Source organism: the organism of the source record quoted next, unplaced genomic scaffold (genome assembly GCF_019419815.1).
Source record: "Pyrus x bretschneideri cultivar Hongxiangsu unplaced genomic scaffold, Pyrus_bretschneideri_v1 Contig11, whole genome shotgun sequence".
NCBI lineage: Eukaryota > Viridiplantae > Streptophyta > Magnoliopsida > Rosales > Rosaceae > Pyrus > Pyrus x bretschneideri.
Window position 1 is genome coordinate 8,551,334 of NW_025999402.1, and position 121,896 is coordinate 8,673,229.

Sequence of the window (121,896 nt, forward strand, 5' to 3'; positions counted from 1 at the left end):
ACGTTAACAGTCCGTCTTCATGGGTCTTTGCTTATCTGAGCATGTACAGGGATTACATGATTTAAGATATGACGATTTTACTGTCGATACATACCGATTTACAGACAACAAAATTGTTGACCTAATGATTTACACATCTATTCGTGTTGCCGGTAGTTTAGACGGATTTTCTACCAGAACCGGTCCTTGTTAACGCTTAAGTATCCGGCCATAACTTTCCCGCCGGTGTTTCTCATTCCATCGATAAGGAAGCACCAAGTTGAACCCAGTGCTCCAATGAAAAAGTCAGCTTCACTTGCCATCAAGAAATTAACAATCGGATAGTTCGTGCTAGTCTCCCTTCCGAGACTCGTTTCATAAGCGGCCATTGTCGAGTTCCCCACTTGACGGGTCACGTTCGTGTAGTAGAAGTCCCAGTGACGGTAACTTTTGGATTTGTCTATCACTTCCTGGAACATTGTTAATGTTAGGTTTGCGCAAGATCGATCACTTCTAAATCTATTCAGAAACATGATGTTAATGCCAGAAAACTAAACCTGCATTTCAGTAGAGAGCCACACACTCTTAAGCTGCGGGAAGCGCCTTCTTATTCGGTCAGCAAGACCCATGTATTCTTCGAATTCCACCACCTTCATTTCGCACGCTTTGTCTCCCATTCTCACGTGCATGCTAAGCAGTGGCTGAGGCATCCACGGCTTGTGACTAGACCAAACAAATTCTTCGATATCGGACCTTGGGTCGATTGTAACATCCTGCAACGAAAGACGTTACAAAGTATAATCGTTTGAGAAGATTCGATTTGCATAATCTCAATATCGCGCGCTGTATATGGTACTACTAATCCGGTGTGCTCCAAACTCGATATATACAAATCGAGACCTCTTTACAATCAGAAGCCATTTTTGTACGAAGACAATCAAGTGAAATTATTTGTTTACCTCTGTCCTGCAAGAAAAACAAGGCAGAAGGGACAAAAGTAACAAACCTTAGGCCATTTTCCGTCAAAACTTCTGATGACCATACGGGCAGCTTCCTTTCCGAATGCAGCATGGCGGGCAACATTCAATAAGCCGCATGTGTACTCCGTTTGAAATCTCATCAAGTATCGAACCGCCTGACATAATGTAACAACTTCCAATCAAATATGGAGCTTGCTTTTCTTTCATGAATATAGCGTACTTGGAAGCAAATATATTTATAGATCTATATAGACTACCTGTGCTCTCCACCACCTCCGGTCCATTTTGCGATGATAAGCAACCAAACTCCCATTTATTTCTGTCGTAGGTTGCAAATGACTCCATGGATCGCCCCATATTCTGCATTAAATATTTGACAAACGACATGAGATAAACAGAAATACATAAGCTGCTAACTATTAGGAGAAGTGAACTGAAAACCAAATGGTTAGAGATGCAAATTATTACTTGGGTGTAGGTCCAACCCATATTTTCTTTGAGTTATAACTTTCTTTTGCTGTAATGGTGCCTTTTTTCCGGGCTTCTTCACTTCCCATAAGCTCAAAAGCACGATTTCGACATTGTATGGATGTTTCTGGAAAGAAGTAGCAAGACCAACTGGAGTGGGACGAACCTGTAACACATGGATCTTATCATCCACACTCGACTATAAGAACAAAAGTCTATTTTGATGTTTCGAACTCCTATATGCAGTTATATAAGAATGAAAATCGTCAAAACAGTTGAGCTGAGATGTAGTGATATTAACCTTTACAACCATCATGGTCAGCTCGATTGTAGTAGTTGGTGACAAGGACCCTGTTTTCATTGATTGCAATAGCTAGAAGCCCACACATTCCGGCGATCTGTGCTCCAATGCCAAATCCTGGTAATCTTTCCCAGTCAGCTACAAGAAATTTTACGCTAGGGTCGCTGCAGTTCAAAGGATGCTGATGCATCCATATGTCTCGTTGCACTTTTCGTGTCAAGGGAAAATTTTCTTCATCGGACCCTGTAATCTGCAGAAGCTTTGCTTATTAGCAAAAGATTGCAAAACACATCATCTTCTTACCTCACTAAGCCACATAAAAATTCAAAATATCATACGAAATAAATAACGATTAAATGCATATGTACATGTATGCAAGATTGCACTGACTTATACATGCTAATCTTTCCAAATTCTTGTTCTACAGGGAGAAAAAGTTATGGGATTTCAAGACCTAGAAACATACCCAGGGAGCGTAGGCACCTTCGGATATATCTTGATGCCTAAAGTATCTCGACTGCTCATTAGTTGCAGCTGCAGGGTACCTGTCCAACAATCCCTTCCAACTTGTCCAAGGAGGATACTTCTCGTTTTCCGCATGCTTATCAAGGCGCTCGTTTACTTGTGCTTTCAACATGCAGTTTTCCAAATGTGGGGCATTTGGAATACTGGATCTGCTTACTCCAAGTCTCTGCAAGAGGTCACTCTCTCCAGAACCTGATTCATTTAGTACAGCACTCCAAGCTGAATACAGTAATGTGACTCTCTCATCATTGATCATTTCTTCACTTCTCAGTGAATCAACTTTTTTCTCTGTTCTGATTTGCCGTTTTGAACTGCAGTTTGTGCCTGCAACCACATCTTCAAATTCAAAACCATAAAGTTAGTCTCTTGCAAATCCTTCTAATTCTTCGGTAAACTACTTGACGAATGCCATTGATTAAAATAACTGTTATTTTTATCTAGACACACGCACACCCGCCTCGACTGAACCTCGAAGTCACGGAGCTGCCATTTCGCATTAAGCGACTGAATTTGTCTAAAAGCTTATGGATGAATTATTAAAGCATATATTCAGGATTCAACTAGCAAGTCTAGTCAAAGTTAAGTATTCAAGTGAAGAAAATGTGTTCATGAAGTTATTATTCTAACTTTAAGTAGCTTTGAATACACCTTTTAATTATTCCCCATCCTGCCTTCTCACCCTGATTCTCCACCCTAGTTTAGTTAATTAAACCTCATTAAAAAGTATATGAACTCCCCGAACTCGCACGGACCTAGACGTAGCCAAGTTGGCTAGAACATTGTGCTCCTCCACCGCACCCAAGTTCAAATACCCTCCTCGTAATTTACATTAAATTAGAATATCGCTCGAATGACTTCTGTACTCAAGTTCAATTATAATCGCTTGTAATGTACATTAAATTAGAATATCGCTCAAATTAAAAACACCAAAGCTCCAAATTATACATCTCAAAATGTAAAGAGAAAAGCAAAAATGACCAAGAAATTGAAGAGTATATGAGGAAATTCGACTCACTGATGAACTCTGAGCTTGAATTCCCAGCTGAAGAACCCTGAGAAATCGACGAAAACGAAAGGCCTCCATACTCAAAAGTACCAAGGGAAGTGAGTGCAGCAAGAAAGAGAGAAGTGAGGCAAACTCCACACAGAAAACCCACCACACAAATTTGACAAGGAAATGAACTCCCCATTTGAAAAGCCTTCTGTGAAACAGCTCTCTCCAGAGACTTCTGATTTGATGGCTCCATTTTTTATTTATTTTCTTCACCTCCAAGGATCAATGAAACCAACAGAAAATCTGAAGCCTTTTCTTTTCACCAGAAATTCATGGGATGCCAACTAACTCTGATTACTGCAATCACATGAAGCAATTTAACTTTTAATTATCTACTTTCTAAAAAACTAAATAAAATTTCTAGTATTGTGTATTGGATTTTCATAAGTAGAAAAGCAGAAGAATTGTCAAATCTCAGCCATCTATTTCCATCACCTCAAAAACTTCGGTGGGGTCCACCTCCATCTTCCTTCCAGCTGCAAAAAAAAAAAATGAAATTCTCCATCAGAGAGTGCAGAAGAACTGTTGCAAGAACCATGCGACAGTCATGGAAGAATGATTTACTGTCAACCAGATAAATTGCAAAATTTACATGAAAATTTAAAAAAATAATAATAATTTTGGTAATCAAACTTTAATTGCTCTGGTTAACAGAAGATTAGTGAAGAGACCCCATAATCCAATGATCCCATTTTTGAAGTAAAAATATTACCTTCAAGAGAAAAAAAAATGTGGAAAAATATTTCACCTGGATTTGAAAAAGAAAAAGAAGCAAAAGGTGGGCAGCAAAATGTCAAAAACCAAAAAAGAGAGCGCATGCAAAGAGAAACATGCCACTGATTCCACAAAAAGAAGAAGCAAACAGCTTGACAGAACACAGATAAGCGTGGCTAAAAGTTGATGCCAGAAACAGCAAATTTGGTGTATTTTTTTTATCTTTAATTAAGAAATAAATATTAGCACCAGAAATTATCCAAAGGGTATCTCAGCAAAACCAAGAGAGGACAGGAACTTTCAGAGAAAGAGAGAGAGAGGGAGAGGCAGAGGGAGAGGGAGGGAGGGACGGAGGGAGGTGTATGTGGCAAGGGAGGAGCTGACCAGGTTGAGAAGCAAACAGACAAATCATCCTCTCTGAACAACCGCAGACATCCACTCGATCTTGTTAAGATTTTTGTGCAGTTAGATGATGGCGCAGAGAGTGTCCTTTTGTATAAGATAGTGGAGAGTGGTGGTTCTCGGAAGAGTGGACACATGGCACGAACCCAATTCATCAAAATACCAAACCCCTTCACTTTTTATGCTGCTTTTTTCTAGTTCTTGGCTAAGCTTTTTGGAATAATGTCACGGGCTATAAATGTTAAATTTTTCAGAATTTTAACAAAAAAAATTTTAATACTGTTAATTTTAACGAAAAATCATGCATTTATACTAAAAAAATTAATCATGATACTATTTATTTTGTTCTTATCATTAAAACTCAAAATTTTCAAACTATTTTCATTAGTTTTCTTTAAATTTTATATATTAAATAGCATAAAAATTAATAATTGAATTATCATTTAAATATTGATTACCGTATTTATTTTTTATCAGACACATTATTTAATTTACAAATTTAAACTATAATTTTGTCTACTAACATTACTTAACTTCTAGTTTGTTGACCAAACACCAACTTCCTCCCCCAAATAAAACTAAACTTCCTCCCCCTAATAAAACTAGGGGATTTGACCAACCTCAATAATTATGAACTCAGTTGAATAAATAGAGTTTTGGAGTGCAAAGTTGGAAATTATGATTAATTAATCCATTATTTAGCTTATTGGTATAGTATGTTCGAGACTTGACACTCACACTTGCTTTTCACTACTTTTAACTATTTTGGTCCTATGAGGCTAACGTAATTGGATCTTTGGCTCAAAAATAAAGATAGGTACTTTTTTTGTCATTAAATTACTATATTATAAATTTTTATTAAGAAAAACTAATGAAAATAGTTTGAAAACTTTGAGTTTTAACGATAAGGACAAAATAAAGGGTAAAGTGAATAATACTGGATTTGATTTTTTAATGTAAAAATATGATTTTTTTTTTTTTTAAAATAAACAGTACCGCGAGCTTTCCATTAAAACTCTCTTTTTATTAAATAGGTGGTTCACCCTTTGAACCCCTCATAAACATTATCACATGAGCAATAGAGCAAAAGAGAGTCGTTCACAGATCTCAACAATATTTAAGAAACAGGATTTGGGCTAAGCTAGCTACACAATAAATTAAATGTAATTAGATATCGAACTGATATTTATGAGAGTCAAATTTGAGAAACATATCACTAAATTAAGAGCAATGATATTCGCACTCATTTTTACATTCCACACACTCTTGTAAATTTTTATCAATTGATCTTTTTCTATTCATTTGGTTCGAATGTTGAAAATTAAAAGAAGTGCATGAAAAGTAAAAATACGTGTGCGAATAGAACCACTCTTAATTAATCGTACGTAGTGCTAGTGATGAAGTTCAACTTATATATGCACACGGTATAATTTTAGGATAGTGTTATCCACGCATTCATTTTTACTTTATGCACACATCTCAATTTTCAGCTGTCAGATCAAATAAATTGAAAAAGATAAAAAAGTTAACAAAGATGTAGAGTTAAAAATAGGTATGTGAATGACACTATTTTAGTTTAATGCTAGTAGGTTGAAGTGGAGTTTGGTGGTGATGGGGTTAAATTGGTAACTTAGCTATCAACTTCCCAATCGTGCATATCTTAGATTGGTAAAAACTTATTTTAATCAAATTGGCGAAGATTAATCAAAGTAATTAGTCATCTAACTAGGGTTTGCAAGTGCAAATTTGTTTATATATAAAATGAAATTCCCAAAATTAACCCAAGTTGATGAGATGCCAATCTGACAGGACGCCACTTGGTAGTTTCTTTTTATCCACGCAGACATTTACAGCTAATACAAGGACCACCATGCATATAATTATCACCTCCTACTTGATAATATATAGCTGAAAAAAATAATCTTTTGTAAGCCGATTCATGAATAATATGTACCAAGTGGCAGATCCGTCGCACTATTTTTTATGTAAGCTTTTGAGGGGTTTTATGTTATAATGTATTTTAATAATTTGAACAGTTTAATTTTTTAGTTTTTCTTCTAAAAAAAATTACTCAGATCTGAAAATGTATGACCGTTGTATTTAAGGGTTTAAGGTTTCTTTATAGAATCGTATTTGTCTATTTTCTTCACTACAAATTAATGTCTTAATGATTTTGGATTTGTCTAAGTTTTTGCAATTATGATCTATGAATGATGTTTCAAAAGATAAATAGTTCGAATTGTTAAAATACACTAAGAGTGAGCCACAAAAAACGTGTGTCAAAAGTTGTGTAAAAAAAACAGTGTCATGCATTTGCCCCATATATATATAGGAAATCTTTAAGGAAATGGATCTCCATTTTTTTATAAAAATGGGGATTAGTTCTGGAGTCCACACTAGATTAAACTTTAACGATCCGAACCGTCTATTTTTCAAGTTGCACCTCATAGATCATCCTTGCAAAATATTAGCTAAATTGGAAATGTTTAAGACATCTAATTGGGTTTAAAGAAATTGATGAATACTTTGTTATATAAGAAACAATAAAATTTTATCTTGATAATTAAATTGGCAAATGGTTTCAGATTTAATTGAATTTGTGCAAGGATGATCTATGAATCAAAACTTACAAAATAAACGATTTGGATCATTAAAGTTTGATGGAATAAGTCCCACACTTAATTTCCATTTTTTGAAAAAATGAGGATCCTCTTGCGTAAAGGGCTTATATATATATATATATATATATATATATATAAGAAGTTATGAACATGGGCTAATGGTGGACATCTCAAAAAAAAAAAAAATGATAGAGAGTTGAGTGCGCTTGTTACAGCTTAGAAGTGACAATATCATGAAAATATTGTAAAGAAAAATCAAATTTAATGTACTCCCTTAAGTGGGAATTATCATAAAAGAGATAGTATAATCATTGTTCTAAAAAATTTCACCTAAAGCCGCATAATATCATTTGTCATAAAAGAGACATGTTACAACCATTGTTCTAAAAAATTTCACCTCGCATCTAGGCAGCGTTAAACGGCTAGTCATTGTCCGGATTAATCCTAAGCGTTGGAAAATTAAGAAAATGCGCCTAGACCTACCTAAGCACCATCACCTAGGTCGCAACTTTCATTTAGACTCAAAATATATAACTTTCATTTTGCATTTTATTTTTTAATAAATTGCAAGAGACTTGTTGAATACTTGGATGAACGCTCACTATATATTTGTTCTCCATGTTTCCAATATGATTTAATACTTTATAAACTATGAATCATTCAATTTTGCAATTTATGTATTTCAATATAATTATATCTTTTTTTTAAGTATAAATGGATATTAATTATATGTTATACAATAATTTGATTATAAAAATAAAATAAAAAATAAAATAAATAAATAAAAAAACCGCCTAACCTCTGCCTAGACACCTAAATGTTAGAGTTTTGTTTGCTACCCAACTAGAGCCTTTTAAAACCTTGGTTATAACAATTGTATTGCATGTCATAGTAGTTGATACATCTATACACGCGAGTGCCTTCTTAGAGATTCTGTTTCGGTATTCGTGGAGAGGGACAAATAATGTTCTTATATTGTTTGTTCATTTTGTGTAGGCAAAAAAAAAAAATTTGAATACTTTGAATATTAAATAAGAAATCTTAACGAAATATTTTTGATAAGGTTCATTTTTAACGTTAAGGATATTTTTTACTCAAAAAAAAGTCACTTCTGGTACTATTCACTTATACCTTTATTTTGTTATTTTTATTAAAAACTAAATTTTTTGAAAATTTTTCGTTAAAATTTTTTAATTAAATAATCCGTATGTGATCAAGAAACTGTCAATATAAGATCGAAAATTATTGCATCCCTCTTCATGAGCAGTGAAATGAAAACCTTGTATGAAACTGGTACTATAAAAACACCAACCGAGAGACCATGTTATCTGTGGCATTCGAAGACCCACATTTTGTGGTATTCGACCCACATGCTTCAAGACAACAACATTTTGTGAATATTTCGTTTTCTGAAAACAACATATTGGTCACGAGTTACGAAAGGGCTATGTCTAGTCGTTGTCACAGTGATGGAAATTTTTAGATAAATAATTATTTATTTATGCTTGGTAAGGTTCAATTTTGGTGGCTTATGGACGTGGTCCACTAAATTAATTGTTCGATTTAATAAGGAAGTTTGAGAGGACAGCACTTATCATACACTATACAAGTTCCACTAATCAAATAAATTGCTTTTCATTCAAAATAAGAAAAACTAATCAGCATGATTTGAAAACTTTAAGTTTTAACGATAAAGATAAAAAAAATAAATAAATAAATGGTACTGGAATTGACTTTTTAGTGTAAAAATATGATTTTTCGTTAAAGTGAACAGTACTGTAAGTTTTTTGTTAATCAAAATAATCTATAAGATTCATATAACTATTCATTTTAATTTTTGAGATTTAAGATCGATAAAAATTGTCCATGAGATTATCCAACGTTAATCATTTTGATCATTTAGTAAAAAAATTTCACTCAATTGAAAAACACCAATTCGAGCCTCATTTTAAAAGAGTTACTTTAATATTTCTCGAACTAAGAACATATTTCAAGAGTAAAATAGGCACAAAAATCAACGTCTCCATCCTAATAGGACAATAAACTACTAACACATCAAAATGAACATACCTTGTGAAGGATAAAAAGGAGGATGACTATGAATTGTAAACCAATGGTTTGAGATTTTATGTGAGATAAATTAGGGTGAAAGATATAGAGGAAGAGAGATGGGTGGGTTTTAAATGTTTGGTTTTTGTGAAAGATATAGGTCAGCCACCACCGCAAGGTTATAAGGATCGTTCTCTTCGTCAGACTAAGGTTTAAGTTTGAGTTTTGCTGTCAGTAATCTCTCTTAATTAGTTATCTGTAGTAAAATCCAAAAAAGAGCTAAGACCCCCGATAAGTTCTCAAACAAACTTGTGGTATACTCTGACCCTATGATGGTGTAGCCTCCCCTCCCCTGAACTTTTGATCACCAAAAAAATATATATATCAACACTAACAAATGATTGTTTTCCCTACACATACAAAATTTCTCTAGATGGAGAGGAGAAAGAGGATCCGATCTTGGGCTGGGTCACTATCATTTTAGTGGATTCTCATCCCACCCAAACCAACTTCCACTAAAAGAAGCCCAAAGACAAAATCTCAACGGTCATATTTTCAAGCTTTCAGATTCTTCGTCTTCGAACCCTATTGACCCTTGTGTCTTCAGTCCTCTCTCTCTCTCTCTCTCTCTCTTCCAGAGTAAAAGGCATCCGAAAGAAGTCAGCTGTAAAAGTCGACAATCATTCATGGGGTGCTTTCCAAAGTGCTTCTCTACTTGTAAGCGCCGAAAGCTCAAAAGTTCAGTCACTGTAACTCCCTTTAAGCACCATGTAAGCCCACAAAGGTTTTTTTTTTTTTTTTTTTCCTGTGATTTTTACTGCCATTTCCATTTTGTTACTTTTGATTTTTACCCGTCGGAGATTAACTTGTCACAGAGCATTGAAGTTGCTGAAGAAGCTCTTCAAATCCAACCTGCTGAAGCTGAACCCACAAAGCTAGAAGAGCTTATAAAAGCCATTAAACACAGCAAAGAATCAGAGTAAGAAATCCATTGTCAAAGCTTGGATCTTGATTTTGTTTCGTTTTTCGGAGAATCCGCTTCGTTGGATTTACGGGTTTTGTGTTGTTTATAATTTATGTTTGTTCATTGATGTGTGTGATTAGAGAGAAGAGTGAAGAACAATCAAAGAATGGTGATATAAAGACAGTCACATTTGATTTGAATGTCGCGGCAAATGATGAAGAAACACCCACCAAGGAAGAACTCTCCAATGTATTGGTGGAAATCTGTGATGAGAAGGAGAATGAAGAGGAGACGAGAAAGGGGATCGAACCGAATTCGATTGTATCAAGTGTGGTATCACCATCATCTCATCCGTTGAATCATCGTTACGAAAAGTGCGAAAACAGTGAGGATGAAGATGATGATTGTGCTAACGCTGATGAGTTTGAGAGTAGTAAGCAAATCTTTGTTGAAGAAGAGTCTTCCGAGTCCTTGTTTTCGTTATCGATTGATTCTCGAAGACATGAAGTTTGTGATGATTCTGGAACAGAAGAGAAGGAGGTAAACAGTCCAATGCCAAAGCAGCAAAATGGAAGAAGAGATTACGGGAGGCAGAGTTTTCAGGGAGTGTTGACCCCCGTTGAAAATCTTGGTCAATGGAAGGAGGAGATCAAAGAAAAGTCAACTCCAACAGAAGCTCCAAAGCAGCAGCACAAAGAGAAGGAGAACATAAACATGGAGGTGGAGGTGGAGGTGGAGGAGGAGCAAGATTTGAAATTACCCTTTAGTCCGGAGCCTGCTTTGAAGCAGTCGAAACTCGGCACAAGGCCGAGGACAGAGTCGTCTTCTTGCATCGACACGAGCCCTTCGAGCTGGCTGGCTGAGTCTGAGACAACACCAATGTCAAATCCTAGTAGCAATAATTCCGTGGGGAACATGTTTAATGCACCCGGAAGCCGTGAAGATAGGCCAATCCTGGGAGCTTGGACAGCTGAGGAGCTTAAGCAGCTGTCGGCTTCTTCTACTCCGAAAAAGGTCACGAAGCCCGAGTCCAGAGGAAATGCCGATCATAGGAACTGTTGGGAGCTGCAGAGGAATGGCCAAACCAGTATGGGAAAACAGACAGGTAAGAGATTGAATTGATGTTTCTGTTTGTTCAAGCGATAAATTTCTAATCTGTTCTAAACTACGAGAAGGAGATCTGAACTTTGACGAGAAGGGGAATCGAACTTTTGACAAAATACTGTTTGGTTGTGCAGGATCAGAAAGTGTCATGGAAGTCCACTCCATTTGAGGCAAACTTGGGAAGAACTCTGGACATGAAGTTTTGAAATTTGAAAACAAATGTTAGTGTATGTTTTGATTCACGTAGTTATGTTATTTTTCTAATTGTATCGTCACATAAATCTGTTGTATTATTATCGTACGTATAGTATTATTCAACAACAAATAATCAAATACAACATTCTTCATTTCCTTTCCCTGATTACTACGAAACCCCCACAGGACAATACAACATTTATTTGTTTCGCCGGTCCTCACCGTGCAAGCTTATCCAGCATCCCTGCTTCGAAATGGGAAATGAATTATTTTCTCCTTTGACGTATCCAGCTGGTTTTTCTACACGTCGTGAAAGAGTCTCCTTATCTGGTCGACAGTAGTAGGCATCAATGTGATCGGACATCTCTTATACTGTGTCAACAACGAGACATAAAAAGATAATCGGTTACATAAGATGCAAAATATTCACAAGACAGTTTTTTCTTCCCCTGATTGGGATATATGCAGAAATGTTGATGTACTCAACAGTATGCAAGATGCCGAGATCAACCTATACGCTTAGCTCCAAAGGAGATTTAATCTCTTCTTTTTTGCCATTAACCGTGATCAATTAAAAGTGGGAAGTCCGAGGATATGCACATTATAGACTTGCCAACAGATATGAGATGTGTGTTTATCTATTTATAAAGCTAACAGCACCTGGAGAGCCTCACCTGAGAAACATACTTGAAGATGCAGGCATAGCAGAAGACAAACCCGGAAACTGTAATTACAGATGGATTTGCACGCCTCTGTGAGCAGAGAGGACAAAGAGCTCTATCGGGTGGCAGTGGAATCCCCTCCTTGGCAACCTGTTTATAATGATAGATTAGACTTGATTATTTAAGCAACATGCCAAGACCTTGATCGATTGGAAGTGCCATTACAGTCTAAGAACATGATTACATCTGATTTCTTTGAACTTTACCTGCGGAGGTGGAGGTGGAGGAGGTGGAGGGTATATGGTTGGAGCTGACATTCTCTCTTCAGCAGATTGGTACCACCATTCCATCATCTATCAGTATAATTCAATACAAGTTAAGTTATGATGGCAATCCATGCTAGGAGAAAAAGAAAATGACAAAAACGATAAAAATGAAAGGTCAGACGTCTGATTCAGCTCGAAATGAAAAGCGAAAAAATGGTTTTGAGGTATCGATACTTGTTGACATTAAAAGCAGGATCTTCAAAACTCATATATTCTTTATCCTGTTGTCACTTTGTTCATCTACATTCATGTTTAAAGTGTCCACCTCAATCTCCTTTCTCTTTTTATCCTTTTCTCCTCCAGGACATGTCCCATTTCTGCTCAACCTCCAACTTTCTTACAGTTCTTAGCTATGGTTAGACTAGCTGTCTAACATTAAAAAATATGTGATTATAAAAGATTACGAAAAGAAGTCATACTCAAATTCAAGATTATTTATGCTTGCTCCAGAAACATAAATACCATTGTGGAAGCTAGTAAGGTTAGCCACACTTACTTTAAAAAAGAAAACCGCTGCAATTAACCCAGTCTGTGCATAATCAAGCACGGTGTATGTACCGCTGAGCAATGCTCCTTGTAATGCCTGTAGGTAAATTGTCAGACAAAGAGAACCAGCTCAAGTCAGTACAAATATAACTCCTTCCTCATAATTTTTAAATAGTTTTATATAGATTCCTTTTTTACTCGTGGAGTATCACTAATCAAACCAAATTATATAGCAGACGTGCATATGCAAGGCAAATTACTATCTTATGTTTCAAATCAATATGACTAAGAATCAAACTAAACAGATGAAGTTATACCTTCAACCATGGAGGGCCACGAAGTCTCTCACGTTCACGGGTTCTTGTTTTTGAAATTCTAGAAGAAGTATCCATCTACCTTGACACCAAAAAACTGTATTTCAACTACTGAATTATATGTACAGAAAAAAGATGCCATGAGTCATGACCAGGTCTACTATCAAAAGTCCTTTTGTCACTCACATAAATATAACATTCACCTGATAAAAGTATAAAGAAACACAAAACCCCCCAACTAAATGCACTAAAAATATAAAAAAGATAAATACAAGGGATCCAAAAGAAAACTTTGCCACACTATACCAGTTCTTGCCCTGTAGCTCGACAGACATGAATCCCAAGCGCATGTAATCCTAAGGAATAGAATCCAGTTGCATCCAACAAGTATAACATCTGATAAGCGAACGAAAATCCTGCATCATCAATTCTTGGTTAAAATGTATTATCTAACCAGAGGTACGGTGACAGTTAACACAGATAAAGGAGTTACGGTACTTCTCAACAGACATCACCATATAAATTCACCAAGAAGATGTAACATCACACATTGGAAACACTACACAGAACACTATACATCATGGGGACTGTAGATAAATATCTTCCATTACATTAAAGATTAACGATCATGTCAACACGACCCTTTGTATAAGAAAAAGTATGCAAGTAGTAATCTTCTGAATAATTATTTATATAATTACACAAATTAAGTTACTTGCTTCAGTTTCTACTATTGTTTTATGCATGGCACGTGTATCCTCACAAATATACGCGAAAAAAGAAAAAATCAGATCCAGAAAAGTAAAATGGTCATTCTTTGCAAATATAGCCAAAGCTAGAAAGATGCACACACCTTCACTACTAGCATGCAGCAATGGGTAGCAAGCACCTATAAACTTCTGGATCTTTTTGGTCAAACGCGTCCTAACTGATACGACCATATCTGAAGTTCCCCGTGAAACAACAACATCTTCTCCTCTATCAATTATGTCAGCATCATCAAATCTTTCATCTACATGTCCCCATAAACTCGCTTGAAGTCTGGCTTCCCTTTCTCTATTGTAGATTGAATGCAGTTTTGACTTAAAGTAAGGCAACACAACCTGATACATATTGGTTCACAAATCATTACTCCTTCATATAGCAAGAGCTGAAAGAGAAGAAACCGACATAGCACTATGTTGAAAAAAAATTGGATGATTTCGGATTGATGAAGTTCGAAACGGAAACTTTTAAAATAATCTCACATGTTCCACCATCCTAAAACATTTCTTTCCTTTTGAGCGGTTTATCTATTGCCACTCAGAAAGAGTGTCATTGCTACAAACGATAAGCAACCTACATGTCCAAAAGTTATAACTTTTTACACCCATCAATCATCAATCACTCCAGTAAGACTAAAAACGTTCCTGAAACTATTTCATCAGACAATGGCGCAACCAAAAACGAAACTTTTCAATCAAATTGATAAACAGAATGAAGGAGCAGAGGAAAGACGGTACCAAAAACACAACCGAAAGAAGTCTCTGGCGCTTCTCTAAGCCAGAATGCTGAATGTCATCACCTGGGTTCAGTCGAGCATCATCATTCCTCATAGCTTTTATCTTCACAGCCCTCCTTCTCAACCCGTACAACGATTCCGAAAACGAAGCATCTGCAGCAGAAAACAAACAGGACCCAGAAAACAAAACCAAATTATTAAACAAATTAAGTAACAACAGAACAGAACAGCCATTGATCTATTCATGAAGAATCGGAATTCCGAAAACGTGCCTGTAGTTCGTAAGCTGTGAGTTTCGAGGACCAGCATGAGCAAGGAGAAGAACTCGTCCTCGTAGTCGAGAACCCTGTGGAGGAAGGGTCTTCGTAAAGCTAATACCTGTGGTTTTGTTGAATTAATTCGACTTTAATTTAATTTACAGAAGGTAAAAAGATCAAATTTTTGAAGGTTCTCAAGAAAAAACCAATCGAATTTCAGAGAAAGGAAGAAATGAACTTACGCCGATGGAATAGGTGAGGGCGGCGCGGAGACTGGCGGGGAGCTGCTGAGCCGCCGCCATCTCGAAGAACGTGGGGCGAGTCCCTTGGCCTCCCACCTGAAACAACATCTTCTTCCTTCTCTCTCCTTGGTGTTTTCTGAGCTTTAATTTGCTGGGATGTTGCTGCAGAGGAGGAGGAGGAGAAACTAGAGTAAAACACTTTGCTTTCGCTGTGGAAATTTGACAGTTTGGAAGGGACAAATTTGTCCAACTACAGAAGCATGCCAACGCCACTCGATTTGTGCTATATGACGTTACTTTACTTACGACACACTTTTGGCTAATTTATGTCCTTTAATATTTTTTTTAATTTATCCAACTCGACAATTAAACAATAAAAGATATGTGTAAAAGATAAAAGAGGCATGTAAATATCACCAACTAGAAAAAAATTAAACCAAAAATGGTAAGCCCAAACAAAAGATAATGTATCATCATTATTATACTGTTAATATGTTGTAGATACATTGTTACGTCTCGACTTGTTAGCCCTCGAGTACTTTCTCAAAAAGCGTTTGACTGCTTGATAAAATGTTCAATATGTTTATAAGAAGTTTATATTTAGTTGTGACCTATTCTCTTTTCCCAAACCCCACTTTATCTCTTTGACACTCTGTATTGTCTCACTTTATCTATTTCTGTCAATTAACTTGAGAAACTCGTGAGTCATACAGATGTGGTATGAACAATGTAGTCTCTTCAACTACATTGGTTGTGTGACATGTGACATGTCATGTTAGTTGGACATGTGCGGTGAGCTTAACTGTTGAATTAAGATCTTAATCCAATCATAGATGGTCATTTGACTTTTTCGTTGTACTTTATCTCCGCCGTTTTATGAATTGAGATTGAACTGAACAGTGAGTGACCACAATTTCCTTTAAACTCTAGGGTCTAAGAGATCGGGACTCTAGTTACTACGCACACACATGATACTAATAACATAGTTAAGAAAAGAAAAACATGATTAACTATGAACAATATTAAATCTGAGAATCATAAGCATAAAAAGTAAACTCATCATTCTAGGTGGCGACATTTCTCATTTCAGAACCCATCCCTAGTCAAAGAATGCTAATCAAGAAACTCATAGACTACAGTTTTATTTTTTTGGTCACCCATGAACCAAAGTTTCAGCGACCAAAACTAGAACCTTCAAACTCCAAACATTTCTTGATTCCGGTCAGCTTGGTTCGCCCTACAGTATATACTCGTATGGTCCTTATCGAAGCTTACTTCGAGACAAATCCTAAGAATACTACTATTTTTATCCATTCCTGGCTCGTTTTGTGGGCGGAGCACCAGACTCGACGCCATCTGGATCCTCGGGACATTCAGGTTCTTGTGCCTCCCGACTTGCATCTTGTGTACCATCTTCTAAGGGGATGCTGATCACTGTTTTATCATGCTGATGTGTAGAGGTTTCTTGTTTATCCCCTCCAGTGGAAGGACACGCAATGTCTGATAGCGGAGTAGGGTGGTCATCCACGGTGGATGATCCGGACTTGACCCTGTTGTCTTCTATTTTTCTCTGTTGCTCAAACATCTTCTCAAGGTACTTCCCTTGTTGTTCAATTTTCAACTGCAGCTTTCTTTGGTTCTGCAAAATTTAACCATAACATCAGAACATGTGAAAACCCAATATCAACTCTCTTCTTCTCCCGCCCTGTGTGCTTATGTTTCTGTATCCACATCTCGACAGTAGTAGAGTCAATTAAGTACCCAGTTACCAACAAGCAAAGTTTGTCATAAATTCTAAACATAAAGTACAAAAGGCAATCCAAGTCTTCCAACTGCATACCTCAAGTTGTTCATGAAGCCGCTTCTGGAGTTCCACCTGCAACCGCAATGCTTCAGTAATACCCATGCTCCTGCAAGAGGTACACATAAGAACTTTCAGCCTGATTTCAACTCTAAGGACCATTTAAAAATGGCAAACTGTATCAACTAACAAGTAACTAAAACTGAATTTGGTCCCACAAGTAAACAGATCGCCTCATAACCATTTAACATTCAAAGTTCAATTGCTTAATGTATGAAACTTTTCTGGGGATGAAGAAAATACATGAAACCTGATAACAAAGCATATAAAACTAGAGAAGATGAAAGAGGAAGAAAACAAAAGAGAGTGCATATTCTTCAATATTTTGGGTGAACGAAAAGCACATACCCTTTCACGTCTAGAGGATTTGTTTCTTCCACTGGAGTTGAAACTTTCTCACATGGTACTGGCATAAAAATAAAATAGAATAATTCACTCACAATTCAAATGCTAAATTCTTTTAGAAATGGATTTCTACATACATAACACACACAGTGCATTTCTTTTTCCGAAAAGAGATAATTATAAAGAAATAAGACGTATATTTCATACCATAACACAAAGACATAGGATATGAGGGGAAGAAAAAAATATATTTGAAAGCAGTTTAACATTGCTAAGAGTTTGAATAAAAGTTAAACATGTAGCAGCATGGTTGTTCATCAATCAGGAACGAAAACATTTTTATATATGAAATCTGGTAAACAATAGGTATCAAAGATGTTTTCAAGCCAATCATCAGAGAAATAATAAAAAAGAAGGTAATGTTTACCTTCTGATGACTCCGGTTTGTATCTTGCTGTTCTATATTTCTGAAATTTGAATAAAAAAAAGAAAAAAAGTCCATCGAAATGAATAACACTTTGTTATAAGGAACTAATCGAGGATAGAAATAAATTCATATACCTGTAAATGGCTTTTTACATGATAGATTGTCAATCCTTCAACTTTCATGAGGTTTACAATACCCTTAGGAGTGGCTCCTGTTTGTTAGTTATTAGTCAATGAGAAAATAAGTCATTTCTGAACATATAGAAACGAAGAGCTATAACAGTATGGCAAGAGAACAAAATATGAAAGCAAGTGTTACCCACGTTCACTACCACCAAGGTGGTTGACAGCTTCCACAAAGGCCTCATGAAGTTCTTGAGTCCAACGCATTCTGGATTTCGTTGGAGGAGCACTGGACAATGGTTCAGGACTAGGACGAAAGTCTACAGCTTGCACCGACTGATGCTGTTGAATCTGGGGCTGATGTTGTTGAATCTGGAGCTGATATTGTTGCATCTGGGGAGGATGTTGTTGAATCTGGGGCTGCTGCACTTCGATATCAGAATATGGTTAATACATGTCAATTAAGGTCACAAATACTGTTGACTGGACAAAAAAATGTTCTCAATGCAGTCTCGAAAAATAGAAATACCACATATTATTCGCCAAAGAATAGAAGAGCCGTGAAATTATAAAACTTGGCTCTATTGGGAATATTGACTGTAATTATCCAACAGAAACTTTAAAAGTATTAAAGACACACCTTCGGTTTAGGATCCATTCTATCAACATCAACCGGAAGCTCCCAATTTGGGTCCAGAGCGTCATCAAATGAAATTAATGGATCCCAATCAGACCAATTGGTCTTTCCAGCATGTTCCTCAGATGTTATGACACCGGCACTACTATCCACCAGGCCATTCTGGTCAGGGACACTTTCAGAGAAGTGAAGAAAATCCTGAAGTGAATCTGGGCACCAAGAAATATCTTTATTTTCTTCAGGGTAATTAATCAAAGCTGTCGGTTGCACTTCTAAATGGGGAGAATGGGAAGAACGGTGCAGTGACAATGACTTTCCGTCAACTGGTGATTTACAAATGAAAGGAGAGTTTTGGGAACGCTGTTCACAAGGGGGAACTGAAGAAATATGAATCTCATTGGGCCTAGAAGCTGATGGAAATAAGTTCCCAGGGGAAGAAGCCTGCAGTTGCATAGAGTATATACTCTTCTCCCCTTGTGATGAAACCTGAAAAGAATCCGGCAAATTGGAATATTTGTCGTCTAGGGGGGTATGGAGACGCGGAAATGATGAAGACATAGCTTTGGAAGCCCCAAATTCACTCATCTGGTTCGCATCTGATTTTTAAATAAATAGAGCAGGGTGCATGCTCGTTATATTAAGTGTGCCAACTAGTGTCTTCTTAGCCACTCCCGCTAGTGTCTTCTTCACAACTAGTGTCTTTATTCTTCATTGCCAACATTATAGGAACATCATGTGCACATCATGTGCACATAAGAAGAACTTCGAGCCCATTCAGCTTAATGTTCACATTCACTATCGTTCGATGAACTGACAGCTGGTATCTGTTAGAATAAAATAACAAAAAGAAGGATTCTGGTTAAAGTACACAACATATCTGAAAAAACTATCTTGCACAAACTTCATGCCTAAAAGTAAAACACATGAACTTATTATTTAAGTATTCGCCATTGCAAGAACATTAAACTTTCTAGTTTTTATCAACGTATTTCTATTTATAAAGCTAGAAAAATGGTCTGGTTATTATTCAAGGAAGTTTCATACAAAAGATAAAAACATTAGAAGGGAAGAAAAAATAATGCACATCTCAGAATTTCAGGGTTTAATCCAGAGCAAGATGAAAAAAAAAACCCAACTGAGATTAGGAAAAAGTAGGAAATTGGTTACAACCGAAGAAAAGAAAAACTAGGAACTTGCAACAAAGAGTAAAAGATAACCATCAACGAGGAATTAAGAGTACGCTCATGGAGCATCCAGAATACATATAGATTGTCAATAACCATTCTGAAATCTTCTACCTTGGCTTTCTTTCTTATCTATTAAGTATTAACGACTCTTATAATTTTTTTTTTGGCAATTAATCTGATGAGCCTAACACAATTTCTCAAATAAAGAAAATCCACCTAGCTACAGATTTCAATAACTTCATGAACTTTGCAGTATCACAAAAGTTGCTTATTATAATGTTTCGAACAAAAAAAACCAAAAGTTCTTGAAAGGAGAAGGCTGTAATTGAAGTACTAGTGTCAGGATACTAGGAATATTAGTACATCTTTCAACCAGATGAGTTGGCACTGAGGATCAACTCATAGTGATATAACAATGAGTGTCATATGTCACCACAGATGGAGCGTTGACACATTAACAACACAAATTCCAGCACAATAACACACATTAATAGCACTCGTTTCTCTGTGCATGACGGTGAACATTCTAGGGAAATAAATGGACTCAACAATGTGAACACCGTTGCAATTTTTTTACATAAGAAGCGCATTGAAAATTATAGGAAGCACAAAGTTAATTCGCCCGCCCACCCGCCTATATAAACGTTCTTATGCAGACACCATATGTGAGTATTTTCTTGTAGCAAACTGATGGGAGATAGATGCTTAGCCAAAAGTGGTATAAACAAAAGTCAAGCAGTTTCTAAAAAAAAACAAAAGTCAAGCCACAAAGGTTGAGCATCTGTAACCCATATTTCCTTTTTAATTACATATCAAATCATTAAAAGCAAAGCTAAGATTTTGTATGAGAGTTTGAAAAGCAAGCTGAAATTAACTTTTCCAGAAAGCTTTTGATATATTCAACCATCCAATCCAAATTCCAAACAATAAACTCCCACTTAGAATCGTAAACACATCACTAATCACAAATTAAATTATCAAATATATGATCAAAATTACTGACAACCCAGCAGATTATACAACAAACAGAAGATTAGCAGCACAATAATTTCAGATTATTTCAAAGAATATGAACACTGAAATGGAGATATCAAACTATACAGAAAATACTATCTATAAATTTAATTTGCATGTTTTTTTTTAAAAAAGAAGGAAACTTCAAAGGGGATTTACCAATCTTACCCAAGAGTGAGAAAAACTGAGAACTGAACCCCAAAGGCTGGAACTTCGAATCAAAAGCCCAAAGCTTTGAGGTTTCCGCTCCAGAAAAAAGCACCAAGGAAAAAGCACTTCTGTGAAAGATTCTGGTGGACACAAAGATGGCTGTGTTCTCTCCTTGACTTGGTCTCTCACAAGTCACAACACAAGTACAACTCTCTCTCTCTCTCTCTCTCTCTCCCTCCCTCCCTCCTCACAAGAAAGAGAGAAGTGTTTGCCTTGTTTTGTCTCTCCTTTCTTTTTGTGATGACTCGGAAAAACGATAGGCTGCCACCAGAAAATATTGATCTTAGATTATGGCCGTTGGATGCCCTAGAGGAGGTGACACTGTGTGACTGACACCGTGAGTTTTATTATTAATTTGTGCTTTTTTTTCGTGTTTTTGTTCGATTTTTGCTCATTTATCGACTCTACTTTATAGGTGGGTTCAAAAAACCGACAACTGAACCGGACCGAGGCCGAAAAAAACCGAACCGCAAAAAAATCGAACCGAAATTGTCAAACCGAATCTGACCAGTTCGGTTTCGGTTTTTGAGCCTCGGAAATCGAACCGAACCGAATCGATATATATATATATAATTTTTTTGAATATTTATAAATAGTTTAGTCAAACAATCATAACAAAACAGAACCTGTTGCCAAGTTGGTTTCAGTGAAACTTTACAAGCTGGAGGCATGGGTTCGAACCCTTATGCCTCCACGATTTGTGAGATTATTTTTAATTTTTTAATCTTTGTAACAAAACCCTTAACTGTGACGCCGCCGGTGTAAGTTGTTGTAAACTTGCAACCCTAACCCTCCTCTTCTCTCTAGACTCTCGTTCCCTCCCTTCCCTGCCTTCAGTTCTTCTTCTTCAGTTCAGAGTTCGTTCGTAGTCTCGCGCAGCCTGAGGCCCTGAGCCTCCTCTCTCTCTCTCGCTCTGTCTCTCAGGCGACTCGCGTCGTCAGTCTCTCTCTCTCATCTCGCCGTCAGATTTTTCTTGCCGTTTTCAAGTCTCGACAGTCGACAGCAAAAGGTTAGCCTCGTCTCTCTCTCTCTCGGTCTTCAAGACTTCAACTTCAATCACTCTCTGTCTCTCTCAAACTCTCTGTCTCTCTCAGTCTTGAATAGTTGAATCCCAGGCGACCACGAGTTCACGACCGGCGGACCTTTCTCACTCTCAAATTGTCTCAATCTCTCACACGGTCACACCTTGCCCTCGCCGCCAGCGCCAGTCTTTGATCTCGCCGTGAGCTTCTTCTTGCCGTGTCGACTTCGAGTCTCGAGACTGCAAAAGGTTGGTCTCATTATCATACTGACTCTCATATCTGGGCTTCTGCTTCTGCTTGACTGCTTCTGCTTACCGATTTTGGCCTTCTGGGCTTTTGCTTATGCTTCTGCTTCTGCTTACCAAATTACCAGTCATTAAAATTGCATGCAGAATCAGAATTCAGAAATTGTAAATTTGTAATATTTGATTAATTATTCTTTGTTGTGAATCGTGAATTCGTGATTGAAGATTTTGATGGTTTTCTGGGATTTTGACTTTTGAGAACCTGTTGGTTTTGGTTATACTGTAATATTCGATTTCTGAATTCGTAATATTCGATTTTGAGAACCTGTTGGTTATACTGGGATTTTGAGAACCTGTTGGTTATTTCCTTGTTGGTTTTGAGAACCTTTCAGAAATTGTAATTTGTAATATTCGATTTCGATATGTTGGTTTTGAGAACCTTTAAGAAATTGTAATTGGTTTGGTTATACATGTTGAGAACCTGTTGCCAGTTCCAGTAGCCTGTTGGTTTTGAGAACCTGTTGCCAGTTGCCTGTTGGTTTTGAAAACTTTTGAGAACCTTTCAGAAATTGTAAATGTAATTGGTTATTTATACATGTTGATTTTGATTTGATAATTGATAAAGACTTTAACATCAGAATGAATGTTGTAAAACTGTGCTTGTTGTCAATATGGACAACAATTTGGGATAAACTAAGTCAGAATGAATTTGGGACAGCAATTTTAGTTGAATTACTTGAAGAATATATGTTTCTGTATTTGATATATGCTTGATTTCAACAAACTAAGTGGATTAATGTTTCTGTGGAGAGTGAGTGAGACTGACGACGCGAGTCCACTGCCCATTGGCTTTTACAAAGTCCACTGGATTTTACATGTTTCTGTATTATATGTTTCTCAGTTTCTGTATTTGAATACATATAAGTTTTGGATTTTACAAAATGATGAAATTCCAAATTCCAAATGTAAACTATAAGTTTTGAATACATATAAGTTTTGTATTATATGTTTCTCAGTTTCTGTATTATATGTTTTCATATACTTTTTTTAAGCTACTTGGAGAAAGAAAGAAAGAAAGAAAGAAAGAAAGAAAGAAAGAAAGAAAGAAAGAAAAAAAGAAAAAAAAAAACCGAACCGGGCCGAAACCGAACCGAGAAAACCGAACCGAATACAAACCGAACCGAACCCAAACCGATAGAAAACCGAACTGAACCGAACCGAACCGAACCGAACAGTAATTTCGGTTCGATTTCCGGTTTTCGCAAAAAACTGAACCGAACGGAACCGAACCCACCCCTACTCTACTCTAATTCTTGAATAAAAACTTTAATTTAAGTTTTAATCCATAAATAATTTTTTTGCTCCAAATAATTTAAATTTTAGTTCATAATTATTAAAAATTTTAATTTTGACTAATTTTTTTAAGGTAACTTTTTATAAAAAAAAAAAATTATGTTCACTATCTAAACTTAATTTTATAGAGTTTTAATCTAAAAATATTTAGATTCCGATAAATATCGAAAAATCACGAAATCTGACACTTATTAATTACATAAAATTAATTAGTAAAGCATAATTACTAAACCATAACTTTTAGCTTTAGAAAATATTTTACGTGGGAATTAACGAAAATGTTCATTGGATGTGATTTTATCCTTTATTAAGCCCCAAAACTATTTCTCATTAATTTTTTTAAAGTTGAAAAAGAGAAAAAAAAAATTGAAAACTAATAGTGGGGCCTCCCAAAGAGATTTGTAGGTGTCCAAAATCTTGGAAATGTGCTAAATTAATTTTAGGAAACATGTGGTGAGAGTAAAATGACTATAACTTTGGCTTATAACAAATAATATAAATGTCACAGCTCGTCCCAAATTGTTATGATTTTACAAATTTTAAAAGCGTGATTTTACGAAAACACCCTAGAGGTAAAGGGTTTTTGGCTTTCGTTGATCAATGTATAGTAAGAAGTACGGAATTCTTTTAGCGTATTGCTGAAGTATTCGACGATACGAGCTCGTAGGAGCAAGCAGAAGAGGATTTGAAATTTTGGTTAACGTTTTACGAAACAGTAAACTGAGAAGCATTTTTAGTTTAATTACTATTTATACTTTTTACTATATATATTATAACCTTATTATTTTTTTAAGAGTTGTTAGAAATTTGGTAAAAGAAGAAGAAGAGGACTCGGGGAGGAAAAACAGAAGAAAAAAAAAAGATTGGGCGAGGTGCCCAATCGGGAAAGATGAGAGGAGAAAGTTCTAGCGAATCAAGAGAAGAGAGAAGAGGAGACTAACCAACCAGAGGAGAGAACAGGAGGGAAATGAGGGAGAAGGAGAAGGAGGGGAAGTCGGGTTCCTTTGACTCGCAACCCGTTTTCAACCTGATCGGCAAACACATCCCTTTTCGACGATTTTCTCCCATTTTTCCAACAAATTGCTTCCAGAAACCTCTTAAGAACTCTTCCACAACCTTCCATCTATCCATTCCATCTCAAATTTGGAGAGATTTGGCCTTGAAAATAGAGAAATTCGCAATGAGGGGTGCGGCAGCTTTGGCTTCGAATCACCCAATCCCGAAGCAATTTTTTTCAATTTCCACCACCCATAGCATCCTCTTAAGGCCTAGAACAAAGCTAAATCAATGGTTGGGATGACGGAGTTGTTTTGGGGTCGGATTGAACACACCCAAAACCTAGGGTTCTGCACGGTTTTGGTGAAATTGAGGTGCTTCCAAGCCAATTTGGCCTTGGCCACAGGTATAAAGTTTACTCTACTCACTAAGATCTTCATTTCTGTAAATTTTAGTAATTTTTTGAAATAGTTGGATTTTCAGACGAGCCGGGGCGGCCGACCGCAACTCGTGGCGGCACGTGGCCAGGGGGCTGTCAATGTTATTCTTAGGCTAAATGAATTGCCTTGATTTCAGTTTTGGTGATTGTGTAACATAGATTGATTGTTTGGATCTAAATTCTTTACGTTACGTTACTTGGTGAAAATGTGAATTGACGATCCGACCGTTGGATCGTCACCAAACTTTGATATGTTGTAATACGTAATATTTGAGGATTATAAGAACTTACGGATCAGGAATCCAACTTATGGATCTTCCGAAATTGAAGTTGTAAGTTCATATAATAGAATGTTAACCATCACTTGGTTTTGGCAATTGACGGAGATCCGACCGTTGGATGGTAATGACATCTTAGGATGTTGTTCTAGAGTTATATTGTGAACCTCTGGAAGTTATGGATAAAAAATCTGAGTTGCAGATCTTTTGGATTGATGTACGTAGTGACGTGTTTTATATAAGTCATATTCTATCGATATGATTTCTGAGGCATGATTTGATAGTTGTTCTAGGCGCCGATCATCATGACGCCTTGATGTGTTGTGCTAGGGAGTTGTAGGGTGAACTCCAGGTGAGTGGGCTTTTGTTTTCCGTATATACCTATATAAATGAGATTTTTCCTAGAAAATCAATTTAAGTGAAAGTATGTTATAAAATGCCTTGCAAAGTATAGGCTTTTTATTTATGCATGAGTAGTTGCATAAAATTATGAATTGGTAAATATGTATAATTGTGATTCAGCGCTGTGGACGCCCAAGTAAGTATCAGGGAAGTTTAGATGCTAAGTTTGAGATGTGGAAGTTTGATGATGAATATGTTGAGATGTATCAATAGCTCATAAACCTGCACCCCGCTGTTAGTGCTCCCGTCCAGAGTTAGGCCATAGTCTTTCACGTGTTGTTCACCTCCCGCACCATATGCTCACCTTGGATTCAAGTTAAGTGCACAGGCTTGTCGTACAGACTACCACAGGTGGTTCCGACTCGTAGGTGACCCACATTTAATTGCACAGTCTTCACGTGATTGTAGCACTAGAGCATATTTATTTTACACTCAGGCTTGTCGTACAGACCACTAGAGGTGGCTTCGACTCATGTGCAGGATTTGATATGAATTGATATGATGTGAGATTAGTTATGAGCTATAGTTTCAGTTGTGTTGATCACACGGTTGACATGTTATTATTTATGATGAGCTATAATCAACCGTACAGGCCACTGAGGTGGATCCGGCTTATGTGATTTGATTTGAGATGCATCACCTGTTATTACCTTTCTCTCATATTCAGAGTACAAGCATGGCATACACTCAGTGGCATATTAATAGCATGACTTAAGATATGATTTATGATGAGTATATATGTATATATGCTATTTTTCTGGGAAATTATATAGGTTTTACGACGAGGGGTTAGAACCTTTGAAAAGAGAAAAGGTTTTGAAAAGATTTGTTTTTGCCCACTCACGCGTTTTGTTTTTTCGCCCCTCCAGATTCTAGGTAGTAGAGCTTTGGTGGCCACGAGGAATCCAACGAAGTTCTGACAGAATTCACAAAAGTAGGATTCACCTTTGGGTGTTATATCTTAGTAATTGTCCTACTTGACTGCAACTAGACGTTCGTATTGCTTTGCATGTGTATTTATACACTTAGACTCGCACTAGCATCATTTCTTAGCTAGTATTGCTAGTGATTCGGTTTTTATTTATTCATAATTCTATTTATCTTCTTAGCTTCCGCATTGTGCACATGATTACGTCACTCTCACGTGACGGCCAGCACGCCCTCCTTAGGACGGGGTGTGTTAATAAAAGTTCTCAACATCAATTAGAGAACTACGGGTTATAAATCACAATTTTTGTGAAAATTTGAAATTTTTAGTTTTAGGAAATATTTGCATCAGAGTTAAAGGAAAATATTGGAAGACTTTTGGACGTGATACCATTTATTAGGTCCTGAAACTATTTTTTATTGATTTTTAAAGTTGACAATATGAGAATATCTTTAAATTTAGGTTTTAAATCGTTAATTTCAATTGTTTAAATATTAATTATAATAGATTTAGCATGGGAAAATATATTTTGAAGAACATTAATATGATAGTTTGTAGTTATGGTAAGAGAAATAAAAAAATAAAAAATAAAAAGAAAAAAAATTTGAAAAGCGACTTTATTTCAATACAATTGCGACTTTATGATCCGTATGAAATTAGCGACTTTATTTCAATACAATTGCTAGGTAGCTAGCGATCATACTTCTATATGATCACTAGCTCACTAGCAACTCCTTTCAAGGACGATAGGAATAAAAGTACCGATCATAACATTTTTACCCCTCCTTTTTTCTTTTTCTTTTTCCATTGAATTTCTTTTCATGAAACTATTTTTTATTGATTTTTAAAGTTGAAAATATGAGAATATCTTTAAATTTAGGTTTTAAATAGTTAATTTCAATTGTTTAAATATTAATTATAATAGATTTAGCATGGGAAAATATATTTTGAAGAACATAAATATGATTAGTTTGTAGTTATTGTAAGAGAAACAAAAAAAAAGAAAAAAATTTGAAAAGAGGGGGATCGGTATGAAAGTAGCGACTGTATTTCAGTACAATTGCTAGTTACCTAGCGGTTGTACTTCCATATGATCGCTAGATAACTAGCAACTTTCTTCAAGGACAATAGGAATAAAAGTACCGATCGTAACATTTTTACCCCTCCTTTTTTCTTTTTCTTTTTCTTTTTCCATTGAATATCTTTTCATGAAATTATTTTTTATTGATTTTTAAAGTTGAAAATAAGATAATATCTTTAAATTTAGGTTTTAAATCGTTAATTTCAACTATTTAAATATCAATTAGATAGATTTAGCATGGGAAAATATATTTTGAGGAACATGAATATGATAGTTTGTAGTTATGGTAAGAGAAATAAAAAAAAATTGAAAAGAGGAGGATCGGTCAGACATTAGCGACTTTATCCGGTCATAATTGCTAGTTAGTTAGCGATCATACTTCTATATGATCGCTAGCTTACTAGCAACTCTCTTCAAGAACGATAGGAATAAAAGTACCGATCATAACATTTTTACCCCTCCTTTTTTCTTTTTCTTTTTCCATTGAATTTCTTTTCATGAAACTATTTTTTATTGATTTTTAAAGTTGAAAATATGAGAATATCTTTAAATTTAGGTTTTAAATAGTTAATTTCAATTGTTTAAATATTAATTATAATAGATTTAGCATGGGAAAATATATTTTGAAGAACATAAATATGATTAGTTTGTAGTTATTGTAAGAGAAACAAAAAAAAAAGAAAAAAATTTGAAAAGAGGGGGATCGGTATGAAATTAGCGACTGTATTTCAGTACAATTGCTAGTTACCTAGCGGTTGTACTTCCATATGATCGCTAGATAACTAGCAACTTTCTTCAAGGACAATAGGAATAAAAGTACCGATCGTAACATTTTTACCCCTCCTTTTTTCTTTTTCTTTTTCTTTTTCCATTGAATATCTTTTCATGAAATTATTTTTTATTGATTTTTAAAGTTGAAAATAAGAGAATATCTTTAAATTTAGGTTTTAAATCGTTAATTTCAACTGTTTAAATATCAATTATATAGATTTAGCATGGGAAAATATATTTTGAGGAACATGAATATGATAGTTTGTAGTTATGGTAAGAGAAATAAAAAAAAATTGAAAAGAGGAGGATCGGTCAGACATTAGCGACTTTATCAGATCATAATTGCTAGTTAGTTAGCGATCATACTTCTATATGATCGCTAGCTTACTAGCAACTCTCTTCAAGAACGATAGGAATAAAAGTACCGATCATAACATTTTTACCCCTCCTTTTTTCTTTTTCTTTTTCCATTGAATTTCTTTTCATGAAACTATTTTTTATTGATTTTTAAAGTTGAAAATATGAGAATATCTTTAAATTTAGGTTTTAAATAGTTAATTTCAATTGTTTAAATATTAATTATAATAGATTTAGCATGGGAAAATATATTTTGAAGAACATAAATATGATTAGTTTGTAGTTTTTGTAAGAGAAACAAAAAAAAAAAAAAAATTTGAAAAGAGGGGGATCGGTATGAAATTAGCGACTGTATTTCAGTATAATTGCTAGTTACCTAGCGATTGTACTTTCATATGATCGCTAGGTAACTAGCAATTTTCTTCAAGTACAATAAGAATAAAAGTACCGATCGTAACATTTTTACCCCTCCTTTTTTCTTTTTCTTTTTCTTTTTCCATTGAATTTCTTTTCATGAAATTATTTTTTATTGAATTTTAAAGTTGAAAATATGAGAATATCTTTAAATTTAGGTTTTAAATAGTTAATTTCAATTGTTTAAATATTAATTATAATAGTTTTAGCATGGGAAAATATATTTTGAAGAACATAAATATGATTAGTTTGTAGTTATTGTAAGAGAAACAAAAAAAAAGAAAAAAATTTGAAAAGAGGGGGATCGGTATGAAATTAGCGACTGTATTCAAGTATAATTGTTAGTTATTTAGCGATTGTACTTCTATAGGATCGCTAGGTAACTAGCAACTTTTTTCAAAGACAATAGGAATAAAAGTACCGATCGTAACATTTTTACCTTTCCTTTTTTCTTTTTCTTTTTCCATTGAATTTCTTTTTCTTCTTGCGTAACTTTATTTGGATTCAAACACCTTTTATATTTATATCCTTATTTTCGAATTTTTTGACATGGATTATAAGAAAATTTTCACCAAAAATACATTTTGTAGAATATAAAGATGATAGTTTCGTGTTGTGGTATGGGCAAGACGAAAATTTAACAAAAATAAAACTTAAAATAAATAAAATTAATGGTTTAGACGCAAGGAGACGCAGTTCAAACTCACGCTCAAGCCCAAACTTATGCGGCCCACTAGAAAGCTCAAGGCGCAGTAGAAGCAGTGGAGGCCTATGAGGTTTAGTGTTTAGGGGCATGTGAATAGTAACACCATGAGTTCAAGTGTTTAGTGGCGTGTTAATAATAACACCCTGAGTTCAGCATGTCTCATTGCCCAGCGTATTCAAATTTTTTTTCCATCGCCACAACACAGCAGAGAAATGTTTTTTTTTTTCCCTTAAATAGGGGTTACTATGTTACAACTTATGACTTTAGTGCGTATCCTATAATGGTTGATAGTGACTTATAATATGCCTACCCCAGGCAACAATGCATTGTCTGGCCAACTATGGTTGACCCTTAAGATTAAAACGAAATCATACCCCTTATTGATAACAGCCTACAAATGCCCTATTCCGACACCAATGCTTCATGCAGGCAACAACGGTCGATCCATGGAATTAATACTAAACGCACCCTTTATAAATGCCTTATCCCTGGCACCTATGTTTTGTACGACGAACCATGGCTGACACATGAGATTAAAACTAAATCCTACCCCTTATAAATGCCTTACCCCTGACACCTATGTTTTGTAGTACGAAGTGCAAGAGTATAATTATTTGAACCAAGTTGTAATTGTAAACACCCCATATCTCCATACTTTTCTTGGGACCGCCCAAAGGGTAACCCGCCAATTCAGATGATTCAGAAAACCGTTAAAAGCAACGGCCTTGTTTCCCTCCCACAAAAATGCAAAAGCCTAAACCAGCTCAAGCAAATCCACGCCCCCATCCGTACATGCCGTCTACCCGAAAACCTGTACGCCATTGCTCTGCTCCTCTCCGCGGCAGCAACCTCCAAAGATGCTTCCTTTTTATCCTACGCGTGCTCAATTTTCAAGCACCACCATAACCACCGCAACATCTTCATGTACAACACCATGATCAGAGGATGTGTTCAGTCGCACTCGCCGGTTCCCGCCATTTCGTACTATTTAGACATGTTGAATTATGGGTTTGTTCCGAATAACTACACTTTTCCGCCGTTGATTAAAGCATGCACGATTCTCGCACTGAATTTGAAGCTCAGTGGTCGATTAGTTCATGGCCATGTGATTCAGTTCGGGTATGGTGACGACCCTTTTGTTATTAGCTCGCTGATTGAGTTTTATGCCGTAATCTATGATATGGAAACTGCAAAGATGGTGTTTGATAAAAGTCCTAACAGGGATGTGGTAGTGTGGACGGCAATGATTAACGGGTATGGGAAGACAGGGAATGTTGAGAATGCTCGAGCCTTGTTTGACGAAATGCCAGAGAGAAACACCATATCTTGGAGTGCGATGATGGCTGCGTATTCTCGGGTGAACGACTTCAGGGAGGTGCTTTCTTTATTTAGGCAAATGCAAGAAGCAGGCACAAAGCCTAATGAGTCGGTTCTTGTTAGTGTTCTGACTGCCTCTGCTCATCTCGGTGCGGTCACACAAGGACTATGGGTGCACTCCTATGCTAAAAGGTGCAATCTTGAATTGAACACGAGATTGGCCACTACTCGAAATGCGGATATGTGGAAGCAGCATTACGGGTTTTTGAGGGCATTCTTAACAAATGCTAAAGCGTGGAACGCTATGATCGCTGGAGTTGCAATTAATGGGGATGCATTGAAATCACTTGAACTCTTGAATAAAATGGTTTTAGATAGGATACAACCCACAGAGACCACATTTGTTGCCGTTCTCTCGGCTTGCACACATGCAAAAACGGTTGACCTATTGGCTAGAGCAGGCATGGTGGAGGAAGCTGAGAAATTTATAGAGGACAAGATGGGAGGGCTAGGAAGGGGTGATGCCAACGTGTGGGGAGCATTACTGGCTGCATATAGAGTTCATGGGAATGTTGAAGTTGGCAACAGAACTTGGAAGAGTTCATGGGAGTAACCGACTGTGGCATTCATGTTCTTTCGTATAATTTGTACAAGGAAGCTGGCTGGGAATTGGAGGCGAAAAGAGTCAGAAATATGATCTATGAAGCGGGAATGAAGAAGAAACCTGGTTCCAGTGTGATAGAGGTAAATGGCACGGGCGAAGAATTCTTTGTTGGTGATCTTTGTCATCCACAAGCAGAAGAAATGGTTAATATGCTCAACTTCTTTCGTAAAATGGTGAATTTTGAGGATATTTGAGGAGGTATCCGTTTTATTTTTCATAATTTTATGTAACTCTGTTATTTTATTTTTCATAATTTAATGCAGAGATGAATAAATATATTTTACCGGTTAATTTACAGAAAGCATGAAACATATTAACCTGCAGTTGTTCGATTCTCGAACCTGCTTCCACAAAACTAAACAAGCATGACTCAAAAACACTCATCAATCACATTTATAGAGAAAAGAATATTGTGACGGATCAGTTGGTTAACTGAAGTTATAATATGAATATTGGTGTTCTTGTATTTGATGAACCTCCCGTTTAGATTAGATCAGCTCTCATTGATGATGCTGTTGGAGTCTCTCAGACTCGTTTCGCTGGTGTTTTGTAGTTCTCTTTGGATTATAATCCCCGTTCTTCACATAAAAAATAAAATAAAATAACACTCATCATTATGTAAACTGAATAATACATTACAGTACACCTTCAGCTTTTCAACTAGAAGAATATTGTATTGAACATTACCATATATGATAAGCTGGTAAGATCTACATGGCCGCCGCCTGCCATGCACACAAGGAAGGTGGGACCCATTTAAAAGTGGTCCCTCTTTGTCTTTTGACGTTATTTCCCATTTATTCTTGGGTCCACTTGCAAAATTTTTATTTTCCTTGGAAAGGATTTTTTTTTTTCTTTGGAAAGTAATTTTCTTTTCTTTGGAAATTATTTTTTTTCTTAAATCAACGATATTATTTATACTAAAATGAGGGGATGACAAAATCTTAAAATGAGTTAGCAATAATGGTTTAAATACGTCTTTGATGAGAATTGAACCTAAAATCTTTATTTTACAAGTGAAAAGAAATATCACTAGATCGAGTACTAAGGGGCAGAAAGTAATTTTGTTAGTAAACAAAATAAAAAGTAATTTTGCAAAATTAAAATGTGACCTTTTTTTTAATAAATTTATGGTTTATAGCAAAAAGGTAAAAAGATACCACCGCTATAATTAGTGTGTTTATTCAAGAATGTAACGTTGTAAACCTAAAATAGAATTTCTAGAAGATTTAGAGATCAATTGTCATAAACTTTGTATTATTTATAAAGCAAAAAAGACCACCATAATTGGTATAAATAAAGTTACAAGGTTTGGAAACGCAATTCACGTGCACTTGAGCCGTTCGCTCTGTCTTTGGCCCTCTCTCTCTCACCCACTCTGAAAGTTAGTCTTACAACAACCATAGGGTTTTATGTAAATTTGGTCAATTACTCATTGCTCCTTTATCACATGAATTGAGCTTTCCTTCCACATAATATGGATCATTTTTCATGTTCATGTGACTTTTTTTTTAACTAATCGAGGTTCATAAATATGTTTCTGTTGATAAAGGATAAGATTAAACTACAAAAAGGGGGATTTGAAAATGAAATCTAGGGTGTAAGGGCAAAAATTCTTAACCAACTGAGTTACAAGTCACTTGCAGAATGTTCGTGTAACTTGCTTTGAAACCTTTTTTTTTCAATTATTTTATTGAGAGGAGAGTACAAACTACTACAATAATTTAGAAAAATGAGAATTTCGAAGCCGGAACACATGTGTGAAAATTTAGGAGTTATGGTGGAAAAGAAAAAAAAATTAAGGGAGTATGTTAGCGAGTTTAAATTGAAATTATCTATATATCTTTAGTGAGAACAATCATTGAATCATCATTGCAATCAGGGCAATCAAGATTTAGCCAATTTACTCATTCATGATCTTCTGGACAGGTAGTCAAACATATTTTCAAGAAGTAAGATTTAAATTCACGGATCAACGATTCATTACTAATCACATTAATATTGTTTTAACTTGCATTCTACGACCTACTAGCACAATAGACATGCGGTTTTATCACCAAATATTATGATGTCATTATACATGCAAGATGAATCGGGGTTACAAAATAATTACTGTGATAGTAAAGCGCTCTTAAGTTCAACAAGTGAAAACATTCGTTATACATTTTAACTTAATCTGTTAAATTTCCAATGTATGATTCTTGTTATCTTCAATGTAAAGGCGACCAACATGGCAAATAGATTCTCATCATGCACTCCAGCTATGATACTTTTTTACACGAGTGCATGATGATTAATTATTAATATTATATTATAACACGTAAGTTGATATCATACTATATTTATATATAATATTGCACATAAATTAGTAAAACCATACGATAGTGTTGAAAAGTAGAAAATAGAAGCGATAACCACTGCGAGTCGCTTGGAGTTTGTTGTGCTTAATTTTCATCTTCTTAATTTTCAAAATGATTTGTTCTATATTAATTAATATTTAGAGTAATTAATTACAATCACAGAGAAAATTAAGTTCCTTGTGAACATAATTATTAGCTGAAGTGCTGAAAGAGAGAGAGGGAGAGAGAGGGAGAGAGAGAGAGATGGCAGCAGATCAGGGCCAGCAGCAGGCATCCAGTGAGTCCATGGCAACGGTGGCTGAGAAGGCTCCGATCACCGCGGAGAGGAAGGTCCGCAATGATTTGGAGACCAAGCTCCCCAAACCATGTATGTGTATATTATGGTCGTACATTTTGCTTTTTACAATGATATTGATAGATTATTGATGATATATTCACAGTATATGTTCTTTAATATAAAAAATATACGTTCGTTCCATGGCCGAACTATTGGTTTAAGTTTTACCTTTATGTTCTAGAAAATTAGCGATAGTTTCACATGATCACATGCATAATAATGCATGAATCAACTGCTTAATTTTTATTTTTTTTAATTAAATCTTGTTAATTTCAGACATGCCTAGGGCTATGATTGCACCTGATATGGAGAACATCAATGGCACATCGGGCCATAAGCATTCCAACATGTCTGTGCTTCAACAGCATGCAGCTTTCTTCGACCAAGACAACGATGGCATAATCTACCCTTCTGAAACATTCAGAGGTAAATCAATTTTGAAGTTTTAGGGTTTGCGATTGTCATGTCACGTACAAAAATGGATCGTCTTACTTGAATCTGTTCTTGCAGGATTTCGTGCCCTCGGGTTTAATCCGGTTGCTTCATTCCTTTTCATGGTTCTTGTCCATGCAGCCATGAGTTATGCTACTCTTCCTGTAAGTTTACCAAAGTTTGAACAGACAAGGCGAGATATTCTAATCTAGTCTAATTTATGAGACGGGATTCGAACTTGGGTGCAAGGGTGCACGCAAGCACACTATCCTTACGCACATTTGCGGCAATATTTAACTTTTAACAGCCATCTATCTGCATTATCTGATTTATTTGTCACTAGAACTGCTTAATTTTTGTATTCATTTTCTTCTTCTGCAGACATGGATACCGTCGCCTTTCTTTGCAATTCACATAAAGAACATACACATGGCAAAGCATGGAAGTGACTCAGGGACGTATGACACAGAGGGAAGGTAAGAATACCTGCCCATAAACCTAAGGAAGGGTCTCTCAGATGTGATTGTTCGATTCGAAACGTGTGTTATAGATTATTTGAAGAATTATCTGTTCATGAGATTTGACGTCATTACCTCATCCAGTAAAATGGGGAAACTACGTGTCACTAGACCACTAGACCGGATGATCATTACTGTCGGGGTTCTACTATAACTACTGCAAACTTTATATATCTTTGCCTTGCATTGTATGCTGCAGGTACATTCCTGCAAATCTGGAGAACATGTTCAGCAAGTATGCCCGCACTGTGCCTGATAAGCTTTCATTCAAGGAGCTTTGGCACATGACTCAGGCTAACCGTGACGCTTTTGATTTCTTTGGCTGGTCGGTCTCTCTCTCTCTCTTTCTCTCGAGCACACGCAAAAACATAACACGGAAGTGCAGTTCATTAATTTTCGTTACTGTTTGCAGGATTGCAAGTAAACTGGAATGGGGAGTTCTGTATGTTCTTGCAAAAGATGAAAACGGCTACTTGGCAAAGGAAGCCGTGAGACGCTGTTTCGATGGAAGCTTGTTCGAGTACTGTTCGAAGTTGCAGAAGGGCGCAGTTGGTAAGATGGGATGATGAGGAGCAAAGCAGAAGATCGAACGGTTCGTTAATGAGCTGCAGATTGTGTTTCGTATTAGTTTTTGAGAGCTTTCTTTTGGTCTGAGTTTCGATAGACTGATAAGTGATGATAGAAAGAGGCTTAAATAATGTGACTTCAAGGAGTTGAGTTGGATGAACAACTCCTAGACTTCTCAATTGTTCCAATTTCCAACTCAGTAAAAGCCTCTGATTTTTCCTACGTTTAAAACTGTTAGCGTTAAAATTCTTTAGTCGCAGCTAAACAAGAAGATTCTAGGTCTCATGATGAGAGGGATGTCACCATACCACTTCAACCGTAGGACATCTCTCATGAGGACTTACATGACACTGGTTCATGGCCAAAGTGGCATTCCGTGCCAATGAAATGAAGGACGTGGAAGTTTTTTGTGGCGTCATCATATTGCTCTGAGAAGAACTTGTGTAGGGTTTAGGGTTGAGATAAAGCATAACCATAATCAACTCAAACCAGTCTACCACACCTTAATGCAGTAGTTCGATTTGGCAATGCAATCACGCAAAAATCGCGCAACCGAAATAGATCTATGACAGATCAATAAGGGTCGGGAAGAAAAAGCAGAAAGAAATGGACTGAGGCACGACCGTGAAAATTTAATATCCTGAAAACCAGCAAACATTTAAACGAAAGAGGATCCATTTCATAATCATAACAGAGTCTACATGATAATGAATTTAACATCCAGAAAACCAGCAAAAACATCCTAAAGACAGAAAAGTGAAGAACTTAAACGATGGCATTGGCAGCACTTGCAATTCTTGGCCACAGATCGGCGCATTCCTTTCCGATAGGTCCGGTGATTGCAGACCCTACAACAATACCAAGAAAATATGAGTTAGTATTCAGTATAATAAGTGCAAGTGAAATGAAGAACATTATTACGATGATGGTCCTACAATGTTAAAAGTTAACAACAGTAACGTCAGATGACACAATTATTTTCAAATCAGCTGAAACTAAGACAACATTACTTGGGACTTCAAGGCTACATAATCAATGAGTTTAATCAATAATGCATGCTCTGTAAAGCTCCGAAACCACACAATAGTCTATTATCGTATTGAAGTTATTAATAGGCGGAGATGTTATAGAATCGCTACGCACCTTTCATTTCTCCCTTCGGATTGACAATGACACCAGCATTATCTGCATCACAAGAACAGTCATGGTCAGAAACCTTGAGAAGCAGAACCTTGTTATCATCATAAGAGCAGATCTTAAACTAAAAGCACACCGAGATACTTCAATTTTCAAAATGCGCTAAACTAATACTGCAACGCATAATATTTACAACCTTCTTCCTAAATTCTCCACATTGTCCGAACCAAAAATGGTCAGCTTAATGTCAAATTCATATGAAAATAAAACGCACCGGATGTCAACAAAACGTAAATAATCAATCAGAGTAACCATCCTAAACAACCATTCAAACTCCAAAATCCCCAATTTCCCACAACTATTCCCCAAACAATATTAACAAAAACAAGGTGATGCAGGAGAACATGGAACTACAAAGTCCAACTACCAAAACAAAAACAAGGTGATCCCGACATCCCGAAAACTTCCACATTTGCTATAAGCATTCGTTTCAATCTGACTCAAAACCAATCAAACACTTTTGCTTCCTCTAAACATGTTAATACCATGACAAAGGAACATAATGCATCCAATAAAAACACAATTAACAACCTTCAAATTACACGAAAACACCGTCCTTTCGGTTTTTTTTTTTTTCCTCTAAATATATTCATATCAACACAAAGGAACATCATTTATCCAATACAAACACAATTAACTACCTTCAAAGTACATGAAAACCCCGTCCTTTCGGCGCCACGGCTTGCGCTGGCGGACAATGACGGCCGGCAAGACCTTCTTTCGGAGGTCAGGCTTGCCCTTCTTGACAGTAGCCATCACCATGTCACCAACACAAGCAGAAGGAAGGCGATTGAGGCGACCCTTGATTCCCTTCACGGAGATGATGTAAAGGTTCTTGGCACCGGTGTTGTCGGCGCAGTTCACGGTGGCGGCCACCGGCAGACCCAGCGACATCCGGAACTTGTTTCCGGCGGACCCTCCACGCCCTGCAATTTAAACGAATCGAAAATTAAACAAATCAATTAACTTTTAACATCGAACAGAAAAACCCATCAAGTTCTGATTGGTTGCTGAGAAAATTTTGGATCAGAAAGCAGGAAAGTTTGAATCTTTGAAAGACCCAGAAATACTAAAACGAGAGAGAGAGAGAGAGAGACCTCGTTTCGACATAGCTGCACCAGAGAGGCTTCAGATCTCAAGAGTGAGAAGTGTGACAGTGGTTTTGGGCGACGGAGGCTAAATATTAGTGAGGTTCTAGGGTTTTTCGTCTACACAAAAATTGAGAGCAAAAATATAGTATAATTATTGAAAATATTAAAATGTATTTTGATAAATCAATAAAATTATAACATAGTACAAGTGAGAGTTTTTTTTTTTTTTTTTATGTGAAAGTATTAAAAAGAAGTGGGTAAAATCAAATAATTAGAAATATTTAAGTACACTTTACATTCAAAACCGAAGTTGTTTCTACGTACTAATTTATACTGGTTCAATTTATAAGAAATATAACTTAAGTCTCATAATTTCGTAATATTCTATTATAATTTTTCTTTTCTTTCGTTCTATGCCCGTTGTCAACCGAAAAAAAAAATGAGTGAACAAGTATGGGCACGCAAGTTAACATTTTACAGTATTATACATTATACCAACATTCTTTTAAATATTTATGCATAATCGTTATCTTCTGAAATAACTAATTTTAACTAATTTTACACTCGGATTTATATATAGATGTGATTTTCGCACATTCTTTTTATTCTTTTATACACCCATGTTTAATTTCGACCGTTGATTTTATTTGATTTATCCAATTTGATGATCATAAATAAAAAGAGATACGTAAGAAGCTAAAAATGACATGTGAAAATCACTTCCCTATATATATTAAGGGGTGATTGATACATTAGTTAGGCACTCGTCATTTATGAAATTCTAACCTATGACCTTTCATCATTTTTCAATCAATTAGTTGATATTTTCGACCTAAAAAAAAAAGTTGATATTTAAACTTATGAATGATAATTAGTTCCTCTAATTACATTGACCTACAAATCCTTGTAGGGCATCAATTTCCCTTCATTTAGGACAGGGGAGATAAAGAACCAAAACTGAAAAACATGAGGTCATTTCTCAATGTTAAATGGGCACAAATTTTGGAAGATGAAATAAGAGAAACAAAAAAGTAAAAAGAAAATTAATGAAAATGATTTGAAAAGTTTGAGTTTTAACGATAAGGACAAAATAAATGATCAAGTAAATAGTATCCGGATTGACTTTTTAGTGTAAAAATATGATTTTTCGTTAAAATGAACAGTACCTGCAGTTTTTCGTTAAAGTTCCCATAAAAAGTAAGAAACCTAAATAATATCATCCTGTGTATAAAACACAGCTTCTACTACAGCTTCTACAAAAGTTCATCTCCAACATTCTGCTTACATTTTCCTCCTCCAACACAAAATTCTCCAGTTTCCGAGCTCTGAAGGAAGCACTGCCATACTCGAATGATCAGCCGCAGGTTCTCGGTACCAGTGATAGTTATCATCAGCTATCCCAACACAAATCTTTTCCCTGCACATTAAAACAGCGATAATTAACAGCAACGAAGAGGGTTTGAAGTAGATAAACTTAAAGTTTTCGTAACTGGAGGGCGGAGCATAATCTGCAACATTGACCCTTTTCGTTTCACATTCAAATTCATTCATCTTCTATACTTCTTGTTAGGCATCCCAAACTTGGTTTCACTTCATAGACTATCGAAAATATTGTAATGTGCAAGCAGTGCCATGTAAAAACCGTAAAACCAAGTGACATATCGCTCATCCCTATCTTCGTTGTAGAACATGACATCTACAAACCAAGCACCCTACTTAAAAGTTAAAACTATATCGGATACATAGCTGGATTTTCGCGAAATCTATTTCAGTAGAGCATTTGATGTTTGTGGCGTGTGGACCGCATATAAAAATAAGCTATGAATGCCTTTCTAAGATGTGTAGTATTAGTTTACCTCTGCGTTCTTTCCGTCCATTCTGTTTCTTTCCCCGGCAAGCTACACTACCACAATTACACGAAAATGCCTCTATAGGGTGTCCATGATCATCAAAGTCAATACCATAATCCTGTAAAAGGATTTTCCTCATCATTTTGTGAACACAAACTTATTAATATATGGAAACAGAAACATCGACCATAGAAGATAAATTATAGCAAACATATAACAGTAGGCAAGCGTTCACTCACCCACGACAGCTCTTCAAATGCATTCACTTTCCTGGTAGTAAAAAAGGCAAGCTGCAGATTCACAAAGAAGGTATCAGAGAAGCTCTTTCGCACGGTGTATAATTACAGTGTGTATGTGTGTGCGAGCAATGACATGGAAAGCAAGCCAACCCATACGTGATAGTAGTGACGGTCAGGAGTCTCCACTTGAACTGGGATATCAATCAAGTTTGCATCAGAGCATCTGGAATCACGAGAATATTCAAACAAACACAAGTTCAATACAGGCAGACGATTCACAAGCATAGCTATTGATTAAAAACTTCAGATTTAGATGATCTCTGTTGAGTTCAATGAATATGACAATTGTTCTTAATAGTTTATAAGATGCAAGAAGTTCCACTTGTTTTTTTAACTCGGTAGGAATTAATGGTGAACTTTCTGACTACTTATGCTAAGATTCCTCAACTCTAAGTCGTAGCACCGAAATGGCAAGCGTACTAAGGATTAAAAATGCAGGTACATATACATTTATAAAGACGTGCAAATGGCAAAGGTGACCTGCCTAGTGTAAGACAAAGACAAAGCAATGAACAGTCACCAAAATATACATAAACTAAAATGCACACGAATTGAAGTATTACCTATGATTGATAAATCTGGCAACATTTCCATGTGATGTTGCATCAAGACAAAGGGCATCATCATCCTTCAAAATTCGCTCTGAGCCCCAATCTCCATCTAGCAATACGGGGTAGGTATGTCTTTTAGCTCCACTGCTTTGGTTATTTCTCTCGTATAATTCAGTGTTGGTCAGTATCTCCCCAACATATTCACAGACAAATGTCCCCTTCTGCAAGACCTCTAATGTCCTAACACCCCAGCCTTTCCCTTCAGGAGTCACGAATACCTGAAGCATATCAGAACAAGAAATGCTTACTGATTAGTTAAGAATTAACGATCATTTTCCATGGATGCTTCAAAATAAACTACAAGATTAAGAATAGCACAAAAATAAAGAAATAAAAGTTATCCTGAAGTATTATGTAACTTCAACCAGTAAATTCCTTAAGAACATACAGACAGTAATAGTTTTGACACCTAACAGTTAAAAAGCGTCTCTTTACTATACTTCTTCGAACTTAGATAGTTAGATGCAATGTGGAGGTAACGAAACTCATATTAGTTTTGGTATGACAGTTCAAAGTCCAAAACGGTAGTTCCTAATGAAAGATAGAAAGTGAAACTAACCTGTAACTTACAAGAAATACCCCTTTGCACTACCCGATTTCCACACGACAAGTCACATCCACATTTTCTCCAGCATTCCTTTATAAACTTCCTGATGTGGTGACCTTTGCATTTTTCAGGGTAGTACTCGTTCTTAGACCTCTCATTTGGACAGTCTTGACAATAAACAAAGTTGTGCACCTCTGGTTCCTTGACACAAGCTGCTAAAAAATCTTCTTTTAGTAGGCCTTGTGGTGTATACACATACTCCCCACCTGTTTCACGAGCACATGCACATGGTATTGCCACTGAAAGACAATCTCCAGAGCAGTCAGTGCAGCAATCTTCATCTGAAATCCGAGCTAGTGAGATATTCACATTGGCATTTTGGTAGATAATATTGTGCGGTATGTAATTGAACTTTGGCAGGCACTCATTTCCAGTTTCATCTACCAATGATATTTTCACTTTCTCCGTAGATTTCGTGATGTCACGGAAAAAATTGACTGGCTTCCTGTCCTCGCAAGTGATGGGACAGCTTGAATCCACACCATTTAAATCAGCCTGTGAACGTTCTGTTCCACATTGTCGATTCATCGGTCTTGAAACATGGTTATCCCCGCAAGTGAGGTCACGCGCACTTCTACCCACTTCAGTAGAGGATGATCCAGAGTTACCCCCAGTTGAACCTCGAGACGAATCTGGAAGAGCTAGACAACAATATTATGGGTAGTCAGGATAAGAAAGTAATCATATTTATGGAGGATTGGAATTAGTTGGATAGATCTTGGATAACCCTCAATGTGTGTTGAAGGAAAACATATATGCCAACTTCCAAAATTTGTAAGGTCGAAGATGAATTAGTCATGAAAGAAATTATCGCTCTCGGGGGGATTGGGAAGAGAATCATGATAAGTTTCCATAATACCTAATTCAACTCCTATCATTAACATTGACAATTTTGTAAGTAAGCATTTATTTCTTCATTCAACATACATTGAATCTAGTGAGTTATCCAATACAATCCTTGACACAAAACGAGGGCCTAAAGGAACGGATTGTGACCATCTTGTAACAGATAACAATAATATCATACAGTGGGAAGAAAAGAAGTACCTGGACGTCTCACCGGTACTGCACGTTCGAAAGAAGATGAAATGGTGTCTGTGCCTTCCTCTGTTTTTGGAATCACCAAGTCTTTCTTGTGATTACCAATTGAAATTTTTCTATCTCCAGAGACCAGATGAGGTGCAATGGGTTTCTTTCCTCTGTCATTGGCCAAATGCAGCCTTTTTCCTGGTCTTTCAGACCCATCAAGCTCCATAGCTTCTCTCTTCTCTTCTTTTCCCTATTCCAAAACAGAAAAGGTAAAAGACAAGAACTAGTACAAAGTCCTCTCCAATGCACCGGAAAGTTCGGACTCAAATGTTATATTTCGCTCCAAATGTATCATTTATCCTTCCCAAAACACCGGAATGTTAAAACTCATATATAGCTGTTGAGTCAAATCAAACATTATACTCCGGTTTCAATGTAACTCTTGAGTTTGTGAAGCTCACTCCAACAAGAAAAGATGTTATTCAACAAGAATTGTAACGTCAACCATCTCCATTACACATACCAAAATTGTTTAAACTCAAATTTGAGTTTCTACTCCAATGTTTTTCCTTTTACGCACTTTGGTAAGTGTTAAAACCCAAACCCACCACCACTTTTAACCCTAGATGTAAATATATAGGCTAAGCGTTTTGAGTCCATTTGTTCCCAATTTAAACTCTGTCACAAGTGTGTGTGTGTGTGTCAATAACTACAAGAACAAATAATAGGTCCTACCTTGTTTTCCTTAGAATCGAAATATGCATCTATAAGAGTCCTGTAGTTGTCTTCTTCTATAAGCTCCCACTTTTTATCATACATTCGCAGCAAATCCTTCAGCACCGGTTTGATCTCTGCATCAGGAATCCCCAAGGCCCTCGTCACACGAAACGCGTTTACAACTTTCGGGTTACCAGACATGGCCAATGCAGAAGTTTGATGAACAAGCAATCTCACAAATCAGAGGCCTCTTGCTGTTTAGGTGCTAGTTCCACAGACCAAAGTGCCACCTGCAATGCAGAAGTTTATACCAAGCAATCAGTTTAATTTGGCAAATCATCTTCATCAAATCACTAACAAAAACTCATAAATTAAAGATTAAGAAATAACACAAAAGGCTTCAAAAAGAAGAGAAATTAATCACTTTTTATACAATATAATTCGAGTTAAACAAGTTTATTGTGTCAAAATTAGGTTATTCACATCCAAAATATCAACATGATCCACTTTTTAGCTTATTAATGAATCATAATATATTCGTGCTTGTATTAAACAACGTTGAACACTTATACTAACGAGTCATTATATTCGTGCTTCCATCAAGCAACATACAACGTGAACCCGCTAACTCCATATCGGATTCAACACATGCAAAATACAAGTGGTGGACCAAAAAATTGCAAATTACAAGTGAAACCCCACATACCCCACAAAAATAACATGACCCACAAATACTGGATAGTTTAGTCCCCTACTAACCTACAATCCCATTAATCCATGAACCACTCGTACCGAAAACAATCAATTCTAATATAATATAATATAATGTAATACTGCACGGATTTCAATATCTTTTTTGCTTTTCGGCATCAGCGGTTCTGTTTGGCTGCCGAGAAAATGCGAGAATTCCCAAAGCTTCCTCATTTTTTTTCTCCCACTTACCAAATAGTGATCACAGGCAGTTCAAAATCAAAAAGATCTGTTTGGATGCCGAGAAAATGTAGGAGTAAATAGAAAAACCGAAGCTTTTCCTCTTCCTCCTTAGCCACAAACTTTCCCACCATCCAAACAACAAGTAGAAGCAGAAAAAAAAAATCTGATTACTATAACGCATTGTACGGAATAAACCATCAAATTTCCAGATATAAAAAAATATATATATATATAAAGCTGAAAATTCATAGTTTTAGGGTGTGACAGCAAATAAATTTCAGAGAAGGGCTCCACCTGCCGCCATTGTGCAGAGCAAAGAAGGACGGAAGAAAAAAATCGAGTCCGGGGGATCTCCGTCCAGTCCACTCCAGTCTAGCCCCGTCGGAGTGTCTCCTGAGCCGGCGTTCAGGGCTATGATTTAGACCGGTCCTTCTGTTGAAGACGGCTTGAGAGAATATTTTTGCTCACCATTCTCAAGTTGGGATGATGCTTAATATCTTATTTATCACCGTTAGATAGAATTAAATTTCGAGATCTGTAGTGGAATTGAATAGACAAATCTCAAAATTTTAAAAGAAAATTAACAAAAGGTTCAAAAAAAAAAACTTTTAATTTAAAGAAAAGTGACAAATAGTAAAAATATGATTTTTCATTAAAAATGAACAGTATAAAAAATATTTCGTTAAAATTTCTAAATTTTAAATATTCAATATTTTTATCTATGGGCATTACGATAACTTAATGTAATGAATAAAAATGCACTCCGGCATGATGTGTGCTATTTGCATGATTAAGGGCCCACCACAACATACAGCTGTTACTTAGCACTATACTCTATTATTCTAGTTTTTAAACTGAAATTTTTTAAATTCAATTCATATAAATAACGAATTTTAAACTAAATTAATAATCTTCAACCAAATCCATTATATTATTGTCTAACAACAACAACAAAAAACGCACTTTAAAATTTGTTTGATAAATTTGGTCAATTCTAGAAAAGTGTGCAAATAGAAGTAAATCATATTCTTAAGTTGGAGACAGAAAACAAAGTAACGACTGTCGACGAGCTGAATAAATAGAAAATACTGAATTTAGGCTTAGAAAGAATTTGCAAGATTAAATGAGAAATTTTTCAATGTAATTGATACATAAGATAATACATAACGTATTCTATATAAATAGTGAGATATATGTGTTAAAAAATTAATAACTTCAAAAACAAAACTTCCTACCCTTTACATAAAAATACATAATATACTATTCGTGTTTCGAACACAATTAAATTCGTTTCGATTAACGAAGTATTTGTGTGGCCCTAAGCAAGTGTAGTGCTTTTTTCGAGAGTCGTTAGCAACTATTGGAAAGATGATTTACTTAATCAAGGAGCACAATGCGCGGATTGCAATCAAACTAACATGAAATTTACGTTGGTTGTTTAACCAAGATTCTAAGCAAGTTCAACGGAAAATCGAATCTAGCCGGTAGAACAAGTGTAGTTCATTTTAAGGGCTGATTTGGTATTGTTGTGCATTGAAAAAAAAATGTTTATGTTATGCTGTAATAATAAGCAGCTGTGAAATAAAACAGCAGAGTGTTTGGTAAACTTTTTTGTAAAAGTGCTTCTGAAAAAAAAAAAAACAATATTATAGTGTTTGATAAACTTTTATGTAAAACAGATGTGAAAAAAAAAAGCTAGTTTTTCGAAGTTGGGTTTTGTAGCTTTGTGTTTTTGGCTTTTTTTACCCAAAATTATGAAAAAAAAAAAACTGAAGCTGAATGTTTACCAAACATAAAAAAGCTCTCATCTTTTTTTGATAGCCACTTTTTTTCAGAATCACTTTAGTACCAAATTAGGGCTAAAAGGTCTTCCAATAAGTATCCAAAATAATCATGAGCGGGTGGCCTAGTAGTAAATGACGGATTGCGAGGCTTTCTTCAAATACAAAATTGGAGGTCTCGGGTTTGAAACCCGCTGTTAGTGTTGAAGCCGAACTTGTGGTCAAGGGGAGGCTGAAATGTCTCTGTGAGTCTTTTTAACATATAGATGGAATGGATAACCGTGGCTTGTTAACAGTTAATCATTTAAAAAAAAAAAGTAATGTTATTCATATCATGTTTTTATTCTACTTTTCTATACCATATTAGGTAGCATCTGATGTGGACAGCCGCATCATTTTAGGTAGCATCTGATGTGGACAGCCGCATCATTTGAAAAATTTGTAAAATCCAAGAAAATGAAAGAGAAAGACTCCCTGTATACCACAATCAACATTTAATTAATTAGTTTTTCATAATTATTAGTTTATTAAATAATGAACTAAATTTAAAAATCTGTTTAATTCAAATGATGTGGCTGTCCATATCAAATACGACCTAAGGTAGTATGAAAATGTCACATAATATAATATGAAAATGTGGTACAAAAATATGGTATGAATAGTATTAGTAAAAAAAACAATAAGCTTCTGTAATTACCCAAAAAGCGAGATCCACACGGTCAAAGTAGTGTAACAGTGCATTACAATCAAATTGACACGAAAACTACAATGATTGGTTAACCTAGAGAAAATAATCTGGCATTTAAAGTAACTGTAATGCACTTTTAGAGGGCCGCCAATAATTACCCATAAAGTAAGACCTACATGATCAAGTCACTTAACCTATTCTTTACAAAATACAATGACATGAGGACTATTGATTCTCCTAATTTTTATACAATTTCACCTTCTTTTAAATTTAAAAAATAAAAAATCAGTACCCTAGAGTTTAGGATGGCAATGAGGTGGATCGGATTCAGATGTGTCATTCTCATACTTGAACCCAAAACTATAGAATTCCTCTAACGGGTTTTCTATATGATTGAATCCGTTGAATAACGAATTTTTCGGGTAACGATTTTCCCCATTATGATATTTACATATATTTATATTTATTAATATTATTAATTAAATAATGAATTTTAGATAAAAATGAAATCAAATAGACTACTGATACTATCACATCCCGGCCCGGGGCAGAGCATTTCTCGGACCCGCTTCACCACCGTAGCACGATATTGTCCGCTTTGGGCCCAGATCACGCCCTCACAGTTTTGTTTTTGGGAACTCACGAGCAACTTCCCAGTGGGTCACCCATCATGGGATTGCTCTAGCCCCCTTCTCGCTTAACTTCGGAGCTCCTACGAAACCCGAAGCCAGTGAGCCCCCAAAAGGCCTCGTGCTAGGTAGGGATGAGAATATAGATATAAGGATCACTCCCCTAGACGATGTGGGATGTCACAATCCACCCCCCTTAGGGGCCCGACGTCCTCGTCGGCACACCACAGCCAGGGTAAGGCTCTGATACCAAATTGTCACATCCCGACCCGGGGCGGACCACTTCCCGGGCCCGCTCCACCACCGTAGCACGATATTGTCCGCTTTGGGCCCCGACCACGCCCTCACAATTTTGTTTTTGGAAACTCACGAGCAACTTCTCAGTGGGTCACCCATCATTGGATTGCTCTAGCTCCCTTCTCGCTTAACTTCGGAGTTCCTACGGAACCCGAAGCCAGTGAGCTTCCAAAAGGCCTCGTGCTAGGTAGGGATGAGAATATACATATAAGGATCACTCCCCTGAACGATGTGGGATGTCACAGATACAATGCATATAATTCACATAATAAATAGTGCATTATTAATACAAATGATACAATGCATATAATAAATAATATTAAAAACGAAATTATTAATATTCAAATAATGCATTATTAATACAACTGACTGAGGATCCTCTCCGGATCCTCATATTGTATCCGTTCATCGTACATCGTGATGCTAGTTTTCGTCAGATATTGTTTATGTTTAATTTTAAATAATAAAAAATTAAAATAATTTATGACCGCACGATGTACGATAAACAAACACGATATGAGGATCTTTGGGATCCTCTCCGGATTCTTTTTAAAAATCCGGAGAGAATCCTTGTTCAATACAACTCATACAAATGCATATAATTTAAACATTTACATTGTAAAAATATATATATTATTGGTAATTGATAAGCACATAATTTATATTATTAATAAAATAATACAAATATTACTAGGACGGACTTCCATATTTAATAATACATGATTATTGATAGTTTGTTTCTCCATATAATAAATGTTTATAATTTTTTATTAAAAATGAAAACGGTTCGGTCTTGGGTAGGGGTACGGGGTAAATACCCCAATAATCGTAACCAAATTTGAAACCAAAAAAATTATCCCATGTTTCCTATAACCCTAAAGTACTCGAAATTTAATTCCCGCCACCGAACTGTTCAAATCAACTACTTGCAGGATCATATTTGACGAGTTATATTGTCATCCCTAATTGGAGTTAAATCCCAAAGCTTAAGCATGACATTGGTAATGTCAATCCAATTAACTAGGATAAGTGTCATAGCCCATGTTTGATGTATTCTAGTAACAAGACAGGGCTCCATTAATCCATAATTTCTAAAAGATGCGACTCTATGGGACCAGCATAAACTAAATCTCAATTATATCTTGTCTTGTTCAAAAAACCTTTGGGACTCGTTTGGTGGGTTATATGAGATTGGTTCTTAAGAATAAGATTTAATTGACACAGATTAGTTAGGCATGACTTGCAATATGTGTATATGAATAGGTTAGATAATTCGCACATTCACTATATTCTCTGATTTGCCTGACCACCATAATGGAGGTGTCTACCCCTTTATATAGGCCTCTCCTTCTTAAGGTCTCATAAAATGCCACTTGTACTAGCTTACTCACAACTTTCCACTTATTCGGCCAGGCCTTCATCAATGAAGATGTTATAGCAATCAGATGGCGTGTCTTTTAAGGTTCAGGCACCCCGTTCGTCTCGCTAAAACCTCAGTTACTTTGCATGTCGTCGTACGGTTAAGTAGTTATGTGCTTGGAGATTTATGCCATAAAGTTGTTAGCTCGTTCACATATTCACTTATCGGGTAGTTTTTCGTCTTAGTCGAACCAAGTACTCGAATCGACCCTCTTAGAACCCTTTGGGCCCTGTGATTATTGGTCTTTCCTTGGGCTTATGTCGTTGCATGGGCCTAATAGGCCTAGCGTTAACAAGATTTATAACCCATCATGTTTTAGTCATGTCCATCTCACATTTTGACACAACAAACAATAAACTGGACTAAAGTTTATTTTAATTGGTCACAACCTATCCCAACCAGCCTACCAAATATGCTATTAAGGCCCGTTTGGTTTGCTTGATTGGTTTAAACCTTAGGGATAAGATTGAATTGGCAGGGATTGGTTAGGTAGGATTTGTAACCCATGTATAAAAGTCTTGTCCACCTCACATTTTAGCACAACAAACAGCAAATTGGATTAGAGTTCATTTTAATTGGTTACAACCTATTCTAACTAGCCTACCAAATAGGACCTTATGATTCACTCACCTACCAAATGAGCTCTAATAATTATACTAGATAGCATCCTTTAGCTCTCCCCCCACCCTGTTAGTATAGATAATATCGTTTGTTAAAAAAATTAATACTATACATATTGGTATATTTTATTTAATTTTTTAAAAGATACATGTGCGTTGAAATTGAAAAAAAATAGTTACATTGTTGAAATCCCATAAAAATAAACATTTACAATTCAATAGTTGAAATTGAAAACAATCCTATTCAATCTCCCCAATCACAAATGTAAAAGTTGAAAAAAAAAAAAAAATTAAAAAGGAGGACGGTTGTTTGTTTGTTTTTCACATCACACCCTCTAATCCTCTCTAATTCTAAAACGCACCAACAATATTTTTCTCCATCCAAACGACCCATTGTTCTTCCAATTCATCAACCCCAATATAACTACAAATCTTAATTTCATTTTAAAAACGACATCCAATTAAATCAGCGTCGTTTTTATCTCGTCAACCCCCCCCAAGAAATTTGGAAAAGGTGAAACGGTGGCGTTTTGTAACGTTGACCTACCGTACGTACGAGTCGTCGTCGAAAGTCAAATCGGACGGGCTGAGGTGCACTTTCCCGCTCTTCTTGTTAATCTTCGGTTTGCTGCCGCAAGAGATCGAAATCTCGCAACCCAACGCGAAGCAGGAGAACAATCCTTTGCCGCTGCTGCGGCTCCGCCGCGTCTTCTGACTGCTGGGACGGCGGTGGGACGATTGGAGTGGCTTCTGAATATGGGAACTCTTTGCGTTGTTCTTGGCGCAGTCGTACACCGGCGGCAGCTCCGTCCGCCACCGTTCGATCTTGGTCTTTAACCCTTCCACGCTGTCCTGGTCCGCCCACTCGTCCAGCAACGAGCTTCCGGCATCATCGGGCGACGGCGCTCGGGCTCCGGTGTACGGCAACGGGTAGATTCCCTTGGCGATTGCGGCCGCAACCACGGAGGGCGAAGGACCAACGTCAGAGCAGAGGGACCCGTTCACATTACCTTTCTTTTGCTCTGTGCTGAGCTCAGATCCGTTCACAATCGAGCTGTTGCAGAAGGAGGCTTGAGTTTTGGGCTTGTAGGCGGCTGCATTGCAGGTGGAGTTCGACGGCCTGATTTTTGTGACGCCATCGCAGATGGAGGACGCGGGCCTGGATTTCGAGAATCCGGAATCGCTACCCGTCCGATCGCTCTGAGATCGTTGGAAGATGACGAATTTGTCTTGATCCTTGGAATTGAGGCCGCTGCTCTTCTGGTTACCGGTTTTTCCCTCCATCAGATCCCAGTACCCGACCGCGGAGGAGCTGAGCTCGCTGTAGAGCGGCATGCTCCGCATTGTGCTGTCGAGGAGGCCGAGCCCGATGTTCAGAATCCCCTGCGGGCGGCCGGACGGGCGGCGGAGCTGGATCGCCATGAACCGCATCTTGGACTTGTTCTGCAAATTGTTCACCACGACTGCGGCGGTTCCGATCAGGACGTCTCGGAGCCATGCGGAGGCGTAGATCTCGATCATGATCTTCGACGTGTCGTCGCGGAGGAAGTCGTCGTCAACTCGGAAGACGAACTTCTCGTTCCACGTCGGGTTGGTGTGGCCGGTCTGGTCGAAACGCGTCGTCAGCTTCCGCTTGGGGTTGACCCACGCGACGGCGAACGTCCGCATCGCCTTCGACGCCGGCGTCAGGTCCTGCGCCGAGATCAGGTTGATCTCCAGCAGCTGGAAGGAGGAGCCGAACGGCCGTGGCATGATTTGTAATTAACTCGGAAAACTTAAATACTTAATTTCTTAAATAATTAATTGCTGCAGCAATCACAGTAATTAAATAAAGTAATTGCTGCAGGCAACTAATTAACAAAAAGAAAATAAGGTAAATTTGTGAATGGAATTGGGTTTGGATTTATGTATTTGTCTCCTGGATTAATTCATATACGTACTCGTACGGACCGTAACGATAACCCGACTAACTACCCGATTGACCGTCGCTACAGCCGCCGGAGACGTGCAATCTACTAGGGAAGAGAAGGATGTGCTGCCGTGAGGAATGGTTTGTGGAGATTTGAGGGTTTTTATTGAAGGCTTTTTGCCAGGAAAGTTTGTTACACTTGAATGGTTTTTACAACCGTAATTTTTCTGAACAAATCTAAAATTGTAAAAATTTGGACACATCAAACGGGATAAAAACAAGGTAAATAGTGAAATAAACATAGTAATTATTTATTTATTTTTGCTAAGAATAAAATGTGCATAGTTATATTTACTATTTATCTGTTTTTACTTTTTACTTTTTACTTTGTCCGATGACGACGGGGCCAGCTTTCTCTTCGTTGACCACCTTCAAATTAAGAGGTAAATTAGAAGCTTCCTAAGACCTCACACCGAATAATTCTATTAACTTTGTTAATTTAGTTTACATATATACACATATAGTTACAAGTGCTTGAAAGTACATAACTATTTGGAAACTGATCAACCACTCTCAACCATGATGGACCAACGACAGTTCGATCATCGCACTAATGTCATTAATTCATAATACGTGTATTTATTTTATTGTAATCCCATCTTGTTATAACATGTATGTTGTTAGTGATTGATGGAAATATTATTTGGGGGTTAGTAAAAGTAGCGCGCGAAGTGTGCAATTTTTTTTGACGAAATAGCAGGCAAATTGGCATTTCATCGATATTTGGTAGGCATAATGTCATTTGCCCAAGTCATATTGTACACCTATCAACATATGTCAAGAGCTTGACTATGTCGACTGATGTCAATAGTTTTTGAGAGAGCACGCCAACATATGCTAACCTATGCAGTGAGCTTATTGACATATGCCCATAACAATGCATATAAATGCATGAGGCTAGCAGCTACCCAGTCAGTGTCCATAAATGCAATTTGTCGAGCAGTTGAAAGGTAGCTTTTAAGGGCATCTTATACTTCCAAAGGGCAGCACCTAACTCTTCCATAGAGAATTTCTGAGCTTAATAGGGGCAGCTGACCCATGTCACCTTGCCCAAGATGGATCCCCCCATGTACATAGCTTAGTAATACCATACGATTGATGGTATGACCGTTATCCAGTGATTCTTGCCTAAAGAACATTAATATTGTATGGGAACTTCATACTTCTTGTTTTACATGTTCATATTATACGAGAATTATTATTGACACTTTTAAAGGGTCATTATGCCTTATTTGAACTTTTAATGTGTAATTACTCTCGTATACTTTGATCAAAGCAAATTATCTTTGTTCATGTAACTTACGCAAACTTTACATGATTAATTCTACAACAAGACACCTAACTATATATGTTTTTCTTTGCTGCTGATTTGAAAAACTTGTAACCCTTCTGGTGAAGAAAGTCGCAAGTCTTCACCAAAGTTAGACAGAAGTGGGCCGGAAAAAAACGCTAAATCTCAACTTCCCATATCCCAAAGCACAAAAAGAAAACCAACAGATTGAAAAATGCAATCTCATTGCACAGTCTTCAAACCCTAATTAATGATCTTAAAACCCTAATGGATTCAACCTTTCTCCGTTTTGCATCGCTACTACTTCTACTTTCTCTCGCATCATCTGCAAACCCTAATTCCGACTACAACAGTTTGGTATACAAGAAATGTGCAAATCAAACATTTACAGCTCTCCCAACTAAATCGCAAGTCCCACAACAAACCCTTTCATCTTTTTTTCAACAACTGACATCACACTCCTCCCAATCAAAGTTCTATAAGCACGCCGAAGCCAGCGGAGACAACAACGAGGCGGGTATTTCCGGCCTCTTCCAGTGCCGGCAGGACATCAGCAATGAGGAGTGTCACACCTGCGTGAACACCCTTCGTAACTTATCGAACACCTTGTGCAAAGAGTCGGTTTCGGCTCGTGTTCAGCTGCATGGGTGCTACGTGCGCTACGAGCTCGATGGAGTCGACTCAAAGCCCTCCAGCCATAGATTAATGCAGAAGACTTGTGGGAAGGATTTGGAAAATGGGGTGGCGGCAGGGTTTGAGAAAATGAGAGCTGCGGCGTTTGCTGCCTTGGAGAGCGGCGTTGCGGATGGTGGTGGGTTTTGCCAAACGAGTTATGAGGCGGTGCAAGTTATGGCTCAGTGTGTCGGGGGCTTGGGGGGTTGCGTGTGTGGAGAGTGTGTGAGTAGGGCGGTACAAAGTGCTGAAGAGGAATGTGGTGGTGCTGTTTCTGGGCAGATTTATTTGGAGGAGTGCTTCTTGAGCTATAGTTATCATCCAGATGGGATACCTGCAGTTGACCACCCAGATGATCGAGGTGAGTTTTTTTTTATATTTTATCAAACCATAAAATTTGTTAGATTAAATGTTAGAGTAGTCATCGACGGAATTTGAACTCACGCTATCATGCAAGCGCTAAATACCTTTACACCACTGTGGTAAACGACGGATTGCATGATCCAAGTGATTGAATTTGAGAATTATTTTTCATATTTTATTAAGTTTTTAATTGGTTAGTATTTTTCATACTCTCCTAAAGTTTTTCTTTTGTTAATGTTTTTTTATGATTGATATTCAGTCCAAAAACTAGAAAATAATTAAATAAAAAATGTAACGACAAAAAAAAAAAAAAAAAAAAAAAAGAGGTGCGGAAATCACAATTTTCTTTACACTATGTTTGGTTAAGGGAAATAAATTTGGAATTTGGTTAAAAGTCAAAATTTATAATTCATATGCACCAATTCTCTTGTTTGGATTAATAAATATAGAAATTTTAGAATTTTCGCGTGGAAAAAAAAACTTGGAATTTGGGACATCCAATTCCAAAGTTTAAATTCCATGTAAATATGTGTCGTTTTCTAATTTCTATGATTGAGATTTTAAAAATAACAAGTTTCGTATTCAATTCCTTTGTTCTTCTAGGTTAACCAAACAAGAAAATTCACAAATTATAGAAAATAAAATCTTGTCATTTCAATTTCCGTCATTTTAAAATTCCTTAGTAAGCTTAAATTTCTTCATCCAAACATAGCATTAAGTGATGGGAAATGTTTTATTTTTTAGCAGAATAATGCTATTTATACACTCATTTTTAACTTTCGCATACTTTTATTAATTTTTTGTCATTTATCTTATTTAATTCATTCAATCCGACATCTAACAATTAAGAAGGTGTGTAAGAAGTAGGTGTGTAGATAACATTATCCTTTAGATAATTACGTAAATTGTCATGCATTTCTACCTTTTTCACATGAAATGCACGATTAGCTTGAGATGACGTTTCAACGAAACTCCTGATACATATATAATTATAAACTTAATTGTTAATTTAATGTTCCCAATTAATTGTTTTTATTTGCAGAAAACAAAGGTGGAGGAAATGGGGGAAGTGGGAAAAAGGTGGCAATTCTTGTGGGAGGAGCAGCTGCTTTGGCTTTTGCCTTCATTTTTCTCTTGTTCGTCAGGTCTTGGTCAAAGAAAGAAGACGACTGTGACTAAAATTGGTCCAATTGGATCTTCTTTTTCGACCCGATTTCAGACATTTATGATTTGGGCCGGGTTGCTTAAATTGGTCCAATTGGATCTTCTTTTCGACCCGATTTCAGACATTTACTATATTTAGTTTCTTTTTTGAGCTTTTGTTTTGGTTTTTTTCAACAGAAAATATATTGCCATTATTTCACTTGGATGATGGACTCATTGTAAAAATATTGCAAACGCTTTTGGTTGGTGCACAAAATAGTGCATGTATGACTTATATATAAATATAACGTTTGTTTTTTTTTTTTTTTAAGATTTATCTCAGTTTACTGCTGTTTTTTGGTTTTTAATATTTGATACACGAAATTTTTTTATTTTAGAGTAGTACATAAAATTATAATATTGAAACATTTTCATACATCTGTTAAGGTTGTTGTTAAATTTATCGTTAACAGATGATGTGGCATCCACGTGAACAATAACTAGATGACACGTGAACAATAACTGATGATGATGTGGCACCCACCCTTCCCCCTCCATCTTCGCCTCGACCCACTCCACTTCTCTCTCTCTCTCTCCCTCCCACATCTCTCTCTGACTCTGGATCCTCATCACCACCACCATTATCTCCACCAAAACCCAATTCTCAATTTTACCCATCTTGTCCAAGAAGAAGAAGAAGAAATCGAACAACAAACCCAGCAGAATCACCACCAAGTTTTCAACTTTCCGTGTTTCCAGCAAGACCCACATAGCAAATTGTTCAGAACCCAAATAGCAACTCGACTTTCCTCCCACCGTCGCTCGACTCGGACGCCATTGCAGACACCATAAAGTCCTTTTTCCCAACGGGTGCTTCCGCAGTCGCAGCTGCAGCTGAGGCTCCGTCGTCGACGATACAGTTTCATCAGTTCTACCCACCTGATTTACTCTCCAGAACCAGCAGCCACTAGCCAGAGCCAAGATCTGCACCTCTCTCTTTAATCCTTCCAAGACCCAATTCTCCTCCACCAGCACCACGCTCAGACCCATCAAAACGAGCAATCCTTTTTCTCCAGATCCCAAAACCCGATCGGGTTTGATGGGTCCTCCGCCGCGTGGGCAGAGCATCACCACAACCAGCAGCAGTGAGAGATGAACAGATTCCAAAGAATGATGGCTTGGAACAGCGGAGGTGGAGATAGCGGTGGTAACGACGGTGGATCATCGTCGTCAGGCGGGTTTGCATTCAACTTGCTGCTACCAACACAGCGGAGTAGTATTGGTTCTTTGCAGCAGCAGCCGTCGTTGTTCGGCCAAAGCCAGTTCTTTTTTCAGAGGGGACCCCTTCAGTCCAGTAACTCACCGTCAATCCGTGCTTGGATGATGTGGGAGGGAGAAAGAGAGAGAAATGGAGTGGGTGGTGTCGAAGACGCCAAAAAGTTTATTTTAATTTTTTAGTTTTTATTGATTTATTGATTTATTATTTTATTTTTTAATATTGCTTAATTATTGTTCACGTGGATGCCATGTCATCAGTTAAACGTAAATTTAACAGCAACCTTAACGGATGTATGAAAGTGTTCTAAAATTATAACTTTATGTACCGCTCTGAGATGAAAAAAACTTTATATACTAAATGTTGAAAACCAAAAAACTTTAAGGTAGTAAACTTTAAGACTCAAACTTAAGACCTCATTTTTTACCGAAAAGAGAAATACTCGTAGATTAGAAGTTTGGTGGTATATGACGGCAATTTGAGAATAAAAGCAATGAAGAATTTACGGTTATTGAATCTTTTTGGATATTGAAAGACTTAACACCACTCATCAATATCTTAGAGCATTTGAGAGTCATTTTATTAAAAAGCTATGTTTCGTTATAAAATAAATTCGTCTGCTCTAATCATTAAAACAATCAATAAGTACTTAGAATCTTAAACTATGAAAACAATAAAATTCTTGCTCAATAAAGTAAAGGTTGACGTGGATCATCAAGATATGATTTTATTTCAACCTAATTTTGTGTTTAGAAAAAAATTATGACTAATCATATTTTATAAGTTTCATAAATTTTTATTATATCGTAAGTGCGATGGTATTGTGTTTTTTTAAGTTAAAATATATAAAAATTTCCAAAGTAGTGACTTTTAATTTTTCAAAGTTACCAATACAATTACAAATTAATTAAATAATCCTCACTTTAAAAACATCTCCGATAGTTTTGTTAAACTTTTGCACGAATCATTAGCTGACATTAAACACAAAATCGAAAACCCTAGATCTTGAAATTACACAAAATTTGGGGGACCAAAAGAGAAAAACAACTAGCCACCCGCCTTCTTCCATTTTTTTTTTCGTTGTTTGTTTTTTGGGGAAATCAACCATTTCTTTCATCCCCGTTCAATTCGATTCAAACAGATTCAAACATCAGACACAGTACTACATAGTACACGGGGCATATTCTGCTCTGTACACACAGAAGAGAGAGAGAGAGAGAAGAGAGAGACCACGAAGGCTCTGCATTTTCTCGTCACCGTAGCTACGTGGGCTTTCTTCCCTTTCCGGTAAGTTGCTTCAGGTTCCTTGCTTCTTCTTCTTCTTCATCATCATCCTCTTCTTCTTCTTGTTTCTGGAAACGGCGCAAAACTTTGATCGTTTGGTTATTTGGGGAAGATAGAAATATGGTGTTTTGGTATGCCCAAATGAAAAGTTTTGGTTTTTATGCAAGTAGGAATGTGGGCTTTACTTTGTTGAATCGAAAATCGTCTCGAAAACTTCGATTTTTTTAACCAATTATCCCATAAAGGTAATCAATTTAATCAAATAGTAAGGGATGAAGTTTTGGTATGAACTCATATGCCATTTTTGCCTGGACTGTTGGAGATTTATGTGTTTATCATTTGAGAGTTGGATTAGAATTGCACCGGTTCTCAACTTATGAAATTGGTTATGTGGTGATGTTATCGTTTGGGTTTGTTTTTAATTTCGTTGACCGGAGAGTAGGCCGGTTTTGGGTGAGAGCAACTCAGCATTACGAATTATTAAGTGAGCTGTTTTGGCTTTCCTATGTACTTGTTTTGAGGCTTGCTTTTGAGTTTTATGTGCGTTGGTCTTGTTGGGCAGTAAAATGGAGGAAAGCCATGAGCCAATGGAGGAAAACGGCGAGCAAGTGGAGGAAAGCCATGAGCAAGTGGAAAATATTGGGAGTGCTTCTAGTGGCAGTGATAGTGATTCTTTTATAGATGATTCAGAAGTTGATGAAGTAGCGATATCCGGAGAAGATGAAAAATCGCATATAGAGGCAAGTCCTCACTCATGATAGTTTTTTATTCGCCATAATTTATTTTCTCAAGGAAGCTACGAACCAATTAGATACTGCTGTCGCACTCTACTGCTATTATCTATATTTGGAAAGCTTGAAGCCTTTTATTTTTATTTCCAAAAGTATGACAATTTGATCTTTGTTATGCAGGAACCATTATCGGATAAAGAAATAGAGGAGCTCATTGCTGAATTTTTGGAGGTTGAGAGTAAGGTATCTATTTTTTCTTTACACAGATACACATATTTATATATGTTTTATGCACGTGCTGCTTAATTTGTTAGTTTTGTTTGACGCTCAATATAGGCTGCAGAGGCTCAAGAGGCACTTGAGAAAGAGTCTCTTGCCAAAGTGGAGAGTGAAGTTAGAAAGGAGTTGGCACAAACTCTTCATGGGGACGATGTTAGTTTCTTCCTTCAAATTCTTCCTTCTGGATTACATTGTCTTTATCAATCACTTATGCATTTTTTTTCTTGTCTATAGTTGGAAGCAGCTGTTGCAGAAGAAATGGATACTTTGATAGAAGAGTGGCAAGCTGAGCTTGATGAACTTGAGACTGAGAGTGCTCATTTGTTGGTCTGCTTCTTTCTTCAACCTGAGTAAATCTTTGGTTCCTAATGCATTGTTTAGGGCTCTCATGTATTTTGAATCTGATATAATAAATTTCTACCGAAAATATAAATCAGGAGAGAGAAGGATTTGCTTCTTCTTGTGACTTATACAAGTTGGACACGAATTTGGCTAATTACCCCTCATTTGGTTCTGAGTGCTGTATTTATATTGACGAAAACTCCAAATGATTAGATGATTGGGATTTTAGCACACCTTTCATTTGTTATTGTGGGCATTCCATGCAATCTCTTTGTTTATTTTTGTTTATTAAAATATGGTTGCAAGTAAAATATATTGCACCTTTTGAATTAATCAGGTTGCCCAAGGGATTGTAGCTGCCTTCTTTCTGTAATTCTTTTGCCTTTTTGATAGTATAATATAAACAAGTGAAATGTATTTTTACTTTCTGACCTCTTTTATTATATGCTTCTGTAAATAGGAACAACTTGATGGGGCTGGCATTGAGCTACCGAGCCTTTATAAGTGCATTGAAAGTCAGGCTCAGAATGGTTGCTGCACTGAAGCTTGGAAAAGACGGATACACTGGGTAGGGTCTCAAGAGACTGGAGAATTTACTGAGTCAAGGGCTGATGCGGAGCAGTATCTTCAAACCCACAGACCCGTGAGAAGGTACAGTTCTTTCCTTTTAGCATTATTGATTCTGCAAGGTATGAAGTTGATGGTACATGATTCTGCTTTTGTGGACTTAGGCGACACGGTAAACTATTGGAGGATGGTGCTAGTGGATTTCTGCAGAAAAAACTAGCCATAGATGGAAGCAAGGATGCTGTGACAGCTGATGTTGATTACTGGGGTTCTTTCAACAAATTATTTTCTGATGGTGCAACTGCGGGTGGTGCCTCGTTTGGCAGTAAGCACTGGGCTTCTGTTTATTTGGCCAGTACGCCACAGCAAGCTGCTGAGATGGGACTTAAGTTCCCTGGGGTCGATGAGGTAGAGGAGATTGATGACATTGATGGCAATTCTGGTGATCCATTTGTTGCAGCTGCTGTTGCAAACGAAAGAGAACTGGATCTCACTGAAGAACAAAAGAAAAATTATAGGAAGGTATGGTTGTGCTGTCCCAACGTCATATTTAAATATATTTTCATGTTACAATTACACACTAAAGAATTTGGCTACATTTACTTATTTTGTTTTCAGTTTGCATGTAACTTTTGTGATAAAATAAAATTTGTTTTTTTATATAAAACTACAAATTAACGTGGAAAGGACTGTAACAGTGTAAGTCATATTAGTCAGGAGATATTTAAAGCTTTTTCACTACTGTCTGGGGTTGTAGACATTCATATAGAAATCCTCTAATAAACCCTCCGTTGGTTTTTCAGTCTCTGTATAAACATGCAATATTTGCATGAATATTATGTGGTCTTACTTGTTGGACCTAACATTGTGGTTACTGGTATTTGATTAGATGTCTTTCTGTCTAATCATCTGATGGTGATCTTCTTGTTGCTTGCAAACTTTTATTGGGTACAATGTTGCTCACAAATTGATTCACCTTTTTAGTATAGGAATATGTCAATATGTTTATTTACTTTTTTCACCAGTTGATAATTAATCCTATGTTGCTATTAGATTTAACATAGACACATGTTCTTTTTAACACCCAGTTGAGTTTTACTTTGATAGTATTTCTGTACTTTTTCATTGAAAGGTCAAAGAAGAAGATGATGTAAATGTTGATCGGAAGCTTCAAATTCGTTTGAAACGCAGGAGACATCGAAAGAGACGTAAACAGGTATCATTGCATCGCCCTTTATTTTGCTCCTCAAATTTCAAGTTGCAGTTTATACAACTTTTTAGAGTTTATCCTTGTGCTATTGCAGTTTGAGACAATTAGTACATGACCAGTACAATTTGTGTGCTTGTAATTAACTCTATTTAAGACATCCTATGGCTTTTCATTTATGGAGCCCTGCTTTATTTTATTTCAATTTGTAATTGTTGGGAATTGAACTAATAAGAGAGAACCGGCAGTCATATTATAGTAGACTTACTTTAATACAAATAAAGGAACAAAAAGCAACAGTCTCTTTGATGGTTTTAAGTGTCAGTGTATTTGTTATGTCTTGTTTTCCCCCCTTTTTGTAGCTCTAAGTTCATCAGGGTCTTTTTCTGTAGAAGTCTTGATTCATGAATGTGTCCAACATTTAGGCATACATTTAACATTCATTAATATCGATGTGTTTTTACTGTTATCTAATTAGGATGTTGTCAGGAAGAACTTTGTCTAGTTGAATCAGGACATGGATATGTTGTGCATTTCTCCATAAATTTAACATTCATTGATATCGTTTTATTTTTTATCAAATCAGGATGCTGTCCGTAAAGATTTTTGCGTAGTTGATCAGGAGATAGGAAGCAACATGGACCTGTCTTCGTCTATGCTTGACTCTTCTATCAGTATCTCAAATGGGAAAATTGATGAAGATCTGGAAACCGCTAATAACATTGACCAAGAAAGCATAACGAGTAACGGTGCTTCTCCGGTGACTAGTTCCAGTGAAGCAAGAGGCTCTAAGCGTCTGAGTAAGGATGAGGAGCTAAACATTGATAATAAGAGGAGTCGAACTGTGATTATAGATAGCGATGATGACACTCCACTGAAAGATAATTCAGACTGCAATGCGATAAAATCCGAGGACCAGTCATATGTGGAAGAGAATATCTGCATAGCTGCCACCGGTGGTCTCCCTTCACAGAGTCTGAATGATAAGCTCTACTGCACTGCTTGTAGTAAGCATGCTGTTGAAGTGTGCTCACATCCACTTCTGAAGGTGATTATTTGTGCGGATTGCAGATGCTTATTGGAAAAAAAGATGCAGGTGAAGGTATGGCGATGAGTAACTTTTATGGTTTCTGTAATCTTTATTCGAATATTTTGTGTAACGTTTCATGATAGTGCAGGTAATTTAATGAATTGGCCATGAACAGATATTTTCAGTTAGAAATATTCTGTGTCTCTATTTATCATATTAATGAATTATAGTGTTACATGATTTTTTTTCTGCATCGTTTAATGCTAATACTTAATTTATTTCAAGTAAATGCTAGATCTTTTATTGACCTAAGAAGGTGTGCAGGATCCTGATTGCTCTGAGTGTTATTGTGGGTGGTGTGGACAAAGCAAGGACCTAGTAAATTGTAAATCTTGCAAGACATTGGTTTGTGCGACTTGTATAAAGAGGAATATTGGAGAGGAATGCTTATCTGATGCCCAGACCTCTGGCTGGCAATGTTGTTTCTGTTGCCCAAGTCTTCTAAAGACATTGACATCACAATTAGAGCAAGCAATAAGTTCTCAGGATTTGATAGTATCTAGCTCTGATAGTGATTCAGATAGTTCAGATTCAGAGATAGATGTTGCCATAAGGTATATTTAGTATACTGCTCTCTCTCTCTCTCTCTCTCTCTCTCTCTCTCTCTCTCTCTCTCTCTCTCTCTGTCATTGCTGAGGCATGTAGCTATTGAATAGGAAATGGTGAACTTTATTCTTTAGCATTAGATACTTTCGGTTTACTCAGGTTGTTGTGTTTCTGAACATATTTCGTCTTTGTGTCAGTTCTAAGAGGAGGAGAAAGAAGAAAATTCGAAGGATCATTGATGATACTGAATTAGGAGAAGAAACCAGAAGGAAAATTGCAATTGAAAAGGTACCATATAGTGCTGATTTTGTAATCTAAACAAGACGTTCTGGTACCACAAGTTTTTTCATAAATTTTTCTTCTGTAGGAACGTCAAGAACGCTTGATGTCTTTGCAAGTACAATTTTCTGCCAAATCTAAGATGAAGAGCTTTGCAACTTGTAATGGGAGATTACCCGAAGGCGCCAGCGCGGAAGTGCTGGGTGATGCATCAGCTGGTTATATAGTGAATGTTGTGAGGGAAAAAGGTGAAGAAGCTGTTAGAATTCCTCCAAGCATCTCAGCGAAATTGAAGGCTCATCAGGTTCGCTTGATCTGTTAACTATTTGTTCGTTGGATTTTCTTCTACGAATTCCCTTGTGCTATGTTTGGATTAGGAACTGTCAAGCTGATGTTATGACAGTTTCTTATCTGTTATTTTCAGCTATTGAAAAACTGGCAGTATATTGTTTACCCAGTGTCATGTCAGGACACATTTGATAAGATTTCCACGGCTCACCTTTTTCACTTGAAGTTCATTGTCATGTTCTGTTAAACCTTTTGTTGTTTCACATGTTTATCTAATTTGACCTCCTTAGCTGAGGGCACTAAGTATCTTCTGTTATTGCTTTATGTGTCATTAACTTTTAATGATTTAGTGCTGTTATCTTGTCATTGTTACAACTTGTAACATGAAGTAAAGGTCTGATTCGTTATTACAGATCACGGGTGTGAGATTTATATGGGAGAATATCATACAGTCAGTCAGAAAAGTGAAGGCTGGGGATAAAGGTCTTGGTTGCATTCTAGCTCACATGATGGGCCTTGGTAAAACTTTCCAGGTAGTATTCTGTCTCTTGAAAACTCTTCCCAAGAACTTTGAGTGTTTATTTAGATGTGCTGGATTCATTTTGAAATAGGTGTCAGTGCATGTGGAATGACCCTGCAGCCTAGTCGAATAGCAATCGTGCAAAATGCAAGGCTGTTTCTCATATTGTTTTGCAGGTCTTTTAAGTAGTTGATTGATATACTTTGCATAACTTGTCAAATTGCTTTTGCAGGTCATAGCTTTTCTGTACACTGCAATGAGAAGTATTGATTTGGGATTAAATACTGCACTTATTGTCACCCCTGTGAATGTGCTGCACAATTGGCGTCAAGAGTTCATGAAGTGGAGGCCTTCAGAACTGAAGCCCCTTCGCATCTTCATGCTAGAAGATGTGTCAAGGTTTGGTCAAATATTTCTATATTGTCTTATTCCATTTTCATCACTATAAAACATTTGGTCTAATAGATCGTTGAAGAAATGCCAATGACCTAAGATGATGGCATTACGAAGTGAAGTTCTTTTGACGGCTGTCTTCCATTCATTACATAGACTAATTGTAACTCATTATAGCTCCGATTGGGGAGATGGAGACACCAAGATGCTGACATGATTCTCCCTTGTTTGTCAGGGATAGAAGAGCAGAATTGCTTGCAAAGTGGAGAAGGAAGGGTGGTGTTTTTTTAATTGGCTACTCAGCTTTTAGAAACTTATCCTTTGGAAAGAATGTGAAGGATAGGCAGATAGCTACAGAAATTTGTCATGCCTTGCAGGTTGGTTGACGTTAATTGTTAACCTCTATATTTGTCTTTAATGTCATGCTTTTCAACTATGCATTACAATGTGAATTATTTCTTCTTCAATTTGTTGGACTTAAACCAAACGTTTAGGATTAATCTTATTCTTGTCTAGTTGTTACATAGGTGCTCTGGTGTAAGTTATGAAATCACTTACTTCGTAAGCTGTTAAACAAATAATGTCATATTGTCATTAGCACACATCGATACTTTAGCACGATCCAATTGAATTTTTTTAAAGCTTCTTTCGTATTGTTACATTTCCAACTGTCAGGATGGAACGGATATACTTGTTTGTGATGAGGCCCATGTTATTAAGAATACCAGGGCTGATGTAACGCATGCCTTAAAACAAGTGAAATGCCAGAGAAGGATAGCATTAACTGGATCACCACTTCAGAACAATCTCATGGAATATTACTGTGTGAGTTACTCGAAAGCTATTCATTTTGCTGTTTCTTACGCACCTACCTACTGCCTTGATTCATTTGAAATTTTAATCTTTTACAGATGGTTGATTTTGTAAGGGAAGGTTTTCTCGGAAGCAGCCATGAGTTTCGGAATCGGTAAAACTTCATCATTTAAACCCCGTTTTCTGTCTAATTTCTTTTTGTTGTTTTCATGTATCTTAAAATTGCCTCCTGTTGCATGCAGATTTCAAAATCCCATAGAGTATGGTCAACATACTAATTCAACTGTGGATGATGTGAAAATCATGAACCAACGGTCTCATATTCTTTATGAAGAGTTGAAAGGATTTGTTCAGAGAATGGACATGAATGTGGTGAAGAAGGACTTACCACCAAAAACCGTGTTTGTAATAGCTGTGAAACTTTCAACCTTACAGAGGAAATTATACAAGAGATTTCTTGTTGCCCACGGATTCACCAAGGACAAGGATTATAATGAAAAGATAGGGAAGAGAAGTTTTTTTGCTGGCTACCAGGCCTTAGCTCAGGTATATCTTAGCACACTTGTTAAGTTCTCATCTTCCATTATTCATTATAGGCTTAGCATCTAGTCCTACACAAAAGGATCCACTCCTAAGCGTTTCATTAACCTTTATCGACATTATATTTAGTGACAAGGATCGTCTTCTAGTCTATTGTGCGTCTATCTCTGTCTTTCGTGATAGTTGTAATATATGAGCTTTTTGTTGGTAATAGATATGGAACCATCCTGGGATCTTGCAACTAAGAAAAGATGACAAAGACTATGAGAGACGTGGAGATGCCATTGAGAATTTTCTTGCAGATGACAGCTCTAGTGACGAAAACATTGATTATAATTTGGGTTTTGGAGGTATTATATACAATGTCAATTTGGGTGAATGTATATTCACGTGTTTGGCAGCAGTTCTTATAAGTATCTAACAAGGGTAACATATCGTGCTTTGCAGAGAAAAATGTGAATGAAATTTTGCCAGGAAAAAAAGATGACATTTTTCGAAAGGTATGGATATGAACAAACTATAATGTTATAGAAACAGAAAACTTCCTCTGTAAGTTTTCTGATTGTATTGAATAGAATAATCAGTTACACAGATGTGAATATATATAGCCTTAGCTGCCTTAGTCTAATTACAAGAATACCCTCAACTATCTTAACTAATTACAGTAACTAACATAACTGATTACATTTAGCTTTATCATACTACTTAACAGTAACTACAGTAGATGACTTGTCATTTGCCCTATTACACCCCCTCAAGCTAAAAGAGGAATCAGTGAGGATTCCAATTGGAAGCTTGGAACAGAGAAAAGAGAACCTGTTCTTGGACAAAGATTTGGTGTGAAGATCAGCCAATTGGTCTTCACTACAAACATATTGAACTTTGATGAGATTTGCAAGAACCAACTCTCGGATATAGTGATAGTCAATCTCAACATGCTTGGTTCGAGCATGAAAAATAGGATTAGAGGCTAAAGAGATTGCAGAAATATTATCACACCATAGGGTAGGTAGAGTAGGAAGAGGGAAATGAAGATCCTTGAGAATTTTGCAAACCCAAGTGAGTTCTGCTGCAGTATGAGCTAAAGAACGATATTCAGCTTCTGTAGAGGAACGAGCAACAGTGCTTTGTTTCTTTGCACTCCAGCTGATGAGATTAGGGCCAAGAAAAACACAATATCCACTGGTAGACCGCCTGTCAAAAGTGCAGCCAGCCCAATCAGCATCAGAGTAAGCTGAAAGGGCGAGGGTACCTTTAGTAAACCATAACCCATGAGACAGAGAACCTTTAAGAAATCTGAGAACCCTTTTTGCTGCTTGAAGGTGTTGTTCTCGTGGAGCATGCATAAACTGACAGATCTGATTAACAGCAAATGCAAGATCCGGGCGAGTCCAAGTGAGATATTGTAGTCCACCAACTATGGAACGATATTCAGTGGGATTGGATAAGAGAGGCCCACTGTGGTCCAGCTTTTGAGACCCGAGAGGAGTGCAACAAGGTTTGGCACCTTCCATATTTGTTTTCTTGAGGAGGTCAAGTAAGTACTTAGTTTGATGAAGAAAGAGGCCATTGGAAGACCTGTTAACTTCCAATCCCAAGAAATAGTGTAAAGGGCCAAGATCTTTCACTGGAAACAGATTACTAAGTTGCTGGATAAAATGTTGACAGAGTTGAGAATCAGGGCCAGTGACTAGGATATCATCCACATAAACAAGAACAATGACTTGTTGAGGACCAGGAAGGACAAACAAGGAAGCATCAGATTGGGATTGGTGAAACCCAAGAGTATGAAGGGCGTGAAACAACTTATCAAACCAAGCTCGAGGAGCTTGTTTAAGACCATATAAGGATTTCTTCAGCTTGCAAACAAAATGGGATGAATTGGAATCAATAAAACCTGGGGGCTGTTGCATGTAAACATCCTCCTTTAAGTCACCATGAAGAAAGGCATTGCTAATGTCTAACTGATTCAAGAACCAATTAAATTGGACAGCAAGTGCAAGAAGAATTCGAATGGTAACTGGTTTTGCAACAGGACTGAAGGTTTCTTGAAAATCAACCCCTTCTTGCTGATGAAATCCTTTTGCCACCAAGCGGGCTTTGTGTTTGTCAAGAGTGCCATCAGGATTTTTCTTAACCCGGAAAACCCATTTACAACCAACTACATTTTGAGAAGGATGAGGAGGAACAAGAGACCATGTTCCTGTGGAGATTAAAGCATTATATTCAGCTTGCATGGCAGCTCTCCAGTGAGCATGCTTTGATGCTTGCAGATAGGTACTAGGAACAAGGTCAAGATCAGCAGGGAGTGGATGTTTGGTTGCTGAATAAGCCCGAGACATGTTTATTCCAGCCTTAGATCTTGTAATCATAGGATGTGTATTCACAGAAAGTGGTGGATGACTTGTCTGAAGAGGTACAAGAGAGGAATTACTGAGAGAGACAGAACTGGATGAACTAGAAGGATCCACTGACTGAGTGCATGAAGGAACTGCAGGGGGAGGTGGAGGTGGAGGGGCAGAAGGACATGATGAGTCTGAAGAGGTACTAGGTGTAGGAGAACTTGAGACATAGTGGCGGAAGTGAAGATCCAAGGATGGAGAATAGAATAATCAGTTACACAGATGTGAATATATATAGCCTTAGCTGCCTTAGTCTAATTACAAGAATACCCTCAACTATCTTAACTAATTACAGTAACTAACATAACTGATTACATTTAGCTTTATCATACTACTTAACAGTAACTACAGTAGATGACTTGTCATTTGCCCTATTAGGTTTGTAACCTTGTATTCATTTTTCACTTCTTTACTAATTCTTTTACGGTCTATTTGGCTTAATTTGAAATGCTCCATTTTTTTGTATTTTAGTAGGAAAACTAATAAGAATAAAGGCTTTACTTTGTAGTTTGTGTTACTATTGTTGTTTTCGTGGAGCGTAATGCTGACTAGTGACCATTTATCACTTTTCAGGATTGGTGGAATGATCTTCTCCATGAAAATGACTATAAAGAGCTTGATTACAGTGGTAAAATGGTACTCCTGCTTGACATTCTAGCTATGAGTTCTGATGTGGGGGATAAGGCATTGGTATTTAGCCAGAGCATACCAACCCTTGACCTCATCGAACTTTATCTTTCAAGGCTACCTCGACATGGGAACAAGGGGAAGTTTTGGAAGAAAGGAAAAGATTGGTACAGGTTGGTACATATTACCGAGAACAATTTACAGTTTGACAGACAGCTTAGCTTTTCTTCTCAGCTTCAGTGTTGCCCCAAACCATGTATCCTTTTTGTTACTCTATTTCCTGCATATGTAGCTGCAGTGTCTTTTGTATAAAAGTTTTTATTTGGGTTATGTCGTTTTTACTAGATTCTTTATTGCTCCAGGCTAGATGGGAGAACAGAGGGCTCAGAAAGGCAAAGACTGGTGGAACGATTTAATGATCCCCTGAATAAGAGGGTGAAATGTGTTATAATCTCCACCAGAGCTGGATCGTTAGGGATAAATCTCTATGCTGCTAATCGTGTAATAATAGTTGATGGTTCTTGGAATCCAACATACGATCTTCAGGCTATATATCGTGCTTGGAGGTGAGTTTCAATTTTCTATTGCAGTCCTTAACTCAGTTTTTGTTTAGTAAATGTTCCTTGATAATGTAGTTTAGGGGCTATATAGCATTAGCGAGGGTTTGTTTTAGGATTTCCATACAACTTCAAATGTGCCAGACTGCAAGCCTGATGATATTCCTCCTTTACCAAGCCAACTTTCCATTCTCCTGTATGGCACATTGTAAATGATATGTTATTTCCATTTTCAGGTACGGCCAAACAAAGCCAGTGTTCGCTTACAGATTGATGGCACATGGAACTATGGAAGAAAAAATTTATAAGCGTCAGGTAACGAAGGAGGGCCTGGCTGCAAGGGTTGTTGATCGACAACAGGTACATAGGACAATATCTAAGGAAGAGATGTTGCATCTTTTTGAATTTGGTGATGATGAGAATCATGTGCTTGACCAAGATAGCGTATTCTTGAACGACAATGTGACTGGTAAAGTGGAAATTTTGCCGAAACACGTAGTGCCTCTTTCTCAAGGAAGTTGCTTTTCTGACAAGCTGATGGAAAGTTTACTTGGCAAGCATTCTCCAAGGTACATTCCCGTTCTATGTTCTTATTTTCTTTAGCTTCTGTCGGTAACGGTAATTGCCTGTTACTCTGCCTCAATTGACAACTCATACCTCCCTCCCTCCCTCCACTTACGTATGAACTACCTTGTTTTCAGTTGGATCGCAAATTTCCACGAACATGAGACCCTTTTGCAAGAGAACGAAGAAGAAAAGCTCACAAAGGAGGAGCAAGACATGGCTTGGGAAGTATACCGGAAATCATTTGGATGGGAGGAAGTGCAGAGAGTTCCTCTCAATGAATCTGCAGTCGACCAAAAACCCGCTGTATCAAATACTGCCTCATCTGCACCAACGAAGAGCATCCTTGCTGAATCCACGGTTAAGAATGCTTTTGTACAGCGGAAGTGCACTAATCTTTCGCATTTGCTGACGCTAAGAAGTCAGGGCACGAAACAGGGTTGCAGCACCGTGTGTGGGGAATGTGGCCGCGAGCTGAGCTGGGAGGAGCACAGTCGAGATAGCAGGCTCAGGTAAACGATATTTCCTTCTGATTTGTTCTCGTAGTTTTTTCCGATGTAAAGTTCCGATTGTATATCGCGTTTGCTGTGAGTTCATTGCCCCTTTGACACCAAAGAAACAGGCTTGTGTAAATCAAAGTTACAACAATGAAATGAGCAGTCAAAATCTTGAAAGTTTTTCCTGTCCATGAATTTTTCGTGATTTTTTCTTAATTAATTAATTAATGTGTAATTATTCTGTACACATTTCTTTATTTGTCCATGCTCTTTTGTTTTATTCAATGCAAAGGCGAGAAAAAGAAAGTACGGAGGAGAAAATTGAATTTTGGGGATGTAAAAAGAAAAGAGAAAAACGAAATACTTCATGAATTTTCTAATTCGTATAAATTTATGGCAAATTTAGCCAATTTGATCACCGTGTTTCATAATAATATCGGTTTCTTTCGAATCTGTCCCATTTCGGATTAACATGTAAACTTTAAGCAGTGGTCAATGCCATTTGTTTTAACTCGTTTGACATGGAAATTGGAATTCCGTACAACGCCCTTTGTAAATAGCCGATCGAGTTCCTTCACCCCTCCCGGAAGAGATTTTCGGGGTCCCTACCGGACTTTTTTTTCCGATGATAATAAATACATCTGGCATGGTTCGACTAATGGAACAAACCTTTCGTAGTAGGGCGGCGTTACTTCCCGCCTCACGCTATTGCTTGTTACACAAGAAATTTGTTTACAACGTTGTTTCACACAAAAGTAGTTAAGATGACAATTTTGCTTGGAGAGCTAGCATCTTTCATCTCCTAACCAATTGTCCTTCTCCTTAGGGCCAGTTGGTCCTTCCTCCCCGTAGAGTTGCGTAGGAAACAACTCGATTAAGTTCTCGACCGAGAATCGAACAAAGAACGGAAGACGATCAATCAACTTATCTAGTTCCTCTCGTCCATCATACACAATGGTCGGACCCCAGTCTCGCATATACTGCAACCAACATGGTTCGGATATAACGCCTTTGCCAAGGTACTCGGCCGCGACAATTTGATACTTGGTGCTCGAATCAATGAAAAACTTGCTCCGAGCAGCGTCATTCCTTACCCCTATGTCAAACTTCGATGAACCCTGGAGGTAAGTCCCGGGATGAGCGTAACTGCTATGACCGTGTTTTGAAGAATACACAATCGGCTTATTGCCTTCAATGAACTCCAAGTCAAAAGCATCCACCCATCTGCCACCGCTGTGCTCTGAGAAGTACACTTGCCAGAGTTCTCCGGTGAAGTTGTTCACTCGGAGAGTGAAGTGCTCCCAGTCACCGACATGTTCGCCTATCTTGTTCAATGCAAAACTTACCAAACCAATTTTAATGGCGGATGGTCCGTTGAAGGGGCAGAACACCCACATGGCAATATCTGTAAAAGTTCCTCCCAGTGCTGGTTTTACATGAACGTATAGCTCCGCGCTGTCTATGTTTCCAGCCTTGATAAGATTTTTAACTTCATCGTCATTTGGCAAATCTATCCAAAAATCACTGTCATTTTCCCCTCCACCAGGCAAATTGGAGCCTCTGTGATCAATCGGTTCACCATTCCCAGTGTCTTCCCGGTACAAAAGTGCCCCATTTTTGAAAAACCATTGTACCGAAGATGGCATATAAACCTCATTAGGATGGAAGAACACTGTGGGACCGTAGTGCTCAATTAGCGAATGAATCTGGTTCAGATTTGGCATTGCGTGCAAGGACGAATCAAAATTCTTCAAGCAAGAAACTTGTAGCTCTTCATTAGAATCCAAGTAGGTACTGCAAAAGAATGTACCCACCGGAACACCAGTGCAAAACATACCCCGTTTGCAGGGTCGTGTATTCCACACCTCAAATTTTGAATCCATTGCAAGTATCCGATCACTTGTTTCACAAGTCTCTGTAAGATCTTCTCGTACGCATCTAACTTCTTCGGGGCTGGGTTCCTCAGGCATGTCAGTGACCACAAAACCCATGGCCTTATAACCAACAGGTGGGTTTGGCAACCAAATATAACCACAACCATTTTCACTTAAATCTGCATTGCAGACTAACGAGTAGTTAACCGGTTTTTCTAAAGCTGGTAACTCTAATGCTGAGTCCGGGGTACAACCATCTTCCGCCCTTCTGGCAACTGTTTCACGAGCCACAAGAACATACCCTTGCAATGGCTGGTCATTGGGCTGGCAGTAGTAACCGAGGCAAAAGAAGCCATCAGGGATCCCTGCAGGTCTATAAAATGTGACACCCTTTGATTTTCCACGCAACAGATTGCAGCTCCAGATGCTCTCAAACTTGGTTATTTGGCTAACTTCAATTTCTCCGAGGCGTATTCTTCCAGTAGCAAATCCTTCGCCTGAAGAAATGACAGTACACATTGTTCAGAAAATGAGCTCATAATAACACATTAACATTTATCCGATGACAGTAAAATCTTAGCATAACATTCATGTTCTAGGTTTATTAGTTATAATCTTTACTTTCCACTTGGACCTGAGTATACACAGAAAAATCAACCTATACAAATATCAACGAAACTCGAAATCAAGCTCCTATGATGCAGTTTGGAGGCAAGCTTCAAACATTTTACATTAACCTTCAGTCAAGGAAGAATTTAGAACTTTAGAGATACCTTCAAAATTCGACACTTTAAAAACAAACATTGGAGATCACCAAAAGTTTATGGGCTCATTTGTAAGTGCTTTTAAAATAACTAAAAGCGCTTTTGGTAAAAGTGAGCATTGAATTCCAAAAGCACTCGAAGTGATTCCTGTGCTTCAAGTGCTTTTCCAAAATTTACTTGCATTTTTACTAAGGTTTAGATCCAAAAGCACTTTCAATCATTTTAAAAAGCATTTTCCAACAAACCCTAGCATTGACCTTTTTTTTGGTAAAAAGAACATTGAAGCTTTCAAATTCCAAGAACTTCAATTTCCATGGCTTTTCAGAGTCTTTCAAATATTGACCAAGTTAATGAATTTGAGTGTATTTTTAAGTAGTCTCTCACATGATTGATTGCCGTTATATGAGTGTGATCTGATCTATTTACTACACGTGACCTTGATTACCATTGCTAATTAAGGATGAAGAGTAAAAATATTTCCCAGGTAAACATGAATTTATTTAAATAAAACAAAGTTGGACCACCAAACATTGAAAAACAAAAAAAATTGAGAGAAATGCATATGGGATCAAAGAAATCATGAGTCCAAAAGGATATCGGAGCAATTAGTAGTGAAACCATTTATTATCCGTCCTATTATTTTTACATTCTTCAACAAATACAAATTAGCAATTTCATGACTTCAAGTTGCTGAAAAAAATGAGCTAAAACAAGACATAAAGCCTTCAATTCTTGAAGAAACAGAGAAAAAGAAAGAAACCCATCAAAAAAGCAGTTGCGAGAGATAAGTGATGCAAAAGTGCTTTTTGTTTAGGAAAGAAAGGATCTTGGTGGGAAATATTACCTTGAGGCCAGTGTGGAAGAGGTGAAGGCAGAGAGAAGGGCTGTGGCTCTGAGTAATCATACAATTGGTACTCACTGCCGCTCCACCACCAACACTCACAACCCAACATCTTCACTCTCTCAAATTCAAAAACCCACAAAAGCACTTCCAAGATTTCTGCTTTTCACTCACCCTCTCAAGTTTCTCTCTGCATCCATGTTTCCGAAATATTTTAGAGAGAGAAAGGAAATAGCTTTCTTTCTTTATTTCTCTCTCTACACTTGGGACTTGAGAAGAGAGAGAGAGAGAGAGAGAGAGAGAGTTGAAAAGAAAAGAAAAAGAGGTTGAGTGAATTCAGAGGAAGCTTTAGAGAGAGGGGAAAAGGCAGGAGCTGATGGAGGTTGGCTTGGTTTACTTTGTTGTCTGCTTTTGCGTAAGAGCCTTATACTTGGAAGGCGTTGGTTTCAAGCTTCTACCTTTTTCTTCGTTAATTTTTCGGAAGCCTTTTATTAATAAGGATACCTGTGTTTTGGAAATAATTTATATGACACGAGTATATTGTCACATACTATCTCGTGTTGATAAAACAAAAAGATAAGAATAAAAATTTAACATATCTTTATTTTACCAACACTAGTCATTCTTCTCACTCTCTTCGCTCATGCTCACTATTTATCTTATGAGATAGGAATCCATCTAGTAACTCATAAATATGAAAAATGAGAAAAGAGCTTTTAATTTAAATAATTAATTTTTATTAACTAATTATTGACGGATAGTTACTTTTAAAAGTTGAGAGTATGATTAGAGTATAACTTTTTTAAAGAGATCATAAATTAACATTTCGATAATCTTAGCTGAAATTTTTTACTTAAATTAAAGAGTGTGGTTGGAAACGATCTAACCATTTTATGATGTTTAAAGACCAAGAGAACTCCAAGTAATTTAGGGGTAGAAGTTGAAATTAATCAAAGTCTCTACCTTTTTCTTATTCTCAAATTAATGTTTTTGCATATTATATGCAACAAATCATAAACCTTTATAACTTTTACATTACCATTAATATCTCAGTGCACTTACCATACCCTTAGATGATTTGTAAAAATAATTTTTTAGGAATATCCTCCAGGTGGCAGAATATTCTTTGTTTTTTGTGCATTTTACAGATTTTTTTTTAGAGCATAAAAAATTACAAAATTTTGTAAAATAAAGTCAAGAGGTGACCAAACCTCAGACAAAATGGAGAGTGAGGATACAGAATGATGGGTCATAACTTGAATGGTCGCCGACTCACCGCTTTAATGAGAAATTTTTAATGTACTTCGAATACAATCAATACATTATGTGTCATAATATACGTAGAAAGACGGTAAAAGATATTTTTTTCTTCGTTTCTGTTATGACAAGGTCTACTCCTAATTCTAATCAAGCTTTTGTTCTATTTCTCATCCACAATCATAAACAACTCAAAGGCATTCAATATCTAATGATTGACACCTAATTTATATATGAATAATGTGGTAGTTGATGATTAGATTATTATTTAAATATTAATTAACGTGCTTCTTTTAATTGATGATATATAATTTGATTTGCAAATTTAGTTTAAAAATTTGGTCTCTCAATTATTATATTTTACATATAGGTTTTTGTAACGCTACCAAGCTAAGCTTTTCAAAGAGCACTTATGTGCACGTTAAATATTGTTTGGTTGGTTTGTAAGCGCTTTTAATGAAATTTTATTTGAATTTAATTCTTAATAAAAATTCAAATGAATCATTGAGAACACTTTAAGTATTTCTCGTAAGAAACACATATTTTGTGTTTTTAAGAAAAAAAAAAACCACTGCTTTAATCAACCATTTATTTCAACTAAGGCCATAGATAAGATAAGCACTCAGTTATACGTGGAGATGTTTTTTTTTGGCGACGAAGAAGGTTGCTTTTGGCTTTGTTTGAGAGTTGCCCTTTCACTTTCATGCTATCCCATCAAATCGGCTCCATTTTTAAGTTCAGCATTATTATTTCTTGCCTACCAGCATTATTATTATAAAAGGTTTAACAAAACACTCTCGTACTATTCATTTTTAACGAAAACCCATATTTATACTTTTTTCTATTAGTATTCACTATACCTTTAAAAAAAACTTTTTATTAAAATGGAAGTTTTTTTAGATTTTTTGTTAGTTTTTCTTATTATTATTTGTCTTCCAAATATCTAAAGACATCCCTATCTTCAATTCCAAACCACGTGTCATAATATGTACTTGTCAAGTGTCTTAGGATTTTTCAAAGTGGGTTCATTTTTGCTCACGACTTCGAATCTTGATGGTGGAAAGATTTTTCAATTTGACAAATGGGCTGACACACCACATATCATTATATTATTATAAATTAGAGAAACACTTGAAAAGTAAAACTTCTCTCCTCTTACAATGTGATGTACCATCTCCTATTTCGAGCACACTTGAAAAATTTCTCTGAGTGGTGGTAGTACTCATCACTCGTTTGGAAGTGTTTTTCAAATAAATGAAAGCGTTTTTGGTGAAAATGTTTTGAAACCAACCCTTAATAAAATTCAACTGGATCATAGAAAATCACTTGAAGTACTTCTTGCAAGAAGCATATATTTGGTGATTTTTCCAAAAAACACATAAAGTACTTTTTGGACCTAAAATCAATTTTACCAAAATTGCTAAATCAACTTCACAAAAATTATTTTCAGTCATTTAAAAACATTTTCAAACGAGTTTAGAAGTTAATGAGAAAAATATTTCATTTGGCGTGGAATTGGCACCAAATAATTTAATTGATTAAAAGTCTAGACCGGCCACATCGGACATCAAATATTGAAAAGTAATATAAGTTGCCGAAAAACGTTACACAATATGTCATGGTCGGCAAAAGTTTGATATTGATTCCACCACCAACAAATAATGGAGGATTTTAGCAATGCTTTCATGTATTTTCTTTTGATTTGTTTCTCCAACCTTTAATTTGGTTTCGAGACTCCGTATTTTTTGAAAATGGTCAATTTATAATATATCATCAAATTTGTCGATTGAGATTATTTTCGTTTATTTAAGAAGAAAAAGAGAGAGCATATAATGTGAAAATTTTGTCCCTTAAATATAAAATCACACATCTTATAAGATTAGGATTGCTAAAAATCAAACTTGAGATCGACCGGACATATCAGAAGAAGGTTACGAGATTTAGGAACATAGATAAAGTTTTCTCATTTTTATCACAAATAATGATATTCTTATGAAATCTAACATGATAAATTTGGTGAATAACGCTTTATTGCAATAGCATAAGACAATTATGCCTATACATCTTGGTGCAGATTCGATCCTCCCTCATTATTCTCTTCGTAACAGCTAACTATTTGACTCATTATTTCTATTGTGGTACTAAAAAAATGACAAAATTGATTATATTGGGCCTTATTTGTCCAGCACAAAATTTGGGCTGATGACCCAAATACTTTTGGGCCGTTGACCCAAACTTGAAACCCTCTTTCAGTTCTCGCTCCTCACTCCTTCTCCAGCTTCCTCTGCATTTTCTAGTCAATCCATTTCCCACCGGAAAAACCAACACCAACAAACAATGGCTTCCACCTCCAGCTCCAACTTCACTCCTTTCCGATAGCCGCGTCACCATGGACTCCGTTCTTGCCCTCCGCCCCCTCCCCAGCTGCTTCGCGCCGTCCCGAAATCCCCGCTTCTCAAGTTTCGCCGCAAACCGCCGCATCAAAATCCAAACTTTCGCTTCGAAATTCCCGAAAACCCCCCGAATTCCACTATCGATTCCGCACAATACCCGCCTTTTTAGCCTTCTAGAAGCTTCCAGAAGTGTCGGCTCCGGGGAAGAAGAAAGGCCGGCTCTTTCCGCCGAACGCATTGTCAGGCAGGTAGTGTTGGGGCTGTTCTGCTTTGTTTTCGGGTTTGCGCAGCTTCGGGTGGGTCGGGGTGTTGCGGTCGCGGCGCCGCTGGTTTCGGAGGCGGTTTTGGATAAGGAGGAGGTGAATTATGAGTACTCGGAGTATACGAGGAGACTGTTGGAGACGGTGGGTGTGTTGCTGAAGAGTGTAGATGAGGTTAGAGGAGGAAATGGGGATGTGAAGCTCGTCGAGGCGGCATGGAAGGCAGTGAGGGGGAAGAAGGATGAGTTGCAGGACGAGATATTGGGTAGGCTCCATGGGGAGCTTAGGGAGTTGAGGAGGGAAAAGGAGGGGCTGGTGAAGCGGTCCGACGAGGTTGTGGCCGAGGTGGTGAAGGTGAAGAGGGAATTGGAGAAGTTGGCAGGCAATGCGGGTGAGGAGAAGGCGGAGGAGATGGAGGAGAGGATGGAAGAGAGGCTGGGGAGTCTGGAGGAGGAGTATAATGGCATTTGGGAGAAGGTTGGAGAGATTGAGGATCGGATTTTGAGGCGAGAGACAGGGGCATTGAGTTATGGAGTGAGGGAACTTTGTTTTATTGAGAGGGAATGTGAGCAGTTGGTTCAGAGTTTTACCCGCCAAATGAGGAGGAAGAATCTTGAGAGGTATTCATTGCACAGTCATATTTATGTTCATGAATTCGAATTGGACTGGAAGTTGTATAATTTTTTATCCTGTAAATTAGTAATTCTTGGTGAAATTATGATGTCGAAAGTGATTAACTTATCGAAGTTTAGTTGATATCTTAGTTGATGTACTGCTTACTGTCTGTACGCATAATTCTTTGCCGGTGGATTTGATAAAATTGCACACTAATTCATATTTTTCTCATTTCGCAATGTTTTGCTTGATTGGATGCTTTTTATTCAACTTTGAAAGTAATATCTTTTGAGAAAAGGAAAAATTAGTAATCAATTTCGTCGTGTGAGTATCAATTGTTATGTGGTTGCAGTGTGCCAAAAGACTCGGTTACCAAGCTTTCTAAATCTGATATACAGAAAGACTTGGAAAATGCACAAAGAAACAATTTGGCGCAAATGATTCTGCCAAATGTTGTGGAAGTTGACGATCCGGGACCTCTCTTTAATTCGACAGATTTTGCTAAACGTATAAAACAAGGCCTTAAAGATTCAAGGGAGCTGCAAAAAAAGACTGAGGCTCAAATAAGGAAAAATATGAAGAAGTTCGGCAGCGAAAAGCGTTTTCTTGTAAAAACACCAGAGGATGAGGTGGTGAAGGGATTTCCGGAAGTTGAATTGAAGTGGATGTTCGGAGATAAGGAGGTTGTGGTTCCGAGAGCTGCTGGCCTCCATTTGTTCCATGGGTGGAAGAAGTGGCGTGAAGATGCTAAGGCAGACCTTAAAAGAAATCTATTAGAAGATGTTGATTTTGGTAAACAGTATGTGGCCCAGAGACAGGTCGTTTTTGCATCCTCTTCATTGTTGTCATTTTTTTTGTAAATTTTCTTTTGCATCCTCTTCATTGTTGTCATTTTTCCGAGTTAATGTAAAGGTTGACTAACTTTCATGTGAAGTTATATGGTATAGTTTGATAGACTAAAGTTATATGCTGTTTATCAAATGTTGATTTCAGGAACTTATTCTTCTGGACCGCGACAGGGTGGTGTCGAAGACGTGGTACAATGAGGAAAAGAATAGATGGGAAATGGATCCAGTAGCTGTTCCTTTCTCTGTGTCAAAGAAACTAGTGGAGCATGCCCGAATTAGGCATGATTGGGGTGCCATGTATATTGCACTCAAGGGCGACGACAAGGAATATTATGTTGACATTAAGGTAATGCAACGCTTTGTTAAATTTTTCGTGCTGTTTGCTATTTTAATTATGTTTCTAATCTTTAAATTCTCATACTAGGAATTTGAAATGCTATTTGAAGATTTTGGAGGGTTTGATGGGCTGTACATGAAAATGCTTGCCTGTGGTATTCCAACTGCTGTTCACCTGATGTGGATTCCTCTTTCTGAGTTGGATATCCGTCAACAATTTCTCTTGCCCATAAGGCTTTCTCATCAATTGTTTAATGCGTTGTGGAAGACTAGAGCAGTATCGTATACAAGAGATTGGGTTCTTCAGAAGTTCAAAAATATAAATGACGACATAATGATGACAATAGTTTTTCCTCTTGTGGAGATTATACTACCCTACTCTGTATGTTCATTTCTCACCTGTTTAGTTGCTTTTTTTACTAAAATGATTATGATTCTTTGTTTCTATCTTTTTTTCTTATAACAGGTAAGAATACAGTTGGGGATGGCATGGCCCGAGGAAATTGATCAAGCTGTTGCCTCAACATGGTACTTGAAATGGCAATCTGAGGCAGAAATGAATCATAAATCCAGAAGAACGGATGACATCCAATGGTATTTTTGGTTTCTCGTTAGAAGTGCCATATACGGATATGTTTTATTTCATCTCTTTCGTTTTATGAAGAGAAAAATTCCCAGACTTCTTGGTTACGGGCCATTACGCAGAGATCCAAACATGCGGAAATTGCAGAGAGTGGTATTGCCTGCTTCCTTTTTCTGTTAACAACTTTACGTTTGAAGCTTATGACAATCAAACTGTTGCTTGTGTGTTGGAGCATTGTACTATTGTTTCTTGTCATTTACAATCTTATTTTATTTTGCGTTATTTGAGGTTAGTCTATACATATTTCTTAATAGCACCACCAATTACGTTTTCATAATCTTAATGACTTGCAAAGCTGTGTTGCAAATACTTTGTGAACCTTAGTATTGTATAATATTTTAATGTCTTGAATATATTGTTGAACTAAAGCAGCAGATTCTTTTGGGGGTCTGAGTAGTCTCTATGAATCCTATGTTTTCATTTTTGGATTGTGAAAGAAAATGGGATACAACTTAGGTGACCATTGATAATCAATATTTTTTGAAAAGCAGCAATTTTTGGTTTCTTATTTCTTGACATGGAAGTGGTATTCATATCAAGATCTTTAACCATAATGTTTAGCTTCATAGTTGTGCATCCTTTAGTTGATCCCCTCTTTTGCTCATCTCTTGCAGAAATATTATCTTAATTACCGCGTGAGGACAATTAAAGGTAACAAAAAGGCTGGTGTTGATCCTATAACAAGGGCTTTCGACCAAATGAAGGTTCATACTTGGAACTTAAAGTTCTTCTGTGTGTTATAACTAAATGAGTTTTGATAAATTAAATGGTGAGATCTATGGCTGGTTGCAGAGGGTGAAGAATCCACCAATACCGTTGAAGGACTTCGCCAGTATTGAATCCATGAAAGAGGAAATTAACGAAGTTGTGGCATTTCTGAAAAATCCTGGTGCATTTCAAGAAATGGGTGCCCGTGCACCTCGGGTATGTTACATAATTTATGGTTATTTCGAGAATGTTCTGTAGTGTATTCTATATAATTTACATTAAAAAGGATGTTATAGGTAACTAGCTTTTCAAACTTTGTTTTAGAATTTTTCTTGGTCATGTTTGTTTTAGAATTTTTCAGCATGTTAGTTTTGCTGAATGCATAGCCATAGTACATGATATTTGAATGTTACCTTGGTGCTACGAGCATCTGTTGATCTTTCTTCTTTTTATTTTTCTTCAATTTTTCAATAGAGGATCCATCTCAGATACATACATTACAGTTCTGCTTGTTGACACTGTGGGTACTGGGTATAGTTAAGTAGTTGATCAGCTCCTGAGATTGTTTATTCTTTATATTTGCAGGGGGTTCTGATTGTAGGGGAGAGGGGAACAGGAAAGACATCTCTAGCACTGGCAATAGCTGCTCAAGCTAAGGTGCCTGTTGTTAACATTAAAGCTCAAGAGTTGGAGGCTGGACTGTGGGTTGGGCAAAGTGCATCAAATGTTAGGGAGCTGTTTCAAACAGCGAGAGAACTGGTAGCTGTCTATCTATCTAGCTGAGTCACTTTGTGTGGATTATGAAGTAAATTTCCTGTATCTTTCTATGTTTAAATCTTTTGCTGAGGCACTTTATGTCATTTTCAGGCACCTGTAATCATATTTGTGGAGGATTTTGACCTCTTTGCTGGTGTACGTGGAAAATTTATCCACACTAAAAATCAGGATCACGAGGCTTTTATTAATCAACTGCTTGTGGAACTTGACGGGTAACTCTCAGCTCTTATTTTGGTTATTGGACTAACAGTCCTTGATTAGCATTCTTTTATGGGCTTTTGTAGGGTTATATATAATTCTTTATGGGTATTTTGTATAGAGTTGAGTGTCCTTTTTGCATGACTTGAACTGTGTTCATAGTGATTTTAGGAACGATCTGCAATTTATTCTACACTTTCTGCAGGTTTGAGAAACAAGATGGGGTTGTATTGATGGCTACTACTGGTAATCTCAAGCAAATTGATGAGGCCTTACAGCGCCCTGGTCGCATGGATAGAGTATTTCATCTTCAAAGGCCAACTCAAGCAGAAAGGGAGAAGATATTACATATGGCTGCAAAAGAAACAATGGATAGTGAACTAATTGATTTTGTAGACTGGAGAAAGGTAATTGCTGAATCAGTTTCTTATCTTATTTGTTCTCACACTAAAGCCATTGTTAAGGTGGATAAGTTTCCTTTGTGGGTTGGGAACTTGTTACCTTATTATATGCCATCATATTTATTCTTAAATTCTTTTCTAGTAATTTGCACTTTACATTTCAACATTCTCTGCCTTCAGGTTGCTGAAAAGACAGGTCTTTTGCGACCTATCGAATTAAAGCTGGTGCCTGCATCCTTGGAAGGTAGCGCTTTTAGGAGCAAGTTTCTTGATACTGATGAACTTCTGAGCTACTGTAGTTGGTTTGCGGTAAGAAACAATTGATACCGTTCTCTCATTGTCTTTGACAGAAAGCACGCATGTATCATTTGGTTGACTGTGTATTGGCCACATGCTTTATATTGTCTCCTGTTTTGTCTATTTATCTTTGTTTAACTATTACTCAATTTTTGTCTGTAGGGTGGCTTTCTAGTATTATTTTTTTCTTAATATCATTCAAGGCTTTGTGGTTGTTTGTATCAACTCAAGGCCTAGAGTGCTTATTACTCACGGTACAAAAGCAAGGGGGCATCACCCCTTAGGATCTTTTCTCGTGTTTCTATAAGAGAAGGGATCTACTGGGCTGGGCCACCTTCGGTTATGCGTTTCAGTTTTAGTTGTTTTAGTGGTGGGGGCGGATGGCAATTCATGTCATTTTCATATGCAGTTTCCTAAATGAAATGGTGTTATTGCTTGTTCTTGCAGACTTTCAGCACTTTCATTCCTGAATGGGCGAGGAAAACCAAAATTGGCAAAAAGCTAAGCAAAATGCTGGTGAATCATCTAGGGCTAGCATTGACTAAAGAGGATCTGCAGAGTGTGGTTGATCTGATGGAGCCATATGGTCAGATAACCAATGGAATCGAACTTCTAAACCCTCCTCTTGAGGTACCTAATTATATAAGTTCATTTTTATCTTTGATGGAAGCTTATATTTATATAAAAGAGTGAATTAATATAAGTTAATTGGTTTTCCAGTGGACAAGGGATACCAAGTTCCCACATGCTGTTTGGGCTGCTGGTCGTGGTCTCATTGCCCTTCTATTGCCAAACTTTGATGTTGTTGATAATATATGGCTGGAGCCATTGTCTTGGCAGGTTTGTCCTCTTAAATATCATGTTTTTAGATCTCTCAATGAATGTTTTGCATCTATAGTTAATTGATGTATTAGTTACAGCCTACCTGGACTGAGTGAAGGTGTTGCTACTTGATTTTGTATGTTTTATTAAATGGCGCCTCCTCGTATATGGTGAATTTATATGCCATAGTTGTAGTTACTTGGGAAAAAAAGGTGTTCAATTTACAGCATTAGACCTGGGAAAACTGTGGAGAAATTTAAGCTTCTTTTAACAGGGAATCGGATGCACAAAAATAACCAAGGTGAAAAATGAAGGGTCCAGGAGCGCGAATTCTGAATCAAGATCATATCTTGAAAAGAAGCTTGTGTTTTGTTTCGGTTCACATGTTGCATCACAAATGCTACTGCCTTTTGGGGAAGAGAACTTTCTTTCTTCTTCAGAGTTGACGCAGTCACAGGAGGTTGATTTTTTCTCTGCTTTGTGCTTCTCAATCTGTACGAAGCAAAAACTATCTCTAGGATATGCAACCATAACTCACTTTTCTGTTTTTTGTCTTCCCCGCTTTTGCAACAGATAGCTACACGGATGGTCATTCAGTATGGTTGGGGGCCTGATGATAGTCCGGCAATATATTATCGCACTAATGCGGTATTCTTCTTTCTTTAAATTTAAAAGTTGGTCATGTGATATAGAATGAGGTAGCAAGTGGCGATATTTTCTTCGCACTTCTAAAAATCCCATTAAATCTCGAGCCCTAATTGTTTTTATCTGCTTTAAGGGTCCGATAGGCTTTTTGTTTACTGATATGTTACATGTTTTCATTGGCTTAGTCTACTGCTTTAAGCATGGGGAACAACCATGAGTATGAGATGGCAGCTAAAGTTGAAAAGGCATGAACGACTGTGACTCTTATTTCTTACTAATCAATTAGTGATATATTGGCTGGTCTAACTTACTAGAATTATATTCTTCTTATAGATATACGATTTAGCATATTATAAAGCGCAAGAAATGCTTCACAAAAATCATCGAGTTCTTGAAAAGATAGTTGACGAGTTGCTTGAGTTTGAAATCTTGACTGGAAAGGTAAACTATCTGTATTGATTTTCCAATTGGCATATCTCTTAATTCGACTAGTAGCCAAATCTCCTTTTATCCCGTTAATTTAATCTCCATATATCTATGTTCGTTGACTTAGTTGTATGATATCTGCAAACTACAAGTGACATCTATTTGTTGCTTCAATTTGAGATAGACTCTTCTTGGTAATGGCAGGATTTGCAAAGAATTTTTGAAGAAAATGGCGGTGTTCGGGAAAAAGAGCCCTTTTTCCTTTCTGGATCTCATGATAGGGAGGTATATCTAATCTGTTAGTAGTTACGTGCTTCTGATGGTGCAAAGTTTTGAATTTCCTTTTCGCTTATTGTATGAAGTTTTTATCTGTCAAATTCGTCGTTAGAAGTTCTGCTCATTTATAATACCTAAATAAAGAGTTTTCTGAAAATCTAAAAACATTAACATCTTATAAAACCTAACGAGTCTCTCTCTTTCATTTTGTTATTGTCTTCGTTCTTTCCAGCCACTGTCTGGCAGCTTTCTCGAAGGTGGGAGTGTATCAGGAACAGCTCTTTTAAGCGCAGCAGAATAGATTACCGAGAAATAGATAGCTGTAGAACCAATTCCCATTTTTGGTTCGAAGGTAATATCCGTCCTATTTACAATGAGATTCGCTGCTTGTTTGCGGTGCAATGTGGTCTTTGTTGTCCTCACGTTTCATGCCCATCGTTTTCTGTTTTTTCGGTATGGGAGATGTAAGCCAGTTATAGAGGAAATAGTAATAGCTTGAGAAGAGGCATACATTTTTCCTTCTCAACCACCATTTTTCAGTAGTATGTGGTTAGAATTGTTAATAGAATGATACATTTTGAAAGCATGTCTTCGGTTTGTTATTTTTGTGTTTATCCGTCTGGACAACGAACATATGTAACTCATGTATACCCCCTCTTTCGAACCTTGAATTAACGCAAACTGCATAAAGGTACCGCTTGGTTGCAATTACTGGAGGTACAAAGAATTTTCGATTTGAAACAATGTAATTCGTTTTCGTTGAATGTTCATCGTTGTATCCTGCTATGAATGTGCGGTATAAATTAGTCGAAAGAACAGAAAAAATACATTTACACGAACGAAAATAAAACACGAAGAAAATCCCTGCAGAATGAGTTCCTACAGAAGACCCATGACTGGTGAGGTGCTGAATATAGGCTTCTCCTTGCCAATTTTCTGGCTTCTACTCTCGCAAATGCTTTTCCTCCTCGGTTTCGCCTCTCCGAGCATTGTTATTATGTCTCTCATGGACGGCCTGTCTTTCGGGAGCTTTGCCGTACAGAGAAGCGCGATTCGGAGGACAAGAAGCATTTCTTCCTGAACATGCTTGCATTCACCGGCTATGCTAGGATCCAGTGTTTCTTCTAAGGCTCTCTTGCTCCTCATCTTCCTTCGAACCCACTCCACGATATCCACAGATTCCCCGAACGCAGGGTCTACTGGCATCTTTCCGGTTATAAGCTCTAACAGAACTACGCCGTAGCTGTAGATGTCAGTCTTTTCATCTACCTTCAATGCGTATCCGTATTCTGTTAACAATGGAAGAGAGAATAAAGTTCATGTTAACATGGTAACTAGTTTTTGACAGTAAAACCTTATTCTGGTAATTAACATACCAGGTGCAATGTAACCGTAAGATCCCGCCACCATTGAAACTGTCTCGTTCTTGTGGATCATCATCCTTGCTAGCCCGAAATCCGCCACTCTGGCGTCAAGGTTTGCATCCAGCAAAATGTTGTTCGATTTGATATCTCGGTGAATAACTGGCGGCTGACAGTCGTGGTGGAGATAGTTCAGACCTTGTGCAACACCCACTGCTATGTTATACCTCGAAACCCAGTCGACCAACAACTTTCCGGCTTGATTTCCATGCAATGCAGTCCCGAGGTTCCCGTTCGGCATGAACTCGTATATCATCACAACGTCGCTTTCGTTATGAAGGTACCCTAGCAACCGAACAATATTTCTATGCCGGAGCCTGCCGAGGAGGTTCACTTCACCAAACAGATCATCACCACTTTCAACGTCTGTCCCCGGTGTCCATAGCTTCTTAACTGCTACAACCGAATGGGGTCGATGGATTTCGGCCTTGTAAACAACTCCGCTCCCGCCCATGCCAATGATATTCGATTCTTGTATGCAAGCCAGAATGTCAGCACTTGTGAAGTTAATTCTCTGAAATGCCACTAACCTCCAAGGCCACTCTTGATTGGTCTTGTTAAACCAACTGTCGAAGCTGTTATACAAGTACCATTTCCGATACATCCATCTCCCTGCGAGAAACGCGATTCCCACAGTCAAAATTACTGAGATTCCAACGATGAATCCAGTAAGGATGTGTTTGATGTGCATGTTTCGAGTAGGAGCTGCTGTCGCGGCTAAACTGTGAGGGCATGGTGGAAGTATGCCTCCGCAAAGACCGGCATTGCCTACGAGATCATTAGGGTTTAGGGTCATTAGGATACCATTTGCAGGTACCGGACCTTCAAGCCTGTTGTAAGACAAGTTAAGCATCTCCAAGGCTGGTGAGCTTCCAAAACTTTCCGGGATTTGACCTACCAAAGAATTGTTGGACAGGTCGAGAACTGACAATGTAGGCATTGTCGCTATTGATTGAGGGATTTCCCCGTTGAACTGGTTGTTTCTGAGGTTCAGGTTCACCAGCTTCTCGCAAGAAGCTATGCTCTCTGGAATTTTTCCGGAGATGTGGTTGTTTGAAATGTCGAGGACTGAGAGTGACGGACAGTCTTGGAACTGGTCCGGTAGCTTGCCTTGCAAGTTGTTATTGGAAGCCATGAAGGTTTGAAGATTAGGAAGCGAAAGGATACTCGAAGGAAGAGATGATTCGAGGCGGTTCCAAGAGACATCGAAGAAGGAAAGAGACGCAGACAGAGTAATGTCAACAGGAATTTGGCCAGTAAGATTGTTTTTCGCCAATTCTAGCCTCTGAAGAATTGGAAGATTTCCCAGACCAACTGGAATGGATCCCGAAATAAGATTGTTTTGCATACGAACACGAACCAATGACAAACATATCGAAAGCCCTACTGGGATTGGTCCGGAGAAGGAGTTGTTGAACAGGATGAGTTTAGTGAGATTGCCGGAATCACACAAACCTGGTGGGAGATCGCCCGACAATGAGTTCGATGACACGTCTAACCATTGCAACGGGGAATTCCTTCCGAGGTTTGTTGGAAGAGGACCTGTCAACGAGTTCTTCCACAGCTCAAGTGTCTCTAACTTGGTTAACTCACCGAGGTTGGCAGGAACTGAACCTGTGAGCTTATTGCACATTAAGTTCAGAAGCTGCAGATTCGTCAATTGTGCAAGCTCTGCAGGAATCTCTCCGGAAATCTGATTATCGGAGAGATCCAAGAACGCTAGCGATGTAATGTTACCGAAATCTGGTGGGATTTTTCCTTTGAAATTGTTTTTGTACAAATAAACTGTGGTGAGTTTTTGCAGTCTACTCAATTCAGGTGGAATTTGGCCGCTGAGACTGCCAACTGCCAAGTCAAGATACTGAAGATTGGTGAGGTTGCCAAACTCTGCTGGGATTTCGCCTTCAAAAGTATTGTATCCGAGAATCATAGTCTCTAGTGATGAAAGCTGCCCGAGTTCTCTTGGAAGGTTTCCGGTGAGATTGTTGCCGGATAGGCCAATAAACTTCAGCTTCTGCAGGTTCTTGTAAGATGTAGGGATCGAACCTTCAAAGAAGCTCCCTCTGAAATCTAGGATTTCGAGGGATGTTGCGTATCCAAGATCATCCGGAAGAAATCCTGAGAAGTTGTTGCTTGATGCATTGACTGATGTGAGTCCTGAAGCCCTTCCGAAACCCGTTGGAAACTCGCCAACAAAGTTGTTTTGGCTCACGTCAATGCTCTTCAGCGACGTAAGATTGGTTATCATCCTTGGCAACGATGTTTCAAATGCGTTGCAAGATATGTTGAGGATCGAAAGACTGCGCAAGCCTTGAATGTGATCGGAAACATGGCCGCTGAGGTTCATGTTGGAGATGTCCAGTTTCTCTACGAACCCTTTTGAGTTGCACCAAACTCCGGTCCAGTTGCAATGTGGCGAACCTCCCTCAACTGCGTTGCTCGGCATTTTCCAATCATTGAGGCCGCCGGTTGGATCAACGAGACTAGCTTTGATCGAAAGTAAGGTCGACCACTCCACATTCTGCGCAGTTTGAGCAAAAACAAGAGTGGTGGCAGCGAAGCAGTAGAAGAACACCAAGAGGGTTGACATTTTTGTTACTCTTCTATATGTTCCGTTCCTCTTCTTATCAGAACGGTGGCATTTTCTGAGGGAGTAAGAGAGTGTCAAGAAATTCGTTCTGGATTTGATTAACTAATGACAGATGGGGGATTAACTTATTGTGAATGCGTGGGTTCTTGGGATCTGCAGCAGCTAAATTATATGGAGTTCTTGGAAGCTAATGAGTGAATGACTGTCGAGGTTTGGAGGTATTGGAAATCTCCCAGACAGCAAAACATGGAGAGGATGTGTTTTACAGATGATAATGCTTCCATTATTCTTCTTATAATTCGTCTTTAGTCAACTCGACATGCATTATTTGTTAATTATTAACTATAATTTTTCTCGAAAATTTGTACTTTGATCTTCTGTTAAGTTTACGAAACAGTTCGTTTTTGTTTCATGATTACTTGGCAAATCATGACATTATTCATTTGCTCTATAGTATTTTAATTTCTATTTTGTTTCGCGAATCTGTCTGTGAAAAAGAAGTAACTTTCATACTTTCAATGCTTCTTTTTTTTTCCTGCTCTTTAACACTTGGACTGAATGAATGAAAAGAGAATCAACTAATCACCACAGCATGAGTTAATAGTTAGGGATGAATTACAGGCTCGTGTCCCATACGACACATCTTAAGTTCGATTCTTGAGGCTGGAGCAACACACAATGGTGCCAAAGGGAGACTGAAATGCCTCAGTCGGTCTCCCGACCGCCTAGAGAGTGGACTGCTGCAGCAAAGTCACTAGTTGGTCCCCTTTATAAAAAAAAATAAAATAAGGAAATGAAAAGAAAATCAGCTGATAAAAATAAAGAGATGAGTATAGAAGTGGAAAACGGGAGTGCGAAAATCACTAGACTATGAAATTAAGGATTGAATTAATATTATTTATGGGTTAAATGATTAATGGAATAGAGAATGAAGTGAGTTGTTTAATTGGTCATGGACATGATTAATTTGAGCATATGGGAATCTCTCCATGTTAAAAGGTGCAAAAACATTAGAAGATAGACAACTTGGAACTTTCTTCATCTCTAGAGAGAGAAAGAGAGAGGAGAGAGAGGGAGAGGGACCTCCAAATTCCAGTCACTTCCATAACTTCACATGCACTCATCTGGCTGATTGCAATTATTTATTCATAAATCTAAAAAAATAAAAATAAATAATTGAATTGCAATTGTGGGATGGAAGAAGATAGATAATAATTGAAAAAGCATAAAAACATGAAAAGGCTGGAGGCCATGTGAAAAGAAAAGGATTTAATTCAATCAAATTATTTGTCATATTATTATTGACACAGAAATCAGAAAATACGAGTCCAAAAATGATTAGGGAGAGAGGGTGCATGATTACAAGGTTAGGTGCCCCCACATGCTGATATGCCAAAAAACAAAAGCCACTAAAGCTAAAGCGCCACCGCCACGGCCGCCGCCACCACCACTAATCATTCATCCATCCATTTTATTAATAAATCAAGATGGAGGAGGGAATCAATGAAATTGTGGGCATCACACTATATGGATGGAGATATGGAATTATAGTAGTTCTTCGTCAGTTAGTAGGTTGATATGATATTTTAGTGGTTGATGAAGAATTTCAGGTTCGTCTTCGACATGGCATGTTCTGTGTTTGATTTTTTGCTTTGGTGAATTACACAATTGTGGACATGAAAGGTTGAAATGCCTTTATAAGTCTTCCTGGTTCTTGAAAAGATGGACTACCGTAATAACACAACTTGCTGGCCTTTTAAAAAAAAAAAAAAATACGGGTATTAACTATTTATTTAAAATCGCTTCACGATGTGTGAAATAATGAAATGTTCATGACAAGAATTAAATAGCTAAATGATTTTTTATTTGAGATTAGGGTGAATTTTTGCTAAGATGATTTTTTTATACAAAGTTATATTTACATTAAGGAGGCCGGTGAATAAATTAGTTGCGAACACATTGTTTATGAGACTCAAACTTACTCACAAGTGGAGAAGAATATTACTAAATTATAGTACTAAATGACCCGCTAAGATTATCTTTGAAAAAAATACTTAGCTATGAATATCATATTATAATTAAATTATGGAATGTGCTCAAGTTAGCACTTAAGTGCTAACGTACAATTTCACACCATGGTTGAGAAGTTTGGACAGGTGTTGCTTCTGGACTTTTGGGCTTGAAGTAAAAGGTCCAAGGAAAATCAGGAACAAAGTGAACAGACCTAACAGACTTCTACTGTGGTGGTGTGCCCAATTCTACTCTGATTATCCCAATACTGGGTCACAACATGATGACAGAGCCCAACGTAGTGAAACTCAAAACTTGTCATCTGTCGACTTCTCTACTCGATCAATCAGCACAGCGGGAGGCTATAATTTTATAATTTTACAATCCACCAGTATATGAGATGCACTCGTGTTTTGGATGACAGATTTTTTTTTAACAAAAGGATTATAATAGATTAGACAAATCGAACTACACATAAGGTGTAATCGTTAGACTACAATAGTAACCTTATGTTTAGTTCTAAACCCACACAAGGCTGTTAGAAAGAACCATGACTTGGGGATTAGCCATCAACTACAAAGTAGGCTACTTTTTTCTCGCTTAGAGCGATTCGAAAGGGCTAAGTTCAAGATAGAACGATCCCCGCGTCCCCAAACTCCTAAAGGATGACTAAATTTATATGGTTGAATGTTGACAATTTTAATATTATGAGATTGTACATACTACATACCGATGCATATGCACCGGATAAACTCCGTTCCACTTCCATGAATCATGGTTCTTCTTAGTATCTTGATTCTTGGAAATACAAGCTCCTAATTGTTTCAATGTTATTTTATACATATGCCGCATGTGATATTAAAATGTATTAAGCTTAGCATTACGGATAATTGAGTTGCTTAGGACAATGTCGAGTTAAGAAAACAACAAAATCAATCTCCATAAGGAGATGCTAAAGTATGAATCTCCTCATTTGCAATCCCCAATTATATTTGGGATTGGAAAACAAACAAGAATTACACATCAATCATAGTCATAAGTTTATAGAGAATAACGAAACATAAATATGTTATATATGTCACTTAATTTAGCTTGATGAGCAAACAAGTATTAAACATCATAAATATAATTGTTGGAACCGAGTAATAGCATTCTAAATCCTTGGAACCGAGTCCCAAAAGAAAGAAGTCAAAGTCCTAAGACCTTGTGCGCTAGTACATATAATATATACACTTTAAAATTTAATAAAAATGAAACTGCATATGGAAACCGTCAAATAGTAAATATTGGACAGCATATAGTATTGTATTAATATATTAATATGTTAATATTCAGCAAGAAAAGTGACATGATTAGGGCTATGGTTAGCAATTTTCTAAATCACTCTGTCTAGGGCAGCTTAGGTTACGTGTTAGGTGGTTGGTCACCGACACTTATTATATGCTTGTTTCTAATGTTTTCAATATGGTATAGTACTTTATAATTTATGTGTTCTTTTATTTTGCAATTTATGTATTCAAATACAATTATGTATATTTTTAAGTATAAGTAGACAATTATTTATTTGATATATAATAAATTTAATAAAAACTAAAAAAAACCATTTAGGCGCTAAGCCTCTGCTCGCCGTCCGATTAGCGCCTAGCGCCTTTTAGCATTACGGCCGATTAATCTCCACTTGTAAGTGAAAAACACATTAAGTTCGACTTTCATAAATAATGAGTTTAATAATAAATTATTGCGAGTTCATTTGATGGCTTATATATCCTATGCCCCTACCCTATATTGTTGTATAACAATAAATGATTATGGCACTAATCTAGGTTCTGATAGAAGCTAAACATTCAAATATTATAATTAGGTTATCCTTTTCAAAAGAACAAAGAAATTACAGTGACTGGAAAGTAATGGTTAATTCATAATTCAGAAAGGATAAAAAGACATGAACTGATGAGAATATAAAGTTGGAGTCTGGATCCCCATGTGTTGGGGAGATATGGAAGAGCACAGCAAAGAAATTAATTAAATAAAAAGTAATTATTATGAGCCAAGGACCAGACTTGCCGGGACGTTACATCTTTTCCTTCTTTTTCCCTCTTCATCCCCTTTACTTTGGTTGCCTTTTATGCCAATGTCTCTCTGATGAGCTTGAGCAGTAGTGCTTCGCCTTTGCAGCTGAAAGTTCAGGCATATAGGATATACTGGAGCATGGTAGAATTCTCAGTCTAACCTTCTTTCTTTTCATGGAAGCTGAAGATGATGAGTCTTTGAAGTACATGATTCTACAGATGAAGTTGATCGAGTTCTTCTGCTGATCAACTATCTAAGTTGGCATGGCCCTCTCTTCCTCTTTCTCTTTAGGTGTTTGCTTGACAACAAAACGTTCTTGAACTTTATATTTGTGTTCTTAGTGGTAAGTGTGGAATATATTGGTGGGGGTAGGGAGGGAGAGCTATATATTGGTGGGGGTAGAGAGGGAGAGCTATATATTGGTGGGGGTAGAGAGGGAGAGAGAGGAGGAGAGAGATAGAGGAGGGGGTGGGGGTAAGAATTTCTTTAGTTTGGTACTAGCCGATTAGCACACATTTTGTGTGTGTGAATAATTTCATTTTGTTTTTTTGTTTTTTTTTATTAAGGAGTTTGATTAGTTTTTAAAATTTTAAAAAGAATATGCAAAAATGATGGTGAGATGATTTTTCTTAATAAGTGCATATTTTATCTTAATATTACATAATTACTATTTTATCCTCCTTATGTAAATATTGTGTATCAAAGTGAGGGTAAAATAGGAAAAATAGGGATGTTTGTCATTTTCTCAAAAGATACAAAATTACTATTTTACCCTCATTATGTAGTATTGTGTATCAAAAGTGAGGGCAAAATAGGAAAAAATGGACAAAAATTTGACAAAAAGGGTTCTCTTAATAATAACTAGAAGATGAGCACGCACTTTGTGTGTGAATAATTTCATTTTCTTTTTTGTTTTTGATTAAGGAGTGTGATTACTTTTTAAATTTTTTAAAAAGAGTATAAGACAATGATGATGAGATCTCTTAACAAGGGCATATTTTTCTTAATATTACATAATTACCATTTTCCCCTTTTTATGTAAATATTGTGTATCAAAAGTGAGGGTGAAATAGGAAAAAATGAGAATATAATTGTCATTTTCTCAAAAGATACAAAATTACTATTTTGCCCTCCTTGTGTATTAAAAGTGAGGATAAAATTGAAAAAAAGAATGACAAAAAGTTGACAAGAAGGGTTTTCGTAATAGAATAGATAATAATATAGATATGACAAGTCCCAAAGGGTACGGATTGAAATAAAATAATATATAATTTTTATCTTTTTTGAGTTAGATAAGGAAACAGTAGCACCACTTTATTCCAGCAATACAATATTATGTTAAAAATTATGTACACGTGACATTGTATATGACAGAAAACACCACAATAGTTTTGCGATTCTGCAATATAAGTTGCTTTCAATATATAGTGAACCTTTGAAATTCGGGTTTTTGAGTCTTAGATGTATAGTTGTATACCAACTTTTGTAGGTCCATGAGAAAGCTTCGTATCCTCTAAGCCCGCCATCTGTATTCTATACAGGTACTTGCTACAATATTTGTTGGGTGCGAATTGACCACTATTCAGAAAATTAATGCCCTAAACAATTAAATCTTATCATGGATGCAATCCCTTACTTTTTCTTTTATACAGACCCAGTTGGTTGAGTGCTACGCATATTTTTAATCTTGTATAGTGTTAGAAAGATCAAATTTGAAGACTAAATTTGTAAATTAAATGATGTGTCACCAACAAGAATAAGCATGCTTATCAACGTGTAAGTAATAAACCAATCATCAACTTTCATGTCTTTTAGTTTTCAAAACTTTGTCTACAAATTTAGTCTCTTTAGCATTACTCTTTCAATCTTATAATTAAGCTTACTGCTTAAAACCAACATTTTCTATATCGGGTGATGCTAAAGTGACTATTTACTTAAAACATGATGCATCAATTGTTGGTTAGATTCCTTGTTAAATCATTAAAGAAACTATCTAACTATCAACCGTTATATCATGTAGTCTGCAAAATATAGTCTAAAAACACGGTCCCCCAATATTTTTCATATCATAATGCTTATGACCACTAAGATTGTGATGATGATATTAATTAATAGTCTTGAATATCCTAAGATTCTATGCCACCAATAACCCACAGCTACTTGAACAATTGATGAATCTTGTTTTTTTTTCGCCCAATTTCTTGGTGTCTCTCAATACTCCTTTATAAAGTGGGGGGCATAAAGTTTGTGACATGTCTTGTTAACAAAAAAGGAACTAAAAGAGGGAGGGAAAAGAAGTTCCCAATCACAAAAGGAGGACGATGACCCTTCAACCTTTTTGACCCTTTAATCTTCAAGTTTTAGTAATGTATAAGGTCTTTCTTCGGGATGAAGAATGATCTTTGGTTTGGCTTTGTAAACAATTTATCTAAATTTTCCACACAAATATCGGTTCAAGATCATCCAGAACAAACTAAAAAAGGGAAGGATGGAGACAAATGATAAGAATGAATTAGTAATCCTTATGTCGTTTAATGCATACCAAATATCGACTTAAGCATGCTATATGTCATGCGATGAAAGAGAAATTATTCATGAGTGGTAACACTCGAGAATCTCTCTAAAAACTAAATGATCCAAATGTTTATATTTAATTTTTTTCAAAAAACAAATGATTCAAATTTAGGTGTAAAGAGTAGAGTTTTTGTTCGACAAAAAAAAAAAGGCATCAAATCAAATCAAAGCAACAGCAGAAATAATGAGTTTGCAGCTTCTCGAGTCCCAAATGAAATCAGTATTCCCAAATGCCAGAAGTGATGTTAAATACTTTCAAGACTGCCTCCCAAATCTCCGATGCGATTTAACATTTAAGTAAGCGTCCTTTAGTCAATGGTATGCCCTAATTGACAATCTTGAGTCTGATGCGATTACAACAAAATCTCCTCTCCTCTTCCACCTCCTCCTCCTCCTTCTCCTCTTCCTTCTCCTCCTCCTCTTCCTCCACCTGCATCCTTTCCAAGCGTGCGGTTTAAATCTAAGTGAAACCAACAACGAAGATGTTGTATTTTCATTCCTTTATCTTGACAACGGTACTACTCATCATGACCGTGGTGACGATGTATTTTACCTACATGCATCCTCCTCCTGTTGTTGTTGACGACATCAAGTTTCCACCTTCCTCATGCCAAGAGATCTTAGAGAGAGAGAGAGAGAGAGAGAGAGAGAGAGAGAGATATATATATATATATATATATATATATATGATTTGTATTAACTACTAAATGAAGATTACACACACTATTTTTATAAGAGAAATCCCAACTACTTTAACCAAATACTAACAAACTTACTAACTATATTACTAACTGTATTTCTAACTACATTACACTTGTACCCTTAACTGAGGTTTCCCAGTTTAAGATTGCAGCAAAGTCTCAAATAGCAAACACTGAAATATGAACAAATGGACGCACTGCAGATTGCAACAACTGAGCTTGCTTTTGCTCCTCATGTTCTGCGGTCCCACAAACATGAACTAAATCCATACTTAAATTGACAGGTATCCATACTCAAACATGCTACTTGCTCACTAAACTGACAGGTATTCAGAACTTAAATCCATACTCAAGAACGGTGCAATTTCATCCCATTATCATCACACATCACTTTTGCATATACAACCTTCCAAAGACAGAATGTTCTCCAATATTTCTTTCAACATACTCAAATAGATTATGGAACCATTCTGTATGCAGCATCCTTCATTTCCGTCTAAGGGTCGGCACCAAATCAATTCCATGGGCACTATATCGAGTAGTCATTTGGTCAGTGGAATCCCTGCTCACGGAAAGTTCCACCATATGCCCCTAAACTTATGTCAAGACGGTGTCAAGACAGAGATGGTTTCGAGTCTTGTGTTAGTGTCCAATAGCCAAGAATAGCCTTTTATGAAGTTGTAACACACCCTCATGCTGGTTATAAAAATTTTTTTGCGGGATTACCCTTAGTGGGATTTATTGTCATCAACTTCATTTAACATTGGCATCGACCTTTAAAACAAAAAATTAACAAACTGTAGCGTGGCATCGGCCTTAACTATAGTACCATGGGATCGCCCTTTGTGGATTTTACCAAAAACAACTACTCTTAACAATGGTATCGGCCTTCACAATTTCAACAACAAAAAATCAACATCTATATAGGATTACCCTTCGTGGGATTTAGCTACTCACATCACGGAATTACCCTTCGTGGGATGTACCGTTAACAACTTCTTCTATCCTTCATTGTATAACTGGACTTACTGTAGATTCATGCTAACAATTTGAGTTGGTTAGACTCGACATTATAGGCTGAGAGAAATCTTTACCAGGTCAGCTTCACAGTTCTCAACCAATGGGAGAAACCCAGCATCTGTTATACCCTTAAGAGCACTGAAGTCTACATGCTCGAGTTGAGGGCAAAGCTTTCCCAAAAGAGCCAGGCCAACGTTCCCAAATCCAGGACATCTGCGAATGGACAATGATCGAAGAGATTGGCATGGAGACACAGCAGGTGATCCAAAGTTTACATCTTTCAATCCCACACAGGAAACAAAAGCTACAGACTTCAATTTTGAACCACCAGTGGAAAGAGCACCAAAAAACCCAAATTAATTGGGTGATCCTGTGGCACTCTTCCAAATGAAGGCTCTCAAGAGATCTTGCTGCTTTGCAAAATGACACCAACCCACTGTCAGATACGAATAGACATTTGTGAAGGCAAAACTATTTCAAATTTGGGGGCAACCCTTTCCTCCTGCTTTAAGACCTGTATTTATTCCAAGAATCCATACCCATTTCTCCAAACATATCAATATGCAACTATACCTAAAATGTAACAAATTCGCCAACTTTCTGACTTCGACCTTCTTCAATTATCAACTTCAATGAATACTATATACTCAAACATTCTTCGCATCAGCCTTATCAATTCTGAATTCATAGAACTCATAAACTTCAACAATTGACAACTCTCTGAACAAGCAACTTCATAAATTTCTTCAACTACCAACATTTCTTGCAATCAACCTTAATCATATATTCAAAACCCCGAAACAGATCATATAAAATTTTCACCAACATTGCATAAAATTTCATTGACCCAAAAACACAAACACCTTATGTGCAGAATTGAAGAAACAAAGAAATGTAATGACCTGATTCCAACAACACCACCAAAAAAGATTACAGCAAGATCACCAATCCAAGAATAGTAACTAGACTCCAAGAACTTCAAGAACCATACCCAAATCCAGTGCAAGTTCAGTGAAACATTGTGGAAGGAAGAAGCAGAGAACCATACCAAAATCTGTAGAAAGAGCAGAGAGTGAGACCTTTATGCTCAAACCAAAACTCTAAAATCTGAATGTGGAGGGAAGAAGCAAATCATTAACTGCCCCCTTCAAGTGTTTCATATTGCAGGGATTTGGTTGATGAAGGGGGCAGTTAACGTAGCAATTGGATACATTACGTCCAACACAAGTAATCAAGTGTTTCATATTGCAGGGATTCCTGAATGTTTTTCGCAGTGTGGAATGAATCTGCTGCTTTTTAGCCATTACGACGGCCTTAATTAATCTTGATCGTCAACTTTTCATTTTTTTTTTTTTTGTTAAATGATAGATTTTATTAAATTCTAATAAAAAGGTTTACATCTGCGGCTAGAATATTGAAAGTAAACGTAATATTTTAAGAATGTTGTTAAGCCCACTTCATTGTCTTATTTTTTTCACCCACTTGGAAATAATAATTTTATTGACAAATTTATCCTTTTGTAAAATAACCTCCAAAAACCTAAAGACTAACCAATCAAGTTTTGCCACATAATTATTAGTTAAATACGTTGAAGTTTTGAAACCTAAAACATCATATTGAGAAGTTGGCGATTGTTTTTGCCTTAATGAACATTCCTGGGGGTGTACCAGAAAGGGTGATGAAGAATTTGAGGGTTTGCATTGATTGTCATGTTGCTATTAAATACATATTTCTAATAAAAAAAACTAGAGATCATGGTACGTGAAGCTAGTAGATTTCATCACTTTAAAGATGGGACTTGTTCTTGTGGAGATTATTGGTAAGGTGTAAGTGTTCTTCATCTGATTTATGAATGTTTTTAACTTTTTCTTTCAATTTATTGCAGCACAAGGTTCAGAAATATTAATAGCGTGCGTACGGATTGGAATTCTTTAAATAAATCACGATGTTAATACAAATAACTTGAGTTCAATGCAATGAAAAATCCCTGTCATGATATGTATTTGTATGGTCATTGCAATAAGATCTGGTGGTTTTGGTTTTCCCATCCATGCATTTACTGGTTTCATATTCTTTGGTTGGTAAGGAACCAAAGTGGAGGAAGGAGAACACAATATTGAGTGAGTTGTCAGAATTCTCGTCATGAGGTTTTCATAGAGGATTTTATGGAAGATTTCACAAAAGATTTATATTAAAGTGGATAATAATAGAGATTTTGCACCAGAGCGGCTTTAAGGCTTGGTGGTATTGCGATGGTTGGTGACCGAGGCGGGGAATTGGGTGTTGGTGTGGCGTGGTTTTGAGGGTGTTGGTATGTTTGAGATGAGAAAATGTGAATATTGATAATCATTATGAAATTATGCAGAAAACTCAAGACTTTCAAAGAACACTAAAGAACAAATGAAAGAATCTTAGAGACAGAACATATGAGAGAAATATCATCTTTTGTATTGATGAATACTGAATGAATTACATTTGCATAGCTTGGTCTGTTATATAGAGCTTTAGAGACTTACCATTCAAGCTACAGAGCTAACTAACACAATCAACTTCTAACAAGGGGTGTAATATTAGATGCAGAAATAAAATTTTGCCTCTAATAGTATTCATTAGGGCAAAAACATGCAATTGTCTCTATTAAAATAATAGGGACAAACAATGAACTGCCTCTATTAATTTTCACTTTTAGGGGCAGAAAAAACTGCCTTTACTAAATTTAGCTATTAGAGACGAATTCAATTAGCCCCTAATTCAACTAATAATTGTTTAAATTTAATTATTTTTTCATTAGAGGCGGATGTTTTTTTTTGTACTTATTAATTTAATTTTTTAATTTTTGTATTTAAGACGGATGTGTTTAATTACTAATTAGCTTTTATAAAAAATAAAAATGAAGGATATTACAATTTACCAAAAAAAAAAAAACATTATTTATCTAAACCCTAATTCCAATACATACCCACTACCCTCATTTTTCTCTCTTCCCTCTTCCAATGCCGCACAGTTCATCATTTTTCGCGTTTTCCTTCATTTTTCTTCCCATCCTGCATATTTAAACCCATCCTCTCTTTCTTTCATTCTTCATAATCTTTTGTTGTCTTTTTTTTCCTTGCTATCCAAGATGACCGAAAGAAAGGTTTGTTAGAGAGAAGATAAATCTTGTTTAATTTGGTTTGATCGAAGCATTTTTTTCCATTCTGAATTTTTTGTTTTGCAGGTATACTTGAGGGGGTTTTGAATAATTTAGAGTGGAAGAGAATTTCATGAATAGTTTGGAATAGAACTATCATATGATTGATAGGGAGGAGGTTCTCAAGAATTTTCATTGTAAGGGTAATTGCCTTGTGTTAATCTTTGTTTATTGATTTTTCTTATATGTTTAATTGATTTTGAAATTTAGGATTGATTTTTTCTGTTTGTTCGTACAATTAGTAGACTTTGTAATTTGGCTTTGTTGTTTGTTACGTTTTACTTTTTCTTTTTGTATTTGTTAATGAACAGTTGTTAATTGAAAAAGACTCGTGTGGTGCTGCAAAATCAGAAGATGAACTTAGAGATCTAATCTTCAAAGCTTGAGAGATTGAAAGAGATGGAGAATTTTGAGATCTAGAAAGAAGAAGATGAATCATGCTGGGTTTGAATATTTTGAATGATTCAAAACCAATAATTGACGTTTAGGTGGATAATGCATTTATTATATTGTGGATTTATTTATTTTTATATAATTTAAAGTATTAGGATCGGATGTAATTATATTCTCGATTTATTTGTTTATATAATTAAAAGGTATTAGGGGCAGATGTTTTTGCCTGTAATGATGTGTATTTATAAAACCTACCAACATGGCAACAAAAACATTAAGGGCGGATATTTGACATTTTTTGCATCTAATAACAATAGCAACGGCTCTTTTAGGGGTGAATCTAATATCCGCCCCTCCTTTGTATTAGGGGCAATTTTTCAACATATTTACCCCTATTGGGGGTTTTTAGAGGCAAATACTTATGCCCATATTATTCGATTTCTTGTAGTGGTGGTGCGCTTGGGTTGAGGATTTGGGGATGTCGATGACAGTTTGGCTAGGGTGTAAAGAGATGATGAGAACAAATTCACGTCAGCAAAAATGTCTCCCATCCTCCATTGCGGAGTAACTAAACCAAGGTCTTAATAATAATTGCGTTTTAAAATTATATAACTATTTTAAATCTACCAAAAAAATTATATATGTAGGGTTGTTTTGGGAATATTGGTGGGTGAAGAGATAGTTTATGTGTTATTTCACTTTTTACTGAGGGTGGAAATATAAGGTGGATAAGAAGATAAGACGATATGACACACCCCAACCGAAATCAGGGTATGTTGGCCGTCACGTGAGGGCGGCGTAACCATGTGCACAGTGCGGAAGCTAAGAATAATAATAAAAGTACAAACAAATAAAAACCAAACTACACACAGGGTAGTTAACATACATGTGCGAGCGTAAGGGTGAAAACAATATTCAGAGCACCAAAAAAAACCTGGTGCAGTCCAGAGGAACAAACACCAACTAAAACACACCCAGAGGGGGTCCTACACTGGTGATAATCTGTCAGATATGCCGTGAATCCCTCGAGAGCCACCAACAGAGCAATCCAAACTAGAACCTGGAAGGGCGCAAAACAGAAAGTGTGAGTGGGCAAAAACAAAGCTTTTCAAAATCATTTCATTATCAAAGTTCTAACCCCTCGTTGTAAAACCTGTATAGTTTTCCAGAAAAATAGAATATACACATATATACAAAACATGCTCAAAAAAATATGCCATGTCGAATGCCTCCACATAAGATGTAAGTAAACCAAGTAATGCCAATCAATGCAATGAAATATGTCAGCCGGAGTCACCTAACGTGACCTGTACGGCTGAATCTAGAGCTCAAATCTCCAACTCACTAACTATACCTGCACACGAGTCGGAACCACCCAAAGTGGTTTGTACGACATGACTGGGTGTAAATGAATACGCTCAAGTGCTACGATCACGTGAAGACTGGGCGAATAATCGCGGGTCACCTACGAGTTGAAACCACCTATAGTGATATGTACGACAAGACTGTGCACCTAACTTGGATCCAAGATGAGCGTGTGGTGCAGGAGGTGAACATCAAGTGAATGACTGTGCCTTACTCTGGGCGGGAGCACTAACACTGGGGGTGCAGGTTATGAGCTCTCTATGCATCTCACAACTACTAATTAAATTAATAAACCATAACTTACCTGGTACTTACCTGTGCATCCGCAGCACCAAACATACATATATGCAACTACTAATGCATAACTAGATTGGCAAACATTATGCATGGCATTTAAAACATATACACATTTCATTTCATTTTATGGGAAAAACCACAGTATATAGGTATATACGGAAAACCAAAAGCCCACTCACTGGTATGTGGAAGGGTCGTAACCCTTTTACCTCGAGTGACTGTGCTCGTCCTCGGGATAGGTCTCACCTATATGCGAAACAACTATAAAAACGTCAATTTAAAGCACATAGCCAAAACTAGGTAACAACTTCTCATACAATGCTCAAATGGGGTGTATGAATACACCAACGTGATCTACTCAACCTCACGAACATCCCCATACTTTTAAAATAATTTTCTGACCTCCCACGCGCCGCCACGTGCCGGCCATGCGCCGCCACGTGCCGGCCATGCGCCGCCACGTCCCAAGCACGCTGACGGCGCCATTTAACGCCGTCAGGTATATTCCGTTAAAACTAACAGATTCCATTAAAGTTAACCTAACGCCGTTAGGAATATTCCATCCAAACTGACGGAATATTCCGTCATCTTCTTTGGCACACCTCCGGTGCCGTCGCTGTCGCGCGGAAAAACGGGAAATTTTCAAACCTTTGTTTCTCACTTGATTTTCAACCAAATTTCATGAAATTTGCACCAAAATGAAACTTACAACAAGTAGAACAAAACCTTACCACTTTCAAGCCCTGAAATTCACGGAATCTCGTCGAAGAAACTTCACAAAATCCAGCCAAACCTGCAACTCATGATCCCGACATCCAAAACCTTCCAACAAACCACCCCGAGCTTCCTAAGGACCTCACTAAGCTTCCTACAAGCTTCAAATTCCCTGAAAAACAACATTTTACATATGCATGAACAGTGACCAAAATCGGGGTTCCATGGTTCGACATGAAATCGAAGGATTTTTTACCTAAAATGGGTATGGTTAAACTCGTATGAACCTCACGAACACCAAGATATAGTTTTCTACTTCAATCTGTAACGTTTTCGAGTGCTTTGGTTTTTGTCCGTACGAAGAAGAAGAAGAAGAAGAGAGAGGCACGAGATAGGGAAGAAGGTGAGGATGAGAGTGGGTATGTGTGTGGCCCAAATGCAGCCAACCAAAACCCCAAAACAACCACACAACGAAACATAACCACTAGGGGCAAAACCGTCATTTCACACTTGCAGCACGAATAATCCGGGACGGGCTGTCACACAATAAGGTAAGTATAACACCACTCGATTTTATAACTTCAAAGATTATGAAATTCCTTGGATCACCTATATAAAACTCCATAAATTGATTGTTGCTTTATTTTCATGTTCATATATGAAATAATTCATGTTTCAAAGAAACACTACAAATTTGTCCCACTCTGTTCATCACACAATTACATATGCCATCTTCATACGGTAAATAAGTGTCTCCACAACCAACATCATCTGGCTTTCCACGACAATCACCTATATTGTCTTCACTTGATCACCTATTACTAAGTGTGATGTTTTTAACACAAAAGAAGTCAGTGATGCTACCAATGAACCTCCCACATGTAGATATATTATTTTGGTATTACCTTCTATGTGAGAGACTTTATATTCAAATATACCTCCCTTACAAGTGATCTCAGATAAGATCACACGAAAACCAGTTCCCACCCCAAAGCTGGTTAGTTCATTATGTTGAAGCTAACACAACTTTTCCAAGTCTGCTAATTTATTCATTTACTAGAGCCAACACATTATTTTTCTTACAACACTAAACAATCATTCAATAATTTTAAATCGGAATAAAAACTTGTCACTCATAAAATAAAAATAAATACTACTAAATTTTAAAATCAAGTGATGTGTATGCAGTTTTTAAACTATCGTCAATGTTTATGTATGAAACTAAAAAATTAAAAGGGAATTGTTATTAGCATTCTAAAAATCTCATTTTACACTCTAAATTTTCTATATTAGGAAAGAAAAATACACTTGTAAGGAATGTATAATGAAATTTTTAGAATGTCAATAATACTTCCCAATTAAAATTTACGAAAATCAAATCTAAAATTTTCAAAATGGTATCGTAGACCTAAAGCGGATCCATGGATATCTTTTTGTTATACTTTGAAACTGGTTAGACCATCTGAGCCAGGTCAGCGACGACAAACACAACACAGAACACGCGCCCCCATGAAAAAATGAAATCAAGCCCAAATTCGAACGAAAAACCCTCCCAATCCCAAACTCTTTGATTTTCTCGAGAAAATCCCCAATTTTCTCGAGAAAAAGCAAAATCAAACCAAATTCAAAGGGTCAATATAATGAGACTCAAGGCGTGGTTTGTGCTCACGGCGCTTGTGCTCGCCGCCGCCGCGATTCAACAAAACGCCGCGTTTGATTCGTCCTCGTCGTCTTCCCGGCGCCAGACTTCGCCGGAGGCTTACGTCACGCTGCTGTACGGAGATGAGTTCCTATTGGGCGTTCGAGTCCTCGGGAAATCGATACGGGACACTGGATCGACCAAGGACATGGTGGCTCTGGTCTCTGATGGCGTCTCCAATTACGCCATGAAGCTTCTCCGGGTAATTAATATTTGTTCCTGTTTCTAATTAAGGAAATTGATTTGAGTTTAGGCTTTTAGTTGAGTTGATAGACTTTGCTTTTAGAGAAGTGTTTTTAGAAAAAAAGCTGCTTTTTCCTAAATCGAGTTCGAGTTTTGGTTTTTGTGAAGTTGGATTTAAATGAATACGGATTAACTGAATCGAAAAGTGATTTGGGAAAAAGCTGAAGTTTGGTGCTTTATCCTGAATTGGTTATTTGTTTGACTGAAGTCTGAGCTTCGAAAAACAACCCCTGAATCAGATTTTTTATTTGATTAGTTTTGGTGAATGATTGTGCAGGCTGATGGATGGATAGTGGAGAAGATTAGTTTATTGGCAAATCCTAATCAAGTTCGACCGACGAGGTTCTGGGGTGTCTACACAAAGCTCAAAATTTTTAACATGACAAACTACAAGAAAGGTAAAATCTTTGATATCATAGCTCTCATGTGATATAACAAATCAAGGATGCAATATTTTTAGTTTTAAGAATTTGAAGTTTTACTATTTTTTGTGTGTTTCTTATCTCCGGGAGTTTGATTATGTAGTTGTGTATCTTGATGCGGATACTATTGTTGTCAAGAGCATTGAGGATCTTTTCAAATGCAGTAAATTCTGTGCTAACTTGAAGCATTCTGAGAGGCTGAACTCTGGGGTGATGGTAGTGGAACCATCGGAAACTCTTTTTAATGACATGATGAGACAAGTGACCACTTTGCCTTCTTACACTGGAGGTAACGTAACTCTTCATGTAATTTTAATCACTTTGCAATACCTGCTAGTTCTTTCAGTATAATTCTTTCTCCATCTGTATATGGTATATAAAATTGATCTGTACTGTTGAACAGAGTGTAAATGAATTGTCAAACTCAAAGTGAGAAAAAAGTCCGAGCTTTCAAGTCAAGTTTATGTTTAGGAAAAGGAATTTAGTTCAACTTTATTTATATGGTTTTGTAGAAACTGATTTCAGATTAAATTAGATTGCACTGTTTATGTCAATGGCTCAAATAATTTCTGATATACATGTCACTTTGTCAAAAGGAATTCCGTGGTATCACGAGTTCCTTGATATCCCTGGTTAAATACTCAAGTGCATGCTTAGTGTCAAGTTGATTGTTATAATGTGTATTACATGTTTCTCAGTCATTAGGTATTCTTTGGAGAAAGCTCTAATCCATTATAGTCGTCCTTCTCTCTAAACTTTTATGTGCCTCATTATTTATTACAGGAGATCAGGGGTTTCTGAATTCATATTATTCTGATTTTCCAAACGCCCATGTCTTTGAGCCAAATTTATCGCAAGAGGTGCGAAAGTCTAGACCAGTTCCTAAAATGGAGCGACTTTCCACTTTATACAATGCAGATGTTGGTCTTTATATGCTGGCAAACAAGGTATGTATCAGTAGCTATTCAACATGTTATAGTAATGCTGATCGACTAGTTTGCATGTCTCCACTACCATGCATGATATTGATGCCTGTACAATTACTCCCAAATGTAAAGTACTATAGAAGGAGATAATATTTCTATTGTATACTCGTTAGGATTAAGTTTTGGCATTGGAGATGTTATTGGATTTTCAATACTGAAGCCTCAGGGGTGGAACCCAAGTACAACCTTTATACGAGAATCTAAAGATAAAATAAAAGCAACTCTTTAAGTGGTGCATGTGAAGCTAATTGGATAAAAAAACTGCCAAGAATATCACAGGTTCTGTGGTGCTACTTTCCGACCCATATTGCCAAGAATATCACAGGTTCTGTGGTGCTACTTTCCGACCCATATATATAGTTGAAGAGGGAACTCCAAATTTGACCAGTAACGTTGTCTTATATCTATATTTTAGATTAGAATTTTCTTTAGTTTGTCCTTTCGAGCAATAAGGTGATGACACATATGAAGTGGCCAAATTGGAGTGGACCTTTGATTTCTATTTTTTATGCCAATTAAGGTGTCTAATCTGTTTGTGCTTTATAATCTCAGTGGATGGTAGATGAAAGTGAACTCCATGTCATTCACTATACACTGGGCCCCCTCAAACCTTGGGATTGGTGGACTTCTTGGCTTTTGAAACCGGTTGATGTCTGGCAGGTATTGCTTTGAATTCAATTTTCTATTTATCTCTGTGGTTGTCTGATTTTCCATTTTAATATTATACTGTAACTTTTGCATTCAAAGAGGTTGTAAACAATGACTGTCATTTATACTGCAGAATGTTAGGGTACAGCTTAGGGAAACCCTTCCAGGAACTGGAGGTGGCGGAAATCCAAATGATGCTTTTCTTGTGAAGTTTCTTTTCCTGCTACCATTTTGTGCTCTACTATTTTGTTACTATCGGTCTTGTGTTCAGGTTAGTAATTACATGATCAATTTGGCCTAAATTTTGTTTTCTGGATATCAAGGTGTGTCAATTTTGGTGCAGACAAAGGATTACTTTGGCTCATTGTGTAGAAATTCGTTGTATGATCAAATCAAACACATTTACTACAAAATCAGATCTATGGGGACGCTTAATTATACTGTTGTTTCTACGTCATCCTCCATCAATCCCAATCATCAGGTTAGATCCTTTGTCTCAATTTTGTTTGTTGGATTGGCCCAATTTGCTTTGACATTCAAGCTCATTATAAGATAAATTCTTCTTTACATTCCAAATTTACCGTAAAGACTTGTGCTGTGAAACAATCCTTAATGTGTTGCAGACCAAGGTGCCGGTGTACTTGGGTGGGATCTCTATTGTTGTCTGTTTCATGGCTGCCCTGGTGGCCCTTGCCCTTTCTCTTGCAATTGTGCCTCGACAAGTTATGCCGTGGACTGGTTTGCTATTGATGTACGAGTGGACATTCACAGTCTTCTTTATATTATTTGGAGGGTATCTGCATCTAATTTATCAGTGGGGAAAGACAACAGCAGTGCAAGCAGGAACTTCGCCTTCTGGTCCTGAATCAGTTGATTATGACTCTGGAAAAGGTAAGTTGGCATGGATTAATCTGGTGCCGACATTCACAACCAAGTTCAGCTAATTAGTTCCTTGTTTGATTGTTTATTTGTTTTCTAACTCAAACAACGGTTATTGTATTTGTTGTAGGTCATCAACGGCAAGCATCTTTATGCGATAATGCTACATTCTATTATGGGCTAGGAATGGCTTTTCTGGCCGTTGCTGCGCCATCTTTGCCATGTCTTTTCGGGATAACAGCTCTATTTTTACGGTAATTTGCTTGACCAGTTATAGTTTCCTGGGTTACTTATTCATCTTTGAAAAGAATACGATTCAAAGAGAACGATGAATGACAATATGTATTACTACGACATTTAACAGGCTGGGTTTGATGGTCGTCGGAGGCTTAGTTTTGGCATCTTTCATGACATATGCTTCAGAGCACCTTGCAACTAGGTCGTTTTTGAGAGGCTTCGAAGACCGAGATGCTACGAGAAGTAGGAGCTTGTGTTTGTTTTGTTGACCGGCGAGCAAACCGAGTTTGTGTAAACATGTAACTGTAACCAGTGTTTGATTCCTTCTATTGTAACCTGTTTCACATGGAACTCCTTACGATTAGCTTGTAAAGTATTGCAGAAAGTATGTTGATTTAAGAATTTTCTTTTGCTTTCCATGCAAGAAATTTTGTTACATTCACCTAGCTACTATTTGAATCATTCAAAATGAGCCTCATTTTTACCTCTTACACACCCTTACAATCAAATGAACTAAAGAAAATCAGTGGATAAAATTTAATAAGGGTAGCTGATACGAGCAGACGATGAGGTACGTACACTATGAATTTAAAATATAATATAAAAATAAGTAAATAATGTGTTATAAGATGGTTGAATTAAGCTACTCAGTACTACGGTCTGGTGAGATTTCTTTTCATTTAGAAGTGAGATGTTTTAGGTTCGAATCTTGTGGATGACGAATTCGATACCAAATTAGGTTGTCCGTCATGTGGTTTTACCAAACTTCCCATTCCCTTAGTGTAAAAATATCGATGTACTAAAAAAAAAAGATGTCTGAATTAACGTGGTCTATAATTGAATTGAATTGGAGAAAAGCTTTAGTAGGGCTTGTATTTACGACCTACATTGAATTGCTTTTGAGAAAAGCTTTAGGGCTAGTTTAGGATTGCTGTGTTTTTTTTAAACTGCTTCCATAGTGCTGTGAGAATAAACAGATGTGAAAAAAAGTAGGTAAGTGTTTGGTAACTATAATGCTTAAAGTGCTTTTGTGAAACAAAAACAGAAGATGAGGATATGATTGTTAATATGAAGGTTTAATTAGTTGGTATTGTTCATCTACTCCAATGAAAGAAAAAAAAAGTTTGTTTGAGAAGCATGTATAGAGTTGCTTTTGCTTTCTGTTGTTTTGGACCGATGATTTTGAAAAAAAAGTATTTATTTTCTCATTTACCAAACAACTTCCTTAACAAGTTGCTTTAAAAAAAAATTTAAGTAACCCCAAACCGATCTTGTGCTTAGCGGAGTGTACGTACGTGGAGCCATGTAGTGTACTTAAACATAGAGGAGCTTGGTTCTTTGAGAGAGTGGCCTTATCAACTCTTGATCAGATTATCCTACTAGTCTCTCTCTCATATGGAATTGCAGAGGTGGAATCATCTTAACGTAAAAACGTGGAGGTGTTCACTATGCTTTAACAGTTAAGGAAATTAATAATTAAAAATAGTCTCCCACCATTAGCCGTCGCCGGCCCCTCTACTGATGGAAACACACTTTTTGAATTCAATCAATCCATACGTTTGGATTCAAAAATCTCTTTGAACCAATCCATCTCGCTGAATTTAATAAACCCTGAAGTTGTACGGACTCCCCAAACAATGTGATTGTTCACCAAGATGCAATATTTTTATGCATAATGGTTCATCATTGTTTTGCCACTTTGAAGGGAAAAAAAGGAGATGCCAAGTCAAAGCTACAACAAGAGTTTTGATTTGGTGCTAGAAGTTGGTCTGTCTTCTCTGATTTGCTCATGGGATTCTGTATCTCAATCAGGTTAAAAGAGTTCAAATATTTTGTATTTATTTTGTATGTGGCAGCTTTGTGCTTTTATTATCAATTGACATGTCTTAATAAACTTAATAACTTTGTTGTTATAAACCTAACATGTATTAATCAATAATAAAGACAACGTAAATGTCACACTCAAAATAAGTACAGAAAATTTGCTCTCAGTGAAAAATGAACGGTCATTTATTTCATTTTTTTTTTAGCTTTATCACTAAGTCTATGATGAGTCACGGACCAATAGAAAAATCAAATTGGATTTGTCTTTTTATTCTTCTTTTTCCTTTGTAGTTGCATGTCATTTGGCACTAGGTGACACACATGGTGACTAACTCAACATTTAAATAATGAAAAGGAAAAAATGAAGAGGAAATATGATGGAGGGTTTAGACTTTAGTAGTGATCCCTCGTCGTCCTTATCCAAAGTGTATGTATTAGTGGATAAGCATGTACTATAAATATTAACATGAAAAAAAGATGCAGAAAAAGCTACAAATTCAGATCCCCCCACATCCCACCCCCACCCCACCCCCACCCTATGTTATGGCTTTTACTATGTGAAAGATATTGGAGTACCAAAAGATTCCATCTTTCCCATGAAGGTTAAACTTAAAGGGATTGAGATCCACTTCAGATCTCTTTGTTCAGAGCATGTAAATTGAGAAATTTGGACCACTCAATTTAAATTTCTACGATCCCCATTAGATCATCACACTGACTTCCATCATAAAAACTCAAAAAAATTGAACAGTTAGATCTCTTTCTCTTTCTCTTGAACAATCCGAATCTCTCGATCCCCGACAACGAACATAGAGATCCGGAGTGGATCTCATTCAATGTCCTTTTTTTTTTTCATGTAGATAAGTGTTTAATGTAGAGAACATTTTATATTGTTTTATCATTTTTGTGTACCGTCACAGTTGTATTTCTGGCTCGCTTTCAAACATATATAGCTAAAGAAACAGGGATAGATATGAACTAGGAAAGAGGGAAAGCGAGCGAGGAAGCGTTTACAAACATGGCAACGAAATAGGAGGTGTGGCTGGGGAGGAGACCTCTCATTTATACAATGAGAAAGAAATAACCTAACACACAATCATTTAGCCATGGCATTACTATGCCTCAAATAAAAACGGGTAGCTAGCTATGTGTATTCAAGGGACCCATAAGGCACTCAGCGACCCCACATGCCCTAAAACCACCTGATTCCCAAAACCGTATATTAGCCTTCACCCTCAAATTGCTTCTTTGCTATTGCATCATTGGGAAAGAAATCCCTATCCTCCAATCAATCCTTTTATTTTCCTCATTTTCTTTTAGGATTCTTCAACAATTCTAAGTTTGTATTGGTAAAGGGTCTACGAATCCATACTAGATTTTGTTTAGCGTGATACGAATTCGCGTTATAATTCTACGCTAGATGGAAATTAAGTTTTTGAAATCACTGTGCGTACTTACTTTTAAAGAAAGTATAAGATAATAGTTTACTATATCATCAATGCACTATACATACGCAAATACCGTTAACAAAATTACGTGGCGTTTTATTATTGATGTAAAGAAAGCACTCGCCTAGAGTAAACGCATGCAGCATTTTCCAAATTTCTAGAAAATGTAGATATTTTGCATATTGACTGGCATTCCATGTTAGGACACATTTTATGTTACCCAAACATAGAATGCCTAGATATACCGGTACCATCGCATTTGCAGTAGTCCACTTTGCGTGTTATATACTAAGGAGGAGTTCAATACATCATCCAAGGTGTTTTCTTCTTTTTATTTTCCCAACTATTTGGAGCTTGCCCTGCCATATATACCAGTTATACTTCGTCAACATTTTATCATGTCTGCTATTCCCCACCCTTCACTTTTTGAGAGATCTCAAATCTTCTTTATTCTTATGCCCTAGCTAGGCATGTGCCGGGGAACAATGGTCGGGGTCACATATTTTAGTCACAAACTAGAAAGTGCTTACTACATTATCTTCTGGTTCAATTTTCCTTCACGTTATCTAGTGATACAAAACTAATCAAGATCCTTGATCCTTTTAAAGACGTACACACGCGCATAGTTCGTTCTCAGAAATGCTCGAATGTTGTATAAAAATCTGGATGTGGAGATTTCAGATATATATATATTAATAAATTTGAGAATTTGGCAATTGTGAGGTGTCAAGTAGTCAATGATTCATTAATCAATAAGAAAAAAAATCTTACTCTCATGTAAAATAGAAGCAAATCTTTTAGTACATGCATAAAGATCAGAGAAAAACAAAAGAAACCACAAAATTATATCTATTTGCGGTTCAACCTGCTACAGGAGCTAACAGATTGCCATAATTTATTTCAGCAATTCCTCCATAAATTAATTTCTTGGCAACCAAGCCGAGAATCAGGAGAAAAGGTCATTCATCCGGTGAAAAGAAAGGAAAGAAAGAGGTCAGGGAATATTAAGGATGATATAAGTAACTATTTTATATATATCATATATGATAAGCCAAGAATATCAGACTTGCCTGAGTTTACATTTCCTTAAGTTCATCACCTTTCTTTACAGCTGTAAATTAGGTCATGGCTGAAAGATGATGAAAACCCTAAATCCTCCTCTCACCGTCCTCCTCTTCCTCATCCTCCTCCGGCCCGCAACTTTTCGACATCGAAGACTGATAATCTCCTCTTGATGACATTCTTCTCAGCTTTTGAAGCACCATCGCCATCTTTCCTTGTACAAATTCAGTGACACCAAAAGAAAGAAATTGAACGACGACAGAGACTGATCCTATGAAATCCTTCAGAAACTGGTCACTTAGGTAGAAATTAGAATTAAGGTGTAGAGAGAGAGAGAGAGAGGGTGAAGCCATACAATTTGGCGTGGTTGGTCATGCTTATATAATGAGACGGATGAAACAAAGGTGTGAAAATGATATAATTTAGGCCACGTACGTACACGGGGAGGACCTACTTCACATGTCCTCGATGTGTCTATGGATAATAGGAATATCCATCAAGTAAAGAAGCACACCCTCCCTTATAATTTAAAGTTGGAATCTGAGGTGACCTATCCAGTTTGGATCCACGTACCAAACATTAATAAAAACAAAAACAATATTCATTTTTGAGCTTTAGTTGGCCAAAACCTACCCGTTGGACAACCTAAGCTGGCCTCTAATTAAGTCAATCACTAGGGTTTTAATAACAATAACACTAGATAGTTCTCGGTTATTGCATCTAATTGAGACATTCTATATAAGAATTGGCAGCATTAGCTTGGTTGCTTATGTAATTGTTCTAGAGGTTCTTGTAGTTTTCTTTCTTTGACTGTGCGAGCCATCCTCGAGCGTCTTCCAGTGATAGAATCGGGGTCCGGCATGCGGATGTTTTCTCTTGCTTATCAATTAATCTTTAGACTCGTAAATGGTGGGTGTTCTATTAAAAAGAAAAAGAACTTCAATTTCAAAGAACTTATAAATTTTTATTTTAAAACCTTTATTAGATTAAATGGAGTAAGTATTGTGACTTGTGTCAATGGTCTTCAATTCTTCAATTTCAATTGTTGAAAGGATCAGTCTTTTAGTACATTGTTTATATTTGTCGCTATGTCCTCAATTTTTGACGGCGTCAATTTTTAATTTTGATTAGTTCAAGATTTGATTTTTGATAATTTTAACAAATTTTCTTTAAATCCTTGTCATTAGGTTAAATTCGTCATTTTCATGATGTACTATGAGTCTATGAAAGAAACATAGGGATGCTTATGTCCTATTATCATGTATGACAAAGAATCACATCATCGACTCATTCTTTTATATCTGTCTTGTCATAATAATTTAGAATCATTATTCCAAGGTAGGCATGGTATAAACTTTTAGTATTGCTTAAGGTCGCATAAAATATAATCAACCTTGTTTCTTTAGTTAATAATTAAATAATAATCTAATTCATCATGCATATACACTTTCATCCTCCTTTGTTTGATCACATTTTGAAGAAATTGAATCTTAAACCTTAATCCTAACTCATTATTTCGATTTTTCTCATTACTTTCCGGTTCAACTTTTCTCACCACTTGAACTAGCCGCGAGGACTTATTATCCTCCATCCGTATTAATGGAGATACAACAATAACAACAAAGTCTTATTTCATTAAATGGGATCAACTTCATAAATCCTAAAAAATTACTATGCTTAATTTTCCGTCAAATCTTCTGTTAACTCTACGTATTCTATATCTTTTGTTAATGGAGATAGATACCATTAATTTGTAAGGACTCGTAAGTGGGTAGGGTTTACTGTAAACATGGGGTTTGAATAATTAACAAGGATTAAGGACAAGAATTAACAAAGTCAAGGGCACGTCTGTTGGACTTGTTCAGATTGATTGATGGATGTTTCAAGTAAAGTGGGGGACTTTTTATTAATTAAAACCTAATTTTGGGTCGGACCAAAGGAACCGGATCCCCTGTGAATTTAAAGAAATTGAACCTACTTCTCAAACGATTCGGGCCATTAAAATTTGATTCAATAGCTACAAACAGTGATCCTCTAAAAATTATAATAATTGTAACCGTTGTATTAAATTTCAATGATCTGAATCATTTGATCCTTGAACTCAATTCCTTTGAATCTGGAGGGGATCTGGTTTCCAGACGAAATGCTAATCTAATCAGCTTTACAGATGCAACTGAAAAAAACTCACGAACCAATCGGATTTCGGAACATGTCGAAACACACGGAGGTTAAGAGCATCAGAATTCAGAACCTAAAAGCTACAACCCAACTCGAAAGTTTGCTTTAAAAAAGAAAAGAAATTCAACTTAATGATTTTATGAAATCTTCAGAACGAAGCACATCATTAACTGTGACGATGATGGTTTAATCCTAAACAGTTTTTAAACAATAATCTCGTACAACTGGGCAAACTACCCCACCATATATCACGATTTCCTCCAAACAAAATTTTCTACCTTGGCACCATTAAAAAAGAAAAAGGAAAGAAAATTGAATTTCTAGGAAGCCAAATTCTTTTAAATTTAATGCACAACCACAAGCATTTCTAATCATGCTCTGTAGTCTCGAGTGAAATTTTAAATGAAAAGTTACTTTAAGAGCTCCTTGTAAAATTTCAACCCCAATCATACTTTCTAATTTAAGGAGTCATAATAATTGTGAACCAATAGGATTAAAATTTTTATTTAAAATTAATTTTGTAATAATTAATGCTAGGAGCTCCTTTCTCAATCCCTAGATTAGGAGCTCCTAGAAGTTTTGATATCGTAGGAGTATGATAGGAAGTGTGATTCAAGAAAATTTTCAACTTCTCCTAATATTTTGGTGAGCTAGCTCATTTAGAGAATCCATTGAAGATGCTCTATGTGTGATAAAAAGTAGGAATTGTTAGTTAAAAGAAAAGAGGAAATTTCTATTAGGGATAGCTCAGTAGTGAGAGGGAGTATAGAATAAAGGGTAAGAGTATGTTAGATTTAGATTTGAAAACTCTAATGTGACCAAAGAAAATAGAAGTTTTTTTACTACCCATGTGTTGGGGAATGAGCTCGAGCACACAACTGTGGTCTAACAGTGTCCAATTTTCACTTCAGTAGAAGAGGCTTCAGAATTAACTCGTATGGATATGAGAACGATATATGTTTGTATTGAGTTAAATCCAAGACGGAGTTAGAAACTATATAGGTGTGTGTTAATATATTCTCTTTGTTGGAGCATGGAGTGTACATTATATTTAGGGTAGGGCAAAAATTTTGTATTTCATAAATTTATGCTACATATTAATTGTAAATTCTATTTTTTTTTCCCTAAAATTGCACTAGGTTATTGGCCATGAGATGAGAGCCTATAACATAATAACTAGCTCCGTCCTTGGGTTCAAATACTAAATTATGATTCACTGTTAGGTATCATTGTAACTTGTCGTATCTTATCATTCATAAAAAAATAAATAAATAAATAAAAAGATCAGATATAAAGACGAACACACTACTATTAATCAACTGTCTAAGCCTTCCTTACATGGAATCAATTATCATCCTTGTTTTATTAGTTCAAAACATACACAAATGATAAGATGTAGTGGTCAACCTGTCTTTACTTCACTTATTTATCCATTTGTTTGCCATACTTTTGTTGTATGCCATTTTATACGTTATGCACTATACACTAGATAATTATTAGGGAGTTTTTGTTTCATATTTCATCCCCTCCAATTGCTTTGACATTGATGTTGGACTTGTTATGACTCCACTTGTCGAAACACAAGAATCACGTGGCCGTCTAAGAGCTTTTTTTGAAAGTTCTTGTAGACAACTATAAGTGCTTTCGACTAGTTTGACAGAAAAAAGGATTTTTTTTTTATATTTGGTATATAACGATGTTCATCATTTATTCATCTGAGTCAACTTAAGTTATCTCACTTACAAGTGAAGAAAAATACTATTAAACCGTATGACTAGTTTGTACATAAAAGTCTTTTTAAAACAAGCACTGGTTTAGAATTACAAAAACACGTAATTCTGTAAAGCGTTTATCATAATAATTATTATCTAGAGAAACATTTTTAAACGGACCATCAGTTTTAAATTTAGGACCATCAAGTTTTAAATTTAGGACCCTCAGGTTCTAAATTTAATATTGCATATCTTAGATCTACTTTAAATAACTATAAGCGCTTCCAATAACATTTGGCAAAAGTGTTTCTCTAAATTAAAAAGGCATATAGACAAGCTTTTTAGAAGAATCACCTGTTTCAAAGAACAACTAAATTTTTAATAAAAATTTCATCATAATATATAATAGAAACTTTTCCAATTTAAGCGTTTGCGAGCAAAAATGTTTAACAGAAATATTTTCAACTTAAGATTCTAAATCCAATAATACATATCATGGATATTTCCAATTTGAAGCAATGTATAAATTTCTTTACATTCTTTCTAAGAGTGTGATGCAAGCAAGCAGGCAAAACATGCAGTTCAAACAGTGGATTATGAGAAAATATGGGGACCCAACCAAAACAACGAATAGATCCAACAAGCTGACATGAACAATTGCATCTGCATTTATAGTAGGACGCAAGTATTACATGACCGGAAATACACTCTGAAATTGCCATTCATCAGAAATATCGAATAGCAATCGGCTAACAAAATTACAGATACAGAACTTGAAATGTTTATATGGACAAATGATGATATAACAATCTCTGTTTGAATTCATTGCTGCCTGAGAACTCTCCATACCTGAAAAGAAAAAGAGGATTTCAAGAAACTGATAAGAAAACGCGGTTACAATAATCCCGAATGTGAAAGACCCGAGGAAAAAGATGAAAGAAGCGGAGGAGAAGTGCCCGTACCCTGTTTACAGCACCCCAATTGGCCATCATCACATTTCCAAAAGAGATCCCCCTGTTTACAAAAAGAAAAGAAGAGAACAGCAAGACAGCAGCAAATCTGTGGCCCTTATAAAATCAGCCACGAACTTTTTATCTTTGTTTTTTTTTTTTTGACAAGACACCAACTTTAATCTGTGTTCCACTATATATGAATATGATTCGTTTGTCCAAGCACGCTGTTTGAGTGCATAAGAACCGGAAAGAAGAAAATGAATTCTAACAACCCAAAATGAAGGCATGTATTTCCGCCCAACTATTCACTGTGTAAAGAATACCGGTTAACCCTTTCCAATTAGAAGACCTTCCATCTGTGCATTCTTTCTGTTTCTTAACTAAACCCGCGAACAAAGGAACAAAAGATACCCCAAACTGAGTCGCCACTCTCCTAAGGCTTGAACTTGACCCAATTACGATACCAATATCTGCCTCCAGCAGACAGAGTAAATCACCCACTGAGTCTCCAATGTAAACGGTCAAGTTCTTTCTGTCATTGCTGCAATTTTTCAATATTTCTTTGAAAGATTGAACCTTGTTAATAGGAGACTCCACCTTCTTAACAATGTCACCTGTGGATATGGATTCCTTAAAAGTAAACTCATTTGCATGCACATCCAGCTCGGGTAAACCACCTGCTCCAAACAACACATAAACAAGAATGACAGGCATGTCTATAAAGTTGCTAAGGGTGATATAATATGCACTTCAAATGTCAACACCGGAAATCTTATATGTCCACCAGAGGTCACATTCTAAAGATTCTGAACAATGGCAAAATCTATATCCAATAAATTCCCATAACTCATATGTTCCAGAATTTTCTCTAAATCTAGGTATACCAACTTCAAGGTGTCTTATGAAAATATTTTTGTTCAAACTGTGCCTAGAAAAGACGCAATACATTGAAACATAAGATTCTCTTAGGATCAAGTTCAAGTCAATTTCTGCAGAGGCACAAAGAATCATACTTTAATAAACAACCCGGCTTGTTCATAACAATCAGGATATACTATAGGGATCGAGACAATAAAACTATCTATTATCTCATAACAAGAGAATAAGAGTAAATTGGGTTTGAGTAATGCATACTCAAAAATAAAGTAACAATTCAGAAGGAAAGTATACCTGATGAAAAGGCCGACCTTATGAGATCACCACACCAACAGTATGAAAGAACATGAACATTTGTATTCAAGTTTTCACTCTTGACAATTTTCTGGAAGAAATTAATACAACCATCTTGAAGAATGAGACGTTCACCAGCTCTTTTTATATCTTCAAGATTAAGACCCTTGAGCACTCCTGACTTTGTAACTCTATTGTTTGCCTTCCTCTCAAAATCTGAAAGTTTCTCTAGTGCTTTATGCAACTTTTCAAAGTCAAACACCGCTGCAAAACCACAGAAAGGCAAATGGTCACACCTGAGCAAGTAACCTTTACAAAAGTGCTACTGTAACAATTTTTCACGCCTTCAAACATAAAGTTGAACATTCATGAATAGCAAACAAGACTACAGTAATTGTTACTATACCTTTTTCAGTGGGAACGATGCTTTCTATGCATTGCTCATACTCTTCTGTGTACTGCCTGGAAAGAAGACCCCATGTATTCCTGAGATCAGCTGATGACATCCGAGCAATCTGATTTTCAGGTTGATGTTGATCAGATTTTTTATCAGATTTTGGTGCTGTTACTATTGCAATTTCAGCCAAAATGGCAGATGAATCAACAATTGTACAAGTCAAGTCAAAATCAGAAAATATCACGAGCCGATCTTCTGCAGGGTTATGCTCTTTGATCAGAGGAACTACAGTTGGCTGAACAAGGGGCTGAGCAGAGAAGAACTCTATTTCAAGTTTCATTGCTTGGCGATAAAGCTTTTCGATTATGTCAAGTTCCTCGCCTGTCAAAGAGACGCTTAGTTTATCGAGCAACTCTTCGGTTTGTACAGCTGATGCCTGAATTCAACGATAACGGTAATTGAACTGTTAGTAAAAGAAGGCAATTTATGTAATGTATCAACCTTTCAGATCAGAATCAGGAGAGTAAATTCAGACTGACCAGAAGAAAACAAGGTGATATGACGAACCTGAAAACTTTCAGAAGAATAATTGTCAATCCACTTCAAGTACGGGTGACTGCCTTCGTTGGGATCCAGAAGGGCCTTGAACTCTTTACCAAGAAAGGCATACAGTCTCATGCAAGGAGTCATAGCGCCAAGGGTGTAAGCAGCAACTTTGGTTCTTTCAAATGGAGTTGCAAGTTTACCAGGACCCTTGACTCCTTCAACTTTTCCAGAGGCTGTTGCCAATAAGAAATCTGTGTACTTCACGGCAGCAGAGTTGATAGGGGTCTCTTTAGCACCCTGTAAACCCCATCCCTGCATGGCTCTCTTTATTTTAGACAATGCAAGAAGTAACTCTGCCAACATTTGCATTCAAAATACTCAATTGGATGATTGCAGATCACTTATAATTTACATGTCTCCTCCCGTGTCATAGATAAAATAACCCTCCATCGTACCTTCACAAACGAATCATGCATTTTCAGCTCCTGCCGAACTGCCTTCCTCAACTCAGAAATCACAGGCTTTGCATCATCATCGTCTGCACAATCTTCTGCCAATTCATACCTAAATATTCATACATAAAAGAAGATCAAACAAATAAATCGCACAAAACAACATATACAAATCCAACTCCACCAGTTCTGAAGAAACCTAAAACAAAAATTTTCTTATCTTCTATATTATTTTGGATTTCAGCGTAAACAAAAAAACAAAATTTTTACCTAATCCAATGCACATAAATATTTCCAAAATACCTAACCCTCCATTTGGTTGCTGAGAAGACTGAAAAAAAAGAAAGGAATGAAAGTAAAAATTGAAATCAAATATGATTTTAGTTGCTCCTATTACTAAAGAACTATTGAATCACCCAAATTAGTCAATCAATTAAATTATGCTAAACAAAATTTCAGGATAATTCTCTCCATTATAGCCATTCAAAAGCTAAGATTTAAGTTTTGTTCTTTCGCTTCCTATGTTTCCTCAGCAACCAACCAGAGCAAGAAGTCAATAACAGATAAACAAAAAGAATACCATTCTTGATTTTTAGCTAAAATCCGTAAAATGAAACATAAGAACTCCATCTCCTGGAAAAAGTATAATCGATACTGAGCTTTCATCAAACCATACATTTTTCCTCCTATTGATTAAAACTCCACACTAACAATCTAGTTTCCTTTCTTTTCCCATATTTTCCCGTCACCACGAAGACCACAACAATGAAATCTTCTACCAAACCTTTACCATTTGTGTTAGGAGTAAAACCGTAAATTGCAATTTCAAGCAATTCATGAAATTTTCTACCTAAAATTGCAATCTAACTTATAAAAACTCAAAAAAAAGAAGTAAATATTTCCAAATTAACAAAAAAGAAAATCAAAGAATTACAATGAATGCTCCGAGCTAAACTTTCTTGGCACACTTACAATCGATCTTTATTGCTTAAACACTTAAAGGGTCATTGAAATATTAAACAAACCCAGATTCAGATTCGGATTCAGATTCAATCGCAACATTTTCCCAGCAACCAAACAGTCCCCAAAACCCCAAATGAAAAATACATAACAAATTCGCACAGAAACAATAAGTGAAATTAAAGAAAGCAATAACAACTAACGCGTGAGCGAAGGCCTTGAGAAAGTGAACATCTTGGGCAACATAATTGCGGAAAGTTTCAATCTTGAGGTTCCCAGAAGCCAAACAGAGCGAGAAGGGAGTGTACATAGCGAAAATCGATTCTCGGTTGAACTTGATCCAGAAGCGGCGGGCGAGACCCGCCTCGATGTCGACGACGGCGGAAGCCATGGCTGACTTCGGCGGAGGTAAGGCCATTGAGTTGGCACAGTGGGATCGGAGCGAGTTGAATCGCAGACGGAGGGAGTTGAAGAGAGTTGGGGTTTTGATTGGGTTTGGAGGGAAGAGTCTGCGCATCAAAATCAAGAAAGGGGAAGAGAGAGAGAGAGAGAGAGAGAGAGAGTGTGTGTGTCTGTGTCTGCGTGTGGTTTAGTGGGGGGTGGTGTGAAAAGAGAGGGAAGTTTTAGTCTGCTGCCTGCCCAGTAACCTGAGATGGAGGTTGTTTTTCGCCTTCGGTTGTATTCAAGCACTTGATGTAAGTTATCCACACATCGCTTTTATTTTCACATATTTCTTTAAATTTTATATTGTCAGATCAATTGAATTGAAAAATATTTAAAAATATAAATAAATAAGGGTTATGTGGGATGTACAAATGAAGTTTAAAGCTAATTAACAAAAAAGTTAATTACAAAATACATTGACAAAGTTTACAATAACATTGAGATGGGGTGATTCAATTTTTTCACATTACTAATCCATGTATTAAAGGTTTAACATTTCAAGTCATTTTTTTGTGTTTAATTAAGATCGGAGGACTAAAACAATTTGAACTGTTAACAACTTGATGTTGTAAATATTAATATGAGAAAATTGAAAAACTGTGCGTTTTGTGAAAGTGACATTAAACTTCCAGAGTGTACTTTGTAATTAACTCTCTTTAATATTACGCAGGTTAAACTACTTAGTCAAGATGGTGTAACCTCAATATTACAGCCTAGCTCGATTAATCCTACTCTTTATAAAATTAAAACAGAATACGATTTTGAAA

The 121,896-nt window shown here is 36.8% G+C and overlaps 15 protein-coding genes and 2 pseudogenes across 21 annotated transcripts in view; 8 read left to right on the plus strand and 9 right to left on the minus strand.

The window, feature by feature from the left end:
• Positions 1-4,547, minus strand: part of LOC103935690 — a 4,566-nt gene extending 19 nt beyond the window's left edge. The window contains exons 1-10 of one of the 3 annotated variants that reach the window (XM_009345495.3): positions 4,406-4,547; positions 3,743-3,783; positions 3,269-3,604; positions 2,195-2,589; positions 1,729-1,978; positions 1,428-1,593; positions 1,217-1,319; positions 986-1,114; positions 537-752; positions 1-449 (exon numbers count right to left, since the gene is read on the minus strand). The exon at positions 1-449 is cut by the window's left edge and continues 19 nt beyond it. In XM_009345495.3, coding sequence (XP_009343770.2) covers positions 171-449; positions 537-752; positions 986-1,114; positions 1,217-1,319; positions 1,428-1,593; positions 1,729-1,978; positions 2,195-2,589; positions 3,269-3,500 — 1,770 coding nt within the window. In that variant the 5' untranslated portion in view covers positions 3,501-3,604; positions 3,743-3,783; positions 4,406-4,547 and the 3' untranslated portion in view covers positions 1-170. Of the gene's footprint in view, positions 450-536; positions 753-985; positions 1,115-1,216; positions 1,320-1,427; positions 1,594-1,728; positions 1,979-2,194; positions 2,590-3,268; positions 3,605-3,742; positions 3,784-4,019; positions 4,368-4,405 lie in introns of those variants that run through there. The other 2 variants (XM_009345496.3, XM_048577233.1) reach the window with 2 other exon arrangements.
• Positions 4,548-9,708: 5,161 nt separating this feature from the next.
• LOC103935694 (chromatin modification-related protein EAF7-like) lies at positions 9,709-11,367 on the plus strand. Its single transcript, XM_009345499.3, is given in 5 exon segments — positions 9,709-9,863; positions 9,969-10,072; positions 10,198-11,070; positions 11,072-11,162; positions 11,296-11,367. Coding segments are annotated over 5 exon segments (1,224 nt in total). The 5' UTR covers positions 9,709-9,779.
• A 66-nt stretch (positions 11,368-11,433) lies between these two features.
• LOC103935693 (peroxisome biogenesis protein 12) lies at positions 11,434-15,386 on the minus strand. Its single transcript, XM_009345498.3, has 10 exons — positions 15,145-15,386; positions 14,918-15,023; positions 14,647-14,798; positions 13,998-14,247; positions 13,451-13,560; positions 13,148-13,222; positions 12,841-12,927; positions 12,285-12,371; positions 12,031-12,168; positions 11,434-11,728 (listed from the first exon to the last, which is right to left on the minus strand). Exons 1-10 carry the CDS (start codon positions 15,250-15,252, stop codon positions 11,657-11,659), a joined length of 1,185 nt encoding a protein of 394 aa, XP_009343773.2. The 5' UTR covers positions 15,253-15,386; the 3' UTR covers positions 11,434-11,656.
• Positions 15,387-16,147: 761 nt separating this feature from the next.
• On the minus strand, positions 16,148-19,240 carry LOC103935695 (protein PHR1-LIKE 1). Of its 2 annotated transcripts, none has more exons than XM_009345500.3 (7): positions 18,540-19,240; positions 18,100-18,322; positions 17,912-17,988; positions 17,778-17,817; positions 17,354-17,411; positions 16,985-17,054; positions 16,148-16,783 (listed from the first exon to the last, which is right to left on the minus strand). In XM_009345500.3, exons 1-7 carry the CDS (start codon positions 19,119-19,121, stop codon positions 16,451-16,453), a joined length of 1,383 nt encoding a protein of 460 aa, XP_009343775.2. In that variant the 5' UTR covers positions 19,122-19,240; the 3' UTR covers positions 16,148-16,450. The 2 variants fall into 2 exon arrangements, with proteins under 2 accessions (XP_009343775.2, XP_048433191.1); XM_048577234.1 differs by having other exon boundaries at positions 17,912-17,987; positions 18,096-18,322.
• Positions 19,241-30,633: 11,393 nt separating this feature from the next.
• On the plus strand, positions 30,634-32,211 carry LOC125473867 (annotated as a pseudogene).
• A 2,307-nt stretch (positions 32,212-34,518) lies between these two features.
• On the plus strand, positions 34,519-36,346 carry LOC103935697 (peroxygenase-like). The gene is made up of 6 exons (XM_009345503.3): positions 34,519-34,647; positions 34,894-35,043; positions 35,128-35,213; positions 35,431-35,525; positions 35,767-35,892; positions 35,980-36,346. The coding sequence occupies exons 1-6, from the start codon at positions 34,524-34,526 to the stop codon at positions 36,131-36,133; spliced, it is 735 nt and encodes a 244-aa protein (XP_009343778.1). The 5' UTR covers positions 34,519-34,523; the 3' UTR covers positions 36,134-36,346.
• Positions 36,347-36,791: 445 nt separating this feature from the next.
• On the minus strand, positions 36,792-38,556 carry LOC103935699 (60S ribosomal protein L23). The gene is made up of 4 exons (XM_009345506.3): positions 38,429-38,556; positions 37,973-38,257; positions 37,278-37,319; positions 36,792-36,982 (listed from the first exon to the last, which is right to left on the minus strand). The coding sequence occupies exons 1-4, from the start codon at positions 38,439-38,441 to the stop codon at positions 36,900-36,902; spliced, it is 423 nt and encodes a 140-aa protein (XP_009343781.1). The 5' UTR covers positions 38,442-38,556; the 3' UTR covers positions 36,792-36,899.
• Positions 38,557-39,552: 996 nt separating this feature from the next.
• On the minus strand, positions 39,553-44,961 carry LOC103935711 (histone-lysine N-methyltransferase SUVR4). Of its 3 annotated transcripts, XM_048577235.1 has the most exons (10): positions 44,763-44,961; positions 44,478-44,587; positions 43,554-43,825; positions 42,837-43,068; positions 41,742-42,430; positions 41,135-41,400; positions 40,668-40,734; positions 40,512-40,562; positions 40,279-40,390; positions 39,553-39,839 (listed from the first exon to the last, which is right to left on the minus strand). In XM_048577235.1, the coding sequence occupies exons 3-10, from the start codon at positions 43,734-43,736 to the stop codon at positions 39,817-39,819; spliced, it is 1,623 nt and encodes a 540-aa protein (XP_048433192.1). In that variant the 5' UTR covers positions 43,737-43,825; positions 44,478-44,587; positions 44,763-44,961; the 3' UTR covers positions 39,553-39,816. The 3 variants fall into 3 exon arrangements, with proteins under 3 accessions (XP_048433192.1, XP_048433193.1, XP_009343795.2); XM_048577236.1 differs by lacking the exon at positions 44,478-44,587 and having other exon boundaries at positions 41,742-42,421; XM_009345520.3 differs by lacking the exon at positions 44,478-44,587.
• A 4,738-nt stretch (positions 44,962-49,699) lies between these two features.
• Positions 49,700-51,878, minus strand: LOC103935702. The gene has a single exon (XM_009345511.3). The coding sequence runs from the start codon at positions 51,653-51,655 to the stop codon at positions 50,447-50,449; it is 1,209 nt and encodes a 402-aa protein (XP_009343786.2). The 5' UTR covers positions 51,656-51,878; the 3' UTR covers positions 49,700-50,446.
• A 1,436-nt stretch (positions 51,879-53,314) lies between these two features.
• LOC103935712 (plasmodesmata-located protein 3) lies at positions 53,315-55,527 on the plus strand. The gene is made up of 2 exons (XM_009345521.2): positions 53,315-54,196; positions 55,241-55,527. Exons 1-2 carry the CDS (start codon positions 53,431-53,433, stop codon positions 55,375-55,377), a joined length of 903 nt encoding a protein of 300 aa, XP_009343796.2. The 5' UTR covers positions 53,315-53,430; the 3' UTR covers positions 55,378-55,527.
• Positions 55,528-55,866: 339 nt separating this feature from the next.
• On the plus strand, positions 55,867-56,814 carry LOC108866281 (annotated as a pseudogene).
• Positions 56,815-57,645: 831 nt separating this feature from the next.
• Positions 57,646-70,323, plus strand: LOC103935701 (protein CHROMATIN REMODELING 20). The gene is made up of 24 exons (XM_009345508.3): positions 57,646-57,904; positions 58,464-58,641; positions 58,813-58,875; positions 58,969-59,064; positions 59,146-59,238; positions 59,714-59,904; positions 59,985-60,342; positions 60,953-61,036; positions 61,614-62,129; positions 62,382-62,671; positions 62,861-62,951; positions 63,031-63,246; positions 63,644-63,763; positions 63,983-64,149; positions 64,379-64,520; positions 64,819-64,968; positions 65,055-65,110; positions 65,199-65,502; positions 65,711-65,846; positions 65,944-65,996; positions 68,472-68,698; positions 68,888-69,091; positions 69,319-69,651; positions 69,784-70,323. Exons 2-24 carry the CDS (start codon positions 58,468-58,470, stop codon positions 70,160-70,162), a joined length of 4,443 nt encoding a protein of 1,480 aa, XP_009343783.2. The 5' UTR covers positions 57,646-57,904; positions 58,464-58,467; the 3' UTR covers positions 70,163-70,323.
• Positions 70,324-70,618: 295 nt separating this feature from the next.
• Positions 70,619-74,014, minus strand: LOC103935700. The gene is made up of 2 exons (XM_009345507.3): positions 73,626-74,014; positions 70,619-72,514 (listed from the first exon to the last, which is right to left on the minus strand). The coding sequence occupies exons 1-2, from the start codon at positions 73,732-73,734 to the stop codon at positions 70,929-70,931; spliced, it is 1,695 nt and encodes a 564-aa protein (XP_009343782.2). The 5' UTR covers positions 73,735-74,014; the 3' UTR covers positions 70,619-70,928.
• A 3,134-nt stretch (positions 74,015-77,148) lies between these two features.
• Positions 77,149-85,232, plus strand: LOC103935704 (probable inactive ATP-dependent zinc metalloprotease FTSHI 5, chloroplastic). The gene is made up of 19 exons (XM_009345513.3): positions 77,149-78,152; positions 78,500-78,965; positions 79,141-79,341; positions 79,420-79,713; positions 79,798-80,067; positions 80,589-80,678; positions 80,767-80,898; positions 81,268-81,441; positions 81,550-81,671; positions 81,863-82,064; positions 82,239-82,367; positions 82,803-82,985; positions 83,076-83,195; positions 83,452-83,637; positions 83,751-83,825; positions 84,008-84,067; positions 84,156-84,263; positions 84,453-84,533; positions 84,757-85,232. Exons 1-19 carry the CDS (start codon positions 77,269-77,271, stop codon positions 84,823-84,825), a joined length of 3,846 nt encoding a protein of 1,281 aa, XP_009343788.2. The 5' UTR covers positions 77,149-77,268; the 3' UTR covers positions 84,826-85,232.
• On the minus strand, positions 84,977-88,873 carry LOC103935703 (leucine-rich repeat receptor-like protein kinase PXL1). The gene is made up of 2 exons (XM_009345512.3): positions 85,901-88,873; positions 84,977-85,813 (listed from the first exon to the last, which is right to left on the minus strand). Exons 1-2 carry the CDS (start codon positions 88,533-88,535, stop codon positions 85,404-85,406), a joined length of 3,045 nt encoding a protein of 1,014 aa, XP_009343787.2. The 5' UTR covers positions 88,536-88,873; the 3' UTR covers positions 84,977-85,403.
• Positions 88,874-104,312: 15,439 nt separating this feature from the next.
• Positions 104,313-108,400, plus strand: LOC103935706 (inositol phosphorylceramide glucuronosyltransferase 1). The gene is made up of 10 exons (XM_009345515.3): positions 104,313-104,770; positions 105,089-105,209; positions 105,337-105,522; positions 106,017-106,180; positions 106,772-106,879; positions 107,001-107,138; positions 107,211-107,348; positions 107,491-107,758; positions 107,877-108,000; positions 108,111-108,400. Exons 1-10 carry the CDS (start codon positions 104,510-104,512, stop codon positions 108,250-108,252), a joined length of 1,650 nt encoding a protein of 549 aa, XP_009343790.2. The 5' UTR covers positions 104,313-104,509; the 3' UTR covers positions 108,253-108,400.
• Positions 108,401-116,852: 8,452 nt separating this feature from the next.
• On the minus strand, positions 116,853-121,322 carry LOC103935707 (bifunctional TH2 protein, mitochondrial). Of its 2 annotated transcripts, XM_048577238.1 has the most exons (8): positions 120,889-121,322; positions 119,729-119,837; positions 119,295-119,585; positions 118,737-119,163; positions 118,331-118,594; positions 117,484-117,837; positions 117,170-117,221; positions 116,853-117,056 (listed from the first exon to the last, which is right to left on the minus strand). In XM_048577238.1, the coding sequence occupies exons 1-7, from the start codon at positions 121,200-121,202 to the stop codon at positions 117,199-117,201; spliced, it is 1,782 nt and encodes a 593-aa protein (XP_048433195.1). In that variant the 5' UTR covers positions 121,203-121,322; the 3' UTR covers positions 116,853-117,056; positions 117,170-117,198. The 2 variants fall into 2 exon arrangements, with proteins under 2 accessions (XP_048433195.1, XP_009343791.2); XM_009345516.3 differs by having other exon boundaries at positions 117,170-117,837.
• Between the last annotated feature and the right edge of the window lie 574 nt (positions 121,323-121,896).

What these genes read in the sequence shown, in the direction of transcription:
- LOC103935702 (XM_009345511.3), bottom strand. Translation starts at nt 51,655, where the DNA reads ATGCCACGGCCGTTCGGCTCCTCCTTCCAGCTGCTGGAGATCAACCTG.
- LOC103935707 (XM_009345516.3), bottom strand. Translation starts at nt 121,202, where the DNA reads ATGCGCAGACTCTTCCCTCCAAACCCAATCAAAACCCCAACTCTCTTC. An exon ending in TGCATGATTCGTTTGTGAAG is followed by an intron (nt 119,586 to 119,728) that starts GTACGATGGAGG and finishes AGAGCCATGCAG; the next exon opens with GGATGGGGTTTACAGGGTGC. An exon ending in CATCGTTCCCACTGAAAAAG is followed by an intron (nt 118,595 to 118,736) that starts GTATAGTAACAA and finishes GTGGTTTTGCAG; the next exon opens with CGGTGTTTGACTTTGAAAAG.
- LOC103935699 (XM_009345506.3), bottom strand. An exon ending in GGTTTTCATGTACTTTGAAG is followed by an intron (nt 37,320 to 37,972) that starts GTAGTTAATTGT and finishes CTTGTGATGCAG; the next exon opens with ATAATGCTGGTGTCATTGTC. An exon ending in TCCGAAGGGAGAAATGAAAG is followed by an intron (nt 36,983 to 37,277) that starts GTGCGTAGCGAT and finishes GTATTGTTGTAG; the next exon opens with GGTCTGCAATCACCGGACCT.
- LOC103935703 (XM_009345512.3), bottom strand. Translation starts at nt 88,535, where the DNA reads ATGTCAACCCTCTTGGTGTTCTTCTACTGCTTCGCTGCCACCACTCTT. An exon ending in TTACGGTTACATTGCACCTG is followed by an intron (nt 85,814 to 85,900) that starts GTATGTTAATTA and finishes CATTGTTAACAG; the next exon opens with AATACGGATACGCATTGAAG.
- LOC103935711 (XM_009345520.3), bottom strand. Translation starts at nt 43,736, where the DNA reads ATGTCTGGTAACCCGAAAGTTGTAAACGCGTTTCGTGTGACGAGGGCC. An exon ending in CTGACCGTCACTACTATCAC is followed by an intron (nt 40,563 to 40,667) that starts GTATGGGTTGGC and finishes GTGAATCTGCAG; the next exon opens with CTTGCCTTTTTTACTACCAG. An exon ending in CATTTGAAGAGCTGTCGTGG is followed by an intron (nt 40,391 to 40,511) that starts GTGAGTGAACGC and finishes ATCCTTTTACAG; the next exon opens with GATTATGGTATTGACTTTGA.
- LOC103935693 (XM_009345498.3), bottom strand. Translation starts at nt 15,252, where the DNA reads ATGTTGTTTCAGGTGGGAGGCCAAGGGACTCGCCCCACGTTCTTCGAG. An exon ending in GTGGCCCTCCATGGTTGAAG is followed by an intron (nt 12,928 to 13,147) that starts GTATAACTTCAT and finishes ATTTACCTACAG; the next exon opens with GCATTACAAGGAGCATTGCT. An exon ending in CAGCGGTTTTCTTTTTTAAA is followed by an intron (nt 12,372 to 12,840) that starts GTAAGTGTGGCT and finishes TTATACTGATAG; the next exon opens with ATGATGGAATGGTGGTACCA.
- LOC103935712 (XM_009345521.2), top strand. Translation starts at nt 53,431, where the DNA reads ATGGATTCAACCTTTCTCCGTTTTGCATCGCTACTACTTCTACTTTCT. An exon ending in TGACCACCCAGATGATCGAG is followed by an intron (nt 54,197 to 55,240) that starts GTGAGTTTTTTT and finishes TTTTATTTGCAG; the next exon opens with AAAACAAAGGTGGAGGAAAT.
- LOC103935701 (XM_009345508.3), top strand. Translation starts at nt 58,468, where the DNA reads ATGGAGGAAAGCCATGAGCCAATGGAGGAAAACGGCGAGCAAGTGGAG. An exon ending in ATCTCATGGAATATTACTGT is followed by an intron (nt 64,969 to 65,054) that starts GTGAGTTACTCG and finishes AATCTTTTACAG; the next exon opens with ATGGTTGATTTTGTAAGGGA. An exon ending in AGCCATGAGTTTCGGAATCG is followed by an intron (nt 65,111 to 65,198) that starts GTAAAACTTCAT and finishes TGTTGCATGCAG; the next exon opens with ATTTCAAAATCCCATAGAGT.
- LOC103935700 (XM_009345507.3), bottom strand. Translation starts at nt 73,734, where the DNA reads ATGTTGGGTTGTGAGTGTTGGTGGTGGAGCGGCAGTGAGTACCAATTG. An exon ending in TCTTCCACACTGGCCTCAAG is followed by an intron (nt 72,515 to 73,625) that starts GTAATATTTCCC and finishes TCATTTCTTCAG; the next exon opens with GCGAAGGATTTGCTACTGGA.
- LOC103935695 (XM_048577234.1), bottom strand. Translation starts at nt 19,121, where the DNA reads ATGAGTGAATTTGGGGCTTCCAAAGCTATGTCTTCATCATTTCCGCGT. An exon ending in GAATGGATCCTAAACCGAAG is followed by an intron (nt 18,323 to 18,539) that starts GTGTGTCTTTAA and finishes ATCGAAGTGCAG; the next exon opens with CAGCCCCAGATTCAACAACA. An exon ending in AATCCTCTAGACGTGAAAGG is followed by an intron (nt 17,055 to 17,353) that starts GTATGTGCTTTT and finishes TACCTCTTGCAG; the next exon opens with GAGCATGGGTATTACTGAAG.
- LOC103935704 (XM_009345513.3), top strand. Translation starts at nt 77,269, where the DNA reads ATGGACTCCGTTCTTGCCCTCCGCCCCCTCCCCAGCTGCTTCGCGCCG. An exon ending in AGTATGTGGCCCAGAGACAG is followed by an intron (nt 78,966 to 79,140) that starts GTCGTTTTTGCA and finishes TGTTGATTTCAG; the next exon opens with GAACTTATTCTTCTGGACCG. An exon ending in TTCAAACAGCGAGAGAACTG is followed by an intron (nt 81,442 to 81,549) that starts GTAGCTGTCTAT and finishes TGTCATTTTCAG; the next exon opens with GCACCTGTAATCATATTTGT.
- LOC103935706 (XM_009345515.3), top strand. Translation starts at nt 104,510, where the DNA reads ATGAGACTCAAGGCGTGGTTTGTGCTCACGGCGCTTGTGCTCGCCGCC. An exon ending in TTTATATGCTGGCAAACAAG is followed by an intron (nt 106,181 to 106,771) that starts GTATGTATCAGT and finishes TTATAATCTCAG; the next exon opens with TGGATGGTAGATGAAAGTGA. An exon ending in CCATCAATCCCAATCATCAG is followed by an intron (nt 107,349 to 107,490) that starts GTTAGATCCTTT and finishes AATGTGTTGCAG; the next exon opens with ACCAAGGTGCCGGTGTACTT.
- LOC103935697 (XM_009345503.3), top strand. Translation starts at nt 34,524, where the DNA reads ATGGCAGCAGATCAGGGCCAGCAGCAGGCATCCAGTGAGTCCATGGCA. An exon ending in CCCTTCTGAAACATTCAGAG is followed by an intron (nt 35,044 to 35,127) that starts GTAAATCAATTT and finishes CTGTTCTTGCAG; the next exon opens with GATTTCGTGCCCTCGGGTTT. An exon ending in GCTTTTGATTTCTTTGGCTG is followed by an intron (nt 35,893 to 35,979) that starts GTCGGTCTCTCT and finishes TACTGTTTGCAG; the next exon opens with GATTGCAAGTAAACTGGAAT.